The following is a 144,179-nucleotide window of genomic DNA, read 5'->3' as shown; positions in this document are numbered from 1 at the left end:
AAGCATTTTCCCCATAGACACAGAATGGGTAAAACCCTTTGATACATCTGGCCCCAAGTGCTCTAGCCTAGTTCTATGAAGGCCACACTTTCAACAGGAGACTAAATACTGCAGTTTTCATTGAAACAAGGGCCTATTAAGGGAAACCTGATCTCTACAGCCTTTGCTCAAAACTGAGCACTTCTTAAGTTGGTGACCAACCACTAGAGCCCACTTAAAAGGAAGGTACATTTTGAGAAATGTGCCTTGTTCAATGTAGAGCACGTTTTAGGAATTGGACCAACCACTTCAGCGATCACTCAAAGGAAGGAACTTTTTAGGGACATCAGTGTCTCAAACTGTTTCTAAAATAAGGGCACATTTTCAGGAGACCAGCTTTTCTTTGCCTCACTCAAAGAAGGGCATGTTTTAGGAACATCAGCAGCTCAAAGAACATGTTTAGGAGAATCAACCGCTTGGCCATGGCTCAAAGGAACACACATTCAAGGGAACCCAAATATTGAAGGTCTCTCGCAAAGAACAACATATTGTAGATAGACCTAGCCTTTACTTGTAGGAGAGTATGTCCTGTTTAGGTGACAAGCTTCTACAGCCTGTGCTCGAGAGGACAACAGTTTCTAGCGAAGACTACATCTACTTAGCCTTCACTACTCATGAAGGAGCTGTCACTAAATTTAATAATATGTAAGATTACAGCCAACACCTGTTTCAAAACATTTCAGTAGCCCTGAAGAAGGGACTAAGATGAAATGCTTTAGCAAATGATCCCCATCAGAATTCTAACCCAGTTAGAAGAGTCATTCAAATGATTGCAAACAATGCTGCCTTCATAATCAATGAACATTGACAAGTGAATTCAGCAACCTGAAATGATAATATGATTGAGTTGAAATCACACAGTATACATATCCTCAAGAATGGCTAAAGAACCTTATGATAAGGGAATCAAATGGCATTTGGAGCACCAATGAAAACCTGATCTCACAGCATACCTCCTCACATTCCCTTATCATGGGGTCCTTCGTCTGATGACTTGCAGATCAGCTGTGATGGACATTGAATTATTTTCCCAGATCAATAGATTTATTATTGCATAGAGTTATATGCCAGTTCAGTTTGATACTGGCTTGTGCGCCAGACTCATTCTTTACCCAAATCTATATATATATATATATATTTTTTTATCTATATATATATATATATATATATATATATATATATATATATATAGAGAGAGAGAGAGACACACACACACCCACACCCCCACACCCACACCCCCTACCTTTCATGATTATTTATGCATTAGTTGTTTGGTATTCCTACAAAGGAATTGGTTCATGATGTAGCTCAATAATCTGCTTCCATTTTGTATATGTATCTTCTGCTCCCTGAAAAAAGGCTTGCTCTTCTTTCATACAATGCTTCAGATATTTATTCCATACAGTCAGTCACAAGACTTAAGGGAGGTTTAAATCAGGAACTGCCACGTGGTATTTTGTAATCTTGGAATGTGGCTGGCAGCATTGAGGTTTGTTTCCTTAATGGTGCAAAGACTGTTACTTGTTCTATGGTCTGTCTAAATATAATATTGACTATTACATATCGTCTTTGGTGGTTTCTGGATTTGCTTCAGTGGTCTTTTTTTGTTGTTGTTATGTCGCTCCATGGATAGGTTGTGGTGGTAAATAGAAAAGTGAAATGAGTCCAGAATCGGCAAAACTAATAATGTGCAATATATGAAATCTTATTTTTATGCATTGCTACTTTCCCTCTCTTGAAAAGGGAATTTTAAAAGGGGTGGGCCGGACGGCCAGTGATAAAAAAAGATTTTAAAAAAATCTTTAGGCTGAGGCTTCCTAGACAAGCAAAAAAGCCTTAGTTTACTCATTTCTCTCTTTGCCTGGTGGTAATGTTTCAATATATACCATTACATATGTTGGAATGTTAAAAAAACATCCTTTAAAACAGTGGGATGTCCATGTACCAGCAGTCAAAGTGCATAAAAAAACTATGGGAACTGTGATGCTGCATGCTTTGGGGCAGGGTAAGGTGTGACTATCAACATTAATATATCCTGTACTTTTTTTTTGTGGTCTTTCATCAACCAGTAGATGCCTACAAAATAACACGCAGCTTAATTGAAAAATGCATTTTAAAAGTTGTTACTCGTTGGGAAATGCATTATATATAGTACCTTATGAAACCTCTATTGGCTATTACATTGCAGAGGCCTGTGAGTAACAAGAGATCCACAGACTTAAGTCTTGGTTAGCGCAGTGGAGAAAAGTGACGTGTATTTTTAGTGCTATGAGGTCACAACCTGTGACAGAAAGCACTGTGAATATGTAATTCATTATTTTAAACTTGCATTATGTACAGTATAAAAGATTGCTACAAAATGAGCAAAATGTTTAATCCAAAATATTGATTTAAGTAATACCCAGAGCGTACATAATGCAGTTTTTTCCTTTGCTGTCACTTCAACACTTCCAGGTGTAGTAAGCGTGATCTAATTACAATTAGTTAAAAGCACGCACTTTACAGCCCAGTTGTTAAATCTCCACACAACCATTCAAAAAGAATAAAGCTATGTCATCACAAAGCTTTGAGTGATTAAGCCAATTAAAGCTAGTACCGGCTGCAAAGTATATTACATTTGCAGATTAACTCGTAGCACACATTTTCGTGTATTTCAGGAACCCTGGCAGGAAGGCTCCTTTAGCTGTCTGTCCTGCTTCAGATTTGGAAACTCACTGATTGACACTTCAGCTGAGGCATTTAAACTGTCCAAATTGACTACCCCTGGACGATTGTCTTTCAATAAAAAGTAGGTGAACGGAGTTTCATAAATCATAAAAGTATGGGCACTGCACCTACCTTAATTATCTTGCTGTAAGATGGAGCCATGTAGTGAAATGGACACAGCGGAACGCGTGTTCTGTTACAAATACGTCCAGTATAATATCAATAGGTCCTAATATGGCATGTGTCATTTTTCTTTTTTCTCCAAGTAAATTGCGGTGTTCTAAGCACTGCTGATTTTGACAGATTAAAATAATGATGTACGGGTGAAGAGTGACTTTTTTTTTTTTTGTAATCCAAGCCCTCCAGAGAAGCATCCCTTATCTTTGCGAAGCTACCCCCAGCACCATCTCAAAAGCCATCATGGGTTCCCGCTTTGAGAGAAACCACTCTCCAGAAGTTAACCCGTCCTGTTATAGGGATGTTTATATTACAATTACAAAAGGGCCTCAGAGTACGTAAAGTCTGTAGGTACCTGCATCCACTGACCAATCTATACTTTTCTCAGCTTCTAGCTCTATCATGAGCATGTTCGGGAACCAACCAAACTGAACTTTATTTTGTTATATGCTTGATGAATTGTTTTTCTTCGATCCATTTTGCTATAAGTTGATGCATGTTGTAGGAAGCTGGGGCCTGCTTAGCAGGATCCCAGCACACTTTCAATCAAAGCTGGCATCAACAAGAGGCAAAAAGTTAGGGGGTATCCATGCCAACAGTGGCATTTCCCTACACGTTTTTTTCTCTTGTTCAAAGTTCAGCTCACAGATAAACCATGAAATGAGTACGCTACATGTGGATGTAAAAATATACACATGTATGAACCAGTCAGGGACAGTGCTTAGTTTGTACAAGTTGAGTGCAGAAAGCTCTGCTCAGAAACTTGCAGCCGGTGCTGTTAAATGTTGGCGCACGAGATAACAAGGCTAGTAGTCTTGAAACCACTTCAGCCCGTTTTAATCCACTACCAGACACTAACCTGCCTCTTTTCTCAAGCTTAGAGGATACTGCATTCTACCTTTGTGACAGTTTTCCTGAATTTTTCTTCCTACTTCTTTCCCCTTTGTGTGTTTTTCCCCTCTCTTAGGCTGGGAAAAATAAGTGCAGTTCCCCAAAGATGACTGCTGGTGAGCCCCACCGGCTCAAATTAAGCACTGGTTAGGGACTGCGAATGTGTAGTATGGTTAAGTGTGAGATTCCATTGACAAGACGGGTTTTGCTTCGCTTATAACCAAGTTGCTAAACTTTGTTATTTCAAAGTTTGTGCATATCTATCAAAAGTGGGGACAGGAAAGGAAACAAAAGTGGTAGTCATAAAATAACCATTTCAACTCCCAAGTGATAAGCACAGGGCAGAGTATGGCTGTAGAAAGCATATATCAAGACGTGATAGTTTGTATTTCACACTTTCTCCTGGAGAGAAGAAATGAAGCACAAGGAGGGTAACCCACTAACGGAAGATAAGCAGGGGGCAGAGAGATCTGCTTTCCTTTAGAACTCCGGATTACTAGACACCTAAAGGTAAAGGAGAAAAGTATATAAACACGAACATTGTGCGTGGTCTGCAAATTATGGATTGAGTTCACTGTAACAGGAAAGGTTCAGGATACTCTCTGTGTCCACTTTTTTAAACTGTAAACACGCCTGGAAAGGCTGGTTCTTTATGCCCTTTTTAAACCGTATGCCCTGCTCCCCAGGTGTCTACTGAATGCCTTTGAAGACACGTGGCCACTGATTTTCCATCCTTATACCCTCACTCTGGAACGGGCTGCCTGATTTGCTAATCTTTCTGCAGTAACCCTAAATACTGGCTCTTAACCCCTTGTAGGCAGTGCTTAATGTGTGCTTGTTGTTACCGATGCTGAGCACCGGCACTTATTTTTGATGGCCGGGGCTTATTCTTCTGCCTCAAGCATTTGCTGCGAGCAAAAGACACATATTGAAACGACGGAAGCAGAGAAAAATGAAAAAGCCTCACAAAGGGAGAAAGCATAAAGCTCTCAGAGTGAGCTGAAGGGGCACGGAGTGGCTGTAAATGGATTAAAGCGGCTCGAGATGGCTTCAGCATTACGCTGCCTCATTATTCAGTGCTCGCATATTTAAATGCAGCAGCTGTGTGTTTAAGAGGAAGGCTTTGAGCACCGGCACGTTTTTATTTGCAAATTAAGCACTGCTTGTAGGAGTTGAGTTACACGGGAAGGAGATGAGGTATTAACAAAGTTCACTACGCTCTGTTAACAAGATGTGATGGCTGATGAAAGTTAATGGAGACAAATAGAAAGGTTCTGTTGTCGAGACAGCTGGGCTGGCACATCAGTCAATGAATGAGAAAATAATCTAATTCCCTCTCACTAGTAGTTTAGCTAACACTCCCTTGGAAACTCTCTACACAGAGATTTGTGAAGAAGTACGATAAGGATGTTAATATATACTTTTGTACGACCAAGATTCCAGATCCAGATGTTACTATATTATCTTGGTTGCATTTTTCTGTTTTAACTGCCTTATTTAATTGATGATTTGCATGTGTAGAACGGTATGATCTTCATTTACCTTTCATGCTCAAATTAAATCATAGAGCATATAATGTAATTATATAACATGGCTATCCCGACACTCTTTGTATAGTTAGGAATCTGAATAAAAGTATTTTAGAAAACAGAAATAGATACTACAATATTGGACTACATTGTGAACGGGGGCGGGGAGGGTAGCGGGGTTGGACTATTAAAACGTGTTTTAATTGGGAAGAAATGTGTTTACAAATCAAAAAAGCCCCGTTAACCAAAGCGGAAACCATTCCACCCAATAAATGGAAGTTCCATAGGTAATAACACACCATGTGTTGGAATATTTCGACTGGCTGGCAACAAAAAGATGACGGAGATCTGATTTGTACAACGTTGAATCATTTATTGTAATAATGGTTCATCAGCCAGACAGGACGTGATACTCGCTGCTTTTTTCTGGTGATGTGTAGATTACTTCTGGGTTTTAATCACAAGGTCTTATTCCAGCAGCCTAATGCAGCATCCACACAATGATTTGAAAGATGCAAAAAGTTAAATTCGCTCATTAGACGTTGGTGTCAGATATTGAGCTCAAATTCAGACCCTATAGGCAGATTCACCTGATAAGAGAAAATCTAGTGGTAGTTGACCTAGCTACTTTATTTTTCATCCTTTCTAAAAGAAGGAATTTCGCTTACTTGTCTACCAAGCACAGCCCTCTCCTCCTTGCTTATCACTCTGCCTGCTTGTGTTACATTACGACACATGCATTTACAACACATGCCATTACCACATTTTTTTTTTTAACCACAAATATGCCTTTACAATGAAAGGTACGTATATTTAAGGTAAAAAAAAAAACAAATGTATATATATATGGAAAATGTCACTTACCCAGTGTACATCTGTTCGTGGCATGTTCCGCTGCAGATTCACATGCTGTGCACTGTTCCTGCCATCTAGTGTTGGGCTCGGAGTGTTACAAGTTGTTTTTCTTCGAAGAAGTCTTTTCGAGTCACGGGACCGAGTGACTCCTCCCTTTCGGCTCCATTGCGCAAGGGCATCAACTCCATCTTAGATTGTTTTCTTTCCGCCATCGGGTTCGGACGTGTTCCTCTTCGCTCCGATATTCGAATCGGAAAAAGACTAATAAACATCAAAGTGTAGGTATTGTTTGCGATCGGGAAACATCTTGCATCGACACCGACGAAACACAGCTTTGGTGGCCCTTCGGGGCTCTAGTGTTGGGCTCGGAGTGTTACAAGTTGTTTTTCTTCAAGAAGTGTTTGAGTCACGGGATCGAGTGACTCCTCCTCTTCGGCTCCATTGCGCATGGGCATCGACTCCATCTTAGATTGTTTTCCCGCAGAGGGTAAGGTAGGAGCGATAGAGTATAAAGAAAAGAGATGTCCATGCTAATGGAATGTTAAGCATATATATGCCTACATATGTCCAAATGTTAACTTAAACGACTACAGGCTGCCGGGGAGGTGGGAGGGTGCATGTGAATCTGCAGCGGAACATGCCACGAACAGATGTACACTGGGGAAGTGACATTTTCCGTTCAATAGCATGTGTTGCTGCAGATACACATGCTGTGCATAGACTACAAAGCAGTTTGTCCTCCCATAAAAGCGGTGGTTAGCCTGTAGAAGTTGAAGTTGTTTGAAATAATGTTCTGAGTACAGGTTGACCTACTGTGGCTTGCTGTGTTGCTAAAACATCTACACAGTAGTGTTTAGTAAGTGTATGTGGTGTTGACCAAGTAGCTGCTTTACATATTTCAGCCATTGGTATGTTTCCCAAAAAAGCCATTGTAGCACCTTTTTTCCTTGTGAAATGTGCTTTAGGAGTAACTAAGAGTTGTCTTTTGGCTTTAACGTAGCATGTCTGGATGCATGTTACTATCCATCTTGCTAGTCCTTGTTTTGAAATGGGGTTACCAGTATGAAGTTTTTGAAAGGCTACAAACAGCTGTTTAGTTTTCCTGAATGGTTTCGTTCTATCTATATAGTACATTAGTGCTCTTTTAATGTCTAATGTATGTAGAGCTCTTTCTGGCACAGAATCTGGCTGCGGGAAGAAGACTGGTAGTTCCACGGTTTGATTAATATGAAAAGGTGATACCACTTTTGGTAGAAATTTAGGGTTTGTTCATAGTACAACTTTGTGTACTTGTATGAACGGTTCTTCAATAGTGAAAGCCTGAATTTCACTGACTCTTCGCATTTATGTAATTGCGACTAGGAAGGCAACCTTCCATGTTAAGAACTGCATTTGACATGAGTGCATAGGTTCAAATGGTGGGCCCATAGGTCTCGTAAGCACTATGTTTAAATTCCAAGAAGGAACTGGAGGTGTTCTGGGTGGAATGATGTGTTTTAAGCCTTCCATGACAGCTTTGATAACAGGAACTCTAAAAAGCTGCGATGTACATTTTGCCAACATGCTGAAATTGCAGTAAGATGTATTTTTATAGAAGAGAATGCTAAATTTGATTTTTGTAAATGAAGTAAATAGCATACAATATCTTGTATTGATGCTGTAAGAGGGGGAAATCTGTTTAGATTGACAGTAATATACAAATATTTTCCATTGGTTAGCATAGCACTGTCTAGTAGTGGGTTTTCTTGCTTGCTTAATCACTTCTATACATTCTAATGGTAGTTGTAAATACCCAAATTCTATGACCTCAGGAGCCAAATCGCCAGATTGAGTGTTGGGATTTGGGTGCCTGATCTGCTTTTTGTTTTGTGTCAACAGGTCTGGTCTGTTTGGGAGCTTGAAGTGTGGTACTACTGACAGGTCTAACAATGTTGTGTACCACGGTTGACGTGCCCATGTTGGTGCTATGAGTATCATATTGAGTGTGTTTTGACGCAATTTGTTGACTACAAATGGAATGAGTGGGAGAGGGGGGGGGGAAGCGTAAGCAAAAATCCCAGACCAATTGATCCATACAGCATTGCCCTTGGATAGGGGATGTGGGTGTCTGGATGCGAAGTTTTGGCATTTTGCGTTTTCGCTTGTGGCAAACAGATCTATATTTGGTGTTCTCCATTGGTGAAAGTATTTTTGAAGTGCTTGAGGGTGAATCATCCCAGGAATGTATTGCGCTACCAGGTGAATTTGGTTGTGTATTGCCCATTTCCAAATTTTTTGAGCTAGGAGGGAGAGTTGGGACGAATGTGTCCCTCCCTGCTTGTTTAGGTAATACATGGTGGTCATGTTGTCTGTTTTGATTAGGACATTCTTCTGAGTTAGAAGAGGCTGAAAAGCTTTGAGTGCTTGGAAGACAGCTAACAACTCTAAGTGATTTATGTGTAGCTGCTTGTGTAGGGCATCCCATTGTCTTTGGAAGTTGTGATTGTTGAGATGAGCTCCCCAGCCAATCATTGATGCGTCTGTTGTAATTATGGTCCGCAGCACAGGGTCTTGAAATGGCTGCCCTTTGTTTAGATTTGTGGAATTCCACCACTGAAGGGACATGTTTGTTTGGTGGTCTATCAACACTAGATCTTGAAGTTGACCCTGTGCCTGTGACCACTGTTGTGCAAGGCACTGTTGTAAGGGCTGCATGTTTAGTCTTGCATGTGGAACAACTGCAATACATGATTCCATCATCCCTAACATTTTCATGACAAATCTGACAGTGTACTGTTGACCTGTCTGTATGTGTGCAATTATATTTTGGGATGCTTGTATTATCTGTGTATTTGGACTTGCTGGTGCTTTTTGAGTATTTAGTATTGCCCCTAAATACTGTTGTATCTGCGCAGGTTGTAGTCGTGACTTTTGGTAATTTATTGAGAACCCTAGCGTGTGCAGGGTTTGTATTACGTAATGCGCATGGTTTTGACACTGCGTATGACTGTTTGATTTTATTAGCCAATCGTCTAGATATGGAAAGACATGTATATTTTGTCTTCTTAGGTAGGCTGCGACTACCGCTAGTCACTTTGTGAATACCCTTGGAGCTGTTGTTCTTCTGAAGGGTAACACTTTGAACTGATAGTGCTTCCCTTGAATGACAAACCCGGGATTTTTTTTGTGCGCCGGGTGGATGGGTATATGAAAATACGCATCCTTGAGATCTTACGTTGCCATGAAATCGTGTTTTTGGAGTAGTGGGATAAGATCCTGGAGAGTGACCATGTGAAAGTGTCTGACAGGATGTAAAGATTGAGGGTCCTGAGATCTAATATTGGCCTTAGGGTGTCATCCGTTTTGGGAATCAGGAAATACAAGGAATAAACTCCCGTCCCTACTTGATTTTGTGGCACTGGTTCTATTGCTTGTTTGAGTAATAGAGATTTGACTTCTTCCTGTAACAGACTGATGTGTTCTGTGGTTGTGGTGGAATGTTAGGTGGAGTTTGTATCACTTCTAGGCAATAACCATTGGGGATAATTGATAATACCCAATTGTCTGTAGTAATGTTTTTCCAATTGGTGTGGAACTTTTGCAGTCTCCCTCCCACAGGGGAGGTGTGGCGTGGCAGGGAATGAAGCAAGTTACTGTTTAGTGTGTTATGAGGCTTGTTTAGGTGTTTGATATTTCCCTCTACTTCTGGGGTACTGGCCTGTATATGTGCTCTTTAAACCACCTCGTTGGTATTGAGGTTGGTAGGCTGGTTTTGGATGCAATGTGGATGCCTCTGCAGTTCGGCCAAACTGAGGTTTCTGAAAGGATCCTCTGTGTTGTGTATAGTGCACCCATCGCTTTTGCGGTCTCTGAATCTTTACGCAATTGCAGTGTCCACTTCTGGGCCGAAAAGCTGTTTTTTGTTGAACAGCATATTCAATACCGCTTGTTGGATTTCGGGTTTGAACCCAGAGGACCTGAGCCATGCATGCCTCCTGATTGTTACAGCAGTGTTGACGCTCCTGGCACCTGTGTCTGCTGAGTCTAGGGCAGACTTAATTTGGTTATTGGAGATGGCTTGCCCATCCTCCACTATCTGGTGTGCCCTCTTTTGGTTTTCCTTGGGGAGATGCTGAATTATATCTTTCATCTCATCCCAATGGGCCTTGTCGTATCTAGCCAACAACGCCTGTGAGTTGGCTATTCTCCATTGGTTGGCTGCCTGGGATGCCACTATCTTCCCTGCAGCATCACATTTTCTACTCTCTTTGTCTGGTGGGGGAGCATCACCTGACGACTGAGTTTGCCCTCTTCCTGGCAGAGCTTACCACTACTGAGTCTGGAGGGAGTTGCTGAGTTATACAGACAGGCTCAGAGGGAGGTGGCTTGTATTTTTTCTCTACCCTGGGAGTTATTATTAATGCTTTGACAGGCTTGATAAATATTTGATCAGCATGTTTTAGCATGCCCGGGAGCATAGGGAGCGACTGGTATGTTGTGTGCGTGGAGGATAGTGAATTAAACAAAAAAATAATTCTCCAACGGTTCAGTGTGCCACTATGGTATGCTGCAGCCCTAGCTAGTACTTGATTGTACCCTGTACTATCCTCAGGTGGGGAAGGCTTAGAGGGATAGCAGTCTGGGTCGTTATCAGGAATGGGATCTGGATCATAAAGATCCCATGGGTCCACATAATCTTGTTGCGAGTCAAAGGAATGTGATGGTGACTGCACTGGTTTAGGACTGATAGGAGGAGATATATGTAGGTGTGGAGAGTGAGGAGGAGAAAACTGAGGAGGTGGTGGTCTCTCCTTTGTCCTTGGCACTTTAGCTGGAGGCTGTGTAGTTTCCAATTCCTCCTGAAAGGCTAATGTCCTCTTAGGTTTTAGAGGAGGTGCTGTTAAAATTCTGCCAGTTTCTTTATGGTTATGAATCCTGGCTTGCCTTTTGTCCATTACTTCCAGTATTGGCTGTATTTGGAAGTCCTCCTCAGAAGTTTTATGGCTTTCTTTGAGTGTCTTAAAAAGTCCATGCTCCTCAGTGTAACCTGCTCTTTTCTGCTCCGAAGCTGGCTTTTTCGGTATCAATGGCGTCGTGGATGGTCTTGGCTCAGAAAGGCATTTACGAAATTTCGACTCGGAAGAGCAGTGTTTGTTTGAGTCGGAGACGGAGCTTTTGGTCGACTCCGATGGCTTCGGAGAAGTGGCCTTTTTCGGTGCCAAACCGGGGGCTTGGTCACCGGGTGTCTTCTTTCGGGTCGAGCCATGGCCTTCTGGCAGTGGCGTCCCCAAGGCCTCATATTTCGGTTTAGATGGTACAGGGGCAGGCTTACTCACGTGCTGTCCTGCCGTGACCGGTCTGTCTTCCTCGGATTCCTGGTCAGAGTCAGATCCTTGAACGGAGACTGCGGTCTGCATGATCTCTTCCTCTTCGACGTCAAGATGTTCGGAGTTTTTTGACACCATCTCGAGCCTTCGTGCTCTTCTGTCCGGAAGGGTCTTTTTTGATTGGAAGGATCATCAGGCTTCGCAATTTTATTTCCTGATTATCTGGGGAAAGGCAAATATTACAGACGAGGTGTTGGTCTGTATAAGGGAATTTGGCATGGCACTGAGGACAGAATCGGAATGGAGTCCGATCCATGAGGCTTCCACGTGGTCGGCCCGACTAGCCGCGCAGGGCAAGTAGAGATGTCTGTTCCGACGGTACCGAAGTGTCGATAGAAGATGTAATGCAATCGATACAATACCGTCAAAAAAGAAAGCATATTAAAAGTTTTCCGAATCGAACTATCGGAGCGAAAGGAAACAGGTCTGAACCAGATGGCGGAAAGAAAACAATCTAACATGGAGTCAATGCCCATGCGCAATGGAGCCGAAGAGGAGGAGTCACTCGATCCTGTGACTCAAACACTTCTTCAAAGAAAAACAACTTGTAACACTCAGAGCCCAACACTAGATGGCAGAAGTATATGCACAGCATGTGTATCTGCAGATACACATGCCATTGAATGAATATATATATATAATTTCTAGTTAAATTATTTTAACTTTACATTTTTCTTAATTGGGAGATGTCTGGGAGGTGGGGGGGGAAGACCCCACCCCCCTTTTTTATTTTATAAGATCGAAGCCTACCAGACAGCACAGCTGTCTAGTTTGCTAAAGCCATCTTGGGGACATTCAGAAAGCTTCCCTGGGAATGCATTCCAACCCATTGCTTACCATTATGGTTTGTAACTCACATTTTCTGGCTTTCTATTTGCTGCTTTATTTAGTTTAAGCTGTGAAGTATAGATTTGTCCCTCTCAAGGAGCAAAGCCTTTTCAGACTACCTCTCCCTGTTTTCTTTCGTAAGTTCTGCCTTCTGTAAACAGACTTGTAAATCTTGCTCCTATCTTGTCACATTTTCTGTGCATTCAAAGACAGAGGTCAAATGTCAGGTCTGTCTTCTGAGGGAACTTGGTGTTTCCTTTTCTTTCTCAGACTTCAAAATATGAGGATTTGTGTGATAATCTTGCTGGATATTTGGGGGGGGGGGGGGGGGGTGGGGGGGGGTGGAGTTTTTTTTTCTTTTGCACATAAACTGTGCAAGTATATCAGAATTAGTGAAGCACAAAAGAAGCACATTTTATTTCTGAAGTGTGTTGGAAACAAATACTGTAATATTATCTGAATAAATCAATACAATAGTTGAAGCCATTTCCCCAAATTATCATTGATGCACTGTATACATTTATTAGTAAACTGTATGTTTGTGCAAATGTAATGGTCATTTGAATGGAAAATGTGTTTGTAATGGCAATGTGCTACTCACCGTGCATACTCCACTCTACTGCACATTAGGAAGCTGGCTATATAGTACACCAATGTATGGGGGCACTATGCAGATAGTCCAGACGACCCTTATTGGTTTACAGGGTTACAGATGACAAGCCCAAAAGCTGTCTTTTGTGGTACTGTGGGCAAGCAGGTAGGCGTATCAGAGGGCAGTGCTAAGCATGTGTTGTACGCACAGAGGCAATCAATGTGAGCCACACAAATAATTTGAGATCAGTTGTTAGAAAAATAGTTACTTTTATTTATATTATGTTTCAACACCAGAATATTATTGCAAGATAAAAACTGATGCAGTTTGAAGAAAACAAGCAAAATACTTGAAGTATCTTTGAGGCAGTAATGCAATGCTATGGAGAAAAACACATGTATTGATGTATTGCATACAGGCATTAAACAGTGACTTACAGGACCTGTCTTCAGAAGTTAAGGTAAGTATGGGACACTGTCCAAGGCAGCATGAACAGGTCACCTGGGGAAGGGGGAGCTCTGGGGCGTCTGGTGCCCTGTTGATTTTAATGAGAAACAGTCCTGGGGAAAAAGAAGCTGCAGGTGAGGATTGAGGAAGCAGTCCAGTTTGAAGGGTGCTCCAGTCTTGCAATGCTCAGGGACACCTTTGGTCCTCTTCTCCTCAGTTCGGACGGCCCAGTGCAGAGGTGTCCTGAAGCGTTGGGTCTTGGTCACTGGAGACGGTTACGTTAGAGAAGGCCTGCACAAAGAGGGTGCAGGTGGCGTCTGGGAGTCCACAGGGCCTGGGGACCCCACTGGCACCATTGGCCCACTTCGACTCCGGCTGGGGGTCACAGGTGCAGTGGTGCTCTCCGGTGTTGGGTTCTTAGAAGTCCTGAGTCCTCAAGGTTATTCTTGGGTGCCTGCAGGGAAGTAATTGTTATTCCACAGGAACTCCTGGTTGTTCTTGAAGTGAAGGCAGTCCACCTAGGCTTCTGGAGGCAGAGGACTTCGGCACAATTGTCAAGGACTGCAGACAGGCTGGCAGGGTCAGGCCACGTCAGTAGCTGCTCCTGTGTTTTTCCTTTTCGCAGCTTTTCGGTGTCCTCCTTCTTGGGTGCAGAGAATCGGTCTTCTGGTGTCAGGGAGCCACCTAAGTACCAAATTTAGGGGTGTGTGTAGGGTAGTAGCCAATTGGCCAATTACCCTTGGGGTGCCTACACCCCCTTTATGACCACTTCTTGTGAGAAGTGGGCATATTCCTATCCCAGAAGGCTTAGTTCCAACCAAAAACAAGATGGTGGAACCCTTCTTTGACTGTCCACCTCAGCTAGAGACCAGTCAGCCAACACACTCTGAGATGAGTGGTGTTAAAAGGGCACCACTAAGGTGCCCTTCTGGGTGCATGTCATAATAAATCAGAGCCTGGCATCAGCCTGGATTCATTAAGATGAGGAGTTTGATACCAAACACCATAGGGTTCACTGAAGCCATTATGTGGCTGGGTCACTCACGTTGATGAGTGTCCAGCACATACCTTAAGATGGCTTCCCTGTTCACTTGCAATGCTCAGCAATGGGGCTGGACATCACTGAGTCTTATCTGCTCGTGCATATATGACCACACATCAAATATAATGCAACCTACCTTAGGGCTCCCAGGCCTGTTATAAGGGTGATTTACATATACTTGGATGCAGTGATGGTAACACGGCGCACACAATGGATATGCCATGTTGTGTTTTCACCAGGACACAGACTGCAATGGCAGCTGTGTGCATCTCGTTGGGGGGGGTGTCCCCGAGGGTGGCACAATGTGCTGCAGCCCTTAGGGACCCTCTCCTGTACCCAGGTACCACTTACTAGGTACTTAAAGAGGTAGAGGAGTTTGCCCATTGTACAAATTGTTTTCCTATTTTTTAGGGGAAAGGGCACTGGGGATCCATTTAGTGGGAACCCAGTGCACCTGAATTTGAAAACCTTCAGTACCAGTCAGCAAAAAAGTGTAGGGTGATCATATAAAAAAAGGGTATTTTCCTACTTGTACTCCATACCAATCCACTTGACTTTGTACCACTCAACTCTACAGAAGCCATTTTAGTTGTGTTTTAGAAAACGTTATTTTAGAAAATAGGCCTGCTGCCTGTGCCCTTTAGCCTAGTTACATTTCATTTTATTCCATTTGTATTTTTTTTTTTTAAGTGATCACATTTGTGGTGATGTTTTATTTTCCTCTATCTGGCTGGGAATGCATTTACATTTCTCAGCACAACATTAGTTCACTCTGTGCTTTGTTCAAGGCTGCAACAAAACAGGTTTGCCAGAACAAAGTGGTACATCGCATCTCCTACATTTCACAGAAACTTTTCTCAGAACACTGTTTTATTATAAAACATATCTCTGCATCCTGTATGTTAGAGAGAGGTTCCAGACAGAAGAGTGCCACAGCATCCTGTTTGACTTCACTACAGCTGCTTGCCGAGACTGCTGGTTCCCTGGCCTATATGGGGAAGGTTTCTCAATAGACAACTGCTTCTTCACTACTGCCATACTCAGGAATTTGGGGGCGGGGGGTGCTGCCATCCCAGGAGGGGGTCCTTAAGGGCAGATTAGGGCTTATCCTGCTGTGCTCTAACATAGAACATTAGTGGAGTAGGTAGGAATCATACATATCAAATAGTGACAGTATGGTGGGGACTTGTCATAATTCTGTTTTTAGTATGTTTATCATCCTAATTATTGCAGTCCATGTCTTTATCTAGAACGCAGCTGATTCAATAAAACTCGTTTAACAATTGTCTGCTTCAGTTTGTCTTTGCCTGTGTGAGACAAATGTAATTGGGAGAAAAGGATAAGATCTAGTCCACCATGATTTCCTTGAAGTCGCAGTGCCATGCGCCCTGCTGCCACAAATCACCCCCTGCTCTTGGGCATAGGTGAGGCACTGCTAGCTGGCCGTAAACAGATTAGGCCACCAGTTGTCACATGGAGTGTGATCACTCACTTGCCCACAATTCAGGTGGTGATGCCGCCCAAATCCAGGGGCCTCATTGGTATAATGCAAGCCAATGCAACAATACACCAACCTACTGTATGCTAATCTACTCTACACCATTACACTGTACCCTGCACTACTCCACGACTATTCTCCACCACTGAACTCTACACTACTGCACTCTATGATGTAGCACTCTATACCAGTGCACTGCACTCTATGGCACTATTCTTTACTCTGCACCACTCCACTCTATTCTGCTCCAATCCAAGCCACTGCATTCTGTCTCTTCATTGTACGCTGCTGAATTCTATGCCACTGCACTTTACACCAATATACTCTGAAACATTCTACACCAGTCCACTCTATGCCACACCACTGCACTCTAAGTGACTCCATTACATGACACACTGCTCCACTCTTCGACACTCCACACATCTATGCCACTAACCTTTAGCCATGCTGGGGTACAACATGGCTAAAACACAGTGGCAAAGCAAACAGTTCTTATGTAGGCAAGACCTTCTTCCGGACTCAAATTCTACTCACCCATTCGCTATGGCGAGTCATATGTTACCAGGTAGAGCTTTTTTTCTTTTTTTTTTTTTTTGGACTTACTCACCCCTTATGGCAAGTTGACATAGAACAGGCGTTCTGCTCAGTCAAAGTGAAGGATGCCTTTAAATCTTGTTATTGTCACATTTGCTCCGAGTTCAGAGACAGAGTTCAAAAGTCAGTTTGTCTTACAATTAATTTTCGTTCTGACTACAGAGTTCCAGGATTCCGTTTTTTTGTAACACATTTAAATAGCCAAGTCATCTGGACAAACATTATAAAATATATTTCAGCAGTTGTGAAAGCCCATTGTTTGTACTTGTGTGATGAAAAAGATATTGTAATAGGGTGAAAACAGATCACAACACTTAACTTGGTGATGTGCAAAGAATAAATATGTTTTTAAAACTGGATTGACAGATTTGATAATACATTATATAGTTTTTATCAGTAAAGCTGCACTTTAGTTGGAAGGATTTTGGACATTTCTTGGAAATGGTCTGTCTGTAAATGACAGTGTGTAACCACATCATGCTTTAGTAACTTTTTTTTTTTTAAATAAACCCTCCTGCCCTGGTTACAAGGCTATTAGTAAACTAAGAGGCAAGAAATTGATCATGTGTCCCCTATATGTGGGCTAGATTCTTTTTTTATACAGGGTGCAAACATTTAGCCTAGTTAATGAAACATGAAAGTTTTTTTGTAGAGGAAAAAATGCTGCACTCACATATTTGAAGGTAAACTCATGTAAGAATGAAGAAAAAGGCGACTCTGTAAACTAAAATATTTGCCTAGAATCACAGAATTTGAGACCAGTTTACGGGTCAAGTACATTACAGTAATGGTCAAGTAGATAATTCAAGTTACTCGACCTGCAGGTCTAGTAACATTTTCATGATTTTTCTAGGCCTGTACTGGCTTTGCTAATGCTAGTTTTTAATTACCCATACCACCCTTTTTTTTTATTTTATTATACGTGGAGCAAAATCAAAGGCAGTGTTTTTGTACAGCAGACATTCCGAACTCACATATTTGAAGATACACTCAAGTAACAATAAAGAAAAAGCCTACTCTGTAAACTAATTGCCTAGGATCACACAATTTGAGGTCAGTTTACAGGTCAACTACATTACAGTTATGGTCAAGTAGATTATTCAAGTTACTCCACCTGCAGATCTAGTAACATTTTTATAATTGTGAGACCAGTACATAGTCACAGTTAATTGTTTACATGAACTGAACAAAAAGCATTTTTTCCCCCAATTGTTTTGTACTGCAGGAGGCATATTTATTGCTTTCATGAGAGCTCTGGTGTAAACGTTCAATCAAATGGCTTTGACAATGCTCATTATTTTCTATGGTTACTCTAACTCTTTTCTTACCAACTTTGATTTTGTGAATCCATTTTCCCCACATTAACTTCCTTTTAGGTTTGGACATGGAATCGGCCTCAGCTTCATCAGTCCTCTTTCAAGGTCCATTCACAATTTGCTGACACCCACCACATACAGCATGGTGCAATGTGTAAGCCAACTTCTGCCACAGCCTCTCTTCCTGATAAGTGACAGCATTTTGATTGTAAACATCTCACTTCAGTATCGGAGCTGGTGAACTAATCCTTGATTTCTTTTACTCTTCCCCCCCCCCCCCCCCCCCCCGTGATGGATCATGTTTACTTTTTTTTTTTTTTGCAAGTATGTGCACACCTTTAAATGGTGGCATTTCTTTTTCTTTGATTTAAAATACCATCCCTAGTGCATATGCTTGCAAATTAAATAACTGCAGGGCTACTAAGGCATATTGGATTAGCCAATGATTGTTCGTATCTCTTAAATCGGCCTTGGGTGCTTTATTTTGTTGACTAATTGTTGATTTGATACACCAGACTTGGAAGCATTTTACTGCGGTACTTTTGAAAATTGCCAGGGTGAGTTGTGGTAACATCTGGGGGTTAGGATATATAAATATTGACAAAAGACAGTGTGGTGCTTATTGTGGAGCAGAATCAGGCTTCCAGGGTGGGTGCTGAAATAACCCTGCTGTCTGGGTGTGACCCAGCAGTATAGACGAGACATATTCGCTATTTTGGAAACCACCTGTATGCCACATTCAACTGAAATGGAGTACAAAAGAAAGTGTGTTATAAAACACTCAAATTCCACTAAAAACAGAACTAAAATACCACAAGGCAGATGTGGAAATCCAATTTATTGTTCATGTTACTGCATAGTCGGTATCCAAATTTCCTATACCTCCCCAAAAATAATCTGTTTATACAAAATACATTCAGATTATGTATCAAAATGGCACTAACTATAGAAAGAAAAAAACAGAACTACAGTATTGAAAACAAAGCTATTGAAAAGCAGCTTTTGAAACAGTGAAGTAATAAAGAAACATGACACTTCTCAAAATTGGGTACATTGATGGCACTATGGGTGTGCAAAATAGTGCTACCCACTGGAAAGTTACATATCCAAAAAGGTGATAACGTTACACAAAAGATTACCAAAAAAAATCTACCTGATCAGGTACCCATATACTTCACACGAATGTGGGGCTACTGTAGCCATCTCTGTACAAAAAGGCAGAATATGGTATTTCTAATCTGTATCCATTCAGCTGAACAATACGTTCTGGAAGACTATTGTAGGTAAATTGGTATGGGCATTTTGTTTTTATTATACAATGGGACATGACCACCTGGAGGTGGAATAACATACACCATGTGACTCGAGAACAGCATGAAGCCCCACCACTTGTTACAGATACATAAACCTTTTTCTGGTATGACGAAGTACAAAACGAGGGCAAATCTTTGCAAAATTGCCAGAAGTCTAAACATTTATCTCATGCTAAATGTTGCTCTGTTGGGGGGCAGGGAAAGGCGGAGGTAAAATGAAGCAAAAGGGCTCTAATGGTAGACCAAGGATTGGCGTCAGGTTCCCCGGATTTCTTCATGTTGAACTGTAGCAAAATCAAGTGTTGTATCCAAAAGAAAATGGCATATTCCCTTACTCGTGAAATGAGTCAATCACAGCCCTAACCATAAAAACACAAACACTATTATTCTTACAGACAATGCAGTAGCTTCTGAATCCATTGATTTCTTTAGATCACAAGGGTGCTGGCAAAATTAAGACACAGTTTATTTGTGCACAGAGACCATGCATTAAGACAATATGATATAAAAACGGGAACACTAAATTGGTTTTGTAGAGTCAAGACAGTTGTGTGCAAAATATTTCTGATTGTACAACAAAATGTAATGAGCAGATCTGGGGTTAAGGGAAAGAACAAACAAATTCAAACTGACTTTCTGCTCGTATTCAACACCACCACTGCCCAACAGCATGCTGCAAAGATTACAAATCTACATGAACAGAAGCTCAAATTGTACAAGGCACTATTTACCCTGACAGGCAGAGTCAGTAAAGGTGTCACCCACGTCAGATGTTTGCATATTTAGTAAGTTTTTTGTTTTTTTTGCGGGGGGGAACAGTACAGAATAAAATTCTCCAAAATGTCACATCCCCTGGTACAGAAAACGATTCCTTAAATCAGACTGCATCTTACAGAACAAAGTTACGTTTAGGGACTGGTCTATATGTGTAGGGGAAGCACCATCTATTACACTAAACCAGTCACCTTCCAAATGTAGGAGGGTGATTAGGCTGTAAACACTATTACATGCCTGGTGGGATAGTAAGATATCAAGAAAGTCAAGCTGCCCAGATGCAAAATTGCCTGTCTGCTCGAAGGTTAAAAAGGCCTTAACAATACCCTGTTACCCCTAACAAAGCTCTAATGACAGTGTTTACAAATTGGAGTTGCACAGCCTTATGAATTGGGGGGGTTGGGAGTTGTTTCTCTGATGCCTCTATCTACACAGGAGGTTCTGTACAGTAGCTTAAGGCTTACTAAACGGTGACTGAGAAAATATTTGCTTCACGAGTTAACCAATACAGTCTGCAGCCACAGTTAAAAAATGAAATGCAAGTATAAAGAATTGACAGAACATCCTTCCAGTTTGGGGGATGTGCGAGTGCTGGAAAAGAGGGAGGCATCTGGGTTAGGAGGAGACTCAAGTAGCTTTTGGTACCAAGTATATGGCTGATCAAATAATCACAAGTCAGTGGGCCCCTTAGCATCCTTTCCCCCTTGTCTTCCCAATTTATAAAACTCGATTATCAACAAAAATCTTCATATGTTAACTCTAACCCCAGTGCGCAAGGCAAATCAGAGTCATACAGAAGACCCTCTAAATAACCAACACTGATAACACAGTGAGGCCATTACATAATCAAAGAAGATCAAATGCCTCCGTTTACACATGCCAGAAAGCATGAGATGCACTTTAGAAGCAACACTTTTCTTTCTTCTTCAAAGTTTGAATTATAACTTGCACTTAAGGCTCAGTGCACTGTCAGTGTAAAATTCTTATGCTATTATTTTGTAAATGTTTTTTCACAATAGGCACACTTGATTTTCCCACATGTGCTTTCTTTTTGGTCATATTTTTTTATAATCAATAAAAGGTGCACATAGTTCCGAGTCAATACAAAGAGCTGGGAGTTTGAATGCGATCAAGTCCTAAATACTAAAAATTTAAACACCTGTGACAGATAAAGTGTATCGGTTTCTGTGCACCACAAACTCCACTTACAAAAGGTGTTCAGAAATGCATGCAGATATGCACCTCTTTAATTGCAGGGGCCGATGGGAAGCCAGCTGGGTGGAGTATTTTGTTGAGAACAGTACTACACAAATCTGAACCCTACCGTAAAATAATTTATTTCCCATTTCAGACATCTTCAGGTAATCGAAATCAAAAGTTCAGGAGTGGAGCTAATTTACTCCTTAATTTCAGTACTCTCGACCAAAAATTGAAGTAATGGCATATTTATATTATAAAATAAATTTTAAAAAAAGTAAAAGCATTTGCAGGGGTCTGCCCCTGGCTTCCTTCAAGCTCCCGCAGGCAAGCAGCACCATTCTACGAGGGGCATTACTATTGTTACTGCTTGATGTGAAAAGGGCTTTTAGGTCTACAAAAAGAAGAAGAAAAAAAATAAAAGAAAAAAATAAGACTAGAGACTTACTTGTTACAATTCACTTAAAAAGACATTTGAAAATTAAAATATAGCTTTTATACTATTTTTCTTTTTTTTTTTTTTAACTCCCGAGTACTGAAAGTGGAAGTAAAACAGTGAAATGTTGCCCTGTAAAAACTGTATCGACTTCCTTCTCCTGCCCTCCACAGTAAGCAGAGACAAGAAATTATCGTATACCTTGACTTGGTACTGGACGATTAACCCTGAGCCCGTAGGCACATCCTGTGGATAGTATAGGCTGTGTTTCTGCTCGGGTTGCCCTTTCAGTTTAATCACCCCATCTGCAGTGGGAGAAATCCTTTAAAAGTTCTAGTTCATCTACTCACTCGATTTGTGACGGTTATGCTGCTACCGGTCACCAGCTGAGAATTTTGAAACGGTACCACAGGTCAATGCAAGTTTTCACAGTACAATCTAGTCTACTTGTGACTGCCAGGGGAAAAAAAATCTCAACAACCTGAGCAAAATAACAAAAAGTGTCTTAGAAGGAAACAGCATGGAGATGGGCAGATACCGCTTCAAATCTGAGTGCGCAAGGAAATTAGAGGTGTAGCTTCCACCGACTGTGGCCCTGCTCAGATTATTCTAACAGTATTCTACGAAACTTTGTCTTCTCAAGAAGAATCTAATGGAAACTTAATCATTCTCGTATAGAAGCAACAAGACAAACATGGGAAGGAGTCTCTTGGTGTTTACACCACACAGGTGACAGCCACCCTGGGACAATCTCTAGGAAAAGGACAGCATAGCAAACCTAACGGCTGTGGCCTTCACAAGCTGGTGTGATAGCTCTTTATATATATTATTTCAGGCATATGCACGAAAAAAAAGTGCACACTGCCAACTGCGCCTAAATTTGGTGGACATATGTGAGCAATAATAATTTTAAATATAAATAAATAGCATACAATCATAATAGCACACTATGGGTGATTTCTTGCAGGCAGGTGTCCTTAGAACAGAAACACCTTTTACTTTTAAGTCGTAGGCAGACCCACTGCCCAGTATTGTACGATACAATGGGGGGTGGGGGGGGGGGGGGGAAGCAAAATGTGAATGACAGTTAAACAGGTCAAAGGATGAAGAAGCCTGACCCAAAGTTCCCCTATGTAGTTATATTGGTTTGCAGCGTTGAACTAGGACTGTTATACATGAGATCGTTAGCCCTTAACAACAACAACAAAAATCACAATCAGCCACTGCCCCTTGCTCTCCCTCAAAGCTGCAAAAGGTAATCTGCCTACAAATGCAATTATTTCACTTCAAATACAAACTCGTTAACTATTTCACCCTGGACAATTTTTAACAGTAAGGGGGCAGGAGTTTATCAACACCACAGAACAAGTTCCCTGCAAGCACCAACAGAATAACACAACACTGGGTAGAACAAGAAAGATTTTGTTGCCTAACAAGGATGCCAAGGGTGGACTGGTGACTGTAGCAGTATATCCAGAAACAGATTACAGACCTGAAAGGGAAGCGCCCCACTCGCCCCACCTCCTCGCTCACAGGCATTTGCTGCATCACAATAGCTTAAGAAGAAAGTAAGATTTCCAAACTAAATCCTCAACAGTTACATTAACACAGTTAAAAGATGCCTTTCCTCTCATCATCACTTAGTAAACGTTTGTAAACAATGTTCACATTGTCTCAATTTCTGCGTGTTTTTTTCTTCTTGAAATACCAAAGTGACCAATGCATATCTTGTTTGTGGAAGATCTTCCTTGGCCTCCTTACCCCAAGGTGAATTCCATCAGCAGAGTGTCATGTAGGGAAATGTAAAAGACTGTGCAGCACTTCACCAGTCTCCAGGTACCCATCCAAAATCTTTGCCACTGGACATGTCAGAAACTGGAGCAGTGTATGAAAGAGGACGAATGACTCAGCTTCTGAAGTTTTGTGTCTTTCCTTTCACAGTTTGAGTGTACCAAAAGCAACTGACCCAGCCACCTTCCCAAATCACAGTTATGTTCTTATTACCACACCATGGATTCGGATGACCCAAGACCATGCTCCACTTGGTTCCAAAGCTACGTCCGGATTTTCCGCTTGTCATTGAATAGGCTCTTCAGCATGTAGACTTGCACCACAGCCACCACTACTAGCACAAACAGGTTAACAGCTGACCAGAAATTGACTCTGTCCAGGTTGCTATCCTGCAGGTTGCGATCACGGGCCTCAAACGCCCGCAGTACAGTCTGTATCTGCATGCTCTTCTCCAGGCGGCTCTTCATGGTCTCAATGGCATCCTATGGGTGGGAAAAAAAAGAATGGTCGCCCACAAAAATCAGAAATTAAGCAACTGGGTGTAGATTTGCCAAGGGAGAACATAAGCAGACAGAAAACAGCTATAGAAGTGTCCTTAGCCTGGCCTTTTAAATTAACCAAGATACTCCAGCGGTAGAACTGAGTAAGTTCACCCTACACTCTTAATCGGTGTAGAAGTGATTTAACCCAAGCACCTATTTAAGAAACCACATTGTTCACTCTTTGCTTTGTTTGCTGCTTTTTACCAAGAGCTAGTATATGTGATGTAGGAAATTCCCACACTATCGCTATGCAGACAGGGCTTTAAACTGAAAGCATTTTGTAGTACTTATTCCATATATTGTCAGCTATTGTCCCTCTCAAGTGCTGCTGAGCTAAGGAGGTGGTGGCAAGTGATGCCCAATTTCATATGGGAATGTTAGTTTTAATAGTAAGAGAAGGGCCAGAAGCTAAAAGTCCCTCTAACTAACTTTCCCAGACTGCCACAAACTGGAAGTAGTTCTCAGCTAAGGCAGGGTAACCAGTCCAATAGAAGGGTTGGTGAGAGCACCTAATCAAGTCCTATCTATGACTTCTGTACAAAAAAAATTGCAACACTGTGAGGCCATCTGTCAAATTACTAGCAAAAATCCAGTGTGAGAACGGAACATTTTCTGTGCTGTTTAACACCAAACTCTTTTGCGTGCAGTCACAGAATTCCCTCTAAGGTAGACACCATTAAGTTATTTCTATGTACCGAAAGCTATTACATATATAGCAGTCTATTTTTTTGTTGTTACTTTTTACTTTCTGGGTACAGGCTTTGCATTCGTACCTTAATGTCGTCAATCTTGATGTCCAGCAGTTCGTCTGGCTCCACCATCTCAGCCCAGTTCTCTGCCTCATCATCCCCCTGTTGTGTGTCAAAAATTAACTCGAAGAACACAAGTTTCTCTGAGATGGTGCTGAAGGAGTTATCAAAGCACATCATGTAGTCTCCCTCTTCCGTCACGTCTACGCTAGAAGAAAACAGGATAAGGGGGTCCAGTGTTACAAGTGGGAAGGGCAGCAAACATCACTGTAAACCTTAAGCATCAAGCACAAGACTGACCTAGAGATAAATGTGACCGGCAACTCTGAGCTGGTTTATTTGGTCATCACTTCATGCAGTCCTTTATTGGTAAGCCAAGGTCTGCTGGCTACTGTGGAAGCGCAAGTTGGTCATCACAAAGGCAAGGGTTACTTTCTTCAGATAATCTAACGTTAGTGAAAGGCAACTGGGCTCAAGAAAATGCACTGTCCCATATAATAACATACATGATCAAACACCCCTTCCAGCCTATCCTAAATACTTGATATGAATGGTGCAGTGTTACTAGTCTGTGTGGTCCTACCCAGGGGACACAAAGCATTTAGTGCAGTTCTTACAGTACGACTCTGCTAACTTTAAGCAGATATATAATTCTATAGTGCTTGTGAAATTATACAAAGCAACACCAGATCTACTGGCTTGGTGGACGTAACTTTATTTCTTCTATTATTATTATTATATATATATTTTTTTTTTTAAATACAGCCGTGCGTGTTAAGGACTTAATACCAAGGAAATGCCATGCACAAAAAAAGATAGGGACTATTACTAGTTTCTCAACTAAATCACTTTTTCATGCAATAGCAAAGAAGATAAGTGAGAATTATGTTTTAGTTTGACTGATCAAGACCAAAATTGATTTAAAAAAAAAAAAAATATATATATATATATATATATATATATATATATATATATATATATATATATATTGTTTTCCCTAGGGACGAAAAGGCTGACACTGTAATTAATGCCTACCTTTCTCAAAAGGTTTTGTTTCCCCCCCCCCCCCCCCCCCGAAAGAGACAAGTTTGTGCGAGAACGCCAAATGAAATGCGTAGATTCATTTAACATGACAACAAGGTGCTCTGAGCTAGGAATATAGTTGCTTTGTGGCAACTAGCACTGAAATGTCAAATCTTGATTAAAAACTGCAAGTATTTTGGAACCATGAACTGATGGAGAGATACTGCCTGCCATGTTCAGTGTAATTTCCAATAGGCACCACCTCCAAATTGGGCATCTTATTTAATGCATAAATCACCTCTTCCAAGTTAGGCATCTTGTTTAATGCATAATTTGCAAGCATTCTACTATTTCTTTCTTACTGAGACTCTTTAAAAATACCCCCAAAAAATAATAATAATGAGGCTGCCAATCGAAGTGACAAGCCTGTATCAAGTTGTGACAAGGCTGTGACATGGCATTAATAACCTCGTGCATGAACCACAGCCTACTCTCGCTGCAATTCTAAAGGGAGATATATTGGCTATGTTAAGAAAAACTGTTAAGTCAAACAAACAAGGACAAGAGTTATTTGAAAGAAAAGCATTGGGAAACAATATGCATTGTTAAACGCTCATTGTTTCATGCTACATGTTGTAGGGAAAACAAGAGCGGAACTTAAAAGCAGTCTAAGCAATCTCTGGCATGACAGCCAACCAAATGTGCGTATTAGGTGAAGAGAGAAAGTGTTTCTACTCTTTTCATGTTACGAGTCTGCTGTCAGAATTGACAGGGTTTCAGACTACATCTCACAGCACCCGTCCCCCGACTCACGTGTGCACTCCGTCTGATCGTCTATACTCTGCCACAAGCATAGCTCCGGAGGGGCTCATGAGGATAAAGTCTACATCCAGGCCAGCACCACCAATGACCTACGAGATAAGAGGACATGTGAGTTTGGAATGCAGTCAGTGAGTAAACAAATGAGATGCTTGCACACAGTGCAGGCAAACACCCACAAACCAAAAAGGTAAGTCTGGCACACTCAGTAGGTGGAAAAATCAGGTGATATGCTTAGGATCTAAAGCACTACCACGAATCAGTTCAGAATACAGTTGTAAATTGCCACAGGAACGCTTGACAAGATGAATACCCATTGCATTTTGTGTTGGTACACAGCTTGCACATAACAGCAAGTAGTACAGTTGGTTTTTCTACAGGACAGATGCTCCATTCTCACTGTTGACCACTATTGGTCATTCCTGGTATTCAAAGCACCTAAACTCTCCCATTTTTCCACTGGCACCTCCGGCTATAATCCCTACCACTTACCACCCAAAGACATCACATCGACTAGTTTCTTGCACTATTTTGCCAAGATATAGTCCCATATTTATATTTTTTGACGCATTAACGCCATTCCTACGCCCCATGCGGGCGCCTTATTTAAGGAATGACATTAGCCGGCGCTGTGGACTGGTCAGAGTAAAACAAACAAAAAAAATTACTCAAACCAGGCAGCGTCAGCATAGGGGAAAATGGGGGTTGTGCGTCAAAAAATGGTGCAAGTCAGGTTTGAGGCAAAAATCATGCCTCAAACTGGACTTGCGCCATTTTTTGACGCACAACTCCTTTGAAAGGACTCCTGTCTTAGCAAAGACAGGAGTCATGCCCCCTTGCCCAGTGGCCATGCCCAGGGGACTTCTGTCCCCTGGGCATGGTCATTGGGCCCAGTGACATGTAGGGGAACCCAAATTAGGCCCCCCATGCCACTTTAAAAATAAAAAAAAATACTTACCTCTACTTACCTGGGATGGGTCCGTCCCCCCCCCCCCCCCAATCCATGGGTGTCCTCCAGGGGTGGGCGAGGGTGGCAGGGGGTGTCCCTGGGGTCAGGGAAGTGCACCTCTGGACTCCTTCCATGGTCAGACCATGGAGGTGAGCCCACAGGTCCCTTAACACCTGCCCTGACCCAGGCGTTAAAAAACAGCGCACATCAGGCTGTGCGCAGTTTTTTACGGCCTGCCCCCTCCTGTGCGTCAAAATGACGCTGGAGTATAAATAAGGCGCACAGGCCTTCAAGTCATTTTTTGGGCGGGAACGCCTAGCTTGCATGTCATTAACGCAAGGCAGTTTCCTGCATCCAAAAAATGACGCACACAGAGGAATTTTGACATCCGTGGGCGTCAAAGTTTAAATATGGTGCACAGTTTGTGCCGAATGTGCGTCAAAATGTTTGACGCACATTCGTCGCAATCAGAGTATAAATATGCCCCATAGTCTCTCCATAAGCAACCTAAATGAGGCTAGCACGTATTCAGATTCCAGGACTGCTACAATTTCCATCAGACGTTAGTACAAGGATTTGCTCTGCCGCATATTGTTATGAAAGATTTTGTCCTTGGAGACGACACTACACCTTTTCAAACACAGAACTTACAAAAGAATATACCTGAAAGTGTCCCAGGCAACAGTTCTGTTAAAACAGGTACTTCCGATCAAAGAAGCAGGTAAGTCCAATCATTGAAAAGAAAAAAAAAAACAACAAGACCAGGAGGACTATGTCACAGCCAATACCTCATGCTAAAATGAGAAAACGAGATTACTCCTGCTCCTCCTTGAAGAAAATGCAAAAAGAATAAGACAGTAATCCAAGACCAGGCAAACCAGCAAGGGGTCCAACTTCAGAGGACAGTGCGATTTTAAACTAAACAAAACCACAAAAGCAAAACACCAGAAGTATGACTTCAAACTAGAGTACCATGGCACAAATTCAAAAGATTTATACATAAGGCTTTAAGGTACTTCTCAAAACTGAAGGCCAGAAAAGCTTCAATATAAAGTCCTAAATTCTAACCAGCAACTGAAATCACGAACCTTACAAGCTTAGACTCTCCTCCAGTGGCGGCTTGTGGGAGAGGGGGTGGGGGGAGAAATAAAATAAAATAGAATAACTTACATTAATTCTGTGTTGCTCCTCAACTGCAGGAACATGCTCCCCAGCCTGCCCTGCGGCCAATCTTGACGCTGCTCACAGCAGTGTTAGGATTGGCTGGGGGCTACCAGCCAATCTGGAAGCTGCTCACAGCAGCGTTAGGATTGGCTGAGGGCTACCAGCCGGGGCGCTCCCAGGCAGTCTGTGAGCCTGTGCCTGCTCTGTTGGGCCTGGCAACACAGTGCCAGGCTGAGAGAGCACAGCGCACACGTGTGTTTGGCCGGCCCGACACAGCTGGCCAAACATGCATGCACAATGAGGGAGGGGGTAATACTGTGCACTCATCAGTGCTTGTCACAGTCCTTGGCCCCACCCCTTTTAATACAGAACAATAATAAAAACAGTCTATTATTGTTTTGTAGTAAAAGGTTTACACCAGCTGCTTGGGGTGTGGGGGGGGGGGGGGGTGCCACGCCTGCTCTCCTCCTAATTTCCAAGGCCTATTTCAAACACAGTCCTAAACCCACACAAAGGCTGTAAGAAAAAAAAAAAAAAAAAACTACACAATATTAGAACATAAGAGTGCAGAACCAATATGAACTGGTTGTGCAATTCCAGTATACTGCATGAGCAGAAACTATCCCAACAATGAAACTGAGCAAATAGCACAGAGTAATACAGCAAACAAGTAGATCAATGAGGTCAGTGAGGTGCTTCGCTGCTTGTGTTGACTATTAGCAGCACCCCATGCCCAACAGTATTCATGAGGTGCAGGGTATTGGGACTGCCTGGTTACACATGACTGAGGCATTAGCTATGCCTTCTAGTTGATAATAGGTCAGAGCAGATGATCCTGAACACCCAGCAATCTCCCTCTGTCTTTGAAGCGATGTGCCTGTGGCCTACTGGATTGGGTGTAAAAGTGTGTACGTTTCTGCATGTGCACCTGGAACACTATGCAATGTGCGAAGTATGTAAAAAGAACAAGTGATGGGCGGAATGCTGAACAATGTCAAAAATTGCTACCCATGCTGTTCCAGTTTGGACCCAGCCGTATGCAAATCAGTCTTAACGCTGTTCCCCATTGGAACAGTCCAGCTTGAACTGCCAGGTCAGATCTTCCCTGGACTGGAAACATGCATCATGGGACCGGTTTCAGTATCGCCCCTCCTCAGCCAGGCTAGCTTGAATCCAGTATCATGGGGAGCACGGGACCCACCTCTGGGTATACCTTTCCTACTTAGGGCGACAAATGCAAAAAGAACAAGTAATGGACAGAATGCTGAAGAATGTCAAACATTCACCCCCAGTACAGAGATCTGGGCCTAAATCCATTTTTTTATTGCAACCTATGCCTTTCCAATTTGGACCCAGCCATATGCAAATCCGCCTTGACCCTATTCCCCATGGGAACAGTCCAGCCGGAACTGCCAGGACGTGGGTCCCTTGCTTGCTGCGCCACTGGATTCAAGACAGCCTGGCTGATTTGGGGGGGGGGGGGGGGGGGGGGGGTAAATACCCTGAAACCGGTCCCAAAATGCTTGTTTCCAGTCCAGGGAGGACCTGGTTTGGCAGTTCGGGCTGGACTGCTCCAAGACTGATTTGCATATAGCTGGGTCCGAACTAGGGTGACGTGGCAAGCAAAGTAACAATGGATTAAACCCAGATCTGTGACTGGGGGTGAGTGATTGCATTTTTCAGCACTCCGTACATTTGATTTTGTGATGTGCATAGTATGTTGCATCTCAATAGCTTGTAAAAACACTTTCAGTACTAGTTTCACACTGCAACATTTCTAGAGGTTCAAGCACATTCTGAGTGCCTGGTTTGACTCTCAATAAATTTCCGGCGGAGTGTTGGGAACAAATGATATTACAGTAAACCAGGTATGCCATCACTGAGGGTCACCACCTGAGCAGCTAAGTGTCTAAGGAATGTCTCTACAGTGTCAACAAATGCTAGGTCTTCCTTCGCAGATAAACTATCTTGTACAAGCATCCATGCCAGATTCCTTCAGAGCCAATACAGCTTCTAAAGCTTTGTCATTGCACTGGCCTATAGGTGTAATCTGCATAGCAGCAATCACAGCATGTTTCTCTCAGATTCTGCTTCATGGTCAGTAGTTTGTGGCAGATTTGTTGTTTAGACAGCCTGTTCTGAATACCTTACCTGATCCCATGTTATCTGCCCAACAGCAGTGGTTCTTAACCTATGGTCTAGGGCCCCCAAGGGGTCCACAGAGTCTACTATGGGGGAGGTCTGTGATTGCTTACAAAATTAAGTGATATTAATAGATTAATAAAGTGAATACCAATAAAATAGCAAAATTTTACATTTTAAAACATTCTCTTAATGTGTTGGAATTTTAAATTAGAGGCTAGAAACTGAGCTCCTATCCTCAGATTGATTTGTGGGAGCAGTGCAAGTACATCAAACAGAATATAGTGTGGACAATGCGCATGGGAAAATGCGCAGAATCGTACGTGATCAGAGAAGAATACAAGTCTAGAATGTTCATGATGTCCAAATAGAGAGGATGCAGGGGTGCAAGGACAGGGACAAGCAGAAACATTCATTCATAATGCAGCTGGAAGTAGAAGGCCACAACACGAAAGCGTAAGCCATAACTTGATAACACACACACAGGGAGGGCGCACATTCTGATCCACGTTCACAAGGGAAGTGTACACTATGGTGGTTTTGGAAAGGGAACACAATAAGCTTTGATGCTTAAAGGCCAGCAGCTGTGCAAGGGAGGACAGACAGAAATGTTTCCAAGTGTGGCGTTAGCTGAGGATGGACATACTGATAGGCTTCAGAACGTGCAATCAAAAGGCACTGTGGTGATTAGTAAATGTGTCCATGACGGATGTGTAACCTTCGCTTTTCTGTAAATGCGTAACTAGATGCTTTCCCAAGGAGAAATATTGCTTTGTGGTAACGTAAGTAGAAATAACCATGTACCAAGCAAGCGCTTTCATCAAAATGCATAACAAATGATAAGATGCATTCAAGGTATCTTGAACATACAAAAGAAGTAGTTTGTGATGACAAAGTTGAGCTGTGCTGCCCTCCCGGCCGTTATTCATAAACGCTCATATTATTTGCAAAACAGAGTTGTGTCGTTCTTTCATTTCCTGACTCCACAACATCTGGCGCAGCCAGCCAGGAGCCGTCTTCTCTTCCCCGGACTGCTGCTGAAGGAGGCACAGCCTGCACGGCTTGAATAGAACAGCGCGTGCAAATCAGATGAGCCTACACCTGTTTATACTAACAGGCAGTCAGGGATTCCAGATGTTGCTGTCCTGAAGGGTGAGGAGAGGTTGGCCTTCATACCTTAATACATTTTTTTTTTTTAATTTTAATATCAGAGGGGGAGGACTATACAAAAAAAGAAAAAAGAAGACATAATATATCCATGAAGAAAACAAAAAGAAAAAAAGAGGGCCTGGAAGAAGACAGTTGTATACATCACATATCAAAACAGTTAACATCTTTTACAATATATCTTGATTTTCCAACCATCTAGTCAATGGAGCCCATATTCGTTCCCCCCCTATGCCTCTTCTTATGACCCTTTAGTTTATAAAGACTTAATTCAATATTATAGATGGCAAGTTATCTAGAGCGCCATCCCTCAAACGTGGGGGGTTCTTTTTTGATCCAATCTGTAGCAATACAAAGACGATATATTGCCATTGTTAAAAATAAAAATCGCCTTATTTTATACAATGCGGGCTCCATACTTTCAGATGAGTCCATAACCCCCAGTACTACTAACATAACAGTTACCTGAACATTGCAACCCGTAATCTTCCTGAGGAATACCTCTATCTCGTTCAGAATTCCCCATAACATTGAGCATGCAAAAAACATATGCGTTCTCAGCTTCAGCTTCCCCGCAATGAGTACAAATTCCGGAGGATTTCCCCCACTTTTTCAACTTTGCAGAAGTGTAATATAGGTCCATCAGTGTCTTGTAATGTTGGGTTTTCAGATTAGCTGAGAGAAGTGTTGTATCAGCCATAACTAAAGATTGGTCCATCCATTCCCCAGCCAACCCAAACCGTACAGTCCATCGCTCATTCTGATGTACCATATCATCTGATTGTAACTCAATTAGTAAAGTATATAACTTGCCAAATCTTGGCACCACTTTTAACAGCCTCAACTACTGGAATCTCCAACATCCCTGACCTGTCAGACTTATGAGAATGAAGAAAATTTTGTATTTGCAAAAACTTTTAAAAAATGGGTCCTAGGTAAACCGTATTGGGACTGCAACTCCATAAAAGATTTACATCCGTATTTGCAATACAAATCTCCAACTTTGATTATTCCCCTGGAACGCCAAAACGCTAGTATGGGATCCCTAAAGATATCATTCGGAATAGCCGAGAAATTCATTGGTGTGTAAGCCGTAATCTTTCCCAGTCCCATACTCCGTTTTATCTGAGCCCACACTTTGAAGGCGGCTAAGAAAGGCTTAAATCTTACTTTTTTGAAATAGCTTGGTTCCTCAAATTTCGATAACCATCCGCTTGCCTCCCCACCCGCCATCATAACATAGTTAGGAGTTTGCTTTACTTCTACATCTCCACTGGAACTTCCCCTTATAAGTTCATCCATATGTTGAAGACAACAAGCATAATAGTACAGTGTGAAATTAGGGACTGACCAACCACCTCGGTCCTTGGGGAGTGTCATGTACTTGATTGCCCTTCTCGTTTTAGCATATCCCCATAAGAAGTTATTCCCCATTTTTTCCAATCTCTTAAGCCACTTTTTGGTAACCTCAAGGGGAATAGCCCGAAATAAGTATAACATTTTCGGAAGAACCAACATTTTCAGTACATTGCAGCGACCCTCTAATGATAAGTGCAAATTATGCATTCTATCTAAATCCTTCTTTATTCTACTTAACAGTGGAACAAAGTTAATTTCCACCAGACGATTAACCACAGGAGTAATTTTAACCCCCAAATACACCTCTTCCGATACCAGGCGCTTGTCTGTTAGTGAAACATGCTCAGAACATACTATCTGTGTCTTATCAGAATTCAACTTATATCCAGAGTATCTTCCAAACTCTCTTGCCTCTATTTCTACTGCCTTAATAGCTTCCTACGGGTTGCTTGTCACTATAGCTACATCATCAGCATACGCAAACACCTTATATGTTTCTCCATGATATAATAGAGGTTTAATATTTTGGCATTCTTCTAATCTCATCAAGAAAGAATCAAGGTATGAGGCAAAGAGCAAGGGGGAGCAGGGACATCCCTGTCTAGTCCCCCTTGAAATTGAAATAATACCCGATTCCAAACCTGTGATGCATATTCTAGCTTTTGGGGCTGCATATAAGGCTTTTATGGCTGTAATATACCCACTCCCTATGCCCTTCCAACGCATAGTGTCCCATAAAAACTTCCATGATACACGATCAAATGCCTTCTCGGCGTCTAAAAGTAATAGTCCTAGAGTTGTTTGATGCAATTCTGCAAGATCAAACATGGATATTATTCTTCTTATATGATCAATTGTATCTCTGCCAGGAATAAATCCATGTTGTTGTTTCCTTACCAGATTGACTATTACATTTGCCAATCTACTAGCCAGAACCTTGGCATAAATCTTTCCGTCTACATTCAACAAGGAAATAGGTCTATACGAACTGGGAAGCTCTGCTGGTTTATCCATTTTTTTTTTAACATTATAATACTTGCACATTCCCATGTTGGGGGCGCATGGCCTGTCTGCGCTATACAGAAAATACTATGCATGTCCCTTTTTATATCTACTAAAAAAAAAACTTGTAGAATTCAAGTGGTATAGCATCCGGCCCAGCGGCTTTCCCTGTTGCCAGGGAGCTCACTGCCGCAATTATCTCTTCAATCTGAATTGGTGCATCTAATATACTTTGTTCCTCAGGAGAGAGCCTTGTACCTTTTAATTCCCCCTAGAATCCGCTGGCCTCTTTTTGCAACTGTTCAGAGTACATTATATCCTCTCTATACAAATCCTGATAGTAGCCCTTAAAGACCTCTAGAATTCCTTCTACCTCTGCATGTTTCTGCCCATTACTATCGATTATATTAAAAATATTCTGCTTAACAGCCTTTTGTCTAACCCGCCTAGCTAGGACTTTTCCTGTTGTTTCACCATAATCATAGTATTCCGATCGACGACTTTGATAAGCAGCTGCAACTGTTTTGTTCAAAAAGGCATTTATTTTAGCATTAAGAATCGTCGTTTGGTTCTGGGTGAGAGTAAATTCTTCTTTGCTAGCAATTTTAAGGGCTAATTCCCTTTCTTTTGTTATTAATCTTTCTTGAAGCTCCTCAATTTCCTTACCCCTAGCTTTCTGTACTCCCAAACTATAACTAAGGGTTTCACCCCTTACCGCAGCTTTAAATGGGTCCCACACCATCCCCGGATCTGCCGTATTCCTATTAATGTAAAAAAATTTATGAATCCACACTCTTATATAAGATATATATCCTGGGTCAACCAACAATTTCCTGTCAAATGTCCACGCACCCCGTGGATTAGATGGCCCCCTTGCTACTAGAGACAAAATTAACGGATTATGATCTGATAAAAATCTGGGCTTGCATTCTATTTCAGCCCCTCTAATTAAATTTTGTGATATAAGAAAGTAATCCAATCTTACTAATTTAGCGTGTGGGAAAGAGTAGTAGGTATACCCTGGATCTGAAGTTTTAATATTTTCCCAAACATCCATCAACCCATGTTCCATAACTAACCTCCTTAAAGCTTTCAATACTTTGGGCTTTCGGCCCTGATATAGACTCTGAGCGCCCATACTATTACTACCTACCTCTAAATGAATATTTAAATCTCCACAAGCAATTATTGGTAAGGGCCATCCGGCTAGTTCTACATTCAATGTATCCAGAGGCTCAGCCTCGTCAAAGACTGATCCATATATAGTACAAAGAGTAAATTTAAATGTATTCACAGATAGCTCTGCGAGAGCCCAACGCCCATCGTTACTTGTTCGAGATCGAAAAACATGAACATTGCTCTTTCTAGCAAATATCGCCACCCCACATGTCGACACCTCCTGCCGGGTACAAACCAGAGGTGTTAACCCAAGCTCTTGAATGAGCTCTCGCTTACTCCATGCAATATGTGTTTCTTGTAAGCAGTATAAATCTGATTTAATTAGTTTAAGCACAGCTGCCACTCTTTTCCTTTTTTGGGGGCTATCAAGACCACAAATATTCAGCGTACATATCCTTAATCTATTTGCCATATCGCTCAGCTTGTTGTACCAATCTCATATCACTGCTTCTTCCTCTAAATAAACCTACTTGTTGACATTGAACCATATAAATCTTATTCCTCCGACATGTCTTCATTAACTTATTCTGAACATTCCTACCTATATTAGCACTCCCCCGCTCCCCACCACCCCTCTCCCACCCAACCCTACTACCAACTGCACCCCCCTCGCCCCCCCTACACCCCCCCCATACCCCTACCCTTATACACAGTTTTTGGAAAGTATGGGATCTTCCTATCCCTAATGATGGTAGAACTCCCGCTCCGAACATCCCACCCAGTGCCTATTTTTTTTTTTTTTTAGACCTTTTCTCTCTTTTCTCCCTTTCTTTATCTCTATCTCTCTCTCTATCTGAATACTATTTTGTCTGAATCTTACAAAGGGGGAATTAACCCTAAGGGAGGAGCACTAAAGGGTTATTTACCACCACCACATCTTCTCAACACTCAGCTCCTTACCCTTTCTACTTTCCCCACCCTCTACCTTAGTCAAAGAACTCTACTTTGGGAAACCGGACCACTGAGTCCACCCATAAAAGCTCTTGCTTTCACTTCTAACGTAAAGTACTGGGTCCTGTTATCCATTACTACTTTCAATTTAGCTGGATTTAATAAAAAAGCCTGTGCCCCCTTATTTTGGAGTGGCTGAATTAACTGACGGAGCCTCCACCTTTTATCAACGGTACTATGGCAGAAATCTGGTCTCACAAAAAACTCGCATCCCTTCGCCTTACTTCTAGAATTGGGTCGAGCTCGATCATATATGACCTGTCTTGCCTGATAATTAAGCAAAGAGATTAATATCGCTCTGGGTCTACCACTTCCTCCTTCTGAGTTTAACCCTACTTTGCTAAAGGGAAATCGGTGGGCTCTTTGAATCTCTCTATCCCAATCCCACTGGTGCAAATCCGGAAAGGCCTCCTTAAAAAGTGCGACCATAAAGCTATGCGTATCTGATTCTTCAAGTCCCTCTGGCACACCCAGTACACGCAAATTATTCCTCCTTAGTCTGTCCTCTAAGTCTGTCGATTTCCACTGAGTGTCCTCCAGTTGTTTCTCCATAGCTTCTCGAGTCACTTGATGAGATCCGGCCTCATCCTCCAGATGCGAAATACGGGTCTCCACTTCTTCCATCCGTGTAGTGAACTCCGAACATGTCTTCGCCACCCGACGAATTTGGATTTGCATCTTGCGGCAAGCCAATTGAGTCCTACGGCTCTCAGATTTTGATTCTTCTCGATGTTCCATAATACTTTGATATATGGTTTCCAGTGACACAGGATTAGGCTGTTTTTCAACATTGTCAGATAGAGTTAAATCATCCTTAGAATACTCCCACTGCAGACCCTGAAGACCCTTAGTGTCCAGTGAGTTAATAGAGTGCTTGTTAGGTCCTGCTTGCTCGCTCCTCTTCCTCTGTTTTTTCCTAACCGTGGCATTCTTGCTGCTTTCGTGCGATTCCCTCCCCAGTGCCAAGGAGGGCACCTCAGAATCAAGCTCTGAAGAAGTCTTATCCGCCTCTAAGTCCAGCTGCTCATTACTTGACCAACTTGAATGATCTGATAATGAAAAAAACGTATCCCCTTGCATTGTCTCGTTATCTCGTAACATCACAGGCCCCTGTTTTAACAGACTTATTCCGGCAAGATGTGACGAATCTCCGTTACTGCTGAGAAGTTCTTGTTGTGACTGTTGTGGACTTCCCTCATCTACCTGTGGCAGTAACATATCACCTTGAAAGCTCTTCCTCTGTTCCGCCTGACTTCCAATAGCTTGTTTTTCTAAGGCCGCCACCTCTACAACATCACTCTGCCTCCCCCCATCTTCCTGTGGGGGGGTCCTTCCGCAGCTGCCATCTCAACGGTTGCTAGTTGACCAGCCACCACAGCAGCGGAGGGGATATCTGTACCCCCGCCAGTATGTCCTTCCCTCTATCAAGAAACCTGTCTAGCGAGGCATTCTTAGTTTTAGAGACAATCTTCTCCCCCGAGCCTTGCTTTGTATCCATTGTCCCCCCCTGCCGAGTTGACAAACTAACCCTTATTGGTTTACCCCGTCCAGACAAAGTCACATTCTTCGCCCCCTTTGGAGGCATTTTTACTCTCTTTGCTTTCTGAAACACAGCTGCGTTATTGTGGTATATACCAAAGGCCCAGCGTCTATAATAAAGAAAAGAAACTCTAACCGTTTTCTGAATCCATGTCTGAAGTTGTCCCCAATTGGCGTCCGGGAGCACAAACCAGACGTTGCCCTCAGGCAGAAGCCGGAGCGAACCAGACCGCATTCCACAGAGGCAATGTAAAATCCTTTTGACCCCGTCAGCAATATCCACGCTGTTTTTTCTTCCCTCAAGCAAGACCAGGAACAGATCAGGAGCAGAGTAAGCTAGAGCACTTCTTACAAAGGTAGCGTGTAATCCTTTTATGTTAACAACAGTATCCACAATTATTTCAACAGCAGCAAGCTGCCATTTATAAAGTATCCAGTGCCACTGTCTGAAGCGAAACCGAAGCCGCTACATTGTATCCGGCGGGAGGACTCGCGAGGACACCGCCGCTAAGCGAGGTAGCATGTAATCTTTTTATGTTAGCAACAGTATCCATAATTATTTCAACAGCACGTGTCCAGTGCCACCGCCAGAAAGCGATGCCGAAACCGCTACATTATATCTGACGGTAGGGCGTGCGAGGGCCGCTAAGCGAGTCTTCGGCTTGCAGAAAGGTTTCCACCGCACTGGAGGTTTCCGGCTGGAGCAGACGTTGCACGGCCGAATTACGCAGCCGCCATCTTGCTTTCCCCGAAAAGGATCTCGAGTCCATACCTTAATACTTTAATTGCATGATTCCTTTTGGCAACTATAATATGAGGAAATGCGTGCATGATTTATGTGGGGTTTAAATGCAATGTTATGTTGTTATTCTAAAAATGAACTGATTTTCCGGTCAGACCTGAAGACTAGTTAGGGGGTTTAAATGCAATGTTGTATTGGTATGCTACAAATAAATTGTGATTTCCCGGTCAGACTGCAAGACTAGCTAGTACGACAGGCAGCAGTGCATTACCCAGGGGGCAGCCCCTGGAAGAGACATTCATTTGGGAATGCCTAACAGGTATCCCGGTTAGATCCGGAGGGTCAGAGTAGAAGTAGTGAGGTGGACCAGGTAACAAGTGTGAAGTCTGGCATGGTAAGAGACGGTCACTTTACTGGCACCAGCAGACCTTGCTCTGAATGAGCCAGACACCCGGTTCACCAAATTCCCCACACTTAACATATCTAGAAGGCATGTTTGAGGTAGAGCAACCAAGGCTGAAACATCAGTGGGGAGTCAGACGTTTAGGTAAGGGGACAACCTGATGGTTGGAGTCAGTTGACTTTGCCCGGAGCACGGTCAGACCCTTGGTTGCAAACCTTGAAAGCGCAACAGTAACAAGTGGATGCATTTTATGAGTAATGAGCGAGGAGGAGGACAAAAAGAGTACAGCGTTTTAGAATCATAAGGGTCAAGTTATAGAGAAATGGCAGGTGTCCCCACCAGCTGTCACGCAGTCAGATATAAGCGAGGAGGAGAGGGTGCAAGATCTCTGCCAGATTTTTGACATCCCAAGACACCCCTCAAGTGTTCCATAAGTGGGGAACAATTAGTGTAGATAAACACACAGAGGGGGGGCAGAATAAACAATCCCAAAGTAAGTGAAGATAGATAACAAATCCCAGTGAGTGAGGTTGATGATTCCCTGTGTCAGGAAATAGATACCATTGAGTTAAAAGTAGTATTTAAATGGGCTCACTGGCAACCCCCATGCAACACCCCGCAGTTTGAAATAACAACAGAATCACCCCTTTTATTAGAGGCTCTTCTTGATAGATTTCTCACAGATTTTTGTAATTTCAGAACCTTAAAAACAACGAATGGCTCAACACATCCCTGAGCATCACAAGTATTTATCTGCATACATGACAACGTTATAACACGCATTGCATCAGGTACTAATCCACTTAGACCCCCCCCATAAATTCACCTGCCCCAGACATCACCGCAGAAGAGGTGTTGCTCAGATTGGCGATAAGTATGGCTGACATTCACCAATTTGGTCTCACAAGAATATATGTAAAGTCAGGTAACACTGAGTAAGACTGTCCCTGCACATCACTGCTATAAGTCAGCAGTAGTGGTAAAGGTAAATAAACATTAAGAAGGGAGACGAGAGACGAAAAGAGATACACAGCGCAGCAGTCAGACTGCAAGAGGTATGTATAGGAAACACCCATCCTGTGGGGACCATAGACACCCCTCTGGACCATATGATAAAAACTTTCCCTTCAGATAGAAAAGAATACTAAAATATTATAAACAATGGCACAAGGAGGATCACCCCCAACCATGGCCAAAGGAAGGACATTTGATGAGGACATAGCTGAACACACATTGACTTACATCCGCTCAACGTATAAGAAAAAGAAAAGACAGAAAAGGGAAGCTATTCTGTCACTATAGTGGGTATTCGGTCATGAAAAAGGTAAAGGTAAATGTAAAGTCAACCGCGCCCGAAGAAGTAGTGGCACAAACAACCCCCCAGGAGAGTCTCTAGGGGAACCCTCACCATATGGTCTTTACCCTATCCTGCCAGCTGCAGGCTACCAGGATCCAGTTCTGGTTGAGCCGAAGGAGGAAAGGTTAGAGGCGCAGCGAGCTGAGGCGACCCCCGCTCTCGTCCCATCAGCTCCTCGAGCCGGCCCAGAACAGAGTGGGAGAGACAGGCTATTAAATGAGTTGCAGCACACGGTGAGACAGGCAGAGCGATCTAAGAGCCTTGCCCCCCTCCGAGGACAATGTACTGCAGGGCATGTCATTCTTAGGCTTGGAGACATGTCTGCAGACACTCAGAGAGGCAGCAGAGGAATGGATGGAAGACAGATGTAGAGACGTCACAATATGAGGAGCCCCCGGATGGCTCACAGGTCGTAACAGGGGCAGATGATGATGATGATGAGGATTGGGACAAAGGGTTTAATAGGAGTGCGCATGAACAAGGGGTTAACAGAAGGTTATATAAAATTTTCACCCGCCCCCTACGCAAGAGTTAATAATGACAGCAAGAGGTGCCACAGATAAAAAAGATGGTCAATCCTAAAAACAAAGTCAGAATTGACACCTATAGAGATAGTAGAGCAAAAGGAAGGTAGCTATTATTGTCAACCCTTCTCAGATAAATTGGCAAGGTGGACCAAAAGGGAAGGAAGCCATGGCCCCCGCAAGGGTCTTTTCAACCCTTTGATTTAGCGACTGCAGAAGATTACATACAGCAGGGACGGGGAGACCCAGGTTGGAACTACCCCTACATGCAAGAATGCCTTGCAGTCTGGAAACAGTATGCTATAGACAAACCAACTAAAGTGACATGCGGTACTAGACAAGATCCGAGGTTAAGCCCCAGGTCAGGAAGCCCTCGACCAATAACTCATTGCCCCTTATTTTTAAGGGAGGGCAGGTGACAACATACGTGCCATGGCCTCAAATGGACAAAGCGAATTTAAAAAGGAGCACTGCCCCCACTGTGTGAAGGTGCAGGAAAATTGACAGGATGCTTTGAAAAACACACTGCCAGGGTCACAACCTTGCCTTAGGCGATGTCAAAAGCTTGCTCAGCTCATTAGTGGGAGACAAAGTAAACACAATTTTTGTTAGGGCTAGGTTCCCTCAAGTGACATTGATAAGAGATGAACCGTCAAACTGTGTATTTATCAACGTTCGCCAACATGTTTGGGATGCGCTTCGGCGGACGTATCCGGATTGACCAGACATTGGAGCCTTCATGGAATCAAGTATAAAGCCGACTGAGGACATTGCAGAATTCATTACTAGAATGAAAGAACGATGGGTGCAGGAAGCAGGATGTAACTGGGAAAACACTAGCAGGAATGCAATTTTGTTTTATAATGTATTAAAGCGTGGCCTTCCCACCGATATACAAGCAAGCTTAGATGGAGTGGTGGGAATAGAGGCTAAACCATGGCCCGAAATCGAAATACAGGCCCACATAATACATTATTTTAAGCAAAAACAAGAAAAGGACAAGGAACGGACAGAACAGGCAGAAAGGGCTGCAGCTAAGTTGGTGCAACCAAAACTTAAGAAGCAGAGTACTGAAGGGGCACTCGAGACTGTGCCACCAACAACTGTTGCAAAGCCAGTGCAGGTACAGGCACAAGGAGGATAACCAGTAAGTGATACGAGGGGGGGACAGGGAAGTTTTATAGAAGAGCAAGGGTCAACACAAGGGAAAAGACAAGGAAGCTATTGGGCAGGACAACAATGTTATTATTGCAGTAAAACGGGCCATTTTGCAAAGGGAATGCAGAGCCAGGAACAATTATGAGAGAGTACAAGGTTTGAATTACCCCCCCAACCCCAAAAGGGCAGGTGAGGCCTCAACAGGTGCATTGGGCGCCCCAGCAGTAAGCAATGCAGCTCCCCCTCCACCCTCCCCCCCCCCCCCCCACCGGCAGGGCCCTCAAGCCCAGTGGGTTGCAACACAAGGACCAATGTTGCTGGCCAGGCCCCAAGGTGTCAGCAACACCACGGGAAGACAAGCACAGGTTCAGGTGGGAGGAGTAACAGTGCAAGGAAGCAACCCCTTTTATGCATCACCCCAAATATTCAGGGAAACACCAACTCAAAATGATATCCAATGACAGAGCCCGCAGATGGCCACTGTGTCCCCGATATTATTGGTAACCCACAGGTCAGATGAGGAACCCACTGTGACGGTAGCCATGGAAGGTAACCCCTACAGGATTTTAATCCACACTAGGGCCACCAAATCATGTATAAAGGAAGGAACACTATCACTTTCTTGTAACTCAACTCAATGGACACACAAGGTTTTTGTGGGGATGTGAGGAGGGTTCCACTCACCAAATCAGTAAGCATGATTGTGGGAGATACACAAATTGAAGGCCCACTATTATACTCCCCAGAGTCACCAGTCAGTCGTCAATGAGCAAACTGAAAATGACCATCTCCTTCTTGGAGGATGGGTCAATGGTATGTTACACACCAGGTGTCACACCAAGCAGAATACTGTCCCTCATAGCTCATGAGGAGCTAGGAGAGCAGGTTAGAGCAGTTTGTTGATACAGAGGTTTTTTTGCGTGGCATATATGCCTCGATAGCTCACACACCAGCCCTTCGAGGGAAAACAGTGCAAATACCAAAGGAACTGCTGTTCAGACCATACGAGCCTGTGGATCCCATAGAAGAACCCGAAATGATATTGGAAATATCCACCCTTGAAATAAGATCAACATATGCCGTGCTAATGGCAGATGACAGGAGATGTGGGCATCAATAGTATTCACAGATCCCGGGGTTAAATAATGGGATTTATCAGACGAAGAAGTATTGGATGATTGCCCACAAATTGAGACAGTTGTGTTTGAGATGGACATTGTCCTGTATTCTATCTGTACTCTAATGGCAGTGTCCAGACACGCACAAGACAGAACATTAATAGAGAAAGATTTGGCATAAGTCCCAGAAGTGTTGTAGACAAAGGGGCAATATGATGTGGGACTGATCAAAGGGGCTGAGCGTGTGAAAATGACATTGAAACCTGGAGCAATACTGCCCAGGATACGCCAGTACCCCTTGTCCAAAGAGGCAGAAGGCGGCATCCTACCTACAATCCAAACGTTATTTGAGCAGGGAGCAATATGAGAGGTCGACACTGTGCAATACAGTGATTTTTCTGATATGGAAGGCAGTGGGGAGGGGGGCTTGGACAATGATTGAGGATTTGCGCTCCCTAAACGATGTACTGATACCAGAATTTCCAGTGGTACCCGACCCATTAATCATAATGACAAACATTCCTAAAGATACCATTTATTTTTCCGTGTTCGATTTGGAGAATGCGTTTTACAGCATTCTGACAGCCAATATTTGACCGGATTCACATTTAGAGAGACACAACATTACTACAGATGGCTACCCCAAGGCTTCTGTGAGTCCCTAAGCATTTTCAACATAACAGTGAAAAAGGATTTAGCAAACATAAAATGCAAGAGTACTCTGTTACAATACGTGGATGGTATCATGGTTTGTAGAGCTACTGAAGACATATGAAGAGACTACACCATTGGTCTCCTGTGCATGCTTGCAGAAAAAGGTTACAAAGTGGACAAAAATAAACTACAATACGTGCAGACAGAGGTCCACTATTTCGGACAGATAATATCTAAAGATGGAAGGAAAGTGACAACGGACAGAGTAGAGAGCATCAGGAACATGCGTAAGCCCACAACCAAATGCAGAAGTTTTTAGGACTCTGCAATTATGTGAGGCAGTGGGTATTCGATTACGGCACACTGACCGCACTACTTCCAACTGCCTTAAAGGAGTCCCACACAAATGTAAACAAAGTGGACTGGACTGACGAAAGGGAGACAGCCTTCCTGGAGCTAAAGGGAGCAATCACAAATGCTCCAGTGTTAGGTACACCTGATTATAATAAAACATTCTACCTCTTCTGTCATTGTAATGGAATGACAGACAGCGGTACTAACTCAAAAGACATCTATGGGACACAAACTAATTGCCTACTACAGTGGGCTGCTAGATCCCGTCATGAAAGGGCATTATCCATGTGAGCAAGCACTGGCTACAGCAGCTTTTGAGTCCAGACGAGCGCCATCATAGTGATGGGATCACCTTTAACACTGTATGTAGAGCATGCAGTATTCACTATCTTGCAAAAAAGCAAGAGCACACTTACAACTCAAAGTGTATCTGGATATGAAGTAATACTTTTGATACCGTCCTTGCAAGTTGTTCGATGTCACACAGTTAATCCAGCAATGTTCTTTGCACACCTAGTTCCTGACGACGAACAAGTACATGACTGTGCCAATTACACAACAACACTACAAATGAGGGACGGGGAGAATTAATGGTCCAGTGTATCGCCTTCCTATCTAACACGGATACACAAAAATACACTGTTCCAAGAGAGAAAAGGACATAAGGCAGTCCTTTTGTTTGAAGCAAGAGCCCTCACACATCCACTGGATGTCATGCTGCATCATCGGGTCTGCTCCTCGTCAGACTGGCACTGCAATGTCTGACGGGTACCCCACAAGGGGGGCTTTTTGTCAGAGATCTTTTCTCAATGATACTGTGCCATAAACCACGGTGTAGGCACAGAAATATGAGAAAAGAGAAGAAATGGATAAAATTGGCTCAAGACCCAAATATAGAACAAACAATTTATTAATCCAAAGAGGGTATTGGCCAAGGTTAAAACAACAAAGAGTTTAGAATGAGATAATGCCCTTTCACTCTCTACAATGCTTAGAAGAGCAGGAGGCAAGGGACTACCTTGCACTCCCTACAATAGGTCAACATGTTTCGTGTCTCAAGGGTCCATACGGATCCAGTGACGCTTCTTCAGGACCAAACAAATCACTACTTCTCCTTTATTCTACAGAAAGATGTCAGCCTAGAACAGTCGGTCTCAATGTCTCCAGTCACTTACAAAAGTCAACTGCACATCCGGCTAATCACATATACATCTCAACCTGTAATACAACAAACCTAGAATAAGCAATTATAACCCAAGGGAAACACATATTTGCATTTATAAACTTAGGAAAGAAAAAAATCTCTCTCTTTGGATTAATAAACTGTTTGTTCTACATTTGGGTCTTGAGCCAATGTTATCCCTTTCTTCTCTTTCCTCATATTTCTGTGCCTACACCGTGGTTTATGGCACCGTATCATTGAGAAAAGATCTCCTGCAAAGAGCCCCCCCTTGTGGGGTGCCCGTCAGACATTCCAGCGCGGGTCTGACGAGGAGCAGACCCGATGATGAACCATGACCTCCATTGGATGTGTGAGGGCTCTTGCTTCAAACAATAGGACTGCCCTAGGTCCCTTTCTCTCTTGGAACAGTGTATTTTTGAGTATCTGTGCCAATTACACCCCAGAAGAAGAGAGTAAGGTAGGAGAAGACCCCATCCCTGGGAGCACGTCTGATGGGTCCTCTTTCATTGATCAGGAGACTGGGATTAGGCACTAGAGAGCAGCCATTGTAAAAGCCAAACAGCAGGGATCATCTGACACCTTACAGGTAGTGAGTCAAGCTGCAGAATTAGTGCCCATCACTGAAGCGCTGCAGCAAGCCAAAGGTCTAGAGGTTAACATTTATTCAGATTCCGCATATATGTCACCACCACTGGGCATTCTAGCATTCACAGGCGGGAAAGGATGGGGGATTTCTTAAAATCGGATGGATCCCCTGTAATGCACAAAGACTTATTGACGAAATTGATGAAGGCTTTAATTCTACCATCCAAGGTAGCAGTTCTAAAATGTGCAGCACACACCAATCAGCAAGACCTTGTCTCCAGGGGTAATGCCTTGGCAAACTGGGCAGCAAAAGAAGCAGCCAAAACATCTCCAAATTATAGGGAACAGGATGAACACACATTAGGGATGGTGACAAGCAGACAACAGAATGCTACTGAATTACCACCCTCATATACAGAGACATTAAAATGAAGTTTACGTGAATTGCAAGAACAAGCACTACCTCATGAAAGGGAGCTGTGGGAACTGCAACGGTGTATACAGTCACCAACACATTTTATCTACAGGCAAGAAAGCACAGGTAAGCCAGTAATACCACAAGCCCTGTTATATACAGCCCTAGAGCAACTACACTGCCAAGGAATATCTTCTTGCTACACTACAGACCGATTGGTTCATTCCACAGTTATCTGAAATGATTACTATGTACTTTGCAGAATGTGCAGTATGCCAACAATACAGCCCTAGAGCCACAGTAAAAGTAATTACCTCAACAATACCAAGTCCGACAGGCCCATTTAAAAATTTCGATTTTGTCGACATGATTGAAAGATGTAACAATTACAGATACCTTATTGTGGTCGTCTGCCCTTTTTCAAGGTGGATCGAGGCAGGACCATGTGTACATAATGATGCTAAAGCAGCAGCCAATTTTCTGATAAGAGGTGATACCTAGGTGGGGAAATCGCAGAAGCGATCCGCTCAGATAACAGCACACACTTTGTTAATGCAATGTTTCAGCACATCTGCACCTCTCTAGAAATAAAACATAAATTGTCATCTGTTTATCATCCTCAAAGTAATGGTATAGTGGAACGCCTTAACGGCCTTTTAAAAAACAAAATGAGCTAATTATGTGCCACACTGCAGAAAAACTGGCTATGTTGCCTTCCACTAGCTTTATATGCCCTCAGAAACCAACCAGGAAGTGATCATCACTTGACCCCTCACCAGATAGTGACAGGACGTCCTATGCCGACTTCCTTAACGATAGCTCAACAGAAGACAGATGCTCAAAAGACAGCTAAGGTTTAAGGACAGGAGAGGAGTAGTTATTTATCTCAGTTATTGAAGTCTGCCAAGTTCTTCTCAAAACAGGTGTTACGATAGGAGAAGTGCACCACCACAGCCCAGCAGACCAGTCTAATTTCCGTGAGCCAGCAAGTGCATGTCCGCAATTTCGTACGACGTTGGAGAGACAGCAAGTTCGAGGGGCCCCTACTTAAGTGATCCAGAGCCCCCCACAGCAGTGAAAGTGGAGGGCAGGAAGCCATGGATACATCTGTCAGGCATTTGTTTGTCCCCTGCTTCATGTCACGCATCGCCATATTCACAGGAACTTTTAAAGGAGGGCAAAGAAAGAGACGAAGGACCATGTCCCCTTTAAAAGAGGCCAGCAGAGTTCCTATTCGATACTGCTAGTGGACAGTTATGTATTTCAATTTTGTTCTTCTGTTCATGACTGGTTATGCTAGCAATTGCATTTCAATGGTATTTTAGCCCATGCATTGCAATATGTCAGTATAGTAACTGCTTCCAGAGAGAAGTATATAAGTATGAAAACATATCCCATAATATCCATGTTAGTTTGCTAGACAACATGTGGTACCAGCATATGACAGAGACAGGCATGCAGACTACTAATACGTCATGTTTTGTTTGTTCCCCGATTCCACATGCTAGTGACACAGGCTGCAATCCTCAAGAGGTACCCCTGAATGTTACTTAATGTTTATTACACCTGTATCTTTGTAGAATGCGAGCACGGATGCAACCTTTACAGATAAGGCAGGGAGCGTTCCTAGTAAACAACACAATATGAGGAGGAGTTAGCCGATATAATGAATGTCCTGACAGTCCACAAGGAGTTAATAGTGAAGTTAGAAATAATGGTTGACAGGGGTCATGAGGTATAAGAGTAAGAAATGGAAAACTTGAATATTAGAGCAGGGATTCCTGGGAATATCACAACCTACACTTTCCTGAAATAACTATTCGGCCACACCTATGCTCCATGATTGTCAGGAGAGGCCATATTTTCGAGTAAATAGATCAGTATACGTCCATGGTCAGTTGCACCATGGAGCAACATTTGGATGTAGAGCTCTCTCTTTATGGATGGGATATCAGAGTGACAATAGCACACAAAAAAATGTCAGGCTATATGGGACGAAAATATATCTAGATTAACCTGGGTAGAAACGCCATTCACACTTCGAGAAGGTAGAACACCAACTGTTTTCTTTTTATGTTTCAGTGGGAATGGAATGGTCCCGGTGGAGAGGAACATCAATTGCATTACCACAAGGTACAATGTTGACATGCAATGGGGTACCTCCAGTCTGATGGACTACTATTGGCAGTGTGGAGAATGGCTGTATACGTGACTTCCTTCCGGATGGAGTGGTCATTGTTCTTTGGTTATTGTGCACACCCCCTCCTTGGTGATTCCAGGGGTGGACATTTCAAAGTTACATGACCATCCCATGAGCCGTCCGACCACCTTGTTACACCATCGGAAGAAGAGGTCTGCAGATTATTTAGGCACTACAACCTGGAAAGACGTTCCACAAGAACACACGTTGTTCAATGATGCCCAGTTGTTCTTCAGAAGCATCTTCTCATTTGTCCAAGCAAAGGCAACTGCCCGCTGGCTGCAAATAACCTGATAGGAACTGATTAAGACCATTAAAACGACTGACGATGGTTTCAATGCGGTCAAGGAAGAAATGTGGGCTGCTAGGGTGATGCTTATGCAACACAGGCTATGTGCTAGACTTGATGACGGCCATGGAGGGTAGGGTTTGTGCCAAAATTGGAACTGCCTGCTGTATGTACGTGTCAGCTAACGATGCAGACAATGGAACAATAATGGAGGCCAGGCAGACTCTACATAACCTGAGGAAGAAGATGGCAGACGAGGGGGGTGCCCCCAATGAATGGTTTTCAGGGTGGTTTGTATGGATGTCATCCTGGTTGCCACGACTGTTTAAGGGGTTATTCCCGATCCTTGTGGAGATCCTATTGATGTATTGTATCTTCCAAGTAGTGGAAGGATTCTGAAAGAGGGTTAGCCAGAAGTTCAGTGGGGTGTTCACTATCAGGGCGGTCAGGAAAGTGCAGAAGGACAAGGACAACATATACACACTAATGAATGTATGTAGCAGGGAAGGTGAGGGAGTAGTTGAAAGTTCAACTAAAGGGGGGAATGTTACTGAAATTATGGAAAAAGGAGAAGGCCCACTTTTTCTAATGCATGAATTAGGAGGAAAACGTGCATAATCGTACATGATCAGAGAAGAATACAGGCCTTGAAAGTTTGTGATGTCCAAACGTCAGGGGTGCACGGACAGGGACAAGCAGAAACATTTATTCATAATGCAGCTGGAAGTAGAAGGCCACAACACGAAAGCTTGAGCCATAACTTGATAACACACACACACATTCTGATCCACGTTCACAAGAGAAGTGTACACTATGGTAGTTTTGGAAAGGGAACACAATAAGCTTTGATGCTTGAAGTCCAGCAGTTGTGCAAGGGAGGATAGACAGAAATGTTTCCAAGCGTGGAGTTAGCAGAGAAAGGACATACTGATAGGCTTCAGAACATGCAATCAAAAGGCACTGTGGTTATTAGCCAATGTGTCCATGACAGATGTGTAACCTTCGCTTTTCTGTAAATGCGTAATTAGATGCTTTCCCAAGGAGAAATATTGCTTTGTGCTAGCGTAAGTTGATATAACAATATACCAAGAAAGCACTTAAATCAAAATGCATGACAAGTGATAAGACGCATTTAAGGTATCTTGAACATATAAAAGAAGTTGTTTGTGATGACAAAGTTGAGTGCGGTATCAGTCACTGAGCTGTGCTGCACTTCCGGCCGTTATTCATAAATGCTCATATTATTTGCTAAACAGAGTTGTGTTTTCATTTCCTGACTCCACAACAACACTAATACCTACAGCACAGAGCAGACCTGCCTAACTTAGAACAATGTGTGAAGCATTTAAGGATTACAAAAACAATAATCAAGTCAAAATACAAAACAATGAAAAAAATCTCAAACCGAATTAGAAAAATAGAATAAAATTGAATACATTAATTGACAAAAACTCAATTAAGGGAAGATCTGAATTTAAAAAAAAAAATTAAGTAGAAATACAGTTAAAGTGCCAATGATAGTCAATAGTCGCAGTAGGCCATGATCTAGACAAAGTGAGGCTGACCGAGATGGAACACAGATCAGATACACCAACCAACTTCATCCTGGTCAAAGATTTCACCATCTGATTTGGTCCTTTATGGCAAATGCACCATGGGAGTACACTTCAAAAGCCCTCCAGGACCTGAGTTGAGGCACTTAGGCCCATATTTATACTTTTTTAGTGCCGCATTTTGATGCAGAAACGGCGCAAACTTACAAAATACAATCGTATTTTGCAAGTTTGCACCACTTTTGTGTCAAAAAATGACTCAAATGCGGCACTAAAAAAGTATAAATATAGGCCTTAGAGACTCACATGGTGTCAGCCAGACACTAACAGCAGGGTCCAGTCCTAGTCCATTTGTCAAAGGTAAACTAGGTACTACCAAGAAAAGGTTACAGATTTGAATGGTACCGTTGCTCACACAGATCAGCCAACTGCCCCATGCTGTCCACTTCTTTGTCCAGGGTACAAGGGGGAAACAGGTGTAGTCCGCTGAGGCTCCTCTCAGGTCAAAAACAGCAGATCCAGTTTATTTCTGGTTTAGCTCAGGGTGAGAAAACGTTCTGAAGTTGGTGCCTGGTGGTGCCATGTTTACGCCTGGCACAAGCTAGTGGGTAAGAATGACTCTTGGGCACACCCTAACCAGTGGAGTAAAGGTTCATTAGCCATGTCTACCCAGTTTGGCCATTTCAATATGGTGGAATGTATCAGTCACACTAAAGTTGGTCTCTGAGGGACGTGGGTGTGTGTGTTTAGAGGGGGGGTGTAGTATGGTAATCCTAGGGTCTCTCCACAACTAGCACTAAAATCTGGTTTCAGGCAGCCACGGTACCCACAATAAACCTAAAGACAGACATATGATAGGACAAAAACAGAGTGCTGCAGCACCAAGTGAGTCACAGACAAATTGACTTAGCATCATGTCCTATTCCCTTTCAACTATGCTCCAAGTGTTATATTTAAACCCAGTAGACTTATCAAGCAGGATTTAACAATAATGCAGATTTGACACTGAGGTGTCAAAAACGATGACCAATGTCCCCACGCTACATAGAGCGTGTCATCTATGCTGTTTTGCATTTCACCAATGACTGAGCTGAAACACTCATGCACTGACAAAAATCTCTGGAACGTGCTTCTTAGTCCAAAGAAGACGTGTATTATTTCACTATGCAAGGTTCCTAAAAAGAGGTTAGCATGTTGAAAGCACACGTAATTCTCCACTGCAATATACACAGCAAATATGTGTATCTTTATTATAATGGAAAGAAAGAAAGAAAGAAAGTAAATATATATATATGTATATATATTATCTCTCTCTCAATTATCCTCATGGCAGGAGGACACTCCAGCGTCCTCAATGCGCCTGAGATCTGCTCTGTCCCCGGTCCATCTGGTCTCAGCCTCTTATACTTTGAACAAACAAGAGAGGAAAATTCCAGACTTCCCTCTCCCTGCAGAAGTTTAGTTATTCAAAAAATGCTGATTGCTTTCGGCTAGTTTTGAAAATAACACGTCGGGATGTGGCCACAATCCCAAGGTGATAATCCAAAACAAGGCCGTTCCCTGCCGTACGAGTACATTTTTATCAAACAAAGCCCTTGGTGGTGAAAAAAGTACGAAAACAAGACAGAATGAACATTGTACAACGTGGAAAATCACTTGCAGCTTTTAACATGTTAGTTTTGAATGCTAAGGTAAAGTCAGTAGGCAGAATGAAGCTGGTGGTCACTAATGTGATGGTGTAGTGCTAGGCTAAGTGCAACGTGGAGTCAGTGGTCAAAACTCACATCATTACATATGCCCAGTCAGGGCAGTCTATAGGTTGCTCCAGGGAGGCATCACACACCTATTCACATCCATTCAAGTTCAAATACTTGCTGGGAGAAGCCAGAGAGTGCCAATGCAAATTAGCCTCCATGAACTCCAGGCTAGAAAAAGTTAACTTTCTAAAACTTAGTTTACCTTACTATTAAAAATCTGGCTTAACCACAGAGTTGGATTTTAACAACTATTAAAAATACTTCATTAATTATTTTTCTAACTAGTTCATTCCGGAGATATAGTATTAGTATTTTAATCTGTATTCTGGTTTTCTACATAGGACATCGAGGCCTGCCAGAGTGAAAATAGCTTTTAGGTGTTAGTCACTGCAAGGAGATGTTAACATTAAATCTGTTAATGTTCTACTTTTAGGTCCTATGTATCCTGCCCACAAGGGCCTGCAAGGCCTACATAGGGGTGACAATAATAATTAAAAAGGATGTTTTGACCTGACAAAAGGGTTTATTTTGACAGGTTGAAGTGCAGTTTTTATCAATAAACTACAATAGTTGGCACAAAGCAATGTTTGCACTGCCACTATTGCAGATGGCACAACAGGAGCTAGATGTAAAGTCTACAGAGTCCCAGAGTGAGCAGGATGACTGGGCAAAAAAGGTTTATTTCCTACAGCACTCCTTGAAAGAGCATGTATTTTCCAGCTTGCTGCCTCCTATTCTTCCCGCAAATCGCTCCAACCTTGTTGCTCTTGCAGACATGTTCTGCTCCCTCATGTACTTCTCCCAAGCACCCAGTGGTTTCTTTTCCTGTTAGTTTTGCCCCCTCCTGTGTCACTCTCCCTATTTGGTTTTAATTCACTTCCCAATGTTGCTCTTGTTTGTGCTACGCACCCCACATCACTGTGTTATTTGCCCACTGCTTATTCTCTGTCACCCCCTGCCCCACCCACCCTGCTGTCTTTTTTAGCACTCTTGCAGATTTCCTTTTTGTATTTACTGAGCCAAGAGGCTTCCACCATCTTTGATTGGTAACTAAATAAAAAACACAAAGCAAACTGTATTAGAGGCATCCCACTGGTGTGCATGTGTTGTAATGAATGTATGCAAAAATATTATCTCATATGTGCATCAGGAGATAGCACATCCATCAGCTAACACATATTTGCACCTTTGTACGTTTGACGATGTTACACAGCATTTCCCCCAACACTGTATAGCATCTCCAAAAGACACTGACAAAGCCGAGACCCTTTGGCTTTGCCAAGGCTTCATATTACATAGCACTACTTACAGGACTTTTATTGTGTCCGTACTAAGCAAGTACGTAATTTATACATAAAGTATAGGGTGACCAGGTGTCCCCGATTTGCTGGGACAGTCTAGTTTTTCCACCAGCTGTCCAGCAGATTTCAGGAAATTTAGCTTATGTCCCAGTTTCTAGAAAGGGTCTCCTTAAAAAAGAAGGTTAGTTGTTTTTTTTGTTTTCCAAAGCAGAGGTAAACAGTCATTATCAGAAATCAATTTAATTAACATGACATGTATTATACAGGCTTTAAAAATGACATTTCATGTTCTTAGTGCATCTTCTGTAATTCTATGCTGATAAGCGATGTCACTGTACACTCAGTCACATGCTGACGGCAGTAAACCATTATATAAATACATTTAACCAAGCTGCTGAGGATAAGAAAACACATCTATCAATCAATTAAAAGTAATGCAGCTTCCACGTAATCCAATGCAATGTGTGGCATTCCCGGCGCTTAGAACAGCACTGCTGCAACCAAGTACTTATCGTTTCGCCATAGGATTAAAATGACAGAACGTCCTCAATGTTTTATACACAAGGCAGTGGAGCACTTTGTCGCGTCACTATTTAGTACAAGGGCCAGCAGGTACAAAACTTTGCCTAAATGTTTAATTAACTTTAAGACACAATCTTACAGCCAAGCTACCACTGCAGTAATACATTACCACTGGTCTCCCTACCTGATATTCCACCTCCATGCTGGCATTAGCCCCAGCAGTCTGGTAAAAACACTCCTGCCGGCCCGCCGGCAGCACAAAGGTGAACTCGGTGTCCTGAGGCTGCGTGAAAGCGGCTACCGCCGCGAAAAGAAGAATAAACCCAGAGAGCCACCTGAGAGCAGCCATTTCCAGTAGGAACTGACAGGACATCGGTCGTTTTAAGAGACGCTACTTCCATCTGACGTGATGTAACACACACGCCAGACCTTGGAGCCATCTTAAAACTACGCCCCCTATAAGAAAAACAAATCACGACACCGATCCAAGATGGCGTCTAGCTTGACGTAAATTTAGGCACAATTTTCGAACAAAACAGAAGCCGCCATCTTAGAACTACTGCAACACACCACGGACTTCTGCGTGAATAGTAATGAAACCAATAGAAAATGGCTAGCAGTTTGTAGACGCTAGTCACAACCCTCCGACACGTCAAAAGAGTTGTGGCTCGTCATCGTGAATGACAGCCAATTACAGCGCTTGGAGGAGGCAGGCCGAGATATATTCGGCGTCTGCTGCAGGTCGTTTTATGGGCACAATGTAGACGTGGGCGGGATTTGGCATGCTGACTTGGACCAATTAGATTAAAGCCCAAAGAACCTATAGACTTCAACTATTATCGTGGAGGTGTCTTCGCAATTGCCTGATAAAACAAGCATTTGCAAAGCAACGGGTTTCGAGTTTGCTCGAGTTAGAGCTATTAGCGTTTTAAATTCTTAACTGGAATTTTCTTGCCAGATAAATAGAAACTGAAAATTAAAACAGTTTCAAATAGGCGAACCGATTCAAAGTGCCACAGTTGCCATAAGCACAAAGGAGAGACACAAAAGCAAAAAGATCATCACTCCAGACGTATCAGCAAAAGTGCAATTATCCATGTACCAGGGTCGGTGTCTAAGACAAAACCACAAGGAGGGACAAATGTAAATCATTTATCAATGATAACAAAGGATTTTGGAAAGACAAGCCCATGAACTAGTGATAGTGATGGGTATGTGGTGAGCGTGGTTAAAAGCCCACAGACAGATTACAACACATGAGAGCGCTTGTTTGCTCGACCTAAAAATGCTACCTAAACCACAGCAGATTTGATCAGATTTAATTCAATAACGTATTTACATTTACAATTTTTTAGATTTGTCTAAAGTCCAGTAGAAAAATACAAACATCTAGCCATTGCGACATTTCTCATGGGCAGATTAATTCGTCCGAGTTTTTTTTGTTTTTTTGTTGGTGAAGCACATATTTCTTCTTATCCGATATAGAGTTTTGTATCCTGAGACTTAGCACATATTTCACAGAAGAAGTAGCACAGCATCTCTAAGACACTATGGTGGCCAACTTTCTTTTATCTTTTTGCAGGACCCTTTGCAAGTGCATGCATGCCAATGGACCCAGTTCAGACTCGAGACTCCTGATTTTGTAGGCCAAAAAATTGCTTTATTTTGGTTAGCTCAAGTAAAGTCAATGGGGAAAAAAGTTTTACCTTTTTTTTTTAGATCTCCCTCTTTCATCTTCTAAAATATTGGCATGCATGCAGATTGTGGAGACATTGCATGTGTGGATACACTTTGCAGATGCAGAGACATTAGAGGATGTTTGTTGGATAGTGGGGGCTATAAATCAAATAGCACATTTTTGGGGTTTCACTCTAAATCCCCTTCCTAACTCAAATAATCTTAAGAGATATATCTCGACTGTAAATTAAGTTTGATTGTGATTACTATTCATACTTTCTTTGAAGTTTAATCCCTTTACCACCTCTTGGAGTAATCCTTGAGTACTCGCTTTTACAACTTTTGAGTAGTTTTGAAAGTGAATAGCTATGTCATCCACATGGAATGAAATAAGCTTAAGCTTTGAAACAGCACTGTGCTATCAGTATTTACCACAAATAGTGCCTAGTGGCTACTTTTTAGCCCTGGTAATAGGATACTTGACATCCAATCTTAGCTTTAGCACTTAATCTAAATATGCTGCAAATAAACACCTTATCCTAAAGCTGAGCAAGACCACAACACAGTGACATATCTCTTGGAAGGACAGAGCCTTGCCACCAGAATCACTGCTGATCCAGTTGCGGTCTAGTAGGTTATAGAGAAATTGGAACCAGGCACAATTTTAGTCTTGGCCTCCCATTTGGCCAAAGAGTGGGCTCTTGTGCAATTGCTTTTTAACTTATTCCTTGGCTCCCTTTTTCACAACACTGGGAGTATATAGATTCAGTATAAAAGATAGATAAAATAGACTGGATATTACTTAAAGAAGAGAAGAATTGTTCAGTCTCAGGTATATTCACCAAATCAATATGATGGTACATGTATAGCTTTTGCAGCAAGTAGCAGTGTGATGTGGTCTCTGGTCTATTACTATAGCATACTGTATGATCCTGAGCAAATAATGCTCTGTGTGCCTCTCTCTACTGTTATGACAATAAGTGAGCTCCCTGAAGCAGGCTTGATTGAAGAAATAAACACAAATGGCATACTCCCAGAACAGAATCCCAGTATGGTTTCTATTCACACATTCAGTGCTGTTTATCGCCAGGTGTCTGGATGTGCATCTTAATAGCTAAATCTACTCCCAAAACTGTATTTTGCAGGGCCACTTCTGTGCTGCAGTTCCTTCCTCCAAGCCACTGATAGGTACCACTTATACAACTCATAAAGAGCTGAGAGAGTGAGAGATGCATGTCAGTTGAGAGAGTTAAAAGTGTAGAGAAACCAAAATGTAGACAATGGACACATTTTTAGTGCCTCTGTGCAAGCAATGGGTGAAAACTGAGAATTGCTCGACAAACTTGCAAAGCGTGGGACAGTTGGGCAACCTATAACATTTTGCTATTTACAACAACCAAAGAAGTGATTGATTGAACACTTGAATGAATCTCAGTCTCTGACAGAGGGTTGTCAATTGGCCATTATACTAATTACTGGTATTATGCCACCTCAAGGCCAAAAAAGCATTTTGAAAATGGCCAAAAGTCTTTGTTTGTAGGTCTAGCCTGCCAGACATCTTTTACCTGTCTCTAGGTGAAAGGCTATATTGTCTCTAGACCAAGTTCTTCTCTGGCAGTCAGATTTGACTGTGGCTATGTTGGATACAGAGGCTTGAGACTTATTACTCCATATTCTTTTTTAAATATTTAGTCACAGTTTCATTTTTTGTTAACATGTGAGACATTGTCACACAATTTGGTTTGCAGGGTCTGCGATGTGATGGGCACAGGTAATGATCAAAAAGATTTGCAGTAATGTCAGCAAGTTTCTTAATTATCGTGGTTTCTTTTTGGTCAAGTTCTTTGTAGAATTTCTTATTGAGTTTTCAGAAATGGCGAAAGCTTATTGTGTGCCATATCAAAAATGTACAGTGGGTTTAGAGTCCACTCTTTGTTTATCATTGGTTGGCTTTACTGTCATTCTAATTTGCTTGTTTTTTATTCAGTAGTTTGCCTTCCTATTCTTTTGTTGGATGGTTTTCAGTTAGTATTTTAGTGTGAGAATCAGTTAAATAAAGGAAACTGGGAGCCTTACTCATAACACTTGCAAGCACCTACAGAATGATGCGTCTGGAAACATCAGCTGCATCACTGCCCTTTTTTTTCCTTTTTTCTTTTTTTTTAAACATTGGTATTGCAGATAGGTCAATACGGAGAGACCAATTAGCTATGCCAATGCTTCTTTAGGTCTTTGGGTAGCCACACACTTTAGCATTTTTTCATATAGTCCTTGATGCTTCTGTAAATAACAGACATTAACTTAATGTATGGTGCTTATTTTACTTTCAAGTTGCTGAAGGGTTGCACCGGGATTCAAACTTTTAACATTTTTGTTTAAATTATGGAGGTTTTACTCATTGAACTATCTCTCCGGCATCTGGAAAAAATAGTTTCACAGTTGGGAGAAGAGTGCACTGATAATCCTTTATATAAAAAATACTTTCCTAAATACACCATCACATGATTGTGGCTACTGGGAATCAATCATGGGGGTTGAGGTAGTTTGCCTCTGATATGGGTGGGTCCATCCTACTATGGCTCCGCAAACTGGATCAAGTTCAACCCCTTCATCACTCGACTGTCAGTGGTAGTGATGGCGAGTAGTCGCTAGCTTCTCAGGGAATTAGTGTGTGGATGCGCACGTTCAGCACTCAACAAACACTGCCACCACAGCTCGATGTACTAAACTGTGGTAGTGTAATGCTTTCTACAAGTTGCTACTTTCCCACTCCATATCCTTACCCTGCTTTCCCTTCCTTTCCACATTTTAGTGCCACATTCTCATTACACACCATATGTTTTTTTTAGTTCTGTTACTGTTGGAACTGGAGGGCCTAGTTCAGTTATAGGGCTGCATTGCCTCACCACCTGGTGAGTGGGATCTGCTATTAAAAGAGTTATTTCCTTCTTGATGTGGTTCTCATTTCTTACCACACTTATGGCAACAAACTATTTTCAATCTGCTGAGCACACTGGACGAAATGGAGTTATTGCCACATAGGGCATTACACCTTGATACATACACTCCATTTAGTCACCTGCTTTGGACTTCTGGCATTCCAAGTTTGTTTTAGCCTTTTGTTGTTCTGACCTCTTGACCATTTGATTCCTGCATGGCAAAAACAAACCTTTGCTTGTTTTGTGTAGCTGTGTAATGTGGGCCGGTTTTAAGGGACCCTGAAATAAATACAGTGCAGTCATCATCTGGAAATACATGGCGATAAAGGAACCCTGGCCAACAGTGCAGGCATCGTCTGGAATATTTTTCCTTTAAGGATCCCTGGACTGCAGCACAACTTTTACCTAGAGCACTTCGCAGAGCAGCATGTGATGTCAGTAAAGTCTCAGGCGAGTGTTCGTGACATGGTCGCCGTAAGCTATTCTGTATCTGCATGTGTTGCGGTGGCCAATATGGAGAGTGTTAAACGTTTCAATATGTTCAATATGTGTTGTCTCCATATGAAGCCGTCCGGCGTGTGTGAGAGATGCAGCCCCAAGCATGTGTATTTCTAGAGCACTCGGTGTGTAGTTGACAAGAATTGATTTTTTTGTGAGGCAGTGGTATCCTTTTAACACTCATCAGCAATCTATATGATGGAAAATTTTGATAATTCTGTTGATGAAAAAAATTATTAGTATGATTATCTTTCCTATACATTTGCTTTTCTAGTATTCCTTCTTCAAGAGGCTTACAACTTTAAGTTTCACCCACATATATACCGTTCTTGAGTATCATTCACGTTTTTGTTTATTTCATAAAGCAGCATGATAATATGTTATCACCTTCCTTAAATAAGTGTAATCAACTATGTATAAAATGGAAGGAATGCCCAAGACTATTAAACAATTATATGCTTGCAATTTATGGGGATTCTTTTAAGTCCTGTAGTGAATCCTAGTTTGTTTTAATGGGAAACAGGAGTTAGCTTAGCCTTTGGCTTGCAGACTCGTGCCCACATCACCTAGTGACTTTTCCCCTACTTAGTTTGCTCTGTTTTAGTTCATTTATTCAATTATATCTTTTAAAATAGCTGCCTTGTTTCTAGTTAGGCCAGTGTTTTAGTTTCACGTTATCAGTGCCACTGCGCTAAGGCATCAATATCAAGCGACAAAGATAAACTGTAGGTGTTCACATTAGGGGGCATATTTATACTCCGTTTGCGCCGAATTTGCGTTGTTTTTTTGACGCAAATTAGACGCAAAACTAACTCCATATTTATACTTTGGCGTTAGACGCGTCTAGCGCCAAAGTTAATGGAGTTAGCATCATTTTTTTGCGTGAACACCTTCCTTGCGTTAATGATATGCAAGGTAGGCGTTCCCGTCTTAAAAAATGACTCCGATGCATATGCGTCGTATTTATACTCCCGGGCAAAAATGACGCCCGGGAGTGGGCGGGTCTAAAAAACCTGCATTAGCGCCGGATTTTAGCGCCTGGGTCAGGGCAGGCGTTAAGGGACCTGTGGGCTCAGAATGAGCCCAGAGGTGCCCTCCCCTGCCCCCAGGGACACCCCCTGCCACCCTTGCCCACCCCAGGAGGACACCCAAGGATGGAGGGACCCACCCCAGGGACATTAAGGTAAGTCCAGGTAAGTATTGTTTTTTATTTTTTTTGTGGCATAGGGGGGCCTGATTTGTGCCCCCCTACATGCCACTATGCCCAATGACCATGCCCAGGGGACAGAAGTCCCCTGGGCATGGCCATTGGGCAAGGGGGCATGACTCCTGTCTTTGCTAAGACAGGAGTCATTTCAATGGGGGATGGGCGTCGTAAAAAAATGGCGCAAATCGGGTTGTGGCGATTTTTTTGCCTCAGCCTGACTTGCACCATTTGTGGACACCCATACGCCATTTTCCCCCTACGCCGGCGCTGCCTGGTGTACGTCGTTTTTTTCCACGCACACCAGACAGCGCCGGCGGCTAACGCCGGCTAACGTCATTGAATAAATACGGCGCCCGCATGGCGCTTCAGAATGGCGTAAGCCGGCGCTAATTTTTTTGGCGCAAAACTGCGTTAGCGCAGTTTTGCGTCAAAAAGTATAAATATGGCCCTAGGTACTTTACCTCTTCACGCCTTCGAGGGAATTGTTTACATAAATTGCCGTCCCAAGCATGTCTTGTTATTTATTGTTTGGGAACAGGCTTATGTCAGGCGTCCGAGCAGATCTGTATAAATGCACCTCACTTAGTCAGATAGTCAGGGGGATTCCAACCAGATGCCATCACTGCTATCAATGCTGCACGTCGCCTTGATGCTGACCCAGTCTTCGTGTCCCTACGAAGTCTGAGCTAGAGACCTCATTCCAAGGTAACAAGGGTTGGGGGGACTCTTCTCATGGACTTGTCATTGGCAGATTAGATTTAACACACCTAGCTCTCTTTTATGTGTGAGATTAGGTTTACATTATTAGGGTATTAGGGCATATTTAATCTCTCATGTCATTTCATGTCATTGCAAGATGGAGGGGGGTCTTTGTATTAATGACTCTTGTCTTTATCATTCTGTTTCTTGCACTATTCATTATCTTAATCATTGCAACCCATGCAACTTATTGTACATTGCAGTTTTGTTAAATAAAACCTTTTGAAACCTTACTGCATCTTCTTCCTTGCATATGTTTGATTGAGACATGGTGTTAATGTGAGAAAGGGGTACTCTCCGTTTAATCACGACACTCCCTGAGATGTCACACTTTTGAGTCCATGTGTAAAGGCTTCCACAAATCACCCTTTACTATTTGGGTTTTGGTGAGGTGCTGCTTGTGAGCCATGAGGATTGGGATGAAAGATGCGACTTCTTGTAGGACAAGCATAGTCACCTACAAACATAAGTACTGTCATCCTTAAACCAGCAGTCTTGCCTGGAGCAAGAGTCAAACTACGACAGTCCTACAGGAAGAAAATCATACTTGTACATCTTTTACATATGGAGGGTGAGAAACGTACTCAATCTTCCACATCCACCAGATGTCGATGCAAGAGGTTATAACTGTTTTACTGAAACAATGGAAAGACTAAAAGTGCACTCCTGAGAAGAATCTCATGAAGTAATGAAGAGGTTCATTTTTTTTTACTTCACACCAACATGTTGTTCATCATTATTATCATCATGAATATTTTTATTTTAGACTGTAATCCATACAATTTAGCGCATAAAATACTCTACGATTAAAACCAACAACATAACAGGGGACTCGCTGCACGCTGTGACATTGGGCCTATTGCTGATGTGTATATAAGGGATCAGAAAATCATTAGGTGCTGAAATAAGATTCAAGGGCAGATCATGAAATCCAACTGTTCTTGAGATGAATGATACTACGAAGATTGTAGGGCAGTCTGTTGCATCTATTAGAACTTTAAATGTTGAGTCAGTGTTTAGTGATGTGGCTACTATTTCTGAAGGTAATTTTGAGAAATGAAGGATGGAATCAAGACAGGACAAATTCCAAAAATGAAAACCGATGTACTCACTGTGGCTTGAAGTTTCAAATTGCTTCATCAAGGCATGTCTAGGTATTTTCATGGAATGCTTTAAGGTAAATAAAACTTGGTAATTTCTCTATTGCATACACATAATTATCCTCAAGGATATAGAAGAGCCCTGTGAGGTGTATGTGATTATCCAGGCAAATTATATTGAATTTTTACTGGACAATTACAAAGTATCTAGAAAGGATTTGGATAAGATGTCAGGATTGTCTCATAACATTGGCCCTCATTACAACTTTGGAGGTAACTGCCGCCTACCGCCATGGTGGCGGCCGCCAACATACCGTCACCATGGCCACCAGACGCCCACCTTCATTATGACCCTCGACGGAATTCCGCCAGAAGGCTGGCAGAATACCGTCGATGGTCATGGCAGCGGATGGCGGTAAGGTGGCGCTGCTGTCAGCAGCAGCGCCACAGCAGCAAAACACCGCCTACTGTATCATGAGCAATGATACAGCCTGGCGGTGTTTTGCTGGCGGACACTGCTGCTGACAGCAGTGCTGCGTCCCGTCTCCAGCCGGAGGACACCCTGCAAGCAGGTAAGTCGGGTTCTCTGACAGGAGAGGGGGGTGTTGTGTGCGTGTGTGGGGGAATTGTGTGTGTGTGTGAGGGTGTGTGTCTGTTTTTGTATGCGTGCATGCGGGTGTGAGTCGTCTTGAATGAGTGTGTCAATGACTGAATGTGAGCGTACGTGTATGTTGTGAATACGTGTGTGCGACAATGAATGTTAGTGTGTGTTGCGGTGTGTGGGTATGTATGTGTGCATGCGTGGATGGATGTGGGTATGTGTGTGTGTATGTGTGTATATGTGTGTGTAAATGTGCTGGGGGCAGGAGAGGGAGGGGGAGGGCTTTGGGGCGGGGGAGGGGGGCGGAGGAGACCTTATCAGTGCCAGGGAAGGAATTCCCTGGCACTAATAGTGCCTACCGCCATGGTTTTCGTGGCGGTACGCTTGCCACGAAAACCATGGCGGTAGGCGGGGTCATAATCCCGAGGGTGGGATTGTGATGGCCGCCTGGCTGGAGACCGAAGTCTCCAGCCCAGCGGCCGTTACCACCCTGGCGGTCGGAGTGGTACATTGGAAGTTTGGCTTGAGCCAAATCGCCAATGTCGTAATTTGGGAAAAGGTACCGCCAGCCTGTTGGCAATACCTTTACCCAAATTACCGCCGACCGCCAGGGTCGTAATGAGGGCCATAGTGTTCAAATTTAATGCTGTGATAGTTAAACACAAGTTAAAGAGCATACCCATGAGGGCAGGCGCTGAGTTGGCTGGTATGCCTACCGAAGTGTGTTTATCCGGTGTGATTAAACCAGTTGATGCCTCCAACTGGGCTTCTCTTATAGTTTTGGATAAAAAATGGGAATCTGAGATTGTGTATCCACCTGAGATCTGTTGCAAAGAGGCAATTCATGTGAACTGTCATCCCTTTTCCCACATCCATGAGTTGTTAGCTAAATTGGACGGCACCACTGATGGCACATAAATAGATTGAGCTGATAAAAGAATCTTGGCATATAACCACCTTTATTTCTCGGGACAGAGCTTTCAGGCATATTAGGATGCCATTTGGTCTGGCCAGTTCAGCTTAGGCATTCCAGAAGTTCATGCATATTTTGTTTGGGGACACCGACTGGGTATTGGTATTCCAGGATGACATTCTGGAATATGCTGACTCAATTGAAAATGCATTAATTTGTTCACCCAAAATAATGTGGTTTTCAGTTGAGGCAGTGTAAGAAATTGGGTTAATATTTGTGGTGGATGACCATCCAGCTCAAGAAATAATCACAACCCTTGCCACAGTGAACCCTCAACGTCATTACATTGACCTGGGCTCAAACACCTGATCGTTTGGCACAGAGAAGATAAGCTGAAGACAATTTGCAAAGTATTAGTGCAGTACCAAAACAGTAATAAAATCAAAATGTAAAACAATAAAAATCCCAAAACCAATTAGAAAAATAGAGTAAAAATAAACAAAATACACAAATATGACACAGATGCAATACGGGGACCTGGAGAGCTGGATTTTCAAAGTTTGTAATAAAAATAGCGCCAGAAGACTACAGTGCTCACAGTAGTGAATGGTCACAGCACATTAGGACCTTAGCACAATTTGACACTGACTGCGATGGAGCATGAGTCGGATACACTAATCAGTTTCATCCTGATTAAAGATGTTACCTTCTGACTTTAGTTCTTTAGGTCCCAATCCATCACCGGTGTGTACTTCTAAAGCCTCTTGGACCTGACTTCTGGGGAGGCACTTAAAGACTCACAGTGTGTCAGGCAGAGACCAAATAACAAGGTCCAGTCCAGCGCCATTGCTCAGCTTAGCAGTTGCAGGTAAAAGCCTCATATCTTTTTATGTCCCGGTAGCTTTAACAGACTTCTTTGTCATGGGTACAAGAAAGAGAGCAGGTCCAGTCTTCGAGGCTTTTCTCAGGTCTGTGACAGTAGGTTCAGTTCTCTTCAAACCTTCCACAGGTCCAGGGTGTTGTGAAGTGGTTGTCTAGAGGTTCCACATTTATGCTTGACAGGAGCTAGTGGGTGGGAATGACTCCTGGGTGTCACCTAACCAGTAGGGTTAACATTTCCTGGGTCAAATTGAGTTTTCAGGAGGGCAGAAGTCTTCAACCGCACTAAACCTGGGCTCTGAGGGCTGGGTGTTGCCCAGGTATCAGCTAACACTGGCCTTTGACGAGGAATGCCTCTTTGACGTGTGCCCCAGTGTTATATATAAAACTGCAGCAGATCTGTCAAGCAGGATTTGACACTGTAATGTCAAAAAAGATGCTCATAGACCTACCCTGCTTATTCTGTCAGGTTCAGTGGGGTCCAGCTCTAGTTGCCATTGGCTGCTGGAGAGTTGCAGGTAAAGGCCACTTATAGCTTTTTTGTCCCAGTAGCTTTAACAGGAGGTCATCATTATTACCCTTCCAGTCCACTTCTTTGTCAGAGGTACAATAGGGAGAGCAGGTCAGGTCTTCAAAGTTCTTCTCAGGTCTCAGACAACAGGTTCAGTCCTCTTCTGATTTTCCACAGGTCACAGGGTTCTGAAGTCAGTGTCTGGAAGTTCCACATTTATGCTTGGGAGGTGCTAGTGGGTCGGAAAGACTTCTGGGAATCACCTAACCAATGGGTTTATCAGTTCCTGGGCCAACACTACCCATTTTGGATTTTCAAAAAGGCCGGAGGTCTTCAGATGCACTGAACCTGGGCTCTAGGGGCTGGGCGGCTTTCTGGGGAGTGTACTATAGTAACCATAGGCCCATATTTATACATTTTGACGCAAACCAGTGGCAGCGCAGGTTGGCGTCAAAAAGTTTACCGCCGGCTATCGCCATTCCAACGCGCCAGCCGGGCGCCTTATCAATGGAATAACGTTAGCCGGCTCTGCGGCCTGGTTAGCGTCAAAATAAATGACTCTAACCGGGCAGCGCAGGCGTAGGGAAGAATGGGGGTTGTGCGTCAAAGAATGGTGCAAGTCAGGTTAGAGTCCAAAATCTTGGCTCTAACATAACTAGCGCCATTTCTTGACGCACAACCCCCATTGAAATGACTCCTGTCTTAGCAAAGAAAGGAGTCATGCCCCCCTGCCCAATGGACTTCTGTCCCCTGGGCATGGCCATTGGGCACAGTGGCATGTATGGGGGCCCAAGTTATGCCCTCCTATGCCACTTAAAAAAATATATATATACTTACCTCTACTTACCTGGGATGGGTCCTCCCATCCATGGGTGTCCTCCAGGGGTGGGCGAGGGAGGCAGGGGGTGTTCCTGGGTGCAGGGAAGGGCACCTGTGGACTCCTTCCATGGTCTCCCACCATGGAAATGAGCCCACAGGTCACTTAACGCCTGCCCTGACCCAGGCGTTAAAAACGGCGCACATCAGGCTGGGTACCATTTTTTAAGGCCCGCTCCCTCCTGTGCGTCAAAATGACACAGAAGGATACATAGGGGCATATTTATACTCTGTTTGCGCCGGATTTGCGTCATTTTTTTTAACGCAAATTCAGCGCAAACTTAACTCCTTATTTATACTTTGGCGATGGACCCGTCCAGCACCAAAGTTATGGAGTTTGCATCATTTTGGGACGTGAAAACCTACCTTGCGCTAATGATGTGCAAGGTAGGCATTCCAGTGCAAAAAATTACTTTAAGGCATCTGCGCCTTATTTATCACCCCGTGTCATTTTGACGCACAGGGCATGGCCTTTGGGCAGGGGGGCATGACTCCTGTCTTTGCTAAGACAGGGTTCATTTCAATGGGGATTGTGCGTCAAAAAATGGCGCAAGTCAGGTTAGAGCCAAGATTTTGGACTCTAACCTGACTTGCACCATTCTTTGAAGCACAACCCCCATTCTTCCCTACGCTTGCGCTGCCAGGTTAGAGTAATTTATTCTAACGCTAACCAGGCCACAGCGCTGGCTAAAGTCATTCCATTAATAAGGTGCCCGGCTGGTGCGTTGGAATGGCGTTAGCCGGTGGTAAACTTTTTGACGCAAACCTGCACTGGTGCTGGTTGGCATCAAAAAGTATAAATATGGGCCTTAAGGCACAGATGCCTTACAGTCATTTTTTGCACGGGAACGCCTACCTTGCATATCGTTAGCGCAAGGTAGGTTTTCACGTCCAAAAAATGACGCAAACTCCATAACTTTGGCGCTGGGTGGGTCCGATGCCAAAGTATAAATATGAAGTTAAGTTTGTGCCGAATTTGCGTAAAAATAAATGACGCAAATCCAGCGCAAACAGAGTATAAATATGCCCCATAGTGTCCTTCCACATCGAACACTAAATTCAGTTCGGCCAGTCACTGCACCCCCAAAATAAACCTAGTGGTAGAAGTCTGGTAGAACAATGCAGGTTTTTCCAGCAAATGAACAGGAGATACACCAGAACTGATTTACCATTCTGTTTTCACCATTTATCCGTGCCCAAAGTGCTATATAGTGTGCCCCAGCAGGCTTCTCAAACAGGATTTAACATTTAAGCAGGACTTAGCACTGTACTGTCAGAATGAGGCCCACTGTGAGTGGTGCCTGCCTGACTGGGGAACAAAGGAATGGCCATGCCTGTGATAAGTGATGCTTGTTTGAAGTGTGTCCCAGTGTTATATGTAAAATCACAGCAGGCCTGTCAAGCAGATTTGAGACTGTACATGAGCCTCTAGGGGCTTTAGGCAGGGAAAAACTATTTTTTAAAACCTTTTCCTTGATATTTCCCAAAAATCTGACTTCATCATTGAATTGAATTTTTAATAACTATTAAATATAGTTGTTTAATTTGTTTCTCTAGCTAGTCCCATTCCTGAGATATAGCATTAGGATTTTTTATCTGTATTATGTTTTTCTACATAGGACAGCTAGGCTTACCACAGTGAAAAAGCTTTTGGGTGCTACTCACTGCATGGCTAACTCAACGTTACATTTCTACACGTCCTACTTTTAAATACTGTGCACACTGACATGTGGATAACAAGGCTTACGTAGTGCCCTTACAAGGTTGTCTTTAACAAAAGGGTTATTTTGAGAGGTTGAATTTGAGTTTAAAACTGTAACAGAGGGGCTCCAAATTGGTGGTCCCAAAGCAATGTGTGCACTGTCACTGTAGTGGGTGTTAGTTTATTAGTGACATATACTTTACATGCCCTTGGAACATTTTGTGCCATATACTAGGGACTTATAGGTATGATAAGTAAGACATTGGGGGTAAGCCAATTTCACCATGCTAAAATAGGGCACAGGCATTTAATCATTGGTTAGCATAGGTTATGTGCTCATAGTTCTACCGCCAGCAAAAGTACAGGGTCCAGCAAAAGGTTAGAAATCCAAGGTGACCCTGCAGAAATGGAAACAAAATTCAAAAGTCAGCAAATACTTGAATGGCATCCTGGAATGGCAGAACACTGCAAGATAAAGGAATGTCTTTGTAGCCAGATAAATGCAATTTTTTGGCAAAGAAAGTTTAATATTTAGGGCACAAAATATGAGGAAAAGGAATTTAGCAGAAAGAGAACTTGATCAAGGCCGCATGTGATGTGAATAAGAGAGTCAACAATGAACAACTGAGATCTTTTCCAGGCCTTTGTAAAGTGTATTCTTCGTTTGTATGTTATTTTTTAGTTTGACTAGCTAAAGAAAGAGGCCATGTTTGATTGGTCACAGGATCAGGATGAAGCATTTGTTCAGCTAAAACAAGAGATCATCAAAGCAGCCCCACTCAGTCCACTTTCTCAAGTGACAGAAAGCATAATACATGTGGGTACTAGTGGCAAGGGTCATAAGGCTGTGTGTAGTCAGATTTAGGGCCAGGTTTACAAGGCCCTAACACCACCGGAGCGTCACTTTTTGCAACGCTTCAGTGGCGCTAACCACTTCTTTATATTTACAAGGAGGTGTAATGCCACCTTGTGTGGCTTTACACCTCATTGTAACATGGGCCCCTCCAACGCAGTTTTCCGTGTTGCATTCTGCAGCACACATAGAAGAAACAAAATTCCATGGATGATTGTTTTTGTGCAGGAAGGGACACCTTCCTGCACATAAACAATCACACCCCTCAATGCAGACACCTTTGCACTATAGTGCAAGGATGCCTGCATTGGCGCAGGCTGCTTAATTTACTGCCAGCGCAGGGGGAAATGCAGGGGTGTACCGTTTTCTTGTGAATACGGCGCATTCCTGCGTTTCAAAACCGGTGCAGCGTGCAAATTTTGACGCAGCACCATACTATGCTAGTTTTGTGTAAATGTGGCCCTTAGTCTGAGGAGGAAGCTACAGTTTCCTTTGCTTCAAGGTCTTTTTCTCTAGCATAATCTAGGTATTCTAAAATAGGAAGGGAAGCTCTAAGAAGCGCTTGGAGCATAGAATACTTTAAAACCTACATCTAGGACAAGTCTTTGTGAGAAGGATTAATCACAAACTACTGTTACCTTTACTGAACATCAAACATACCAACAAGAGATCTTCTCATTTTGTAAGAATATCTGCAAGGTTATATGTCTACAATTTAATGTCAGCGCAGATTGTTTGTCCAGGCTACCGTCTAAAGATCGTGATGAGGCTTTTGTGGATAGTCTGGAAGAGTGTGTTATGGCATCAGTTAATGAAGCAGTATCAGAAGATTGTAAGGTTATCACTGAGTAAAAATGATCAAAAGCACTGGAGCAGGATTTGGCCGTGCCAAAGGTCAAATAATTTGGGGCATATTTAAGAAAAATGACACTGCATACAGTGCAGCGCCACTTTTCTTGTACCCCTTAGCACTCCCCTAACGCCACCATGTGTGCTCCATATTTAAAATACGGTGCACCATGACGGTAGTTAGAGGACTAGCATCAGAAGTTTTGACCCTAGTCCATCACTTTGCAGGGTTAGCGTGAAAAATTCTGATGCCAATCCTGCAAGGCACCCAGAGGCCCATTGTAACCAATTGAAGCCTCCTGTTAACACCTGCTTTGACCACGCGTTAAAAGTGCCAAAAAAATGGGCCAAGAAAAAAATCTCTTAGATTTCTTTGTGCCATTTTTTTGGCCCCCCAACGGGTAAACGCTCCCTTTGCATACAGTATGCCTGGCGCAGGCATAATGTAATGCAAAGTGTTACAAAGTGGCGCAATGCATGCATTGCACCACTTTGTAAATATGGCGCAGCATTTTTGGCCTTCTAACACCACATTAGTGTAAAAAAATGACGCTAATGTGGCATTGGAATGACTTTAGAGGCTCTTGAATATACCCCTTTGTGCGTGAAGGGCAGCCTGTAGAAACGAAATCTGAGTTCTGAGCTTCGTCATATGTAGAAAGTCTGAGATGAGTTTTATATTGAATGTGAGGTCATTTCAAAAGGAGGTTGTTGTACCCCAAGTCCTCTTAGGAGGGAAATTATTGCTCTAGCACGTGAAGAGCACATTGGACAAACTAGTACCAGAAGAAAAATAAGACCTACTTATTGGTGGCCTACTGTGGATAGTCCTGTTTTTTCAGAACTGTAGTCATTATGTGAATGAAAACAAATATTTGAAAATGTTTACTGTCAAAGTTCATCACCCCCCGATTTTCCAAAGGCTCCTTGGAGTGAACTTGCCAAGGACTTAATAAGCCCATACAAGTGATGTTAAGGTAGTAAGATATATATGCTCTCATTTTAATTGATTATTCTTCAAATTGGACAGAACATCAGTGGGTGAGTAATTCCAACACCAAGTCTTTTCTCAAAATTTTGGACACATGTTTTCATACAAATCAGATTTCTTGTTCTATTGGGTCTGATAATCGGGGTGTAATGTGTTTCTCATAAACTGTCTGATTATTTTCCCAGACTGGCCATTAGGTATATTAGCACTGCTTTGTATGCACTCAATATGAATGGTTTAGTTAAGAGAATCAATAGATTGGTTGTTGAGGATGTCCAGCTAACTTGGACATTGAGAAGCCTATTTCCAGATTTGTGTGGTCTTTCCATTGCATGCCAGCTAAAATCAGAATTTATTCCCCCTTTGAGGTATAGGGTTGAATCTTGTGTGGCCTACAGGCATTTCGAAATGTGCATTTTTCAAGGAAATTTATAAACAAGCAGAGAAGAACGTTGAGAGGTTTCAAGCCAAGTTTACTTGTGCCAATTCCAACAGCATAGCCAATCCTAATTGTTAAGTTTAAGAAACCCATATTTGTGAAAAAGGGGATTCCAAATTTTCCATGTGTTAAAAAGTGATTAATGTCAATAAGTATTCAGCAGTTCTCAATAATGGATCTTGGTGGGGGTTCTTAAGAATAGCCAGATACCAAGCTTCCTAGTGGTAGAATTCAAATTACTAAATTACTCTACTCTGAATTGACAACTATTACTTAGCCTTTATTCAGATTGACTGCCCTGTATCCACTGGTCAGCTGGAGTGATGCATGAAACTGGGCCTCCATTTCCCAACGCGGTACACTTGAGTGAGCAGAGTTGCACACTCACCCTTGAGGAACAGTAAGAGAAAGAGGGGAATGGGATCAGAAAGAGGAAAGACAAAAATCTGCTGGTTGTATCCCTTCTACCCCTGACTTAGTCCTCTCTTCTTCAGCTCTGTGGGTGCTGATATCATGCTTCTTGATACCACTGCAATAAATGTTTTAGACACGCCCTTAGTTAAGTTACATACCTATTACAATCTTTCAGTCAGTCAACATGCACTTCAATTTTGTCTTAATCAAACTTCATCAAATGTTTGCTTTAAATCTCACAGGCAATTATTGCCGTCAACAGTCTATATGTAATGCCAGGTTCAGGTTTGTTAAACTTAAGAACACCCTTCCCGAGTAGAGCATTTTCCTCTAGTTCAAATCTTGAATCCACTCTTTTCGAGCATTGCACTCATAATTTCCCTGGTACTGTTCCTATCACAGTGCACTATGAGAGGATTCTCCTCACAAAAAGTCAAGACATCAAAAACTCCAGATTTCACAGCTGTCAGTGTTTTATCTCAATATTATGAATCGGTTGATTCTGAGTTTTCTTTCACTCTCGTTGCCATCCGTAATTGCCTCACTATGTCATTGCAATTCAGTTATCATATCAAGCTGTGCTTTACAATGAAATTGTTCTTTGATGATGTGCAGTAACTATTTAACCTTCTTGGCCAAAATATTACATTTATCTGGCTACAAAGTCATTCCTTTATCTCACAGCGTGACAAAGGGGTAGTGTTATTCTAGGACTGTTGAATTTTTTCCATTTCTGTAGGGTGACCATGGATTTTTCACCTTTTGCTGGATCCTATACTCTTGCTGGCAGTAAAACTACGTGCATGTTTATTAGCAGGGCCTGGTGTGTGGTCTCTGCTAATAAAGGAGTTGTTTCTTTCTTGATGAAGTTTTCCTATCATACTACTTTAAATTCTTGACAGGGACGGTAGTTAACAATCAGTAGAATGAGGGCATGCTTGGTATGCCTCTGCGGGTCATAGAATAGGCCCAGGACCTCACTCGTGTGAAAGGCAGGCTTAGGCCTCTGTGCGCACTGTAGATTAGAGATAGGGTAGGGCCAAAATCAAAAGACAGGATACCAGATACACGCAGGCAGGCTCACAGGGAAGGGAAACACATATGCACAGCATGCAGGGACATTCCCAACATAACAGGAGGTGTTTTCCAAAGTTGAGGAAAAAGGTAATATTGTTTAATGTAGTCAACCATGGATATAGCAAGGAGGCCTCACAGTCCTGAAAAAGAACAATAGAGGCTTGATGCCAGGTAATACTGTGCATGTCCTGCCACCGTTCCTCCATCTGACATTATTTAGAGGCTATCCTGTCCTCCATCTCCTTATTCCTCTGCAACACTTGCCTAAAAAGGGGGAACAGAGATCTGGCATCAGGGAACAGTTTGGGTGTCGTATCATCCTCCCCATCATCTTTCCCCTGTCAGCCGCATATACTTGTATAGCTATTGGCTGTCGATACAATCTCCCAAAAGAGACACTTTGGATAGGCTTGGAAAGGTGTGATGTCATGACCTGGTTTTTGTGTTATCCTCTGATTGGTTGTGAAGATAGGAAGTACCCTCCTGACTCCTTCCCTTTCAGTGCCTGCTCTGTATTTATCCTTTCCCTGTATAATGTAGGGGGAGGGGTGGGTGGTGCTGCATGCACAGAGACCCCTGTTTAATTGCTGAATCTTTTGTGGCATAGGTGGGCTCCATACCCTGCTAATACCTTCCGCGAAACCAACCGCAGGAAACATCCAGGAGCAAACCAGTGCCATGTTAAAGGAGGACCGACCAGATAGTTGCTACCTCAGGCAGCGTGGAAAGGCTGATCCATCTCCCATTCCTCTATTACAAAATGTATTTTCCTCTCACTATAAAAGCCACATTCAAACACATGGTAGAGATTCAAAACACTAACATCTCGGAGTGGGATGTTCTTTCTGGGGCGGGGATAGGGCTCATTTGCATATGGTTGGCTCCCTCCTTGAATGAGACGGATGCTCTAAAATGATGGAAGGAGTAAACAAAAAGCCAGTGTTCATATTAATGCCAACATTTCCATGCATTACTTTTTCAGTCAAAGTGAGTCTCCCAAAGTGCCTTGAGTATTACCAAGTTTGGGTTCCTAGCATACTTTGCCATAGTAACTCAAGCTGTACTACAACAATGAAGCTCAACAAGGCCACAGCATTTGTCAGACTTACTGTGTGTTCCCCTTCAGAGGCCAGTATGGGCTAGCAGTTTAAGGGACTGATTTAGAGTTTGGCAGCGGGGGTTTCTCTTTCACAAACGTGACAGCTATCCTTTCCGCCATATTACGATCCCATAATAGCCGATGGAGATCATAATACTGCGGACGGGATATCCATCACGTTTGTGACGGAGTAACCCGTCCACCAAACTCTAAATCAGGCCCAGAGTTGGTCTGCTCGTCTCCGGCTAGGACTTGCACAGAGTTGGTTACCGTTTTGGAATGGCAAAGACGTGCTAAACAATAGCACAACAGAGTATTACCCAGAGTAATTATCAGTGGTTCAGGCTGAGTCAAGCATTTCCACTTTATGTCCTAGGAACTGTATATAAAGACTAAATACCAGATTAAATGATCTTGGGAAGATTTGAATATTTTCTGTCAATGTGATGGAGATACAGTACATTTTATAAAGTTTAGAGGATGGGGAGCATTTTGGCTAACTTCTATATTGAGAACATTGCACAGCATTTTAGGAGGCTCCCTCAAATTTGGGAAAATCCTGGATTATCCTATGGGAATAATATATATAACTTGTCTCCTCGAGCGTGAATTGGTCTGTGTATTCAGATCACCTTTTGGCAAAAGAATTGCTTTTAAACCCTTCCTCCCAGACTGGGCTATTACAATCTGCCAGGAAGTCCAACATATTAATAACCCGCTACAGATTGAAACCTGACATTACTACTGAGTGCATAAATCATCTGACAAGCAATTATTAACATAAATCTTAATTATGCCAGTGCTGGATCTGTTTACCTTGCAATGTTTGCTCCTATTACGATAGCCTTGATTATCTAACATGAATATTGTTCATGCATCCATGGTTGGCTGCGTACCACATGGTGACGTAGCGGCCTACAGTAGTGTGAGTACTCCCACTGTGATCAATTGCAACTGATGCTGAAACCTGAGTAAATGCACAAGCTCTCAAGAGCACAAACTTAACAACCTTACCACATTTAACTCTACTAGGAGAAGGAAAGACAGATTGCTTACCTATTACCTATTTACCTATAACCTTGAGTTCCGGAGTAGCATGCTCCTGGTTATCTGACAGAACATAAATGCTACAAATATCATCTGTACAGAATATTGTGTCAAAAATATCGAGAACCAAATATTCGAGAATGTAAGTGCAAATAGCTAAGTACAGATTTATTATCCTTACCTCTACATCTACATACTTTAAAGATATATATTTCAACAAGGTACATAAATATGGAGTTAAGTATAGTAAAACTTTCCTTACCCATAGAAACTTACCTTCAAAATATTTGTTTTCTCGCTATTCTCTACACAATATTTTGTCCACAAGATATTTTTGACTCAATATTTTGTCCAAACACCATGCTACTCGCCGCAAAACACTTCAACGCCTCGTCAGAGGTAGTAAGCGCTATATAAATAGTTTACAATTTACAATCACAGCAATTACTTGCGTCAGATAATGTACGGGTCAAATCAGGAAACTCCAGCACCTTTCTTTGAATATAAAATACATATCCTTAGATTTAACACTCTTGGTCAAGAGCAGACTCGTGTTTAGACACGTTTCAGTTTAAAAAAAAAAAAGTGGAAATGCTTTTGTCCATTGGCCTTTTGCTATGAATATGGGTTGGATAGTAATCAATGTGAAAATATAGAAAAATGTAAGCTTTTCCTTTTTGACTACTTCAAATCTTGAAATGGGGTTTAGTTCTAAACCCTTTGGTTCAAGATTTTTTTATACGAAAAAGGTGGATACACTTCCTTCGGTTTCGGTCCAAAACAACCAAGCATTGAACAGGCATAGCCTGTAACAATTTGGTCTGCCTGGGACGAATGAATTTGTATAGGAAAAACTTAGGCTGTTTTGGAGCTCTTTATATTGACCAATTGTGAGACATCGCATGACTTCCTCTTGGGCGTGGGCAGAGGTCACGAAGTGAAGGGCTCTGTGAGGATGTTCTGGGTGCATGTTCTTGGTGGGACCCGTAGGCGGCAGTGCTAACATGGTTTTGTGGACGGTCTATAATCCCAGGTTGCCTCAGCAACAGGTGGCGGGCATGGTGTTTTGTATGAGAGGTTCCTGGCTTCTAGGGTGCACAGAACTCACAGTGTAACCCACTCTGTCAGGAGTCGGGAGTCACATTGTGGAAGCCAGACTCACTCATGACTAAGCGAACTTGGCTGTCCTCCGTAAACCCACTTGGACAATCACGGCTGGGACGCCACATTTTTACTTTTAATCAACATCTTATACTCCTTGAATTGGCATAGGTACCAGTAACACGTGTTTTTTACTCTTTGTTTTAGATACGTTTAATATTTTTTTATTTGTTTTAATCTCTTAGTGTTGTTCTGCCTTGCATCGTATTTTTCTGCTTGTATAACATTTACGATTGTTATAATATTTTAGACACTTCTGCTACATTAGAGCTCTGAGTGATCGACCATGTTCTAATCAAATTACTGCGAACCCCATATACCTCGCCCTGACTCACTCCCCCCCCCCCCAAGTTTTACCGTTAGTCCCAGAGACTGGGAACATGAAAGCGAGCACCACATATTTCAGCCACTGTTAGTGACTCATATCCTCAAGAAACACAGAAAAATTGCCTAACACAACTTCTCCTTTTCTACCACACCACAGAGGGCTGGCAAACGGGTACTAAGCGTGCCCCGGTCATACTCATATTCAGCGACCACTGCCCACGCGCTTGTGATGCCACGATCGGTTCTGCTGCTATACCTCGGTATGTTTCTTTATGATTTTTCTATTGCAGCCCACCATGCTTCGTATTAATTGAACTGGGAACTTGTTGAGAAGGTCTGATTTGCCTATCTCATATTTTCAGTCCTCAGGTCAGTAGACATGGCGACCTCTTGTACGTGAATGCAGTCAGGGCATTCTCCAGTAGGTTAACAGACCCAGAGTAAATATGCAATATTTGCTCTCCAGCCTACCAGACAACACAGCTCTCTGGTTTGCTAATGACATCTTGGGGACATCCAGAAAGCTTCCCTGTGAATGCATTGCCCTATTACTTGCCATTTGCCCTGTGGTTTGTAACTCACATTTGCTTGCTTTCTATTTGCTGGCCCTATCTGTGTTAGGCTATCCAGCTTGAGTTTGTTCTTTCCTTTGCCCAAACACTAATGACTGCATTCTTCTACCAGTACTACATTTCTGTAAACAGGCCTTTAAATCTTGTTCTTATCTTGTCACATTTGTTGTGCATTTAACGACAGCGGTCAAATGTCAGGATCTGTCTTCCACGGAGCTTGGTGTTTACTTTTCTTTCTCTGACTTCAAAGTGGGAGTCTGTGTGTAAGAATCATGCTGGCTACTTGGGCAGTGCTTCAGGAAGGCTGTATAACAAAATTTAAAATGTCTGGAAATAAACTGTACAGATATTTCACAATATATCAGAATTAGAAAAGCTAAAATGAAGCACTACAATCAAAACAAATGAACACATTAGGTGATGACATTTCCACACATTATTGTTTGTGCACTGTACACTATCAATAAAACTATGCCTGTGCAAATGTAATGGTCATTTCAATTGAAGGTGTGCTGTCTGTAATGGCAGTGTGCTACCACACCATGAATTTTCCACTCTATGCTGCACCACTCAACTCAATGCCACTTCACACTGTGCCTCTCTACTCTTACCTCTCTGCTCCATGCCCACACACTCCACATTGCACCACTCCACTCTATGCCACTCTACTCTGCAACCCTGAACTCTATGCTAGTGCAGTCTATGCCAATGAACTCTACTTTGTACCACTCCACTCTATGACAGTGCACTTTATGCCAGTGTGCTGTTCGCTACTCTAATCTACTCTGCACTCTACGCAACTCCACTCTGTGTCACTGTACTCTATCACTCCACTCTACTCTGAAACAATCTGCTCTACACCACTGCACTCAGTGCCACTGCATTCAGCACCATTGCACTCAGTGCCATTGAACTCTACTCTGTGACACTCCACTCTTCTCTGAGCCACCGCACACTACTCTGTATCACTTCACTCTATGCCAATGCACTTTACACCACTTTACTCAAAACAAATGCACGCTATGCCAATGTACTCTGCAACACTGCACTTTGTGCCATTCTACTCTGCAACAGTTTATGCCGCTGCACTCTATGCCATTGTACTCTATGTCACTGCACTCTTTGTCACTCTAGTCTACTCTGCACCATTGTACTCTATGACACTGCTCTCTACGCCACTCTACTCTCACCAATTTATGCCACTGCACTCCACACCAATGCACTGTATGGCACTGCACTATACACTACTGCACTCTACGACAGTCTATACTGCAATGCTGTACTCTCTGCCACTGAACACTAGGTCATTGCAGTTTATGCTGTGCCACTTTACACCACTCTACTCTGCACCACTCTACTCTATACCACTCCCCTTTATGCTACTCTACTCTAAACCACTGCACTCTAAGTGATTGCACTAATTACCACTTTACTCAAGGCCAATGCACTCTATGCCTCTGCACTCTACGCCAACTACTCTGTACTACTTCATTCTACGCCACTACACTCTACTCTGCAACACTTTGTCACTGCATGCTATGCCACTGTATGCTAAGCTACTCTATTCTGCTCTGCACCACTGTACTCCTCACCACTGCTCTTTGCACCACTCTACTCTACGCCACTGCATTTTATGACACTGCACTCTACCACACTCTACTCTGCAAGACTGCACTCTTCACCACTGATCTCACCACTCTAATCTGAATCACTGCACTCTAAGCCACTGCACGCTACACCACTCCATGCAATGCCACTCCACTCCACACCATTGCTATGTCACTGCACCCTAAATCACTATATTCTACTCTGCACCACTGTACTCTACACCACTACCCTCTGCACCACTGTATTCCATGCCGCTGTACTCTGCCCCACTCTACGCTTTGCCACTGCACTGTATGCCACTGCAGTCTACTCCAATTCAATTAACAATGCTCTACTCTGCAAGACTGTACTCTCCGCCACTGAACTAAATGCCACTCTACTATGCACCACTGCACTCTACACCACTGGAGTCTACACCACTCTACACCATTGCACTCTCCGTCACTCGTCTCTACGACACTCTGTTCTACTCTTCGCCACTGTACTCTATGCCACTGTTTTCTGCACCCATCTACTTTGCACCACTTGACTGTGCACTACTCTACTCTACACCACTGCACTCTCTGCCACTACACTCTACTTTGCACCACTCAATTCTACACCACTTTACCTTACTCTATGTCACTACACTCTGCATCACTCCACGCCACTCTAGTCTATTCTGCACCACTGCACTATACACCACACTACTGTACACCAGTGCACCCCACATCACTCTACACTACACTACACCTGTGCACTTTTCCCTGCACCACTTCTGCACCACTTCTTTTTACCCAAACCACTCCACTCTACGCCACTTTACTGTACTCTGAAACAATCTACTCTACACCACCACACTCTATACCACTGCATTGCATGCCACTACACTGTACTCCATTGCAATCTACTGTGCGCCACTCTACTTTATGCCACTGCAGTCTATTTCACTGCACCCTATGCCAATGCCCTCTACACAGCTTTACTCAAAACCAATGCACTCTACACCACTACACTCTATACCAATCTACTCTGCACCACTGTCTTTTACACCACTTCACTTTAGGTCACTCTACTCCACTCTATGACACTCCGCTCTATGATACTCCACTCTATGACACTCCGCTCTATGATACTCCGCTCTATGATACTCTACTCCATTAAACTCTACTGCATTCTATGACACTCTACTTCATTCTATGCTACTCCACTCTACAACACTATACTCCACTCTATGCGACTCTACAACACTACTCTACTCTGTGACGCTCTGTGCAGCCCTCTCTACACCACTCCATGAAAACGTATTTTTACGACACACTACTCAACTCTACTCAATTCCACTCCACTCTATGCCACTCCACTCTCTGACACTCTGGCCCTCTCTGCTCCACTCTACACCACTCAGCTCTACAACACTCTGTTACACTCTATGCCATTCCACTCTCCTACACTACCCAACTCTATGCCACTCCACTCTACGGCAATCTACTCCACTCTACACCATTCTTTTGTACAACATTCTAATCCACTCTATGGAATACCCTCTACGCCACTCCACTCTGCTCTACACCTCTCCATGACACTCTGTGCCTCTCCATTCTATGACACTCTACCTCTCTCTATGCTACTCACCTCTGCTCCACTCTATGCCCTTCCACTCTATAACACTCTACTGCTTCCACGACACTCCACACCACTCCCTGACAATCCACTTCACTCCACTCGATGTCACTCAACTCTACACTACTCTACCCCACTCCACACCACTCCATAACACTCCACTTTATGACATCCACTCTACACCACTCTGTTTTACCCAGTGCTTAATTTGTAAATAAAAACGTGCTGGTGCCCAAAGCCCTCCTCTTAAAACAAGCGGCTGCTAAATTTAAATGTGGGAACACGAAATACTGACTCAAAAGCCATCTTGGGCCTCTTCAATCCATTTAAAGCTACTCCCTACCCTTTCAGCTCACTTTTGCAGCTTTCTGCTTTCTCCCCTTGTGACGCTTTTTCGTTTTTCTCTTCCTCCGCCTTTCCCATATGTGTCTTTTGCTCGCAGTAAATGCTTGAGGCAGAAGAATAAGCACCGGCCCTCAAAATCAAGTGCTAGTGCTTCGCACCGGAAACAACAAGCACAAATTAGCACTGTCTTTACCCCACTAACTTTTAGCCAATACTGAACAGCAGCGATGCTGGTGTACAACATGCCTAAAACATATTGGTAAAGCCTATAGCTCCTGCACAGGTGAGACCAATAGGCTTTGCCAATACTTTTTTTCAAAGTTGTGTTAATATGAGGTTTCTTAATCCTACCTTGCACCCACAGACATCCCAGGTGGCTGGCCAGTGTCACTCACTGTGCTTCCTCGATATAATATAAGGCTTGCTGCAAAGCCTTTTCTGAACGTTTTAGCCTGAGGCTCGGGCACTCTATTTCTCTTCAACACGAGAAAGTTGTATTTTTTGTGTGTTGATTAAAGGGGTTGCTTTCACTGTATATAAAAATGTTCCCTCGAAAACAGGTAATATTTTGTGGCATAATGAAGCCAACAGATGCCGATAAGTTGCTTGATTTGCAGGACACACATTTGAATCATGGCAAGGCCAACCCAGACTTCTATCCTTCCAAAGCCAATAAACTTAAGATCATTAAATTAGGTAATAATACCTGTTACATATAGTACTTAGAAATTGAAAAGTGCAGTGTAAAGCATTGTGTATTTTTTACTGCAGGCCAGAACATGAAAAAGTGTTATTTTGGAAACAGAGCACCTGCTAAAAAGCCCATTTGTTAAAATGATTTACTCGGTGACCAATGCATTGTTTTTTAGTCATATAACTTTATAGATGTGCTGGATCTCTGAAATTATGTGGGGTGAGCTGACCACATTTTGCTGCAAGGTTGCTAATATATGTATAAAGGAAAATACATTATATGGGCAGGTACTGTCAGGTAAGGAGTTTCTGAAATTCTTCCATTCAAAAGGGAGCACTTCTCAGCAGAAGTGCAATAAACACCAACACTTCTCAAATGGAAAGAGGTGCCCTTGCTTAGTGAGTACCCACACTTTTATATTTCCATTTCACGCACTCTTAAATATGTTTTTACTTATTAACATTATCCCTTTTACCTCGCAGAGTAAAATAGTTTGTGTAAGACATATACAACTTTGCACTGAGTAGAAAATAAGCCCACATGTACATACTAACATAAGATGTGCCTCTTTTATTCTGGACTCATAACTATGTTTAACAATCTTTTTCATATCTCATGGGTGCTTTGCTTCCGTTTTTGTAGGATATTTTCATTTAGCCTACCATCTTGTTTAATCAGCCTATGGGGTGCATTACCTTCATTAAGTTAGCGTGTTGCATTAACTGACGTCTCTGTTCCTGGAACAATAAGCAAGTCACAGTATTTGTTCCAGGGACGAAGCCTCCAAAAATAGAAGCACGGCACCCATGAGATGTGGAATTGTGCATGAAATTATTTCAAAGTTATATACCACATTGTTTTATCATGATGAAGATCTCATAACCTTGTTAAGAACTCAGATGTAGTGTATGTAATTAAATGGACAACAATAGTCCAAAAAAAAAACAATAAAGAGGGAAAGGAGGTAATAAGAAGGTCCCAATACGGTCAGAGGGACAAAAATAGATGATCATTGTAATGAAAAAAATGTCTGTTTAAAAATAAGAATTGTAATACTTAAAATATCATTTTTAAATGACTGTTTTTTAAATCGATTGGTGAAGGAAATACTACACGAAGTAAGAAAGTCAAACTGATGGCGTTGTACGCTGTTGATCTAATTAATTAATTCACAATTTAAATTGTAATAATAGTTGGAAAAACAAAAATAAGAGGATACAATAAACAACAACACTAAAAAACGAAAGCCATGTTAGATTTCAAAGGAAAGACTTTCTGAAGAAAATAAAATGGGACTAATGCCAGAAGTATGTCCAGGCATTGGTTATTAATACAAAATAGGTGTAATCAATGGCTGAATTGAAGATTTTCTTTATTTGGGAATAGAGAACTATTAGCACCAACTCCATAGGGATCTAACAAGCTACACCCCTAACTTAAATATTTAAGGGTTGATTTAATCTTTGGCGGATGGAGTAAAGGGAGTCAGGGAGGCTTCCTCCTGCCTTTATTCCACCAGCCAAATTTAGGTTTCACATCCAACCCTGCAGTGGAGTCTATGGATTTGTATGAACTGCGGTCAGAATGGTTCATTCAAAGCCATTTAAAAGTTTGGTGTGCACCTGTCATTGGTGAGGGATGCTTACACCAAACCTTTAAAAGATTTCACTTTTCCAAAAACAGAGCAGGAGTTTGTTTTGGGGAAAGAAAGAAAAAACGAATGGCTCAAGCCCAACAGGAGCCCAGGTGTCCGTGACACATTTTATATGTTTTAATTCATTTGTGCAGCAGTTTTAAAAACATTGCAAAGTTCCTTGTATAGCCAGCAGTTTTTGGGCCAAAATAGAAATGTCAAGATAACTCTGGTGATTAATGTACCTGCTGGAGAGAGATGGGAGTTTTGTCTAGTGGCAGTTTTGACTCATCTAAGGTAGCGCAGATGGTTAATATGCCTGCTGCAAAGAACGTGTATCATGCATTTCAAAGAACAGTATTTTATGTGCATTGCACAGTGGATTACTGCTTTGTTACAGAGATTCCTTTGTTACTGTGCAGTTCATAACTTACAATTGTAATATAGCACAGTGAGCTATGAACTGCCATCAAAGAGCTGCATGCAAACTGCATGATACATGTTAGAAAGGTATGTTTTTCCCAGTCTTTCATTATCCTGATGCTGCTTAAAAAGGTTTGTTTGGGTAGAAATACATTCTTTTTATTAACGTCAATGCTGCAATGCTGAATCCTGAGTTTGTCCTTCTCCAGACCAAGCTCTGTTACAAGATGTCTGCGAGTATGAATGACATGCGAATCCTACACCTTGTAGTCCCCTTTGCCTTATGTAACATTTTCTGTATGCTGATTGAGCCATGTATGATACATTGTCTCTGTGCGTGTGTGATGTAAAGTGCTCCAACACCCTACATCGGTATGAAAGGTGCAATAAAACAAATGAAATACATGTGACGGGGACTATGGAGTGATGAGAGGCACTTAAGGTTTTACTTCCTTTTCACACCACATATTTATGTGAAAAAGCTTTCTCAGATCTTAGGTACCTCAAAAATAAATACCGAAATCGCTTTGGAAATGTCGAATCTGACCTGAGGATTCAACTTTCTGAATAAATCCAAACATTGAAAAGTTAGTCACCAAGATGCAGCACCAACCTTCCCATTAAAATGTTTTGATTTTTACATAATTTTTTAATATAAAATAATAAAATATTTAGTAATTCGAGTATTTGTTTGATGTGCTCTTGTTTGAGTATTTTTTGCAAATTACTTTTTTGACCTTTGAAATTTGAATCGTACAAATTGCTTGGGGTTCCCTGGCTTCCAGTAGTGATTCAGTGGGCTCCTCAGGAGACAAAATGTTGGGAACCACTGGTTTATGCAGCTAGACTACATTTTCCTCCCGCAGCATGAAGCTCGTAGTCCGTAAAACTCAAAATAAGGCAGCCGGTCATTGCAACGGCCCTAAGATTCAAAGCTTCAGCACTTAAAAAATGCACTTCGGATTAATCTAAAATCAGAGTGTCCTCTTTAAGCAGCTACTGTTAATTTGCCTGAAAACGGAGATGAAATATTTTTAGTAGTCTAAAGAAATATTTTTCTCCACAATGCTTGCATTACATTTAAATATGCAAGATGTGTGTTTCCTGCGGTTGACAAAAGCCTTTTCTCCAGCCCATCAACCCGATCCGAGAAACATTCTCACCTCATTAGTTCTTGAATTTGGCATCCAGTTGAACGACTGTAACATTGCATTCTACGTGCAGACCTGTCATTAACTTTTGATCTGCTTGAGCTAGAAACATTTCCCCCAATTTCTTAAAATCGGGAAATTCGGCTGAAGATGGTGGATTATGCGGCAAGTGCGGGCACAGAATTGCATAATTTCAGAAACCCTCGAGATAATACTACCTCCAAGGTAAAATGAAAACCTCACATTGCCTGGAGAAGTAACTCAGTGGGCCACAGAAACCTGTTGGTAAACTTGCAGGCCATAGTTTAAAAATCCCCTTAGGGCCCATTCAGCCTTTCAACCTTCTGAGCTCGACAAAATGGATACCCTTGGATTTGGCTAAGGGTGACACGGGCTACTTAAGCTTCAAAAGAGCAGCTGTTGATGTGTGCTATGAAAACCATCTATTTAAACTGCGCACAGTACACAGGGTCTGGTTTATACAGGAGCTCCACAGAAATTCCCTAAATGCGGGAACTACTGCAGTGCTATGATTCACAATGACGAGTAGCCTGATCTTGTGAAACTGTATTCTCACGGAAAACCTGATGGTGCACAACTTAAAATTTGAAATGTACGAGCGAATCTCACTGTATGTGTATCCTGGATTTCACACAAACCCTCCTGTTGCTGATTTTCGATAAACATTGCCTGTTCTCCGCCTCTTTAGGTGTCATCTTTGGGATGCCTCGAGGAACCTCTTCAGGTTGGTTTGCCAATTTATTTATTGCGACTTTGGACATTTTAAAGGTGCCGCCTGCCAAAAGGGGGTTACGTCAAGCCACAGTAATTTGGTGTAGATTCGGCCTATATACATCTTCTATCAATTAGTAATGCATATACCATATGTATGTTACGTGCATACAATCGGATTCACCAAGCTTTCTCGAGAAATAAACATGGTGTACTCCTTCAAAACCTCGTGCTTCGTGCAAGTGCACATTATTTATACTTTTTTAGCGCCGCATTTGCGTCATTTTTTGATGCAAAAGCGGCACAAATGAAGCCGCTTTTGCTTAAAAAGCGGCGCAAATGCGGCGCTAAAAAAGTATAGATATGGGCCTAAATCTGGCTCGCAAAGCATGAAATAGCACCAAATGCATGTCATCAAAGCACGCATTTTGCGCAACAAAATGGATGTGTTACACAATATATACAAAACGCATGTATAGTTGTCCATTTGTTTCACACCGAAGAGCGTTGCCATGGGAGTATCAGGGGAGGAGCTAGGAAATGCAGTGCAGATGTGCTGAAGCGACTATGTGATTCCAGTGCATACATTAATCGAAATCACATTTCATTGTGTTAATTTAGTTCCGCGCAAGGCCATCGAAAACTGCACCTCAGAGTAACTGGTTAGTTTTCGAGCGATAAGTATGTTCCATCCAGGCGGAGGCTGTCACAGAATGCCTTACGTTTTGAATTGATGGAAAATTAGCGAAGGTTTAATTTCCCTAAAACATCCCTTCCTGCATGGTGGAGGCTCTTTCATCAAGCCCCTTACTATTCTCACCACAACACTCTTAACACTGTTTTCTACTAACTCTAAACCAGTGGTCAAAGTGTATTTAAAAAAGCATGGGAACTGCGATGCTGTGTGCAATGGGGTCGGGGTGAGTGAGCGTGGGGGCGGGGTCAAAGGCATGGCTAAAGAAACAAAGGCCCAAATTTAGAAAGGCCTAGCGCCACATAAGGGTCGTTTTTTTACGCAAATGTGGCGTTAGGCTTGCAAAATCACCATGCCATATTTACAAAGTGGCGCAATGCATGCATTGTGCCATGTTGTAACACTTTGCGCCACATTATACATGTGCCATGCATAATGTATGCAAAGGGAGCGTTCCGGCGCAAGGAGGCCCGCAAAAATGGTGCAGTGAAATCTACAGGATTTTTTTGTGCCATTTTTGGAGTCATTTTTAATGCCTGCTGAAAGCAGGCGTTCAAAGGCCGGACCCATTGTAATCAATGGGCCTCCTTGCCAATATGTCTCGCCTATGCAAGAGCTATTGGCTTTGGCAATGTGTTTTAGCCATGTTGTACACAGGTGTGGCTGCTGTTTAGCATGGCTATACATTAATGGCATGGAGTGTCATAGAGTGGAGTAGGGGGAGTAGAATGTTGTAGAATGGATTTGTTGGAGATCAGTGTAGTAGAGGGGACGAGAGGTCAGTGATTCACTGGCTGAAAGTGTTGTAGAGTGCAGTGTCGTAGAGTGTCGTTGGGAGGGGTGGAATAGGGTGGAGGGGATTGAGGCAGTGGGAAGGATTGGATTGGGGTAGAGTGGGGTGGATTGGAGTGGAGCGGGGTGAAATAGAGTACAATGGGGTGGATTGCAGTAGGGTGGATAGGAATGGAGTGGGATGGATTAGATTGGAGTGCGTTGTATCAGATTGGATTGGAGTGATTGGACTGAGGTGGGATGGATTGGAGGTGAGTGGAGTGAGGTGAAGTGAAGTGGGTGGAGTGGGGTAAAGTAGGGTGGATAGGGTTGGAGTTGATTGGAGTGGGGTGATTTAGATGAAGGTGGGTAGACTAGGGTGTATTGGATTGGGTGGGGATGATTGGGTTGAGTGGGGTGGATTGCAGTGCTTTGGGGTGGATTGGATTGGGTTTGGGTGGTGTGGGGTGGATTGGCTTGGGGTGGAATGGATTGTATTGGGGTGTAGTATATTGGAGAGGGTGGCTTGGATTGGGGTGGTTTAGAGTGGGATGGATTGGAGTGTGATGGGGTGGACTGGATTGGACTGTAGTAGATAGAACTGGGGTGGAGCGGGGTTAATTGAATTGGGGTAGGATTGATTGGAGGAGTGGATTGGATTGGAATGGCTGGACTGGACTGGGGTGGATGGTTTGAACTGGTGTGGGCTGATTTGGACTGAAGTGGGTGGGTTAGATTGGATTGGAGAGACTGGGGTGGGGTTGACTGGAGTCAGGTGGTTTGGAGTGGGTGAAGTGGGTAAAGTTGGAGGATTGGATTGGAGTGGGATGGTTCGTGGTGAATTGGATTAGACTAGAGTGGGGTGGATTGGACTGGAGTGGATTGGATTGGGTGAAGTGCAGTGGGGTGGACTGAATTAGGGTGGGGTGGAGTGGATTGGAGTATGTGAAATGGATTGGGGTGGTTTGGAGTGGGGTGAATTGGAGTGGGGTGGATTAAATTGGATTGGGGTTGGGTGGATTGGCGTGGGTGGATTGGATTGGAGTGGGGTGGATTAAAGTGGATAGGGGTAGGGTGGATTGGGTTGCAGTAGGGTTGGTTGGATTGGGGTGGGTGGATTGGATTGGAGTGATATTGCTAAATTGAATTAGAGTGATTGGGTGGTGTGGGATGGATTGTGGTTGAGTGGTTTGGAGTGGTGGGAAGTGGGATGAATTAGAGTGGGGTGGATGGTGGTGGATTGGATTGGAGCGGGGTGGGGTGTATTGTAATGGGTGGAGTGCGGTGGACTGGATTAGGGTGGAGTGGATTCGATTGGGTGGGGTAGATTGGATTGGTAGTGTGTTGTGGATTTGATTAGGGTAGGTGGACTAAATTAGGACGATTGGATTGGGGTGGTTTGGAGTGGGTTGAATTGGAGTGGGGTGGCCTGGGTTTGAGTGGACTGGACTTGGGTGGGTTTGAATGGAGTAGGGTGGATTGTGTTGGGTTGCACTTGGGAGTGTTGTGGATTGGAGTGGGTTGGATTGGGTGGCATGGGGTGGATTGGATTGGAGTGGGTGGGTTGGATTGGATTGAGTAAAGTGAAATGGATAAAGTGGATAGGATTGGATTGGTGTGGGGTGCATTAGATTGGAGTGGGTGGATTGGATTAGAATGGTCTGTATTTGGTAGGGTGGACTGGATTGTGGATTGGAGTGAATTGGATTGGGGTGAATTGGATTGGAATGGAGTGGGGTGATTTTTTTTTACATTAGAGTAGAGTGGGGTGGGTTGGGATGTAGTAGGGTGGATTGGAATGGAGTGGGGTGGATTAGATTGGAGCGGGTAAGATTAGATTGGATTTGAGTGGGTGGATTGGATTGGAGTGGCTGGATTAGATTGGGTTGGAGTAATTGGACTGAGGTGGGATGGACTGGAGTCGAGCAGTTTGGAGTGGGTGAATTGAAGTGGGTGGAGTGGGGTGAATTAGGGTGGATTGGATTAGAGTTGATTGGAGTGGGGTGGATTGGATTGGAGTGGGATTAGAATGGGGAGAGTAGGTTGTATTGGATTGGGTGGGATGGGTTGGATTGGGTGGTGTGGGAGGGGTGGATTGCAGTGCAGTGGAGTGGATTGGATTGGGGTGGGGTGGTGTGGAGTGGATTGTGGTGGGGTGTATGGATTGAGATGAGGTGGATAGGAGTGGGTGGCTCAGATTTGGGTGGTTTGGAGTGGGGTGGATTGGAGTGAGGTGGGGTGGACTGGAGTGGACTGTGATGGATAGAACTGTGGTTGGGTGGATTGGATTGGGGTGGGTTTGATTGATTTGGTGTGGGGTTGACTGGACGGGGTGGATTGGATTGGGTGTGTGGATTGGATTGGAGTGAGTGGACTAATTTGGGGTGGGTTGGATTGGAGTGGGTTGATTTGTATTGGAGTGGGTTGATTTGGATTGAAGTGGACAGTTTAGATTGGATTGAAGAGACTGGGGTGGATTGGAGTCAGTGGTTTGGAGTGGGGTGAATTGGAGTGAGTGGAGTCGGATAAAGTGAGATGGACTGAATTGGAATGGGGCGGTTTGTGGAGGATTGGGCTGGAGTGTAGTGGGGTGGACTTACTTATGGTGGGGGGAGGAGTGGATTGGGGTGGGTGGAGTGAATTGGAATGGAGTGGGTGGAATAGATTGGGGTAGTTTGGAGTGTAGTGAATTGGAGAGGGGTGGATTGGATTGAGTCAGGTGGATTGAAGTGAGTGGATTGGATTAGAGTGGGCTTAGATTGGAGTGGATAGGAGTGGGGTTAATAGAACTGGGGTGGGTAGATTGAATTTGATTGTATTGGGGTGGGGTCAGTTGCACTGGGGTGGGTGGTTTGGATTTGAATGATATGGTTAGACTGATTTGGAGTGATTGGACTGGGGTGGGGTGGATTAGATTGGGATTGGTGGATTGCAGTTGAGTGGTATAGAGCGGTGGGATGGAGTGGATTGGAGTGGGGTGAATTGGAATGAGTGGAACGGGGTGGACTGGATTAGGATGGGGTGGATTAGATTGGGGTGGGGTGGATTGGATTGATGTGGTTTGGAGTGTGTTGAATTGGAGTGGGGTGGGTTAGAATGAAGTAGCGCGGATTGGATTGGAGCGGAGAGGGGTGTATTGGACTGTAGTTGGGTGAATTGGATTGGAGTGTTGTGAGTTGGAGTGGACTGGATTGGATGGTGTGGTGTGGATTGGACTGGAGTGAGTGAGGCGGATTGGACTTGGTGGGGTGAATTGGATAGAGTGAGTTGGATTAAATTGGAGTGGGTGGCCTGGATTTGAGTGGGCTGGATTGAGCGGGGTGGATTTGATTGGGGTGGTGTGAATTTGGGTGAGTGGGGTGAGTGTTTTTTGGAGTGGGTTGAGTGGATTGTAGTGGGTGAACTAGATTGGATTGGAGTGATTAGACTGGAGTGGGGTGGATTGCAGCCGACTGGTTTGGAGTGGGTGGAGTGGGGTGATATGGGATGAATTGGATTGGAGTGGAGTGGATCAGAGTGGATAGGGGTGTGGTGAATAGAACTGGGGAGGGGTGGATTTGAGTGGGGTAGATTGTGATGGATTGGATTGGACCAGAGTTGGGTGGATTGAACTGGAGTGGGATGAATTGGATTGAGTGGAACTAGGTGGGGCGGACTAGATTGGGGTGTTTTGGAATGGTGTGGGGTGGAAATGATCGGATTTGAGTGGGTGGATTGGATTGGGGTGGCCTGGAGTGGGGTGGGGTGAATTGGAGTGGAGTGGTTTGGATTAGGGTGGATTGGAATGGCTGGATTGGAGTGGAGTAGGTGGAGTGGTAGGGTGGATTGGAGGGAGGTGATTGGAGTGGTTAGGAGTAGGGTTCATAGAACTGGGATGAGGTGGATTGGATTGGATTGAAGTGGAGTTGATTGAATTGGGGTTGGTGGATTGGATTGGAGTGGGTGGATTATATTGGAGTGAGATGATTAGATTGGATTTGAGTGATTGGACTGGGGTGGGGTGGATTGGATTGGAATGGGGTGTGGTGGATTGGAGTCAAGTGGGTTGGAGTGGGGTAAAGTTGGATGTATTGGAGTCAAGTGGAGTGGATTGGATTGTGGTGGATTGTGGTGGACTGGGTTGGAGTGGGATGAATTTGATTGGATGGAGTGGGGTGGACTGGATTAGGGCGGGGTGGATTAGTTTCGGTGGATGGATTGGATTGGGGTGTGGGTGGATTGGACTGGAGTGAGTGGATTGGATTGGAGCAGGTGGGTTGGAATGGAGTGGTTTGGAATGGGTGGAATTGAAGTGGGTGGAGCGGAGAGGGGTGGGCTGGACTGGAGATGGGTGAATTGGATTGGAGTGGTGTGGATTGGATAGGGTGGTGTGGAGTGGATTGGATTGAGTGGGGTACATTGGATTGGAGTGGTTCGGCCTGGATTGGAGTGGGTTGGATTGGAGTGGGACCAATTGGAGTGGGGTGGGGTGGATTTGATTGGAGTGGGCTGATTGGGTGGGGTGGGGTGGATTGGGTTGGGGCGCGGTGGATTGGAGTGGAGTGGGCTGGATGGGAGTGGATTGGATTAGGATGAGGTGGATCGGACAGGAGTGGGCTGGATTTTTTGAACTGGGGGGGATTGGAGTGGAGTGGGATAGTTTGGATTGAAGTGGGGTGGACTGGATTGGAGTGGGGCAGATTGGATTGAAGTGGGGTGGATTGGACTGGGGTGAACTGGATTGGAGTGGATTGGAATGGATTGGAGTGGGATGGAGTGGGGTGGATTGGATTGGAGTGAGGTGGATTGACATGAGGTGTATAGGGTTGGCATGGGGTGGAGATTGGTGATAGGAGTGGGGTGGATTAGATTGGATTGGTGTGGATTGGAATGGGTTAGAGTGTTGTAGATTGGAGTTGGGTGGGTTGGATTGGAATAAATTGGGTTGGACCATAGTAGGGTGGATTGGATCATAATGGGAGGATTAGATTGGAGTGGGGTGGATTGGATTGGAGTGGGGTGGATTGAATTGGAGTGGACTGGAGTGGGACGGGGTGAATTTGATTGGATTGGGGCGAGGTGGATTGGATGTGAGTTTGGCAGAGTGGATTGGGTTGGAGTGGAGTGGATTGGATTGGATTGGAGTGGGGTGGATCGGATTGGGGTGGTGTGGTGTGGATTGAATTGGTGTGGGGTGGATTAGACTGGAGTAGCGCTGATTGGATTGTGGTGGGGTGGAATGTATTGGGATTAAATTGCTTGGATTAAATTGGAATGGGGTGGAGAGCCCACGAGCCAAAACAAAGCAAAGCATGAGTGCAAAGTGAGAAAAGAAGACTTGGCAAAATAAAAGAAAGTTGACTAGAGAAAATAAAACCTTTAAATTTTGTTTGTTATGCTGGGCACATGTTTGCAGTCACATGCCTTCTGTTTGCAAGGCACTAGAAGTTAAAAAGAACAAAATAGTACCTCAATCATGTTGGGAGCTGCGGCCGGGCTCTGATTAAGTTGAGTCAATCAGTGCTTGGTCCCTGCTCCACAAAAAGGAATGGAAATGATGCTTGGCCTACAGTGACTAATTATATGGCTGTAAAGAAGAGTGCTATGCAAGCCAACATATGGTAAGCAAAGGGCGGGTGGCAAGCCCTTTTTCGTTAACAACCCCGACCTCAGCATGAACCATCAGATCAACTCAGTCACCTCCACCTGCTTCTGCACTTTCCGCCTCCTACGCATGAACTTCAAATGGATCCCCGTCGAGCATAGAAAGACCGTCACACATGCCCTCATCACCAGGAGACTGGACTATGGCAACGCACTCTACGCCGTAATCAACAAAAAACTCACCTGCAAATTGCAAAACATCCAGAACGCTGCCGCCAGATTGATCCTCGACCTACCCCGACCTTGCCACATCTCACAACACCTACGCACACTGCACTGGCTCCCCATTGAGAAAAGAATCACTTTCAAGATCTGCACCCACGTACACAAAGCTCTCCACAACACCGGACCTGCCTACCTTAACCAGCGACTCAACTTCTTCATACCCCACAGGACCCTATGCTCAGCCCAGCTCTCTCTCGCAGAAGTACCCTGCATCCAGAAAAGCAGAACAGGAGGACGCTCCTTCTTCTACCTCACCGCCCCCACCTGGAATGCCCTACCAATCCACATCAGACAAACCACCTCCCTCCCCAGCTTCACAAAGGAACTGAAGACATGGCTTTTTTAATCCACCTCCGGTACTCGCTACACCCCCTTTCCCCAGCGCCTTGAGACCCTAACGGGTGAGTAGCTGCACTGTATAAAACTCTGATTGATTGATTGATTGAACAATTGTATCTTGCAAGTGAGTTGCATGCTGTAGCACATGCTATTGCAGGCTCATCCATAAAATAAATGCAAGTTAAATTAATCAGTGGGAAATGCTATCATACATTATGAAACCTCTATTTGTTAATGCACTATAGAGGTCTGTGTCTATATCCAGCGAGCCACAGAAATGAATCTTGGTTGGTGCAGTGGGGAATAAGGACTTGTTTATATTTAGTGCTATGAGGTCCCAGCCTGTGACAGAAAGCACTGTGTGTATGTAAGTCGTTATTTTAAACTTGTAATACATACAGTATAAGATAGACTACTATAAAATGTACAAAGAGGTTTAAAATGAAAAAGTGCTTCCAAAATTTAGATTTTAGTAATACTCATACTGTACATAGTGTATTTTTTAAAATTGTCCTTTAAAAGCACACACTTCACAGCTCAGCTGGTAACTCCCTTGCAATTCCACTCAAAAGAATAAATCAATGTTATGAGGAAGCTTCAAGTGTTTCTGTAGGAAAGTGCCTCATTTTTGGCATGGTTTCTCTCTGGTGTCTGATGTGATGTGATTTTTACTGAAAGTGCACTGGGTTCCTGCTACCCAGGTCCCCAGTGCCAGATCTCTTTCCCTAAACTGTACAATTGTTTCCCCAATTAGCAAATCCTTTAGCTCCCTCTGTAACTCCCTGGTAAATGGTATCCCTGGTACCTAGGGCGCTAATAAGGGTCCCTAAGGGCTTCAACACGAATTGTGCCACCCTAAGGAACCCCTCATTAAGCCCATGACAGACTGCCATTGCGGGCTGCGGGTCTTGGTGCAGACCAAAACGAAAACACATGTCACACATCCCTGTGTGCCATGTCTCCTAACACTGCATGCAATAAATGTAAGTCACCCTTACAGCAGGCCTGACAGACCTAAGGCAAAGTACGTTATATTACATATGAGGGCATACCAGCAAGAGCAGATATGCCCCTGATATCTCTTTAGCAATTCTCAGACATAGTAAGTGGCCAGGGAAGCCATTTTAAATGCATGTGCTGGACAATGGTCAATACGAGTTTGCCAGCTAAATGCTGGCATCAATGAAGATAGTGAAGTTTGGTATCAAACATCTCGTATTGATAAGCCCACACTGATTCCACTGATGGGTTTATCAATATATGCACCCAGAGGGCATCTTAGAGGTGCCCCTGAAAACCTACAAGCATCTGGTGTGCTTGCTGACTGGTTTTTGCCAGCCTGCCACCCGAGACACGTTTCTGGCCCCCTAGGGTGAGAGCCTTCTGTTCTCAGGATGCCCAGAACAAAAGCCTGTCTGGAAAGAGGGTGTAACCCCGATCCCACAGGATGGCCTGCTGATTAGCCTTCCTAAGGCGGCAAGTCTCAAAAAGCTGCCACCTTTCAAATGCAAATATAGGCTCCCACTCACAGGAGAGGAAGCCAACCCCATTGTCCAGAGCCCCTTGGCACCTGGACATGCGGAAAAATTTGCTAGTCAGGTAGGTGTGCCCACCTCGGGCTAGTACCACCCCTAAGGTGGTCTAAACTGAGGTGAACACGATTTTTCAGAGGTAGCCATCTTTGAGATGGCATGCCTGGGAATTCTGGGGCAGGGTTAGACCCACTTCCCACAGGAAGTGGTCATATAGGGGGCATAGTGAACCCAAGGGTCAGTAGCCCATTGGCTACTACTCTACACACCCCATATGCACATAAATTCAGTATTTAGATGAACCTCTGGCACCAGAGAAGCAGATCATGATGACCCCAAGAAGACCAAGGACCCTAAAGAGCTGTGAAAGCAGAAGAGGAGAAAAGAAGAAGCTGACCTGGTACCAACCCCACCGGCCAGTCTACATCCCTTGTCAAAAATGTGCACCAAAGTTGGCTCGTCTGCAGCTGTGACTTCAGAAACCTTGGAGGACTGCCTGCCTTTGAAAAAGACTCAAGACTTCCCATGACAGCAGGCTTGTTCTTCAGCAAACTCCAAAAGAAAGGACCCTGAAGGCTCTGGAACCGCCACAACCCAACACCTGAAATCCTCACTGCAACCGCCATCTCCAACCCAAGTTAAAGTGAACCACCGGTGCCGACAAGGATCCCCAGCCCTCCAGAGTGCAATTCTACCATGGTTTTACCTCTCCTAGACTCCCTGATGACCACTGCAGCCTCTGCATGCAACCCCCCTCTACTGCGACCGCTCCGGTTAGGAAAACCCAACACCCAAAGACACATCTGCACATGTCACCCCTGCACCACAGAGAAGAGGACCAAAGGTGCCTACCTGTGCCCGAGCATCATGAGGCCAGAAACCCTGCTGTTGGTTCAGCCAACTGGTCTCCTGGCCAGAGCCTGCAGCCTCTTTTTGCAGTGACCGTTCTCCACTGAAACGCACTGGGCACCAAACGCTGGCTTGCACCCAGCATACTGCTGGTGCTGCCTTAGACTTTGCCCACTACTCCCTTAACTCCTGGAGACTGGTCTTGTAAGTCGTTGTATTCTACCTGTTTGTACAGCTCGTTTTTCCTCCTATGTGATAACATTGCAGAACTTAGAAATTGCACTTTGTCTACTTCTTAAAGTGAAAAGAATTCCTATTTAAAAATTTACTTACCTGGATGATTTTTCTCTAATGCCTAAACATATACAAAGATACATGCTATTTTTATAAATTGGTGTGGATCTCCTTTTTGAGTCATGTGGCTCATTTATTGTGTATGTGTATTTGTGGATATCTTGCACTCTTCTGTGTTAAGCCTAAGGCTGGTCGACCAGACTGCCTCCAAATAGAGCACTTTGGGATTGCATAGCATGGCCCTTCACATGGTATTGGCCTACCCCATAAAGGGCCAGCTTCCCACAGATTCCATTAATTAAAGCCAATAACTGTTTCCAAGCACCCTTTACACTTGCAGATTTACCAGCTGTGCACATTTACATTTCTTTTAAAAATGCAGGTACCCTGGCAGGAAGGCTTGTTTAGCTGTCTGTTCCCCACTCAGTTTCACAACACAGGAAACAACTTAAGCATTTCATCTCTCTGAATTAACCATCCCAGGACGGCTGTCTATTCACAAAAATGAGGGGAATGTTTTTTCTTAAATTAAGAAAACTATGGACACCTCGTGCCCCTCATTTACTGACCACTTCGACCACTATTCTAAACTGTCCAAAATAATGCCCCCAAATAATATCCATTCTCATATGTGAAGAGCTTTCCTTCAAGCTACATACCGGTTTCTTCACAGTATTCAAAGTAGTAAGTGGTGTGGTAAAGCTGCTGCGGACTCATAGGCTAGCAAGGACTATGGGTCTAGACTCCTGGATTGGTAGTAAAAAAACATGTATGTTTGGGGGTACAGAAGCCCTCTTACACCCTCTGATCTCGGTAGTACTGCACCTGCTTTACTATTGTAAGCTATATTCCTATTATTTATTTGTATTTGCATTTCTCTATGTTCATTTAGAGTGCTACTTACTTTGTAAAAATTAGTTAGATAATTATATTTTTAGATTAATTTGCAGCATTGAATTTGAATTTAAATATTTTTGTGCATTCAATTTGCTGTGAATTGAAGTGAACCCATCACCATAATGTTAGTTGGTTTTCACAAACATTTGGGAACACATTTTCACACCTTTTTTGATATCTGAATTACATCTACACAGTTCAGTTGTATATGCTGTTGTAGGTGTGGCAAAATGCACCAAATTAGGAATAGACCTCAGAGTGTGGAGGAGAAAGTGCATATATTGCAGGGAACACATTTATATTGAAATACAAAAATGCAACGAATTAAAAAAAAATCCACTTATTTCCCGTACCAACGCTTATATGCTGCTACCGTGCTTAGATGAGAAGTCACACTTTATGAACACTTGCAACAGTCACCATTCTTTGTGAGTTCAATACATTGGGCCAGATTTACAAGAAAGTGACTCATCAATACTGATGTGCCACTTTTCCTGCATCGCCCTTATCCCACCTAATGACACCATGTGTGCGCCGTATTTATAATACCAGTGACCATGGTGGTTGTTAGAACAATAGGTTCAACATTTTTGATGATATTGTGGCCCTTTGCTACACTGGCGTTAAAAATGTTGAAGCTAGTGGAGTAAAGTGCAAGGAGGCGAATTGATTACAACGGGTGCGTCCTTTTAACACCTGCTTACAGCAGGCGATAAAAATGACACCATAAATGGTGCAATGAATTCTTGTACATTTCACTGCGCCATTTTGCAGGCCTCCTAATGCTGGAACGCCCCCATTGCATACATTATGCATGATGCAGGCATAATATAGCGCAAGGGGTCGCAAAGTGGCGCAATGCATGTAATGCGCCACTTTGTAAATATGAGGCTGGGGAAATTGCCTCCTTGAGCCACATTAGCATAAAAAAATGACGCTAGTGTGGTGCAAGGATGCGTTAGGGGCTTGTAAATCTGGTCCATTGTGTGTTCCATGCAGAGTGTGTGTGTGTTGTGGTACGCTAACTCTGCCCTTGTGTGTAGGTCCACATATAGACATTTTAAACTGTTGCAAATTGGCGCCACTTGTGACTGCAGTCCCTGGAGGTTCACTTCTTTACTAAAATGCCTGGTAGGTAGAAAATAGCCGGAGAACCTTCTAGAACTCCTTGATGTTTCCGGAGCTTCACGAAGCAACAACCGGCTTGCCAGTTGAAAAGTGGAAACGTGTAATGCTGAAGATACAATTCGGCATTTTATGTTATAATGCTTGTTTACTGTACATTGCTGTATTTTACTGGGCCTGGGGAGATTGGCGATATTTCTGCTCACGCCTTAAATGCAACCACAGTACAATCCAACGCGCCTTCCAAATTCTGTTTTCCTTTGATCCCAGAGGCACTGCCACCCCCTGAAATCGCTCTGGATGGCGAAGGTCCAGCGGTGAGGATCCGGTGCACTGCAGCCAGCGCCTACCCAGAGGGCATGTTCTTCCTGTATAGGGAAGGACAGGCCACGCCGGTCGAGGAGCTACATGCCCCGAAGTCTAGGCACAGTGTCACCTTCTCAGTACCCAGAGCGGCGCGCCCAGCCCGCTACCGGTGCATCTACAGGGCGTGGAGCTCCGGCCAGCTCAGGACTTCAGAGGCCAGCTCTACTCTGACGCTGGACGCAACGGGTGAGTCACACCATTGGCAAGTCATATCTCTGGGGGCTCAGTATACCATATATGTCAAAGGCTTTCTTCTGTATCGAACTCTTCTTGAGTCAGATGCCAAAAATGTACAGATGTGTATGTTATGAGTGGAACCTGGAGAAGACCACTGACAGTGCACAGGGTAGATTATTTTCCCTTGTTTGACTTATCTAATGCTGTTCAAGCCATGGATGCTGTGGTCTCCTGTCTTCCCGCAGGATCTCGGATCCTAGACACAACTGGTTTTACGGCCCCTCTTTATCGGTCTTCCTGTGGAGTGAGGGGGATGGTCATATTTATACTTTTTTTGCGCCGCATTTGCGTCATTTTTTTTTTAACGCAAAAGCGGCGCTAACCTACAAAATACAATTGTGGCCCATATTTATACTTTTTGACGCTAAACTGCGCTAACGCAGTTTAGCGTCAAAAATTTTTGCGCCGTCTAACGCCATTCTGAAGCGCCATGCGGGCGCCGTATTTATGGAATGGCGTTAGCCGGCGCAAGCAGACCGGCGCTGCCTGGTTTGCGTGGAAAAAAACCACGTACACCAGACAGCGCCGGCGTAGGGGGAAAATGGCGTATGGGCGTCTTAAAATGGGGCAAGTCAGGTTACGTCGAAAAAATCGTCGTAACTCGACTTGCGCCATTTTTTTCCGACGCCCATCCCCCATCAACATGACTCCTATCATTGTAAAGATAGGAGTCATGCCCCCTTGCCCAATGGCCATGCCCAGGGGACTTATGTCCCCTGGGCATGGTCATTGGGCATAGTGGCATGTAGGGGGGCACAAATAAGGCCCCCCTATGCCACAAAAAAATTTGAAAAATAACAAAAATTATACTTACCTGAACTTACCTGTACTTCACTGGGATGGGTCCCTCCATCCATGGGTGTCCTCCTGGGGTGGGCAGGGGTGGCAGGGGGGGTCCCTGGGGGCAGGGGAGGGCACTGTGGGCTCATTTTGAGCCCACTTGTCCCTTAACGCCATCCCTGACCCAGGCGTTAAAAAGCGGCGCAAATGCGCCGTTTTTGGCCACGCCCACTCCCGGGCGTCATTTTTGCCCGGGAGTATAAATACCACGTAAAGGCCTGGGAGTCATTTTTTTAGACGGGAACGCCTCCCTTGCATCTCATTAACGCAAGGAAGGGGTTCCCGCTAAAAAATGACGCTCACTCCGGGCACTTTGGCGCCCGAAGCGTCTAACGCCATAGTATAAATATGGCGTTAGTTGGCGTTAGTTTAGCGTCGAATTTGCGTCGAAAAAAACGACGCAAATTCGGCGCAACCAGAGTATAAATACGGCCCTGTATTTTGTAAGTTAGCGCCGCTTTTGCGTCAAAAAGTGACGCAAATGCGGCGCAAAAAAAGTATAAATATGCGCCACAATATCAAAGCATTTCGAACTCGCGCATATATCAACTCCACAGTATCAGTCGCCACTATATTGTCAAATTAAGTACACGTGATGTTACCAGGATGCATCTATTCTTTCCTCGATGTACTTACCTCGACGGTATGTTGACCGTCGATACTGTGGAGTGGGTGTATGCGCAGGTCAGTATTGTTGGGCCTGATATTCTCGACAATCCTTCGACGGTTGATTAATTTGTTTTGCAAACATGAAATAGCTGTTAAACATTTAAAAGTGACAAAAGGTAACGATGCTGCAGTCTGAAGATAATGCTGATATGCTTGCACAAAAAAACTGTAAAAACTACTCAGGGCAAAAATACACTTACAAAACACGTGAAATGAAAGGAGAAATGAATTGGAGATCGCCCCAGCAGCTTTAGCTGGAAGTACACCGTAGCTTAGAATGGCGTCACTCACAATGAAGGGAGCTGATGGCTAAAGTCGGTCAATCCATTTCCACTTGCTCTGCGCTGCGTCGGGTAGAGGATTTAACAAAGCTCCTTCATATGTGTACATAAGACCATATTTATAATTTTTTAGCGCCTCATTTGCGTCGGTTTTGACGCAAAATCGGCACAAACTTACAAAATACAATTGCATTTTGTAAGTTTGCGCTGCTGTTGGGTCACAAAATGACGCAAACGAGGCGCTAAGAAAAGTATAAATATGGGCCATAGTTTTTCTGAAAAACCCGAGCCTGGCGGGTCGGCTGAAATTAAAAGTAACGATATTTCACTAGGAGTGACTGACTTTTCCGCTTGCCTCTTTGAGCTGCATTGATGCTGGTACCCCTAACATGCATTATTTTCCAACTAAATATGTTATCACTCCATCTTTCTCTCTTTTTGCCTGCAGAATACACCACTCGACCCCCGCCGGCCACCCAAGACAATGCCACAGTAAAGGATGCGGGTAAATGCAGGTTTCTTTGCACAAACCTGGATAGATATAAGGTTGGAGGAAAGACTTATACGAATGTAGTTCGACTCTGACAAGCAGAGCGCAATGTATTACTTGGCAAATTAAATGCTGCTCAACACGGATATAAACATGTTTAAGATTAGACATAGAGGGGTCGACTCACAAAGCATTTTCCAGAAGGGAGTTATAGTTTTCTGATAAAAATTAATGAGTAACTGCATATTGATGATAGGGTAAATAATTCATGCCCCTTTTTTTTTTAACAAAAAAAATGTACAGTCTGTGCACTAATGTATGTTACTGGTGTGACCAACCTTTTGTCCACTGTAGCCAGATCCATGACAGATTTCGGGACATTATTGTGAGCTAAATGTACACAGCACAAGTCGCTAAATGGAATTAGGTTACAAAGCTAATTGTTTTCCTAAAGTTGTGTCATAGATGTGGCTTTTCTGAGCTCAACTTGCACAACCCTGGTATATTACGTACTTCTAATGCTGGGAACATGAAAAATTCACAACATATTATATTCCTCACTTCGGTTTCCTGAAAGTAATTATTTTCCATACATTTCACCCCATACTAAGCATACCATGATATTGATAACTTATAAAGCGCTTGGTTGCCCAAGTGCGTCTTTGCGCTGGCGTCTGTGATAATGAAGGTAAAAACAAACCTGTGTGAGAGATGAAGAGGTGGTACAAAGGAGATTGTTCTTGTGAAAAAAAACAATGTTTTGCGTTGTTTCCTGAACTGCAGGATGGTAGGTAGACATTCGAGGTGCCCTGGTAGCATATTCCACAATGCAAAATATACGCAGATTGCGTCATTTCAGTGCACTACATAAGGGGTCCTGAAGGGTCGTATATTGGCAAAGGATAAGTGTGCATACAATTAATCTAAATGGAAATCATTTACATGTTAAGTGAAATGTAAATAAGCCAGTGGTTATGCTGACAATCTGGCACGGATCTGGCCATCCTGGATGTACCCTCAGACTACCTGCACCATTTATGTTTGGTTCAAATTATTGTATGTCAAGTACTCCTAGAAGTGTAGTAAATGTATGTCTGGTGGTTTGTGAAAGCCCTCAAAGTTACAGCCTTGACAACACATGCCGCTACCAACCAGTAGGGGAGTAAAGGAGGCCCCTGCAGCCCCGGGGCACAGGAGGGCCCTCGTCCCTTCAGGGCCCCCCAAACCCCCTTGTAGTGTCTTCCCCAGCCCTGGAGCATGCGGATAGTTACACCACACAGAGGAGCAGCATTGAACATGTCCATTCTCCAACCTCCATTCATACACACACATTACGTCATAGTTCCCAGAACCACACCCTGACATCTCCCCTTATATCACCTGGTTCCTGTTCAGAGTCCGCCCAGAACACAAGGGTCCTAAAGTCTATTCTATTAATAGGCTACACCCTTCAGAGGGTCCCCAATCAACCTAAGGCCAATGATTATCTGTTGACCCTCTCCACATTGGGGGGGGTCATATTGCGTTACTTCACTGCCTACCAGGACACAGGGCAACACCCCACTGATTTTAAGGTTATACAGATAACCTTACCATCAGGACGAAGTTACTTCTTTGTTATCAGCTTACTACACAAATACCAACTCCTCTATGCTGCTTCATCAGAACCTACCCGTTGCGTCATATCCGCTTACCCAAACTTCTGCTCATCACCATAAATTACACCACTTCCGGAACATTTACTAGAGAAAACGGCCTTCTTAGAATACTTTGCGTTGCGTACAGCAGTTCTTGCAGATGTTCGGACAACATTCCATTACATTTCACTGGCTCATCCTTCGATACTGTCCTCTGGCGTGGGCAACAGCAGTGCAACGACGCGATCGGCACTCCATGCAAAATAGCTTTTTGCCCCTTGAGTGCTCCCCATTCGCTGAAAAAAACGTATTTTTAAGGGTTTCTTTGTTCGCTTGCGCCACCTACTGGTGGTGCCGATGCTGCTTCTTGTACTTGCATTAGGAGGGCACTTGTCATGCCCGCGGATACCTCATTCCCTTGCCTTTGAAGGTAATGAATTATACATGGATTTAAGGAACCTAATTGATATGCACTAGTAGATTGTGGTTTTCTCAATTGACACACATGAACGCAGGCGTAAACTATGACTTTTTTTCATGTGTAAGCCTTGCTTATGTCTTGCTTTTTGGGGGTAATGGTATCAGAAGGCTTTGACAAAGATTAGTAGATTAAATCCAAACATTGAATAAGAATATGCAAAGGGAGTTGAGAATTAGGGTAAAACTGGAGACAATGTAGGTTCTCTGAGGCACGGAAAGGGGGAGGAGAGTTGATAGGCCAGGGGTCTTTCTGCCGCTGGTAAGTATTGCGTCATTGAAAACAAACGTCAGTCTTCTTCGTCCACAGCTCCCGCATGGGTCGTGCCGGTGTCGGTGGGCGGGGCAGTCGCCTTGCTTCTTGTCATTGCGCTTGTGGCGGTGGTAGCTGTCAAATGCGGTGAGTATTATTTCATTTTTTTATTCATGTAATGTCGTTTCTATGGCTTGTGCGGCTACTCTACCAGCTACCCATGCCTTTAAAAGACACAGTTTCGTTTCCTAGGTTTTAATTTAACGATTCAGTGTCTTCTGGGGGTTGTGATCATGGCTCACCTCAATAAACGTAGATGGACTGAAATTCTTACTCAGGGGATGTCCAACCTCCGGAAGTAAGAGGGGGTAGGTTACACATTTTCTTCAGCTACTGGCCGGACAGAGCATCACAGGAAGTGTTTTCACATTTACGGAAGTGACAGTGAGATGCGTCACAAAGTCTAAACATAAAAAGACAATTTATTCCTACGAAAGAATACTATAGATAATAACCAAACACCATTAAAAATGACAACAATAGGCTGAAACCTGTTGAAACTCTAGTCCCACTGCACTTTGGTGGGCTCGCAAATTGGAAGAAGCATTGGCAGAGTCAATACGTCTCGCCCACGCAAGAGCTATCGGCTTTGCCAGTGTTTTAGCCATGTTGTACGCCTGCTGCTGCTGTTCAGCATAGCTAAACGTTTGTGGCATAGAGTGACGTAGAGTGGAGTGTCATAGAGTGGAGTTTTGCAGCACCATAGAATGCAGGGGCGTAGATTAGAGTGAAGAAGAGTCGACTAGAGTGGCCTAGAGTGCAGTAGCGCAGAGTAGACTAGAATGGCCTAGAGTGAGGTGATGTAGAGTGCAGTGGCTTAGAGTGGAGTGGTGCAGAGTTGAGTAGAGTGGCATAGAGTGCAGTGGCACAGAGTACAGTGAGTGTCGTAAGTGCAGCGGTGTAGGCTGCGGTGGTGCAGAGTAGAGTGGCATAGAGTGCAGTGGCACCGAGTGGTGCAGAGTAGAGTGGCACATGGTGCAGTGGCGTAGAGTGCAGTGGCGTAGATTAGAGTGGTGCAAAGTATAGTGGCATAGAGTGTAGTAGTGTAGAGTGGTGCAGAGTAGAGTGCAGTGGTGTAGAGTAGAGTGCTGCATAGTAGAGTGACATAGGGTGCAGATGCATAGAGTGAAGTGGTATAGAGTGCAGTATAGTGATGTGGAGTAGAGTAGTGCAAAGTAGAGTGCAGTGGCATAGAGTGCCATGGGTTGGAGTGCAGTGGTAAAGAGGAGAGTGGCATAGAGTTCAGTGGCAGAGAATGCAGTGTTGCACATTAGAGTGCTGTAGAGTGCAGTGGTGTAAAGTGGCATAGAGTGCAGTGGCGTGGAGTAAAGTGGTGTAGATTAGAGTGGTGTATATTGCAGTAGTAAAGAGTAGAGTGGCATAGAGTTCAGTGGCGAGAGTGCAGTGTTGTGTAGAGTGCCGTAGAGTGTAGTGGTGCAGAGTAGAGTGGGGTAGAGTGCAGTGGCATGGAGTAAAGTGGTGTAGATTAGAGTGGTATAGAGTACAGTGGCATAGAATAGAGTGTTGCATAGAAGAATATAGTGGAATAGAGTGCAGTGGTGCAGAGTAGATTGACATAGCATGCACTGGCATAGCGTACAGTGGTTTAAAGTAGCGTGTTATTCAGTAGAGTGGTGCAGAGTAGAGTAGTGTGGCGTAAAGTACAGTGGTGCAGTGTAAATTGCAGTGGCATAGAGTGCAGTGGCATAGAGTGAAGTGGCACAGAGTCGAGTAGAGTGGTTAGAAAGGAGAAGTGCATGGTAGAGTGGAGTGGTGAAGAGTAGAGTGCTTTAGCAAAATGCTGAGTGGTGTAGAGTGCAGTGGTGTAGAGTGGAGTGGCGTACAGTGTAGTGGTGCAGAGTAGATTAGAGAAGTGTGGAGTGAATTGGCATAGAGCACAATGGCATATTGTGGAGTGGTACAGAATAGAGTGCATTAGGGTAAAGTGTATTGGCATAGAGCGCAGTGGCTTAGAGTGTAATAGCGTAGAGTGTTGCAGAACAGAGTGGCATGGAGTGGCGTAGAATGGTGCAGAGTAGAGTGCACTTGTGTTTAGTGCTGTAGCGTAGATTGCAGTAGTATAGAGTGCAGTGGCATACAGTGTACTGGCATTGAGTGGAGGGACGCAGAGTAGAGTTCAGTGGCGTAGAGTGGAGTGGCACAGAATGGAGTGGCGAAGAGTGGAGTTGCATAGAGTGGAGTGGCGCAGAGGGGAGTTTAGTGGCATAGAGTGAAGTGGTGTAGAGTAGAATGTTTCAGAGTAAAGTGGCTCAGAGTGGAGAGGGCCAGGGTAGAGTGTAGTGGTGCAATAGTGCAGTGCCTTAGAGTATGGTGAGATAGAGTGTAGTAGTCTAGATTAAAGTGGTGTAGAGTGCAGTGGTGCAGAGTAGATTAGAGTGGCGTAGAGTAGATTAGTGTAGGGTCCAGTGACATAAAGTGTAGTATTAAAGAGTAGAGTGCTCTGGCATATAGCGTATTGTCATAAAGTTCAGTGGCATAGAGTGCAGTGTTGTGGAGTGGCATAGGGTGGAGTGGTCCATAGTAGTGTGGAGGGGTCTAGACGCGAGTGATGTAGAGTGCAGTGGCAAAGATTGCAGTGGTACAGAGTAGAGTGGAGTAAAGTGTATTGGCATAGAGTACAGTAGGGCACAGTAGAGTAGAGAGGCTTAGATTGAAGTGGCATAGAGTACAGTGGGGTTGAGTGGAGTGGTGCAGAGTAGAGTAGAGTACAATAATGCAGAATGGAGTGGCACAGAGTTCAGTGGCAAAGAGTGGAGTGGTGCAGACTAGAGTGGAGAGAAGTGGAGTGGTGCAGAGTAGAGTGCAGTGATATAAAGTAGAGTAGGCATAGTGTGGCCATTACAGATAACACATTTTCAATTGAAATTACCATTACATTTGCACAGACATACTGTTTTACAGATAAAAGTATACAGCGCACAAACAACGTGTGGAAATGTCATCACTTAGAGTATTGATTTGTTTTGATCATATGAAAATATTTATTTCCACCACACGTCATAATTACAAAAAAATGCTTTATGAGTGCTTTCCTAATTCTAATATATCCTGAAATATCTGCACAGTTAATTTACAGGCATTTACGTTTTGTTGCATGCTAGAAAAAAGCCTTTCTTTTGCAGCAAGATTGTCACATATCCTTTCATAGCAAGATTGGCACATAAATCATCTCACTTTGAAGTCAAAGAAAGAAAAGTAAACACCAAAGTCCCTCAGAAGACAGAGTCTGATATTTGACCTCTGTCTTTGAATGCACAGCAAATGTGACAAGATAAGTATGAGATTTAAAGGCCTGTTTAGCGAAAGTGAGCCATTGGTGGAAGAACACAGTAAACAGACTATGCTTCTCAGGAAGGACGAGCTCAAGCTTGACAGCTTAAAACAAATAAAGCCAGCAAATAGAAAGCATACAAGTGTGAGTTACAAAACGCAAATCCAGTGGTAAGCAATGGGTGGAATGCGTCCCGGGGAAGCTTTTTATAATGTTCCCAAGATGTCTTTAACTAACCAGACAGCTGCACTGTCTGGTAGGTTTCAACATAAAAAAACAGACAGCCAGATTTCTAAATGGTTTATTAAGATTATCCCAGGTTATCAGCAGTCTGTATGTTAAAAACTGTCATCTTGTTACTGGGAGTTTTAACAGCTTTCTCTCCTCAATAAAGGGTGCAAGAAGAAATCCCTCAGAAATTAGACTGGTATTGCTTTCTTAAAAGTGCAGTGAATCTGACATTAGAGTTAATGAGATACCTGGCATTGTTTTCACTTACAGATTTTGTTAATGTCTGCTGGGATAATTGATGTGACAATGAGGAATATATACCAGTGAGATGGCCAACTGTTTAAAGTAATCTTGATCTTTTTTTGTTATTTTTCATTCTCCAAAAAAGCTGTTCATAGCAAAATGTGCTGCCATAAAGTGTAATATACTGAACTGCTTGTTTTCAATATTTGGGAAATGTTGTACAACATATGGTCTTTAAAATGTCAATAGGTCCCATATTTGCAGCTGCGATTGGGGAGACAGCTTCAAGGTCTAAACCCCACTTTATGATGACGACGTACTGCTGTTCCTAACGATTCCCCATCTTCTGGGACCCTATGCCTACGGCTAGTTTCCTTTTTTAAAATGATGGTCATACCACAATTCTTGTATACCCTCCAAAACGTCCTGATGACGATCCCTAACCCCTGGTTCACAGCTTATCTGGGGACATCCGCTCTTTTCTGTGGGCTGATAAACACCGCCTACAACATCCACTGACAGCCACGATGATCTGCCCACTCCCGGCTCTTGATGGAGGGATGGGAATGGCTGACATGCAATTACTCTTTCAAGCAGCCCATGTCCTGGTGATGAACGACTGCCTGTGTGGAAGTTGGAATGCTGGAATGATTCAGCATACCGTGGAAAACTCTCCCTTATAGGGCTGGACACAGTGGCAAGACTGCTGTACGGAGACCCAATTCCCCAAGACCGCCATGAAATTACAAGAATAAGGACCCTTCCTTGGCGGGCAATAAAAAACATCACGGGTTGGGTAGGTAGCTTGACCCACCAGACTCTCCTTTGACACGGCTGATTCCTCCGCCACACAATGCAACTGGAGGGCTTCCTCTGGGGGGCGTCTGCATCGGAGTCACTCGTGTACCTTTAGGGACTGCAGATGCAGGTTCACCTCTCCAAGACAGTGTGCCCAAAAATCCCTCCAATTCTGCCGTGCCCTAGCAAAATACAAAACGGACTTAGTGGACCTACCCGAGTATAACCCTTTAAAGGCCAAACTACCTGTGGTGAACACTGGAAAGGTCCCCTCAGACAGAAGAGTGAAAGCTAGGTGGTCCCCTTGAAGAAATTGATTGGTGTGAGACCTAAATGGCCCCTGTGAACTGGCAGTTCCCTCTTGCCTTCAGCTGATACAGCTCAACTTCATCCACACCTCCTCTTTTACGCCCCAACACCCCTGGCATGCTGGCCGGGTGGCAACCCCTGCTTGTCCATGCTGGGACTACTCTGAAGCTGATTTACTTCACGTGACCTGGCAGTGCCCTCACACTGAACACTTCTGGATTCTGATTGGCGATACCCTCTCCCGAGTACCAGGACATCAATTCACTCTGACACCTTACATTGCCTTACAGGGAATCGTGGAGGACCTGGGAACACTAGGGGGGGAGTCTAATGATGGGCATGGCCACCCTGGTGGCAAAAAAAGACATAACCTGACAGTGGAACAGCCCACAGCCACCTGCCCTGGCCACATGGCACGAAGGAGTGGACTGGTGTGCCCAGCAAGAGGAATCCACATATGCATGCAGCATGGGGATGCCCGCAGAAACACTCCAAAATATTGGACAGATGGTGGGAATACCACAGGCTAGGCCTTATTATGGCGAACGTATAATGATACTTAGGTTTGAACTGTGTGTAAGTGAAGACTGTGTACTGCCTAAAGCTGCTGGCAATCTATGTGGCTTAGCTTGTTTGTTACGAATGTATAAAAACTCCAATAAAAGTTGGTTATCAAAAACATTGTGTTGTATTATGCAAGTGCCCTCTTTAGGGCAAGCACGTTACCTGCATCCTGTGCAGGAAAGCTGAATTGTTACATCCCTTCCAAATGAATTTCCAAGAAGTTTCAACTCGTCACCGATCTCCTTGAAATTTGGAAATCTGTGCTCAAATTCATTTGGCACTCTCAATCAGCGCCAAATACTGGCCAAGGCTTGCGGTCTCAGAATGTCTCTTTCACAGTATTATGAACCGAACAACATTCTTTTAATTCACCTGCATTTGAATCAATCCCAGTTTAAGAATAAATGGCTGGACGTGCTCATATAGATTGTCCTTTCCTTACACTTTTAATTTCAAGTCCAGAAAAAACTTGGGGATATATATATATTTTTTGGTGCAAAACTGCACTAATGCAGTTTTGCATCAAAACGTTTTGCACCAGCTTGCACCATTCTTGAGCGCCAGCTGGGCACCATATTTATGGAATGGTGCAAGCCAGCGCAAAGGGTAGGCCAGCGTAAAAAAAAATGACGTTAGCCGGGTGGGGGTGGCAGTATGGGAGAAGGGGGTTTTGCACCAAAAAATGACGTTAGGCAGGTTAGAGTAAAAAAAAAAAAGACTCTAACCAGCCTAGCGTCATTTTCTGACGCAAAACCATCCATACCATGACTTCTGTCTTAGAAAACACAGGAGTCATACCCACCACCCCAATTACACCCAGTGCCATGAAGGGGCACCATTTCAGGACCCCCAATTGCACTCACCTGTACTTGCCTATACTTATCTGGGATGGAGTCCCCCATCTTCTGCTGTCCCTCTGTTGTGGGTGGGGGTGTTCCTGGGGCATGGGGAGGGCACTTGTGGGCTTATTCCATGGTATTCCACCATGGAAATAGGCCCACAGGTCAGCTAACGCCTGCCCTGACCTAGGCGTTAAATAATGGTGCAAAGCGAGCTTTGCACCATTATTTGACCCCTACTTCCCTCCGTGCATGATTTTAGCACAGGGGGATAAATATGGCGCTAAGGCCATAGAGTAATTTTTTGCATGGGAACGACTACCTTGCATCTCATTGACGCATGGTAGGTTTCTATGTCCAAAAAATGACTTTAACTCCATATTTTTGGCGCTAGACGGGTCTAGCTCCAAAGTATAAATATGGAGTTAGTTTTGCACCGAATTTGCATAAAGAAATGATGCAAATTTGACGCATAAAGTATAAATATGCCCCTTGGTGATGTCAACTAAGGATGCCATGTCATTCACCCACTCATCATCGTCTACAAAGCTTACATGTTTTTATCTTTGCTTGTCACAACGGTTTTTATTTCCTGAAGCAGGCACAATAAGGACAATATGGTTGCTCTACTGAACAGGGGAACATTGCAGAAATAAAGTACATCATCGTGGTTCGATCCTACCTTGGCAAGTAGTGCTTGTAACTATCTGTGGCTGAGCCTCTTCCTTTAGAGTATGCAGTAGAAACAACCTTTTCATCACGTATTTGACAACCTTGGTTTTTGCACACAGTTGTTTTTGTTTACGAGTGCAGGTACCAAGTTCAGCATTCGACTAACCAATCCGATGTGTTCCGAAGTCATTGTCGGACACCACCAGTTGTTAGACTACTGACTTTGTTCTCAGAAAGCATACATTTTAGTGTGGTATGCTGAACGTCTCTGCAAAATGTCCTAACAATTTGTTGTGGCTTTCATTTGACATAAGCCAACAACTATGAATTCTATGCTGATTTCTTAGTAAAGATTACCAGTTGAGCAGTATCGCACACATCAGAGTTTTCAGCAATCCCAAAGCTTCAAAACTCAAAGGCAGTGAGTCTATTAATGAGAGAATTTTCAATGTCTAATGAAGGTCATCTGCCCTTCTAAAAACTGCCTGTTGTGAATGGCCGATTTTATCCACCAGGGATCTTCCTGGCATGCCTTTTGTGTAAGAATGTACAATCACTCTTTCACAATTTTCTTTCCCTTGTCTGTTGCCTGGGTTGTCACGAAACTAATCTTGGATACTGACGCAGATTTTTGTTTGGCATAAAAACAACTGTTGCCCAATTATGTTTTGTTGCAGCAAATTTACACGCTCAGCTTTACACTTCCCTTGAGGCTGTCAAAATTGTATGTATGTTTCATGGAATAATGTCACCTTACATTATACTCTTCATATGTTCCTCTGGACATACAAGACACAGTATATTCCTGTTTTGCTCAATCACAAAACAATTCAGCAGTCAAGTTATATTTGACGATTCCTCATTCAGTATCAATCTTTCTTTTCTTTGAATTCATCATTTGAATTTGGTTATCCCTGTGACTATTAGAGGCAATGTTAGAGGTAATACGATTTTTAGTCGCGACACAGGACATAGGTGATAAACCAGTTGACCCGTATTTCTATTAATATATACTCAACTCTTATTAATCTATTGCCTCATCTTAATTCCCCAATTGGCCGGGCTGAACTGGACATTCTACTAATCTGGCATTTCCCTGGTGGGCCTCAGGCTAGGGGTCTGAGGTCAGAGCTAGATGGGCTGCCATGATGTACACATGAAAGTCCTGAATGCCCCATTCTAGTCATCACCTCGTGCAATCTATGTGGGGCTGGGTTAAACATGGTTCCCAGGGCTGAACTGGGTTTCCAGCCTGGCCCTGCCGATCTGCACCTTTATCACGCTTTCTCTATGTGCCAAGGATGTGCATAGTGATGCTGTTTAAGTTGTCCTGTTCTTTGGCGAAGCAAGGAGGGTTGCATGGCAACTAGTTGAATTGATCCTCAAAAGGGTGTATCTCTAACATACTGCAGGGAACTTACAATATCTATGTAGTTTTGAGTTCTGCGATAGTAGTACATGACAGTCAAGACAGAGGTGCATTATCAGGGTGTTTGGAAGTTTTATCACACAGCTATAGCAGTGCATGGTTTCAGTCTTGCTAGAGGGCCCTTATGGGAGCTGTAACAGTAAAAAGACAATGGCTGTTTGTGTATTTATAGATATATGTGTTATAAATCACATAAGTATTCTGAAATGCGGAATGAGATTGGCAGTAGGGAGGGTATATCTAAAGACTGCAATTCTTAAGTGAATCAGCACGAAATGCAGCACGGGGATAACTTCTGAAATACGGCTGCAGTAGTGCTCCAGTGTTGTCACAAGCACGATATTCTTCCTTGCCAATCTAAAGCATATTTGTTTGCAACAGTAGCTCGTCACTGTTATAAAAAAACAAAAAACGATCTTGCAAATTCACAGAAAAAACTTTGTTCATGGAAAGTGTAGACATTTTTGTACTGATATGTGTCAGTATCACAATGCTGCAGTAAAAATAATCTCTGTAAAGTACCTGGTGCTCATGGGAGCTAGGCCTGTGCTATATAAAATGAACCAAAGCAAAATACAATAGAAATATGGACACTACAGAGTTCACTGCAGACCAGATCTGGCATTCCAGCCTCCAGCCCGGAGCCCACATTTTGCACGAAAGTACACATGCATGATAGTTTCTCATTGGCTGAGGGAACTCAAAGGGGCACCATCAAATCAGCATAAAGATCACCAATCAGTGCCCAGCGTGATGGCTTTTTGGAAGTACTGGCTTCTAAGGAAATGCCTCTTTCTGCATGATTACCCTCAAGTTTTTGGACTGATGCTGATAGTTTGTTGACTCTGAAAGTGCACTAAGTGCTAACAACTAGGCCTCAATAATATATTGTTATGACCTTTAAAAACGTATATGTCTAACTGGCTCACCCACAGTTTGTATAAGTTAACTTACTTATAAGTCCCTAATATAACCAAGGGTACATAATGTTTGTAAGTTCAATATCCTTCATGGCTTACAGCACTTGGTTTGCCACCATGAGCGTGACAAAGCAAAGTATGGCTCACAGCCCACCACTGCTGGCTGGCAGTGCAGTTTAAACTGCTAACTCAACTTTGCCATTTAAACCAATGGCAAACTCAACACATTACTTTTTAATGTCCATGTCACCCCTAAGTCAGGCTTACTGAGCCTTAAAGGCAGGGTGCATTATATTAATGATAGAAATGTTTTGTTAACTTTGCATGCCCTGACAGTAAAAATCCCACATCGTTCTTTTTACTGTGGAAAGGCTATTTGCCCCATTGGCGAGTATGGAGTTACATACAGACAACTCAGCAGTACTACCTTCCAAATGGGACTACTAAACATGGTATTTCGATGTATCGACAAATTGGACCCAGCAAAGAGAGACTGCACCAAAAGCTGTTCTGCACCGGCTGCACCTTGTGCTTCCAAAGAAAGCAATGTGCCTGTGGTGTCCTGCTCGAGGAAAAGTCATCACTGAGCCCCAGGCAGAAAGGGTGACTCCAAGAGTCAGTTAGCTGAATCCTTGTCACATAAAAGCTGAGAAGCCTGCTCCTTTGAGGGCCCAGTGCCTAGAAGCCTGATCGCCGCTAGACACTGAGGTGCAGCCTGGGAGACCGAGTTCCTACTCTGAAAAGTTACACCTGAGTCTGCTGGATCAGGAAGAGTCATAGTACTGCAGCTAGGTCTCCCAGGCCACAAGTTATTGTAAGTCAAAGGAGTTCACCCAGACTTCGGGGAACATTGACCCCTGAGGCCAAAGTTGACCCTATCGGTTTGTAGGCCAAGGAAGACCCCCGACACAGTCTCAGGATCCTCAGCATCCTTGAGCATTTTCAGCATTCTGCATCCCTCTTCTATGGCAGTTCACCCTTAAGCCCGGGACCTGAACTGGAGACTGCTTTAACTGTGAGTTAATTGTTCATCTGGACCTTTTTGGTTCCTGTGAATGGCTCCCTATCGAAGTTAGACTCCACAAGAGTGCCCTGTAGCTGTTTTCAATTTACTTGTAGTGGCTAACCCGAAACAGTGAGTCAAATTAGATTTCTGTGATTTATTGCATTGAGTGAAAAGCTGTGATTTATTGTTTCTTTAAACATGTGTATCTTCTGAACCTATTGGTGTATTTTTGGCATTGAGGTGTCAAGTAAAAGATAAAAATACAACCTATTTTCATAAATTAATATCACATTTTTATTGTGTTGTCTTTTTTTCTTAGTAAACTGTTTTGGTACTTCATAATGCATTAACTTGTCCCTTTGATTAAGCCTGACTGCTCTGAGCCACAGCTACCCTGGCCTGAACTAAGGTTTTACAAACAAAAGCGACTGGACCTGATATGGAATTGTGCCTTTATTACAGGGTAAAGCTACACAACCACACCATATAACAAAGCATTTTCTTCAGAAGGCTCAACAAAAGGATCACCTTCAAGCTCCTGATCCACGCACACAAAGCACTGCACAACACCGGACTCACCTACCTCAACAACCAACTCAGCTTCCACACCCCCACCCGAAGCCTCCGCTCAGCCAACCTCGCCCTCGCCACAATCCCCCGCATCCGAAAAACCACCGGCGGCGGCAGATCCTTCTCCTACCTCGCCGCCAAGACCTGGAACACTCTCCCCACCATCCTACGACAGACCCAGGACCTGCTGGCCTTCAGAAGACTCCTCAAGACCTGGCTCTTCGACCAGTAGCATCCCCCCTCCCCAGCGCCTTGAGACCCTCGCGGGTGTGTAGCGCGCTTTACAAATGCAGTGATTGATTGATTGATTGAAGGATATTTCCTCCAAAAATATTTGATACTTTCATGGTATGTAACACAAATAGCTTTGTGTTCAAACTGCAAATTGAAATCAGTCTCAAGGTGAGCTGTAGACATAAAGAGCCTCATTATGAGGCTGGCGGTCTTAAGACTGTCAGCCTCGCGATGGCGGTCGGATCGCCGCACACAGGGTGTGACCGAATGCCCCATTAAGACTGTGGCACAGCCGCCACGGTCCAACTGCCGACACCCCCAGGCGCATCCAGCCTGCAGCCTGGTGGACCTGGCAGTTGTAATCCGCCAGGGCAGCGCTGCCCTGGGGATTATTAGTCCCCGTCCGCCAGCCTTTCCATGGCAGTAAACACCGCCATGGAAACGCTGGTGGAATGGGGGTGTCGGGGAGGCCCTGGGGGCCCCTGCACTGGCCATGCTCTTGGCATGGGGAGTGCAGTGGCCCCTATGCACAGCGCACTTCACTGCCTGAATTACGGGCCGTGAAATGCGTGACGGGTGCTGTTGCACCGACGCACCACAACATTGCAGCCGGCTCAATTACGAGCCAGCGTCAATGTTGTGGTGATTGTTCCTCTGAGCCACTCCTAATATGGCAGGCAAAAGACCTCCAGTACTGGTGGTCTTTTGCCTGCAGCGGTTTCGGGGGTCCTGTGAAAAGACCGCCGAAGTTGTAATGAGGCCCAAAGTTCTACACTCTGCCTTAATTGTATGCTTGGATTGGCCAGTAATACAACCGAAATGAGACAGCGCTGAAAAGGAATGAGCTTATCAAAACACTCACTTATGTCACATACCTCACAACCTTTTGTGCCTATCTAAGGAAGGTGAGAACCGGTGGTTTTGGAGGGTCATCCAAGTGAAAGAAAAAGAAATAACAAAATAGGGAGAGTGAGCACGGTTTTCATGGCAGGTTTGGAGGTTTCTTTGGAGGGTGGCAATAAGCCCACGTATTAAAGCAACACGAGAATATCGCAACTCCCTCCAAACAAGGGTGAGAGTAGTTGAGGGGCATATGTCTGATATTAACATGAGCAACCAAGAGACAATATTTGTTCATGGGCATCGTATTTAGCAAGGGTGGTTCTACTGAGCAATTCACTGCTGTAAATGTTAAATTCGCATTGCAGTGAGCAGACAGGCTGATGGTGGCACCAAAAGCTGTTCTGCGCCTGCACCTCACATTCGAACCATCTCCCTCCTATCTCCAGATGGCGTGCATCTGGAGGAAGGAGTCAGATGGTTCGAAAGGGGGGCGCCGCCAAAGGTAGCAGCTCTCGTGTTGGATGTTGGGTTGCAGGCACAGAGAACAGGGGTGTGGCTGGTAGCAGCTAAGCCAGCTGACATGAGGCTGCGGCAGTGCTCCCTGAGACCAGTCACCTGCTTCAAAGTAGTATGCTTTGATCCAAGCTGCCGTGCAATGCCACCACCACAGCCAGCTGGACAACAGATGTACAAAGTCATCATCAGGGCAGAAAGTGTGGAGAGGTTCAAAAATGTTTCTACGTTCATGCAGAGAAACTATGACTTTTAATAAATGCCACTCACACATTGATATGTTCTAATACAATGAAGTGAAACAATTCGACATGGTAAAGGAATGCAGTTTCGAATTTTGAAGAGTGTTTATAATATTTTCCATGATGTTTATTGCACAATTTGCAAGCCAGATATTTGGATGGCTCGTGTTGTGCTCTGAATTAGGTTCAAGCCATAACCTTGGCTCAGCGCTTCCTATTCATTTGCAGGTTTGCCCACCTCTAAAATACAAGTTCAGAATCAAAATTGGTGCGTTATAATATGAAGAAAATGGCTTGTAAATTTCACTAGAAAAAGTGGCACTGATAATCCAAAATGTTCTTGGTAGCAACCCTAAGTATAGTCAACTAATGGTGGCAACTCTACATACATGTATCATAATGTTTAAATACTTTATGTGCTTGAACATTATGATTGCCTGTACTGTACAGTGGTTGCCTAGTTTGGGCCGCTGGAATGTTGTCTTTGTTGAATGAATTTGTGCAGCACCTTTGAACTACTTGCATGCTTCCTTACTAGGCAGCCGGATCTGTAGCCCTGCTCTTCTACAGTGTCAGCAGAGAAAACAACAGGATCTCCTTAGAGCCTAGCTTCCACAGGACTGTTCTTCCATAGCCTGGCACGAAGAAGTAGGTCCAGGGACAATGCTGGGCCCACTCTTCGCTGCCATATCAGCAATGGGAACGGAGCAAGGTGGGAGAATCTTTTGTACTGGGTGTGCGCAGGCACAAAGCAGTCAATGAAAATTCTGGGAAAACACTGCCCATAATTCCAACACCAGTCTCCATGCACTCACATCCAGTCACCCACGGGGACAGCATACACTAACTACATCCAGATTGACAGCTTGGGGTGTAACATGTTCACAGTACAGGTAACTGTCAGTGAAGGCACAATGTGAAATATGCCATGGTTGCAGATCGCCACCCACCACCAGGTGCCAATGGCTTCGCCCATCCATCTTAGGCAGTTGCTAGTAATTTGGCAGCCTCACTGCTGTGTTGATTTTGGTGGGGCTGTAGTTATATATATTCCATAGAGAAATGTCGGACAAACTCCCAGATTGACAGTTGGAAGCTACACCTATGGATTTGGATCCCTTTCACATACCCAAATTACTTCTCCAACAGTTACAAGGAGAGCCATAGAGCCATACCAAGACTGGGTATGCTTCAATATGTTCACCAGGCAGGTCGCTCCTCTCACCGCCACGCAGCCCCTGTGTGACCGCTGCTCCTTACCTGTGTCCTGTTGCTGACTTTTTCGCTATCCTCACCTTCTTTTGCCCAGTCTGGTCCTGTTTCTGGGTCCCTGCGCCCAGCGTCTCCCCCTGTTTCCCGCCGCCGTTTCCCGCCGCCGTTTCCCGCCGCAGCGTCCCGTAGCTCCGCCCCCCTCGCTCCCCATTGGCCGCCCCGCTCCCACCTCCCAGCTGCTCCTCCCTCCCTCTCCCACTCTTATGGAGGCCGCGCAGCGGTAGAGAGAGCGACCTCTGACCCTGTTCACCAGGCAGGTCGCTCCCCTCACCGCCACGCAGCCCCTGTGTGACCGCTGACCGCTGCTCCTTACCTGTGTCCTGTTGCCGCCTTTTTCGCTATCTTCACCTTCTTTTGCCCAGTCTGGTCCTGTTTCTGGGTCCCTGCGCCCAGCGTCTCCCCCTGTTTCCCGCCGCCGTTTCCCGCCGCCGCGTCCCGTAGCTCTGCCCCCCCTCGCTCCCCATTGGCCACCCCGCTCCCTCCTCCCAGCTGCTCCTCCCTCCCTCTCCCACTCTTATGGAGGCCGCGCAGCGGCCGCGCCGCTGGCGCGCCAAAGGCGCGCCTAAGGCAAGCCTGTCTGCGCCCGTCCGCGCCTGGCTCGCGCCCAGCGCCAGACCCCCTGGCCCCCGCAGAGGCCAGCCCACCCGCAAGACCTACAGCGCCGCCACCCTCCTCGCACTCAACACCGGCCGGATCCCCGGGTGCTGCCGTGCCGCCCCAAGACGCACCCACGGACCCTTCACCTGCCAATCCTGCAAGTTCTCCTGCATCCAGACCCGCACCGCGCCCGCCAAACCAAGCACCAGCAGCAACCACCTGAAGTGCATCCTGCTCAACACCCACTCCATCCACAGACACGCCGTGGAACTCTGGAACCTGCTCGACACCACATCTCCAGACGTCGCCTTCCTCACAGAAACCTGGATGAACGCCTCTTCAGCGCCCAACATCGCCATCGCCATCCCAGACGGATACAAGATCACCCGGAGGGACCGCGTCAACCAGACAGGAGGAGGCATCGCCATTGTCCACAAGAACACCATCCGCATCACGACCAACTCCGACGACACCCTCACAGCTGCTGAACATCTCCACTTCCAGATTCACACCGACCCCAAGACCACACTCAGAGGCACCCTCATCTACAGACCCCCAGGACCCCGCACACAATTCAGCGAAGACATCGCAGACTTCATCAGCCCACACGCCCTCCCCTCCGCTGACTACATCCTCCTAGGGGACCTCAACTTCCACCTGGAGAACAACAACGACAACAACACCACCACCCTGCTGGACAACCTCGCCAACCTCGGACTCAAGCAACTGGTGAACACCCCCACCCACTACGCCGGACACACGCTTGACCCAGTCTTCTCCTCCAGCAAGTACATCTCCTTCAGCCACTCCACCGGACTCCACTGGACAGACCACAGCTGCGACCACTTCAGCTTCAGAAAAACCACGACTCACCACCACCCACAACAGGCTCCCCGCAGGAGTTGGAACAAGATCACCACCGACCAGCTCTCCACATCACTGAGCCAGAACCCTCCCGCCAGCTCAGCGGACCCCAACCAAGCAGCCAACAACCTCACACAGTGGATCACCAACTGCGCTGACAACCTCGCACCTCTGAAAACCCATCCCATCAGGCCCAACAGCAAGAAAGCCTCCTGGTTCAACAACGACCTCAAGAACTCCAAGAAGAACTGCCGCACCCTCGAAAAAGCCTGGCGAAAAAACCCGACTACAGACAACATGACCGCCCTCAAGTACGCCTCCCGTAAACACCACCAGCTGATCCACAACACCAAGAAGACAGCATTCAAAGAACGACTAGACAACAACGCACACAACAGCAAGGAACTCTTCAGCATCGTCAAAGAGCTCTCCAACCCCAGCGCCAGAAACAACGACATCACCCCCTCACAAGACCTCTGCGACTCACTCGCCTCGTTCTTTCACCGCAAGATCGCCGACATACACAACAGCTTCGGTGCACAGACCACGCACCCAACCACCAAACCGACGCCCCCCAACACCACCCTCCGCGCCTGGACCCCGGTCAGCACCGAAGACACCATCCATATGATGAACACCATCCATTCCGGATCACCAACCGACCCATGCCCCCACCACGTCTTCAACAAGGCCGACTCCGTCATCGCACCCCATCTCCGGGACATCATCAATTGCTCCTTCAACACCGCCACCTACCCGGAGAGCTGGAAGCATGCCGAACTCAGCGCCCTCCTGAAGAAACCATCAGCAGACCCCACCGACCTCAAGAACTACCGCCCCATCTCGCTCCTCCCGTTTCCTGCCAAAGTCATTGAGAAGACCGTCAACAGACAGCTGGCCGCCTTCCTCGAGACTAATGGATCCCTCGACCACTCGCAGTCCGGCTTCCGAGCCAACCACAGCACCGAGACCGCCCTCATCGCAGCCACTGACGACATCCGAGCCCTGCTCGACAAAGGGGAAACAGCTGCCCTCATCCTCCTGGACCTCTTCAGCGTTCGACACTGTCTGCCACCGCACCCTAGTGCAGCGCCTCTGCAACATCGGAATTCAAGAGAAGGCACTAGAGTGGATCATCTCGTTCCTCGCCGGAAGAACCCAGAGAGTCCGCCTCCCCCCGTTCAGATCCGAGGCCACCGAAGTCATCTGCGGCGTACCACAAGGATCATCACTCAGCCCCACCCTCTTCAACGTCTACATGAGCCCCCTCGCACCCATCGCACGCCATCACAACCTCAACATCATCTCCTATGCCGACGACACCCAGCTGATCCTCTCCCTCACCAACGACCCAGCCACCGCCAGAACCAACCTGCACGAAGGGATGAAAGACGTAGCCGAGTGGATGATGAACAGCCGCCTGAAACTGAACTCAGACAAGACGGAAGTCCTCATCCTTGGATCATCACCCTCTGCCTGGGACGACTCCTGGTGGCCCCCTGCCCTGGGCAGCGCACCCAAACCAACGGACCACGCACGCAACCTGGGCTTCATCCTGGACTCCTCCCTCTCGATGACCAGACAAGTCAACACCGTCTCATCATCATGCTTCAACATCCTACGCATGCTCCGAAAGATCTTCCGATGGATCCCCACCGAAACCAGGAAGACGGTCACCCAGGCACTCGTCACCAGCCGACTGGACTACGGTAACACCCTCTACACCGGAACCACGGCCAAACTACAGAAAAGACTCCAACGCATCCAGAACGCCTCCGCACGCCTCATCCTTGACATCCCCCGACACAGCCACATCTCCGGACACCTGAGAGACTTGCACTGGCTCCCCGTCAGCAAGAGAATCACGTTCCGCCTCCTCACCCACGCACACAAGGCCCTCCACGACCTGGGCCCCAGGTACCTCAACAACCGCCTGACCTTCTACACTCCCACCCGCCAGCTACGATCGACCAGCCACGCCCTCGCCGCCGTGCCACGCATTAGAAAAGCCACCATGGGAGGAAGATCCTTCTCCTACCCTGCAGCCAAGACTTGGAACTCCCTCCCCATCCACCTCCGTCTGACCCAAGACCACCTCTCCTTCAGGAAGCAACTCAAGACCTGGCTGTTCGAGCAGTAGCGGTCCCCCCTCCCCCAGCGCCTTGAGACCCTCCGGGTGAGTAGCGCGCTATACAAATTTCTTGATTGATTGATTGATTGAATATTTTCTTTATTTGCAGTCAGACAAAAAAGTAAAGTGTTTAGACTCTTGACTCTTGGTGTTGCTTGCTCTCTCTTTACACCTGTTGGAGAAGGAATCTGTGTGTATATATATATATATATATATATATATATATACTGAAAAAAACAAAGGTTAGAGGGACGTTAAAATTAAGTTCTGAATTTACTCGTACCAAACCATAGAAATTCAGAAGTTATAGAGTTCTTTCAAGTAACTATAGCTCACGTCCTAAGGAAACTATAACTCGTGCCCTTTCCATGCACAATTTTCTTATCAATAATTTTATTGCAAACGTTGCAGTGATAATATCAAAGATGCCATACAAGATCTCATCAATGATAATATGTGGAGTAGCTGTGCATGGCAAACACAGGTAAAAAAAGTTTCTGCTATTGCCATTCGACAAAATAAGTACCCTGATTCTTACATCAAGATTGTGTTTCATCGTAAAATGCGTGCATGTGATAGGATATGGTTTACTTGGATTTTCTGTGATATCTTTTTAAGACTAGCATCTTGGAGTGATTTGTTGGACTATGAAATAACCAGTCTTTGTAAGGCATTTTTATGCAGGGATTTGTACAGAGAGAGCCTGGAATAAAGTCCACTGCTACGCAGAACCACAAAAGTTAAGGACGTCTAAAGCAGGGAATAGAGAGACAGTAGGGAGTGAAGATAATGGAGACTGAAAAAAGTCAAAATAGTGAGGGGAACAAAAGATAAAAAAAAAACATATAGAGTGTAAATAAACAGAGAAAATATACACAGTTAATTTGATTGTCAACATTTTATCTCATTGCCCTGCTCACAATGAAGTGTTTTTTTTCCTTTCTATTAGTCCGGGCGGCAAGAAAACAGAAGCAAAGGTGAGTGTGAGAGCTGGAGAAATGTCTGTATGTATGTTTTTACATCTCAATATACAGGGAGTGCAGAATTATTAGGCAAATGAGTATTTTGACCACATCATCCTCTTTATGCATGTTGTCTTACTCCAAGCTGTATAGGCTCGAAAGCCTACTACCAATTAAGCATATTAGGTGATGTGCATCTCTGTAATGAGAAGGGGTGTGGTCTAATGACATCAACACCCTATATCAGGTGTGCATAATTATTAGGCAACTTCCTTTCCTTTGGCAAAATGGGTCAAAAGAAGGACTTGACAGGCTCAGAAAAGTCAAAAATAGTGAGATATCTTGCAGAGGGATGCAGCACTCTTAAAACTGCAAAGCTTCTGAAGCGTGATCATCGAACAATCAAGCGTTTCATTCAAAATAGTCAACAGGGTCGCAAGAAGCGTGTGGAAAAACCAAGGCGCAAAATAACTGCCCATGAACTGAGAAAAGTCAAGCGTGCAGCTGCCACGATGCCACTTGCCACCAGTTTGGCCATATTTCAGAGCTGCAACATCACTGGAGTGCCCAAAAGCACAAGGTGTGCAATACTCAGAGACATGGCCAAGGTAAGAAAGGCTGAAAGACGACCACCACTGAACAAGACACACAAGCTGAAACGTCAAGACTGGGCCAAGAAATATCTCAAGACTGATTTTTCTAAGGTTTTATGGACTGATGAAATGAGAGTGAGTCTTGATGGGCCAGATGGATGGGCCCGTGGCTGGATTGGTAAAGGGCAGAGAGCTCCAGTCCGACTCAGACGCCAGCAAGGTGGAGGTGGAGTACTGGTTTGGGCTGGTATCATCAAAGATGAGCTTGTGGGGCCTTTTCGGGTTGAGGATGGAGTCAAGCTCAACTCCCAGTCCTACTGCCAGTTCCTGGAAGACACCTTCTTCAAGCAGTGCTACAGGAAGAAGTCTGCATCCTTCAAGAAAAACATGATTTTCATGCAGGACAATGCTCCATCACACGCGTCCAAGTACTCCACAGCGTGGCTGGCAAGAAAGGGTATAAAAGAAGGAAATCTAATGACATGGCCTCCTTGTTCACCTGATCTGAACCCCATTGAGAACCTGTGGTCCATCATCAAATGTGAGATTTACAAGGAGGGAAAACAGTACACCTCTCTGAACAGTGTCTGGGAGGCTGTGGTTGCTGCTGCACGCAATGTTGATGGTGAACAGATCAAAACACTGACAGAATCCATGGATGGCAGGCTTTTGAGTGTCCTTGCAAAGAAAGGTGGCTATATTGGTCACTGATTTGTTTTTGTTTTGTTTTTGAATGTCAGAAATGTATATTTGTGAATGTTGAGATGTTATATTGGTTTCACTGGTAATAATAAATAATTGAAATGGGTATATATTTTTTTTTGTTAAGTTGCCTAATAATTATGCACAGTGATAGTCACCTGCACACACAGATATCCCCCTAACATAGCTAAAACTAAAAGCAAACAAAAAACTACTTCCAAAAATATTCAGCTTTGATATTAATGAGTTTTTTGGGTTCATTGAGAACATGGTTGTTGTTCAATAATAAAATTAATCCTCAAAAATACAACTTGCCTAATAATTCTGCACTCCCTGTATGTCTTCACAGCGAATGTGTGAAATGCTCACATACAATGTTTTAGGGGGGTTGCTGGGATGGTGGTGCAGGGGTAGCTGGTGCCTAGGCAATGAGGAGCTTCGCCAGTAGTCCTACAGGACCTAGAATATGCAACTCCAGATTGTCAAACCAAAAAGGAGAGTAGCAGGATTCGAGTTGTCAAAAGCCAGCCCTCTGATTTATTAAAGATCTAACAATCAATTCTATGGGTTAATTAATATCAAATGACAGCACACATTTTAATTATGTTACTGTGTAGTCATTCATATGCTAGGACCAATACAGCCCATCCATCCATCTAATAACACAAAAAAAATTCAGTAACAAATACAATTTAGTATTCACACTATAAGGGAAATTAATATAATACCAAGATGGCTAAAGCATACCTTTCGGATGCATAATAATGTTTTATTCCTGAATTTTGAGTTTATGCTGTGTATTAGCCATTACGTTCTTTAGTCATCTGTCTGCACCTATGAAATGCTGTGTACAGCATTATATAAAACATCATCACTTGTATTTGATGGTCTATTTAGATATATTACATTGGGCTTACCACTAATATCCATGTTCTGCCTTTAATCATTTTCCATTTAATCCTGTCCTTGATCTCATGCACAATCATGTTGTTGGCACATTGCAACCAATTTTTATACTGAACAAAACATATTTTTATAGACCTCTCAACTAAAATGTTAATATTCAGAGATAACATATACTATCCATATTGTGTGAGATTTTAATACACTATAATCTCTTTTCAAAAAAGAAACATGGCCGTGTACCTAGAAAATGCCATTCAGGAGAACCTTAATTTTTATAAATCAATTGAGTAATTCCTAGAATTTGGGCACAACCTATTTTTTATCAGTATGTTCTACGATAAGTAAGGTCAGCAACTCAGCCACTTTATATCGAAGGCACGTAAATATAATAAGCCTGAACAATATTTTATAGGGCCAGAATAAAAGTCATTATTAAGATATCCGACAAAAGTGCATGAAATCACATAGTGATCTCTGTCCCACATGTCATGCTAGAAAAACTCATACTACATGTGGCGGCATGTGAAGTAAACGTAATTATTTAGAGGACAGGTAACTATAGGAAAGGAGGATAAGCTATTTGAACCCACTATCTTGAGAGAAAGCAAGCAACATCTTAAAGTAATCCTAGTTGATATGAGTTTGTCGAATATAATACGTAATATAGCTGTGACCCTGATAGTTATCGCCACTTTATGATAATGCTACAGACCATATTGGGTTCAGTAGAAACATAGGGCCATATTTACAAGGCCCTTTGCGTCTCCGAAACATCACTTTGAGTGACAGTCTGGAGGGGGCACACTGCAGGGCTATATTTACAAGGCCACCGTGCGTGGCTTTTCATGGCCTTGTAAATATGGACTGAGTGAAGGCAGAGCAAGTTGCTGCGTTGACTCACCCTGCAACAGGGAGGCGTTCCATGGGTTTTGCGGTGGGCGTTTCCACCAATCACCCATGGATTTTGACGCATTCCCAAATTTACAAGGATTTGTGAACCTGGGAATGCGTCAAAATCCCACTTCTTCCCAGGGGAGGTGTAAGGGAGTTGCAGTGAGGAGAAGTACCTTTATTTATTCTTGTTTTTCCCTCTTACATATAGAAAGAGGAAAATGCCTCCCGTGATTGTTTTTGTGCAGGAAGGTGTCCCTTCCTGCACAAAAACAATCATACCTTCATTGCAGACACCCTTGCACCATGATGGTAGCCCATTGTGCGCCAGCGCAGGAGAAAAGGACAGGAATGCACCATATCTTGTAGATACGGCACATTCCTGACCTTTTCTTTTGCCGCAAGAAGGGTTGCGGTGCTGCCCTCAGCCAAAAGCTTGTAAATATGCTCCATAGTATATTAGAGACTTCTAGTATGAAAAATGGCCCATTTGGATCATGTAGTTGCTACATAAACATATATTAGATTACAGAGGTTCACAACTGCCACTGTGTCTGACTTAAATCATATGTAGTGTGTAGACGTATAAAAAAGTCCTAACTGCATTTGTTCATAAACAGTAAGACAGAGAAGGTCACTCGAGTATAACTTTTAATTTAAAAGCGACATGAATAATCATCACAATCTCATAATAATGTTAGTAAACATACTAAACACGGCTAATACCCTACAAGAATCAGGTAATAGAAGAAACAACACATTCAATCAAATGCAGTTATGCAGTTGCTATAGAAACATATACTCGATTATCAAGGTACACAAATGCCAGTTTCTAACTAGAATCGTGTGGAATGCACAAAAGTATAAAATGGTCAAAACCACATTTGCTCATAACCAGAACGGATGTAAGTGGTCGAAGGAAATGCATTCCGCTATGTAAGCATAGTCCCAAAATGGTGTGTGCTAAACGCACACGTTTTTTGTACCTACACTCTGCATTGTGCTGATTACAGAGTATTGTGATGGCATGCTAGGAAGGCGCCACCTTGAAAGGCCCAGTTTATGAAAGCAAGGTTAGGTGTTACCTAAAAGTGCAAAACAGCCTGAAAAAAACTACTGTCTTTAAATGGTGAGAGAGATAACAATCAAACTTCATTCTGTATGAAATGTTCTAAAAACAGCATCTAATAGCATGCATTTGATCTGCTCTCAGTACACTTATATCCCAATAAAGTATGCATGCGATAGAGACTATTTTAAGGTCTGTCTCTGAAGCAAATATATGATATTTAAACAAATCTCAAGAAAAATCTACCTGACCATTAAGTAAATGCTATTTTGGAAATGTTTTATTTACATATTTCCAGTGGTGACAATATACATATGATTGAGACTATTATATCATCGACTGTCTTTGAAGCAAGCATATGATAGGCTAAATAGGTCTCAAGAAAGCATCCCCCTTAAAGAAAATGTTGACTTCTATTTCATCCTTTTCCGACACATCTCATGCAGCAAATCCATTTTGCCTCTGTTTGTCGGAGTATGAGATCACAATTGCCAGGGTTTATACGTATATGCAGTGGCGTAGCGTGGGTTGTCAGCACCCGGGGCAAGGCAAGTAATTTGCGCCCCCTAACCCGGGGCAAGGCAAGTAATTTGCCCCCCCTAACCCGTGGATTTAGTCTCTTCCAAGATGTTGCGCCCGGTGCGGCCGGCCCCCCCCTGCACCCCCCACGCTACGCCACTACGTATATGGTCAATAGCCTGAAATTTGAACATTGTTTTGCCACATCCATGACACTTGTGCGATATTAGGGGGTATGTTTCATCACCAATATGGCATCCTCTTGCATCTTCCAATATGTGATGTCTTAACTGTCAGTTCGTGCTGCCCACATAGATTTTTTTTACATGCACAGATAACATACTCCACATGTGTTGTATGGCAGTTGATATAACGTCTAATGGTGAAATATTTTAAGATGTTGTAACTGAACTTGGTCCTTTTAGTGATGCATAAGTTACTTGCTGAGCACTTACCACAAGTATAGAAATAGAAGGGGGTTCACTAAACCAGGTTTTATGTTTCTTTCCTGTAGGTAAAATATAACTAGAGCTGACTAGTTCTCTGATCGTACAACCTCTTCTGTAAGTCACCTGCGGTCTCTTAGATGGATTATTAGTAAGCCCAGGTACAGAGGATAAAAGATTCCAATGTCTGTTGAAGATTTTATATATTTGTTGACTTGAGCTTGTATTTGTGATAATGAAGGCTATTCTCTCACCACTACTGCCAGAGACTTGGATCCTCGGGAACAGTACCTCCTCCCAGAAGCCCACCTTCCAGCAGCTACAATTCTGACTTCGAAATCACATAGGATCGGAGTGGCCAGACAGGGGGGGAAGGAGATTAGGGAGTGTACTGTCGGGAAGGAGACCTGTAAAAAAAGACCAACCACAAATATACAAGACTTATGATTCACTTTCCTGATATTCCATTCTAGTAGCTCCTGACACTACTTTTAATACAATAAACAATGCCTGAGGACTATAACAGGTGCCTTTCTGTTACTTAATTCCTAGCCCCTAAGAATCTACGTTTATCTTATCTCAGTTTTCATGCTCTCTAATACACAAAGAGGAACTCTATCATAGCAAGGCTCAAGATACAATGTTCACTTGGTCTGCCACATTAGTGGGACACAAGTAATGACTAATAGGTTTTCACTTGAATGTCCTTAGGTTCGTTTTCGCCAACCATTCATCTGAATTAGTCCTTGCACAGTACATAAAACATCCTCTAGGGCATCTGGCCAAAACACAGGGGCAGATTTAAGAGCCCTAGCACCTCCTTGTGCCACATTAGCTTAATTTGTTTTACACTAATGTGGCGCAACGTGGCCAAAATTGCTGCACCAAATTTACAAAGTGGCATAATGCATGCGTTGCTCCACTTTGTAACCCTCTGCGCTACATTATGCTTGTGCCAAGCATAATGTATGCAAAGGTGGCGTTCCCCCGTTAGGGGGGCCAAAAAAATGTGGCAAATAAATCGAAGAGATGTCTTTGCATCATTTTTTCGGCACTTTCAACACCTGCTCAGAGCGTCTCTTAGATCTGGCGAACACGTGGTGGTGTTATGGGGGCACTAAGGGGCGTAAGGAAAGTGGCGCTGCACTGGGTGCAGCACCACTTTCCTTAAATCAGGCCCACCGTTCTTTTACTGCTCCCTGAGAACCAGAGATTAGTTGTTGTTACCTTCACAGCCTAGTTTCAGTATCAAACCTGTTCTTAAGTCCTACACTTGGCAGGCTTATTCTGAGCAAGCAGTCTGTTCAACACAATCTGATTTAAGGAATCATAATGTGGAAGCGGCTTGTTGGGCAAGGACCGATCACAGGAGTCACAATACGCAAAGGTTAAACAAAAACTCTCCTACCCATAGTCGTCCTCCGATGCCGATGACTGAAAGTGCACCAAGAGGCCTCTGTGTCCTCCTACCTTCTCCACTTCTTCTGATATCCCGAAAGTGTTTCAATAACAGGCATGGAATGCCAGAAAAGAGACCCTGATATAAAGGCCTACTCAAGATGGTCTCCTAGATTTTATGCATGCTCACAAGATTATGATAGCCTCACAAGGGCATCTTTGAACAGGTTGAAATTTGTTAGATGGGGGCCATATTCAATTGGGCAGGGAGCACGAGAGCATCACAGTGGCCATATGGCTAGAGTTGCCAACAAGGTGCTGCTGGTAAGTCCTGAGGGAGGATGCCGGTGACACAGGGGTAAGATATTAGCGCGGGCTGAGCAAACACATGGCAGGCTATGACAGTACTCCCTCCTCTAAGGGCAGGCCATGCAGAGGAAGCATTCCGTGTGGCTAAGAAGCGACAAATCAGTTGAGGCGCACAAACAGATTGTGCCAGTTCCCATGAGTCATTTTCTGGTACATAGCCAGCCCAGGACACCAGATAACAAACATGGCACCTGCATTTATGCATTTCTTTGATGTACCTAATTTCATATTCCGGGGAGCCGTTGAAGACAGGTGGAGGACGAGGGCGAGGCTTGTCTGAGGCAGGTTTCAGGAGGGAGGTGTGAAAAACAGGATGGATCTCCATTGTGGATGGAAGTTGCAGCCAAAAATTAACAGGATTTATCTGATGAGTAATTTGAAAGGGCCCAGTAAATCATGCTGGAATTTATGCTGAGTTTTAAATTTGAAATTCTGGGTTGACAGCCACACCTTATCGCCGAATTGTTAGTCAGATCCACTCTCTCCCTTCTTGTCAGCGAACCGTTTGTACTGTTTTTTTGGCAGCAATGATGTGGTGCTCGGTTTGTTGAGCTATTTGAGTAAGATCGTTGATGTGCTCAGAAACATGTGGGACAGAATTCTTCTAGTAAGGGATTAACAGTGGTAAATAGTAACGGTGGTAAACAAAAGCGTAAAATGGCAAGAAACTAGTGGATTAATGTGGAACCATATTATAAGTGAACTCTGCAAGCCAAGGTATATCCCTCCAGGACCTGGGGGTGTCCCATAGGCAACAGCAGAAATACTGTTTTACGCACTGGTTCACCCTTTCAGTTTGGCCATCACTTTGGGGATGGAAACTGCTGAACAGACACACTTGGATCCCTAAATGAGTGCACCAGGCTTTCAAATATTCGAGGTGAATTTGGCTCCCGGGTCAGACGTAATGGTCCGTGGGAGGCCATGCAACTGGACCACATCTCCCAGCATCAGTTGAGCTAACCAGCGGGCTGTGGCAACGCCAATGCAAACAGTAAAATGTGCCATCTTTGAAAGCCTATTGACTACCACCATGATGGTATTGTATCAGTTTTGGGTTGGTAGCCCCACCATAAAATCTACTGAGATGTCCTCCCACATTCGGTCTGGAGTGAGAAATGGAAGAAAAAACCCTTTTGATCTGGTTCAAACTGCTTTGGCTTTGGCACAGACATCACAATTAGACACAAATTTATTTACATCGGTGGTGATCCCTGCCCATCAAAAATGTTAAGTTACAACTTCTCGTGTTTTGATCCTGCCAGGATACCCCAGCATGGGAGAATTGTGGCACCATTGTATGGCCTTTTTCATAATGTGAATGTGGGCATGTATAACGTGGACCCCTGAAAGGGTAAACCTTCTGGAATCTTTCTACAGGGGTCTGAGGAAGCCAATGTGGCCAGTTTGACTAAGGGGATTGCCCTTTTGATTTTTTCTAGAAAGGTGTGTACGGTGTTAGCCCTATGATGTGCTGGGTGGGAATTATATTAGGCAGGGTTTCTGGTATTGTTGAGGGATCATGATCTGTATACCGAGAAAGTGAGTCAGCCTTCCAATTTTCTGAACCTGGTCGAAAGGTCACCACAAAATCAAACTCTGCATAGTACAGAGGCCAGCGTAACTGGTGAGGTGTCAAGGCTGTGGCTGATTTTAAAAACTGTAGGTTGCAGAGATCGGTAAAAAAAATGTCACTGGGTGTTTGACTCCCAAAAGATAGTGCCTCCATTCTATAAAGGCAGTGCAAATAGTTAAACGTTCTACTTCAGCTATTATATAGTTTAATTCTGCAGAATTTAATTCTTTTACGAGAATACATTTGGGTGGAGTTGACATGTTTCTGAGTGTCTTTGCAACAAGATTTCTCCTGTTGCTTTGCTCGAAGCATCTGCCTTCACCACAAATGGCTTTTCTATGTCTGGATGTGCCAAAACAGGTGCCGAAGTAAAAGCCTCTTTAAGACTGAGGAAAGCTCGATTGCTAGTATTCTGGTAAGATAATGTATTTTTCTGCAGTTGTGGCAATGCTGTGGTGCAGATAGGTACTGCTTGGTTCTGAATAAATCTTGTGATTCCATATCTCTTGCCAAAACATTAATGAGCTCTTGTCCCTGTATCAAAAACCTCCCCAAATTCTCCCTTAAACCTGGGCCAATTGTGCAGCATAGGATTGTGGAATGCTTGAATTAATCTCACCACTGGCCGCATCCCAATCTATTGTTTTTTCTCAGTTTGGAGCCAGCCATATGCAACGGTATTGACCCTGCTCCTCATGGGAACAGTCCAGTCCAAACTGCCAGGCCAGGTCATCCCTGAACTAGAACACAAGCAAACTATGACCGGTTTCGCCCTAGTTAGGACTCTTCAGCCAGGTATAGCTTGGTTCCAGTGGCACAGTGAGTCTGGGACCCGCATCTGGGCATGCCCAGCGAACTTAGGGTGGCAAATGCAAAAACAACAAGGTAATGGATGGAATGCTTAAATTAATCTCATCCACTGGCAATCGTCCAGGCCATATCCCAATCCATTTTCATTTTTTTGCACACCATATCATCTCAGTTTGGCAGTTCGGTTGGACTGATCCTATTGGAGCAGGACCAAGACTGAATTGCAAATAGCTGGGTCCAAACTGAGGTAGCGTGGTGTGCAAAATAACAATAGATTGGGATGTGGCCCCTAGTGATTACCATTGGCTGAGATTAATTCAAGTATTCCATCCATCACTGCCTTGTATACTTATTGTGTCGCACTTAGTGGGACAGGTATGCCCAGATGTGGGTCCCATTCACACTGTGTAGCTGAAATCAAGCTGTACATGGCTGATGAGCCCATAACTAGAAAAACTAGTGTTGGTTCGCTTGTTTTCCAGTTTAGGGAAGACCTGGCTTGGCAGTTTGTGCTGGACTTGTTCCTTTTGGAACAGGGTCAAGATTGATTTGCATAGCTGGTTCCAAACTGAGGTGGCATGGTGTGCAAAATAACGATGGATTGGGATGCAGCCCGGGTGATTACCAGCGGCCGAGAATAATTCAAGCATTCCATCTATCACTGTTTTGTATACCAAATGATGATAATGAAGCTGATGTAAGTCTCCCAGAAATATACATAGTGTAGCCATTCCGAGGGTTCTGGGCCCAGGCATATTCTCTCTACTGCCAACCCATAAAAATGTTGGCATAGGAGCAGGCAAACCTGGAGCAAGTTGCTACCCCCTGTAGTTGGTGATACAACTACTCATCATAAAGAAGGTAATTATGGGCCAATATGATGCCCACCATTTCTTGCAGCATGCTCTTAATAATTAGCTTTTCTGGTGGACAAAGACTAATCCACATAATAAATTCTATTTTATGCATGTATACAGGTTCTCCACATTCAGGTTCTGACCAAAGCTACATCCTTAAATTTACAGTGAATGTCTGTTCAGTTATGGACATATGAGGGTATACCAACAACCAACGGATTTAGGAATATATACACACATTCTGAAATGTATTCTGTAGATGACCCTTTACCAGAAATTATAGGTTGACCTGGAGGAAGAGCAGCCTATTTGTGAATGTTTGAACAAGGGTATCTGGGGCAGTCAACCTTCAAATATTTAAATTCCACTTCTGAACTCAATCCTGTTTCCCTCTAATATGTAAAGTGGGTATTGCTGAGTGGAGGGTTTGGTGGCCATTTTTATAAGAGTTAACATCTGATAACTAATGTATAAACCTCCACCTTATTCATGACCACCTCATGTCTACCTTTATTGGCTTCCCAAACCACAATTATATCTTCTAGCCTACTTTTATACAAAGCTTGAATCTCTTCTCTAGTAATGTTAAATTTCTGGGACTTTAAGTTTGTCATTATGTTCCCCTTCTCTTCTAGCTTATGTAAGCCTTCTATAACTTTTATCGCAAACAAGTCAATAGCAGAAAATAGTAGATTTTTTGGGCACAAAATTAGAACATGGTTTTAAACCACTATAAAAATACAGATCAAGTAAAATGCCTAGGTCACCTATTTGAGCCTGACATTGTGTGCAGCACAAGTTACCACAACTGCTGTAGCTGTTTGTGATTTACCAATTTTTAAGGCATCTGGGAAAATGGGATAGTAATTCTTTAAGGACATTGAGAGAATGGGTGGCAACACCGTAAAGGTCACTAAGAGAATGAAAGGCAAGATTTAGAAGTTTATTGAGATACTGGCAAATGAGGTTTGAACAGAGCATGTTATCCGCCAGACTTTGCCTATTAAGGTAGGGCCACCACTGCACAGCTCAGGTTAGGGGCATTGGGATTGTTACACATTAACACTTAAGCACCTGTGTGTGCACATGTGTGCTTAGCATGAGCTACAAATACACCTTAGGGCCACTTATAAAATATATGCATGAAACCAGGCATGGAGTGTCCTATAATCAAGGCCACTGGAATAATGTTATACTGTGGCTGCAGCTTGTTTCACAAAATTATGGATTTGCCACATAATCCATCATCTGCTGCATAATCTGCAGATTTTAACAAAAACAATTCTAGCTTAAAAGGATCAAAAGTTACTAAAAACGTGGCAACACGTTTGCGTGGAGTGGAAGTCCCTTCTCGAAGGTTAACTAGCCATTCTTCAATTGCTTATTTCTATATTTTATTATTAAACTGGTTCAAATGAGATGGAAACTTTACCCACACGTATTACCATGTGTAAAAATGACAAAATAATGAAAGAATACTATCACAAAATGTGCTGCATTATTCCGAGTAATTTGCCTTTTCTTGCCACATAATTTAGTAATCCCTGCCACATGATTTGGTTCTTCCCTGCAGCATCATTCCAGCGGCCTGGCCTATAATGCCTTGCGCTGGTCAATTTACATGTTTTCTGGTGCTTGTGGTGGCCTCACAATGGCACAGGCACCACCAACAGATCAAACAAGTGTTAAGGGGGCCTGCAACTGCAGAAGGTGCAGTAGCCCTCCTTATCTGGTTAGTGAAAACCTGTTTTAAAAGGACGTACTGAAACTATGATGCCAGAAGAAGTCTTCATTGAAAGAAGCATTTCCCGAGCTGCAGCTTTTGCACTGGGTTCTAGAGTGTGGAACCCCTTGTTGCTGATCATATGCCTACACTTTGTGACCGGTAGATTGTGATGCATGCATGTTGTTTTGAATTCAAGTGCTTTATTGAATGTAAGGTGATTGAACAATGAACATTTGTCATTATAATGAATGCCCAGTGCTATTATTATTGATTACATTGATTTAAAAGGTGACGCAAGGTTGAATCATTACATGTGTCTGGTTTTATTAAGGGGGTGACCTCCTGACAAAGCCAATAGGCCTGCCATATTTAAAATGCGTCCCACTTGGATTGGGATGTTGCATCTGGTATATGTGAGGGGTATTGTGATAATGGGGTTCAGGGCCTACTAGATGTGATATGAGGGTGTCATCAAAAGTATTTCCATCTACCCGAATGTATAGATTTGTAATTTAATGTGTGATAAAAGTAATTTTCATTTTAAAAAATAAGCACTGACTGGACAATAATTTATTGAGTGTTATTGTTGTGTGCCAACAAATCCCTAGCCCACACCATCTTCCCTGATTAGGCCTACGGCTGCTCTGCATCACTACCTTGATCGAGTCAAGTGCTACAATGTGGTACTTGGTTCCCAGTAAGTAGATCATTGAGGAGCTGTTATTTGAGAATGGCTCGCATCCTTTGCAACTACGAACGCAATTTTGTACAGTAAGCTACCACTGCAAAAAAAAAACAGTAGTAAGTCCAGCACCACACATGCCCAGTCACTGGTACCTCAGTACCCTCCCACAGAAATTAATGGAGGTAGGGACTTAAAATAAAACCCCACAGGAAATAATGCTAAAGATTATTTAAAGTAGTTAAAATATAAATAAATACATTTATATGTTAATGTTCAGTGTGGAAAAAAATTAAAAAGTGCTACAGAATTAGTGACAATTTTGAATTAAATCTTTAATTATTTTAATTAAAATAAATAAAATGAAAAATATTTTTTGAATTTTAACTTAAAAAATAAGTTCCTACCTGAAGTAAAAATAGTTTTACTATACAATCATAATTATTAAAAGTGAAGTATAAAAATAATGACAAGTAATATACTTGTATTTTAACATAATTTGAATAAAATGAATGCTACAATCACATAAATTCAAAAAAGTGTGTTAAAATATTTTATAAATTAATACTAAATATGTCTTTTTTTTATATGTTTGCATTAAAACTATCTTATATTTTAATTTATTGAACTTAATTTAACATTATTTCCTATAGGGTTTATGTTAAACACCTACCTCCATTATTTTAAATCGGAGGGTATTGCAGTACCAGTGGCTAGCCATGTGTGGTGCTGGAGTTACCGAATCTCTAAACTGGAGTCATTTCCTACTGTTTTGGGTCACTTTTTGGACATAGTAACTTTAGAAGTGCAGTTTGTAATTAGCAATGGGTGTACCACTTTGTGGGTGGATGCATATTTCTCCATAAGCCCCTCCTTAGACCTCTGTAAACCCCTCCTTACTCTGCCTTAAACCTTTCCCACCTTTCCCATCTAGTAGTAAGTATGACCCTTTTTCCAGCCACTCATCCTGGTCTCTACCACATTTACTACTGAGTGGTAAACTTACATCTGTGAGGATCTCCCCATAGCAAAGATAGCAGAAGTGGAAGTGGAGATTTACACATGAAGGTATGTGAATCGCATTTTGCAGTACTTCATACCTTAATAGTACTATCATAATACTGCTAAACATACTACAAACTGCAGTTTGTGAATTGGCCCCATAGTGAATAGAAAGGGAATTTCCAGAGCACACACATCAGCACTGAGGGCTCATCTGTACCATTGTGCATTTGTCTGAAGGCCACATCAGCTGTTTTGTGTGTTGTCCTGCAACTAGAAACAATACTGTGAATGTGAAGTCCAGCTTTGGGCGTAATACTCCAATTGAGGCTTCTATAAATGAATGCCATACTCTAGACTCTGACCTCCATTTAGAATTTAGTGGCTCGTCTGTCGGGCCAGCAGGGTGTAGTGCTTTCCTCTTATTTAGTTTCTAAGCACTAACATAACACAACAGAAATGCACTTCTGAGGTCAAAGAAGACTTTTATTGTTGTAATTCTTCCCCAACCACAATATTTATGAATGACGAATTAGTAGCTTTCAAGTCCGCGTTAATCAAACAAAATATATCAGTTTGCAATATACACAGCAGGTTATATTTATAAGATATTGAATGCAAAGCAAAACAAATACTTCACCGTGTGGGAACTATCTACAGCTTCATCTTTCTAAGGTCTGCAAGCTGATGACCCCTGTCAGCCGCGAGAAAGAGAGATTCATCTACCCACACGGGATTGCTGGCAGCCTGCGCCAAGCTCCAGCACGAGGTCCGGCAGATTCGAATCTGACTCTCTGCAGCCTGTTACATTCGTTACAAAGGTGTGCCCCCTCCTCTCAGACCTGGGAAACTGAGCAAGCCTTTTGGAGACTGGCCAGGTCTCCAAGACTACTCCTGTTCCCAAGCTCAAGCAGAGAGAACAACACCCATGTACTCTCTCTTATCATGTCTAGTCTACTGTGAGAACAAAACATCTTGGTTCATCTTGTGCAAAAACACAGCTTGGAAAAATACAGCTTGGATTCTCAACTGCAATGTCTAACTCCACGTTAAAGGCAATGGGCAGCTAACCTAGATATCAAATGCAATGTCATGTTAAAGGCAATAGGCAGCTAACCTAAATATCAAATGCAATGTCTAGTGTCATGTCAAAGCCAATAGGCATCTAAGCTGAATACAAAATGCAATGTATAATATCATGTCAAAGCCCATAGGCAGCTGAGCTGAATACAAAATGCAATGTATAATATCATGTCAAAGCCCATAGGCAGCTGAGCTGAATACAAAATGCAATGTATAATATCATGTCAAAGCCAATAGGCAGCGGAGCTGAATACAAAATGTAATATATGATATCATGTCAAAGCCAATAGGCAGAATATCTAATAGCATGTCAAAGTCAATAGGCAGCTAAACTGAATACATCATGTCAAAGTCAATAGGCATGCAATGTCAAAGCCAATAGGCGGCTAGACTGGATACAGCATGTCAAAGCCAATAGGCAGAATACAGAATGTAATGACTAATGCAATGTCAAAGCCCATAGGCGGCTAAACTGAATACAGAAAGTAATGGCTAATGCCATGTCAAAGCCCATAGGCGGCTCAACTGAACAAAACATACCATGTGCTACTGGTGAACATTGAGCAACTAATATGCGCAGTGGTGAAACACAAAGTCATTGGTCAAAACAAACTTTATCAAATGGCAGTACATTCCGCCCTTTGACCAATGAATTTTTGTTTCACATATCTCTTGTTTCAAACAAAAACAAAAAACATCAGCACAAACAAAAAAAACATTATGATCAAAGCAATCCCTGTAAAGCAATAGAAGTGAATTAACACATTGATCTCATAACTTTTCACATCAGATACAGCTACACAGAAAAGACTGGGCAATTTTTATACTCTGAATGAGTCTCTAATTCAACAGTGTTAGCAATTTGATGTGGCATGAGTTCTGCTCATGTAAAGGTGCACGGTCCACCTGAAAGGTTTGCTGAAAGGTAAGCAAAAGTCAGAGTTCCATACGAGAAGGGAAAAAAAAAAAAAACACAGCTTAGTTCCAGTGGAAGAATGCGATCAAACAAGTTGAACTTGAACTGAAGGCGCAGTTTGCGCAAAATGGATCCATGGTGCTGGCACTTTACTCAGCCAGGTTCAGGTTGGGGATTCGGTCCCTTCCCCGACCCCACACGCACACACCGGAAGGGGGACCACACAGCACACTCAGGGACAGTGGCGAAACGTGGTAGGATCTGCAAAAGAAACAAATATGACTTTTCTTGCAAATAACATTTTTCATTTAAACTGCACCCTTCCTCTTTCTTTCCCTGTTTTATAATCAGCAGGACGTTTTTGGGGCCCTTTGTTATATTCTCTGCAGGTTCTGGAGGGTCACTTGGGGCTTCAGCCCACACATCAGCACTGAGGTTTTTATCTGCTGCGCCACAGCTTCCCTTTTCTTGCACTGTCAGAAGGGCTGGGGCAGACTCCTTCTTTACCAAACCTCCATTCACTGCACTTTTGTCAATTTGGGCCATTCTGTCTCCAATTTGTATGAATGAATCAGATTCTTTTTTAGGTATCAGCATAATTTCGATTTTTCCTTGGTAATTTGCAGCAATCACTCTCCCTAAAACCTGATCAATTTGCCATTTCTGTTCTGGTAACTTTCCTCTCCCCAACTGCTCTGTGACTGCTTGCATGACAAATTGCTTTTGTGCGTGCTGCACAGTTTTTATCAAATCTAGGGGAATGTGCATCTCTCTCATCTCTGCCCACCTGTAAGTGGCTTTTTCTCTCAGCTGTTCACATTTCTGGGGCACCCACTTAGCCATCCCCACTAAGGCAGAATTCTGGGTGAACACTTCTCTCTCTGAATTTTTCTCATTAACATCTGCAAGGTAATTGAACCAGTTAGGTACAAGCCATGTGGCTAAAACATTATCAAAGAACCAAAAATCAGCGTAAAAATGACACATCTCACGTAGCTCTTGCTTTAAAATCTGACACACATTATACAACGCTGTTCCTTCTACTGTGCCAGAAAGCAACATTTCAGTCAATGAATCATTAGTAAAACAAACATGCTTTTTATCTTCAGTAGACACGAATTCAAATGGTGCACACAACTTCATTGATAACTCTTTTACCTGTGGTACTCTAGCCCTGTCTTGCAAGTACCAGATCCATTGTATGATTCTAGCTAGGGGCACTATTTTCTTTCCTTGTTCTTGATTTACATGTACATAAGTATTTCCTCCTTGCACTGCGCAGAAACCTAAAGTCTGCATTATTTCATTTGCCAAATCACAAGCGCGCAGCTGCATATAATTTTTCACAGTGACCATATACAAAAGTGTTAGGATTTCACTCAAATGAGGGCTATTCTTTTTCCAAAAATCAAACAAGCTAATGAAAGTCAGCTCTTGCTCTAAAATCTTTCGTTTTACTTGTGCATTTTGCAACGGTAACTCATAAATCACATTCTGGTCTCTCTCGTCCGTCCGTGTTATCAGTTAAGGAATGCATTTTGGCTGCCAAAAACCCTGGCTCACACGAAAACTCAAAGCAGCTCGGAGCTGTCTTAACCCCCTCATTACTGGAATGGGACAAGAAAGATTCTTCAAAAACAGCCCTTTTATAACTTTCAGTCGGGCTAATTTGCTCACGTAAATTCCTATTTTCATGTTCCAATTTCCTACATTTCTCCTGCATTTCTCTGTAAGCAGATAAAGGTATCCAGACCTTTCTGTCATCATTACTTCCAAAAGACACGTTTTCTACATCAGGCATTTTAGCTACACATGCATTTTCTTCTGTAATTCCCCAAACAGAAAACAATTCACAGTTTTTCTTAGCACCATCAGGCAGTTTAACAACACATGACATGGTCTGCCGTGCTACTGTGATTCTCCAAACAACAAACAATTCACAGTTTTTCGTAGCACCATCAGGCAGTTTAACAACACATGACATGGTCTGCCGTGCTACTGTGATTCTCCAAACAACAAAAAACAATTTCTGTAATTCTCCAAACAACAAAAACAATTACACTTTTAAAGTGTGCACTTAGAAATCTACTAACTCGTCAACACCCTCTTAATCACCTCTTAATGACCGACCCCACTCCTGGTACCAATTGTAGTGCTTTCCTCTTATTTAGTTTCTAAGCACTAACATAACACAACAGAAATGCACTTCTGAGGTCAAAGAAGACTTTTATTGTTGTAATTCTTCCCCAACCACAATATTTATGAATGACGAATTAGTAGCTTTCAAGTCCGCGTTAATCAAACAAAATATATCAGTTTGCAATATACACAGCAGGTTATATTTATAAGATATTGAATGCAAAGCAAAACAAATACTTCACCGTGTGGGAACTATCTACAGCTTCATCTTTCTAAGGTCTGCAAGCTGATGACCCCTGTCAGCCGCGAGAAAGAGAGATTCATCTACCCACACGGGATTGCTGGCAGCCTGCGCCAAGCTCCAGCACGAGGTCCGGCAGATTCGAATCTGACTCTCTGCAGCCTGTTACATTCGTTACAAAGGTGTGCCCCCTCCTCTCAGACCTGGGAAACTGAGCAAGCCTTTTGGAGACTGGCCAGGTCTCCAAGACTACTCCTGTTCCCAAGCTCAAGCAGAGAGAACAACACCCATGTACTCTCTCTTATCATGTCTAGTCTACTGTGAGAACAAAACATCTTGGTTCATCTTGTGCAAAAACACAGCTTGGAAAAATACAGCTTGGATTCTCAACTGCAATGTCTAACTCCACGTTAAAGGCAATGGGCAGCTAACCTAGATATCAAATGCAATGTCATGTTAAAGGCAATAGGCAGCTAACCTAAATATCAAATGCAATGTCTAGTGTCATGTCAAAGCCAATAGGCATCTAAGCTGAATACAAAATGCAATGTATAATATCATGTCAAAGCCCATAGGCAGCTGAGCTGAATACAAAATGCAATGTATAATATCATGTCAAAGCCCATAGGCAGCTGAGCTGAATACAAAATGCAATGTATAATATCATGTCAAAGCCAATAGGCAGCGGAGCTGAATACAAAATGTAATATATGATATCATGTCAAAGCCAATAGGCAGAATATCTAATAGCATGTCAAAGTCAATAGGCAGCTAAACTGAATACATCATGTCAAAGTCAATAGGCATGCAATGTCAAAGCCAATAGGCGGCTAGACTGGATACAGCATGTCAAAGCCAATAGGCAGAATACAGAATGTAATGACTAATGCAATGTCAAAGCCCATAGGCGGCTAAACTGAATACAGAAAGTAATGGCTAATGCCATGTCAAAGCCCATAGGCGGCTCAACTGAACAAAACATACCATGTGCTACTGGTGAACATTGAGCAACTAATATGCGCAGTGGTGAAACACAAAGTCATTGGTCAAAACAAACTTTATCAAATGGCAGTACACAGGGCAGCAAACTGACTTACACCTTTTGCCTCGGAGAAGACCAACCACCATATTGTCTCTGTGTCCTTAGCAGAGCTCCGTTGCAGTGGCCCCATTGATGGCACTAACACTTAACTGTGCTGGTGCCATGTTTAATGTATTTCCTCAGCAAAGTTCTTGTTTTTCAAAGGCAAACTCCCAAAGAGGGAGTACTTATTGAAAGATGAAAAGGAATTGGGCCTGTACAATGGGAGTTTTCTTCAAATATGTAAGGTGTAATTTATTGGGTTTCCTGTTGAGAAATTCAGGTTTTTCCTGGCAGTCCTAAATATGAAAAAGTACTTTTACCAAAGCCTCTATGCCCGTCTTGTTATCAGTTAAAAGTTTTCATCATTGGAGCCAGTGTGTGATCCACCATCAGAAATATAGAATTTGCCCCAACTCTAAATAGAACGGGGGAACTGCAGATTTGTGGGACAGGACGTCGACATGGTTTGCCAGAGTACTCCATCTGCAAAACTCAAAATCGATCTGTAGTTTTAAAACCTCATATGAACTGAATACAGATGCTTAGATTGGACCTCTAGAATGGGACTCAGAAGTTCAGATGTCGTCTCAGGAACTATATAGAAAAATCAGATGTTGTCTCCAGAAATTGACACAATTAGGAAATTGCCTAGCAATTGTATACTTTCTCACGTGCACAGTTTTGAATGAGGCTATCTCAATATGAAAACTTTCCCACAAAATATTTTACAATAAATTTATTTTTATGTCTCGCTTATGCAGGGAAAAGGAATCCTGCTGGACGCAAAACACAGACATCAGCAAAACAAGTAAGATATAATGACAGCTTGCACCATGGGTACGTTGATACCAAGAATGCTTGATGAAATAAATACCTGTTGCACAGATCTGCATGTAAATACAACTTCTGTGTCACATGTTGTCATACATGTACACGCTTTTGAAATCTTTATTTAGCATGCAGGTCACAGCTTGGAATCTGGGATAGCTGAATCAGCCTTTCATCTTTCTATGGTTGATAAATTGATTACCACTGAATTGTGTGATAATAAACATACTTTTTATTTCCATGAGATGATTGAGCTTACTGAGTATAGAATAAAAGGGGGCTCATAAATACAGATACATAACCAGATCTCTTTTCTGTTGACAGATCTGGCCTTTAGGGGCTCTATTTTAGAAGACAGTGTGGTAAGTACCTCTCCAATCCCCCTTCCGTTCCCAACCATCTTCTTGCCACTGCATGCTAATATTTATTTTCAGCTGCTTTCATACATTAGTGCTGCCTCTGATGGTTAATTTGAATGCATCCGATTTGTCTTTCCAAGAGAAAAGCTTTTACTAGCTACTTGTACCGAAGGTCTTCCAGAATTATGTGTGCCTTTTTGCATTAAAAAAAAACAGCTGCATTTTATATACAGAATCAAGTAAGTGTCTTTTTCACCTAGAGTGACATGGCTTTCATCGCACATTTCTAGTGGCACTAAAGGGTTTCTTGTTCCCTACTGACGTATTAAAAAAGGATTATCCAGTATGCCCTAATGATGTATATAGACAATTGTAAGTTAGGCTATTGTAGTCAAATACTTTCTGACAAATATATTATTTAGAAAAGTATCTTTCTATTGAGTATAGTGTTTCTATTATTACCTCTAATTGAGTAACACTTTTTGTAAGCTAAATTCAAGACAAAATATTTATGTCAGACAATATTTGAACTATTATATTCTGGTGAGATACCATTAATACACAGCATGCCATGAGGCCCTAATATAACGCAAAGAATGCCTCCAGTATTCCAATAAAGTGTGTGAAGATATTAGAGTACTTGTCTGGCAAGGAAGTGTGCCCACAACTTGTAAAGGAGGACTTAATGTAAGCTTTTTGGAATCCTCATTAGCCTGGGGACTGTGCTACTTTGTGGATTGGTTGGGGGCTTCAGGGACATTCTCGTAAGGGCTGCTGAATCCACCAGGACATGTGGAATCTGATGGAAAGTTCAGTAAGTACAATCCCTTTCATAGAATCAGAGTCTGATGCTGCAAATGGCTTTTGACCCTCCTTTCTTTGCAGATCTTTTCATTATTGCTTGATTCATAGCTAGGGTTTCCAATGTCCAACAAGATAGAAGCGTCCCAGATTTTCAGAATAACCGGTAACTATTTACATTTGTTTCATGTAAGTTAATTCTATGAAGACTTAGCTTATGTTGATAGCCCAGAAAGTTGGCATGAAGCTTGACCAACGTTGGATGCTCCTGGTCTAGTAGTGATACATGCACTTTTTGGTAGTTTTATCCATGGCAATAACTGTACAACCAGCTAGCAACCTGACCAAAAACTGACTGTGAGGAATGAAATACACCTGTTGATGTCATTCTGAAGGTGTTTACAGCACCGGACACCATCATGCCATCACCACATATACAGAATCCCACATTTCCTGACTGCTGGACGCTACAGCTTACCATCACCTATTCCCAGTGTTAATGACTGGTGTTATGAGGGAATTGCTTGTCATTCACCCATTGATTAGTAAAATTAAGCAGGGTTTTCAAACTAACCACACTGAATATGTATGACAGACTCTTACACAAAACACACATCAGTGGGTATTTATTTCAAGTTTGTTGGTCATTCAGAAAACCTGATTGGATTTTTACTATGAGGCGGAGCAACACCAACTCCATTTTGATTTGCTTGTCTTCACTACCCCATGTACAAATACCATATCTTTAAACATATATCGTTCTTAGTCAAGCTGATGTATTCTCCTTATGTATTTCTTTGGGTTAGCCATCGTATGGACTGGGGACTTCCAGACATCAGAACCCGACAGACAACTTGGAACCGAACACGACGGAGAGGATGCAACTGCCATCCCGCTCACACTTTAGTACTTTCAGAACCTGAAGTCGGAGACCATCTTGGGTTTACAACTTTTCACCTCCTTCCTTCATCCTGAGCCTCTCCCCATCTACCTCCTTGTGGTTCATCTGTAATTAATGATCCTAGGACCACCGGAGTGCAAATCAATCAGGAAACTGCTCCAATTTAAATGGCTTTGTGGCCATAGGTGTTTACAATTGTCAGTGATACTTGTGTGTTTCTTCCTAATGAATGTGCAAAGTACTAAGTTAAACTGTACGTGTTTTTATGGTAGCCATGCTGCCTAGTTCCCTGACCAAGAAACTAAATACATTGTATTGTGACATAATTTTGTTAGTTTCTTTACCATCATCTGATTGGCCTACCCCTACCATCCTCCATTTTGTTATGATTGACATCCTAGAACCAGCCACGTGTAAATCAAATCCAGATGTGCACGATTTACAAGGTATCCAGTGGAGTCAACGTCCTGGGGGGAATTGTTGGATGGTCTGGGGATGCCACATGCTTCAAAAACATATTAAATCAGTCTGTGGTGGTTTGCCTTCTGCAGCGATCTGTATGTATTCTGCAGTACACTAGTTCCACTCATTATAAAACGGCATGATGGGTTTATGTATGTTCTTCAAATGTCTGTGCATGTAAACTTCTACTAATCTCAGCTTCGAGTCCAAGGAAGCTGACTCGGTCTTTTCATTATTTGGAGGATTCAAATTCAGCCTATTCAATAAAACTTTTATGCAAGCACATAGAGACAGTTCAGTGCGTAATAAAGGGAGAAAGCAATAATGAGAAAGGTGTCACGTTTTTTGCCCCACTATAGGACGGTCGTGTTTCACACTGATTGGTTTACATTGGTTTTATTGCTGTTTTCTCATTTATTTTTTGCGTTTGTGGTTTTGGCCTTCCTTTTAAACATAACAATTTTAATAAAGGGGCTGTTCCTGGAGAATAACGGTGAAGAGAAGGGTGCAGCTTCAAGCACTGAATCTAAGAGCGAATGTGAGTGACATCCCTGCACAGAAGCAGAATTGTTCCTATGTGCTGTTGATGGTTCTGCCCCCCAAGGGCTCCCACAAGAGTCTGTACTGACATCCTACGTATTCAAGCTATACGTTAAGGTATTAAGCTATACACCCAGACACATGAGTTGCAGTGTGACGAGTACTTTAAAAGTTATGCTAGAATAACTATTGACATTTGCATAGTGCTCAAACTGCCATTGATATGGCTTTTGGTGGCCCAGCCCGGTTTGTCCTTCTGATGATGGACTGTAAATGGGTCTGTTAATTCTTCTAGTAGG

The 144,179-nt window shown here is 43.5% G+C and overlaps 2 protein-coding genes across 4 annotated transcripts; one reads left to right on the top strand and one right to left on the bottom strand.

The window, feature by feature from the left end:
* Positions 1-18,698: 18,698 nt before the first annotated feature.
* Positions 18,699-54,532, bottom strand: TMED1 (transmembrane p24 trafficking protein 1). Its single transcript, XM_069231529.1, has 4 exons — positions 54,276-54,532; positions 26,519-26,616; positions 24,707-24,890; positions 18,699-23,873 (listed from the first exon to the last, which is right to left on the bottom strand). Exons 1-4 carry the CDS (start codon positions 54,462-54,464, stop codon positions 23,655-23,657), a joined length of 690 nt encoding a protein of 229 aa, XP_069087630.1. The 5' UTR covers positions 54,465-54,532; the 3' UTR covers positions 18,699-23,654.
* A 21,630-nt stretch (positions 54,533-76,162) lies between these two features.
* Positions 76,163-143,623, top strand: C4_2H19orf38 (chromosome 4_2 C19orf38 homolog). 3 transcript variants are annotated; one of them, XR_011202796.1, is made up of 9 exons: positions 76,163-76,270; positions 84,748-84,783; positions 97,410-97,691; positions 99,981-100,037; positions 102,447-102,536; positions 120,968-120,995; positions 140,751-140,826; positions 141,142-141,179; positions 142,784-142,849. XR_011202796.1 is itself a non-coding variant. In XM_069231527.1 (9 exons), exons 1-9 carry the CDS (start codon positions 76,240-76,242, stop codon positions 142,898-142,900), a joined length of 726 nt encoding a protein of 241 aa, XP_069087628.1. In that variant the 5' UTR covers positions 76,163-76,239; the 3' UTR covers positions 142,901-143,623. The 3 variants fall into 3 exon arrangements, 2 of the variants coding, with proteins under 2 accessions (XP_069087628.1, XP_069087629.1); XM_069231527.1 differs by having other exon boundaries at positions 140,751-140,797; positions 142,784-143,623; XM_069231528.1 differs by lacking the exon at positions 84,748-84,783 and having other exon boundaries at positions 76,169-76,270; positions 140,751-140,797; positions 142,784-143,623.
* Positions 143,624-144,179: the final 556 nt, after the last annotated feature.

The sequence above is a fragment of the Pleurodeles waltl genome, chromosome 4_2 (genome assembly GCF_031143425.1).
Source record: "Pleurodeles waltl isolate 20211129_DDA chromosome 4_2, aPleWal1.hap1.20221129, whole genome shotgun sequence".
Taxonomy (NCBI): domain Eukaryota; kingdom Metazoa; phylum Chordata; class Amphibia; order Caudata; family Salamandridae; genus Pleurodeles; species Pleurodeles waltl.
The sequence above is the reverse complement of the archived record's forward strand: the minus strand, read 5'-3'. Positions and strand labels throughout refer to the sequence as shown.

Bases quoted from the DNA above. Each gene is read 5' to 3' on its own strand.
- C4_2H19orf38 (XM_069231527.1), top strand. From the start codon at position 76,240: ATGCCACGATCGGTTCTGCTGCTATACCTCG. The intron at 140,798-141,141 runs GTAAGATATAAT...TTCTGTTGACAG, and splicing joins CACAGACATCAGCAAAACAA to ATCTGGCCTTTAGGGGCTCT. The intron at 141,180-142,783 runs GTAAGTACCTCT...TCTTTGGGTTAG, and splicing joins CTATTTTAGAAGACAGTGTG to CCATCGTATGGACTGGGGAC.
- TMED1 (XM_069231529.1), bottom strand. From the start codon at position 54,464: ATGTCCTGTCAGTTCCTACTGGAAATGGCTGCTCTCAGGTGGCTCTCT. The intron at 26,617-54,275 runs GTAGGGAGACCA...CTTATCTCGTAG, and splicing joins GCATGGAGGTGGAATATCAG to GTCATTGGTGGTGCTGGCCT. The intron at 24,891-26,518 runs GTGAGTCGGGGG...GTTTTCTTCTAG, and splicing joins CGATCAGACGGAGTGCACAC to CGTAGACGTGACGGAAGAGG.